At 48.3% G+C, this 130,269-nt stretch overlaps 2 protein-coding genes across 2 annotated transcripts; both read left to right on the top strand.

The window, feature by feature from the left end:
- The first annotated feature begins 41,801 nt into the window (after positions 1-41,801).
- Positions 41,802-87,315, top strand: LOC148507476 (mucin-17-like). Its single transcript, XM_088446112.1, has 8 exons — positions 41,802-41,853; positions 50,406-50,507; positions 52,934-53,055; positions 53,144-53,196; positions 61,273-61,418; positions 64,309-64,368; positions 85,603-85,765; positions 87,156-87,315. The coding sequence occupies exons 1-8, from the start codon at positions 41,802-41,804 to the stop codon at positions 87,313-87,315; spliced, it is 858 nt and encodes a 285-aa protein (XP_088302238.1).
- Positions 87,316-105,312: 17,997 nt separating this feature from the next.
- LOC148507475 (paraneoplastic antigen Ma1 homolog) lies at positions 105,313-106,281 on the top strand. Its single transcript, XM_088446111.1, has one exon. It carries the CDS (start codon positions 105,313-105,315, stop codon positions 106,279-106,281), a length of 969 nt encoding a protein of 322 aa, XP_088302237.1.
- The last annotated feature ends 23,988 nt before the right edge of the window (positions 106,282-130,269 follow it).

The raw sequence follows: 130,269 nt of genomic DNA, 5'->3' as shown, positions 1-130,269 counted from the left end.
AGTTTTTGCGTTAATATCGCAGCTATGACGTCATTATCGCAGGTTTTAGTTTTACACTGTATTCAATTTCAAAGACTTTTCGCAGGTTCGAAAAGGCTTAAAAAAGTCTGCACCCCTGGGAATGACATTTTAAAAATAACTGTGTCAAAAAAAGTTAAAAAAACAAAATAGGGACACCCCAAAAAATTTATTAAAAAATTGGGGTGAAAAAAAAAAATGGGAAAACATCGTTTAAAACTAGGGAAATAGGTTTAGGGCTATTCTGCAAGTATGCCGCAGGTGTATTCTAGAATAGATTTATAGCGGCAGGTGCACAATTGCAGAATTTTTAAAAACTTACTTTAGGGACATCAAAATATGCTAGTACCCATTTTCATATACCCCAAATTTGATGGGACCACTTAAAAAAATGAACAATATAACCTAAGTGCTCTTCTGCATCACTTCTTCAATGTCGGGAAAAAAACACCTGCCGCAGCTGTTTAAATCCCCGACTTTCATTTGCAGGCTAAAACGGGGGGACCCATAGTGATCCCCCATGTTTTTACAACTTTAGGGGAGTCCTACAATTTTTTCCAGGAAAATTTCATTTTTTTACGCAAATCCCACTTCGCCAGGTCCAGTTTTCTGAGGTTTTATATTGAATACCAGGATAAAGCGGGCGCGCGCCTGATACTTTATCCCAGAAAATTCTCCGATGTGGAGCGAAAAGTCCAGCACGGACTTTTCACTCCCATATTGAATACCCCTCTATGAAAGGTACTAGCATACACTAGCCACAATATGGAAGGTACTTGCATAAACTACTCACCAGATGGAAGGTACTAACATACACTAGCCACAATATGGAAAGTACTGACATTCACTAGTCACAAAATGGAAAGTACATTAGCCACAATATGGAAGTTACCAATGTGGCACCCCACTGAGATTACCAATCACAGAGTGGTGTGCTGGAGTGTAGCGTAATGTAGTGTTTCCTTACCAATTCCCCGTCTCTGGATGGCTCGGATTCCAACCGGAAGGTAAGTATTAGATACAGGCAATAGGGAACAATTAAATTAGGTATTTATTCAGCAATACAGAATAACGATTTACAATGCAATTTCTCATACACACTTCAAGACAGGAAAAGTACACTGCTATCCGTCATTTTTATTATAACTGGACTCTGGATTCTCAATCCGAATGTGGGAAAGATTGGGTTAACAGCAAACATACATAAATCTTTACATTCATATGTAATAGCATAAATAAAGAAAATTATGACCAACAGCTAGTTGGTGCACCAAAAGAGAAAAAGAACTAAATACATTGGCTCTAGTCCTTCCTGCATGCAAGGGATTACCTAACTAGGGATCCGCATTTGCAAACGTTGCCCGGGCTGAAGGATAATATTGGAGGATGAGACGAAGTGTCCTCTTTTTATGCCAGATCCTGCACTGCTTTTTAACTAGCTTTAGTTACTTGTCCCTGGTATTAGTGTGCACAATGTAATCCTTTCTGACTACTCTTACTGAGCAATATTGGCAACTTGCCTGGGTACAATGTCTAAGGCAACTCTATTAGGGGTATTCAATTTGGAGCGAAAAACCCGTTTCTGCGATAATTTCGCACCGATGACGTCATTTTCGCTGCATTTGGTTTTACACCGTATTCAATTTGAAAACTTTTCACCTATGAGGAAAGTCTAATGCATTCGACCCGTCGAAAAAGTTTCGCTTATGAATGGGTGGCGGAAAAAAGTGCAACATTGTGGTTTTGGGGTGCAACATTTCGGGAACCCCCGCGCAGCCTTCAGACAGTCCCCTATGTCAAAAAATTTAAAAAAAAACACTTAAGGACACCCCAAAAAATGACTTTGAAAAAGGGGGCGAAAAAAGAAAATGTTGGGGTATAAAGTTAAAAACTAGCGAACTTGACTCTGGGGGGGTTCCCAAGTATGCCCCAAGTGTTTTTTTGATTGCAGGTGCTTGCGGCAGGTGGATTTTTCACGTTTTTTTAAAATTGACTTTAGCAACTTTTTTATATGCTGACCCCCATTTTCAAGTTCCCCAAATTTGCTGGGATGAGTTATTGCTTCAAAAAAAACCTCCTAAATACTATTCTTCACCACCTTCCCAAATCCCCCAAATAGCACCTATCGAGCCCATTTAAAGACCCCAAAAACCTTCAGTAGGGCTAATCGGGGGTATCCAGAGTGATCCCCCATGTCAGAACATCTTTTGGGGGGTGACAGGCTGATTTCCCCAAAAAACAGCGAAGTTTTCGCTGATTTCAGATTCGCTGGCTCCCGTTTTCGATGATTTCAAATTGAATACGGGTATAAGGGGGGGCGCGCACAATACTTTTTCGCTGGCAAAACCTCCGATGTGCGGCGAAATCCTCGCCAAGCAGAAACTCCGGAGTTTTCGCTCCAAATTGAATACGGCTGTATATCTTTAGTAGTAGCTGTGTGGTAGCAGATTAGGCTCCATTAAAGTTACTTGTAGTAGTTTGACTGCACTCCTGGCTAGACCCCCTGCGTCTTGGATGCCAGTATGACTGCTCACTTACATATACAATCTTTGTTATCTCCTGTCAGCAAATTAACGAGCTTTGGGGTCCCAAGGAATGCACTGGATAGGAGTCACCTGACAGTAACGTCTGCGTCAAAATAGTTAAAGCGCACACTATATTCTCGCCGAAGGATGTGAATGCTCTCACTATATTACAGTCAGTTTATATTCCACTAATCAGCCTTAGATCATAGCAGAAGTATTACGAATGCTGGCACTGTGGTTTTATGCTAACACTGCTGACTGTTGTACCTGATCTCCAATATACTTTCTCAGGGGTTAATTTTGATATTATGAATTCAGTCTATGATGGTGGGCCACTGTATGCCCGTCTGAGGGATTATAGAAACTTCCTTACCCCTCCAATTTCACCTCTCCGTCTCCTGCTTAATTTCATACTCTGGCTCTCTCTGTAGCTCCGCCTGGGGCTGCTCCTCAGGCTCTCAGCTGTCAATCACCACAACAGGGGACGTGGCTGGGCAGTCCCACTGAGGCTGCTTCCTCCGTGGACCTGGCAGCTTCCTATGTGCTCCAGGGCTGTCCCGAGTGTCGGACGTCACAGCGAGGGATCTGCCGCGACCCCGACCACCTCCGGGCTATGAGGTAAGAGTCACCTCACGCAAGGAACTCCTACCAGCTGACTGCCTGAGGCCCCTTCTCCCAGCAGCACCCACAAGTCTCTTTTTATATCCAGCGGTCGCGTGCGGGTCCGCTTCCCGCCGACCGCACGCGCCACTCTCTCCACTGGCCCCCTGTGTAAGTTCAGAGGGAGCAGGTTTCCCCTCTGTAGCAGTGGGTTAACTTGACCCTGGCTGCGTGCCCACCTGCCTGTACAGTCCAGGGGGCAGGCTACGCCAATGTCCCCTCTGTGCGGGGGTAGTATATGTAAATAAACTGACAGTCTTTTTAGCTTATGAACTGCATAAATAATATATGAATCTACATATTTTAACTATTTCCCTGACAATGAATTAAAGATTATAATAATGAATTGAATGGCAAGCACTTTAGGGTTATCACACCAACATACACTAACTACCAGATGGAAGGTACTAACATACATTAGTCACTAGATGGAGAGTACTAATATAAACTAGTGATCAGATGAAAGGTACTAACATACACTAACCAAAACATGGGAGGTACTAACAAACTAACCACCAGATGGAAGATCCTAAACTACACCAGCCACCAGATGGATAGCACTAAAGTACACCAGCCACAATATGGAAGGGGGATGCAGTCAGGATACAGGCGGGCTCTATCCCTCCTGCCCATATCCCGTCACTGACATCCCGACATGGGACCAAATCCTGACGCCTATCATTAGCCCCACTACGGAATCCCGACATCCGCCATATCGAACAAAGGTAAGCCGGGTGCCTTAGCATCTAGCCATGGGGGTGGAGAGGGTTAGATTTCGGGACTTAGAGTTAGGCACCCACCCAGGAGAGTTGGGATAGGGGAGGGGTGGTTAAGGTTAGGCACCACTAGGGGGAGGTTAGGGTTAGACACCCCCCAGGAGGGTTAGGTTTAGGGTGCGGGGAGGGGGAGTTAGGTTAAGGCACTAATGGGGGGAGGTTAGGATTAGGCACTAGGGAGGGTTAGGGTAGGGAAAGGAGAGGATTAGGATACTCACCTGCTGCAGTCGGGATTTTCGATCTGTCAGGCTGCCGCTGTCAGTATTTGACCCGCCGGCATTACATACCGATTCCTATGGATGATACTAACATACACAAGTCACCAGATGGAAGGTACTAACATACACTAGTCACCAGATGGAAGGTACTAACACACTAGCCACCAGATGGAAGGTACTAACATAGACTAGCCAGCAGATGGAAGGTACTAACATAGACTATCCACCAGATGGAGGGCTAGTCACCAGATGGAAGGTACTAACATACACTAGCCACCAGATGGAAGGTACTTATGTAGAGTAGCCACCAGATGGAAGGTACTAACATAGACTATCCACCAGATGGAAAGTACTAATACACTAGCCACCAGATGGAAGGTACTAATGTACACTAGCCACCAGATGGAAGGTACTAACATAGACTAGCCTCCAGATGGAAGGTACTAACATACACTAGCCACCAGATGGAAGGTGCTAACGTAGACTAGCCACCAGATGGAAGGTACTAACGTAGACTAGCCACCAGATGGAAGGTACTAACATACACTAGCCGGAAGGTACTAACATACACTAGCCACCAGATGGAAGGTACTAACATAGACTAGCCACCAGATGGAAGGAACTTATGTAGACTAGCCACCAGATGGAAGGTATTAACGTACACTATCCACCAGATGAAAGGTACTTACACTAGTAACCAGATGGAAGGTACTAACATACACTAGCCACCAGATGGAAGGTACTTATGTAGACTAGCCACCAGATGGAAGGTACTAACATACACTAGCCACCAGATGGAAGGTACTAACATACACTAGCCACCAGATGGAAGGTACTAACATACACTAGCCACCAGATGGAACGACTAACATAGACTATCCACCAGATAGAGGGCACTAATGTACACTAGTCACCAGATGGAAGGTACTAGCATACACTAGCCACCAGATGGAAGGTACTTATGTAGAGTAGCCACCAGATGGAAGGTACTAATACACTAGCCACCAGATGGAAGGTACTAATGTACACTAGCCACCAGATGGAAGGTACTAACATAGACTAGCCTCCAGATGGAAGGTACTAACATACACTAGCCACCAGATGGAAGGTACTAACATAGACTAGCCACCAGATGGAAGGAACTTATGTAGACTAGCCACCAGATGGAAGGTATTAACGTACACTATCCACCAGATGAAAGGTACTTACACTAGTCACCAGATGGAAGGTACTAACATACACTAGCCACCAGATGGAAGGTACTTATGTAGACTAGCCACCAGATGGAAGGTACTAACATACACTAGCCACCAGATGGAAGGTACTAACATACACTAGCCACCAGATGGAAGGTACTAACATACACTAGCCACCAGATGGAACGACTAACATAGACTATCCACCAGATAGAGGGCACTAATGTACACTAGTCACCAGATGGAAGGTACTAGCATACACTAGCCCCCAGATGGAAGGTACTTATGTAGAGTAGCCACCAGATGGAAGGTACTAATACACTAGCCACCAGATGGAAGGTACTAATGTACACTAGCCACCAGATGGAAGGTACTAACATAGACTAGCCTCCAGATGGAAGGTACTAACATACACTAGCCACCAGATGGAAGGTGCTAACATAGACTAGCCACCAGATGGAAGGTACTAACGTAGACTAGCCACCAGATGGAAGGTACTAACATACACTAGCCGGAAGGTACTAACATACACTAGCCACCAGATGGAAGGTACTTATGTAGACTAGCCACCAGATGGAAGGTACTAACATAGACTAGCCACCAGATGGAAGGAACTTATGTAGACTAGCCACCAGATGGAAGGTATTAACGTACACTATCCACCAGATGAAAGGTACTTACACTAGCCACCAGATGGATGGTACTAACGTAGACTAGCCACCAGATGGAAGGTACTAACGTAAGTGTAGGCTGTTAGGCCGGTAGGCTGTTCAGGCGTCCAGTTCTGAAGTGTTCAGTTCTAAAGTGTTTTGTGCATTTAAAATAAATATTAGCATTAGACCGGCGTTCTTGTTAGCTGTAAAGTGACACTGCCATCTTTCATCCCACAGGTAACTACTCAAACCAGATGCAACAAATCAATGTTTTTTATAGCATAGCAGCTATTACATTGCATAGGTAACTACTAGAGATGTGCTCCAACCCCCGTGTTTTGGTTTTGGATCTGGATTGGTTTTGCCAAAACTTCAACTCCATGTTTTGATCTGGATTTTTTCTTAAAAAATAAAAAAGCAGCTAAAATCACATAAAATGGGCCTTTTTTTGTTCCTACAGTATTGATAACCTCAATAACATTTATTTCCACTCATTTCCAGTAAATTTTGACCATCTCACAGCTCACAAGGGGACCAGGAAGTGTGCTTTCCAAAAATAAATAAACAAATGACTTAAATAATGCTTTGCAAATCTTCTATAAACTGGCATTTCCCAACCTGTAAGGGACATAAAAAAAACATAGTTAGTTCAAACTGCCGTTGTTCCCACTGTCCACTTAACCATATGAGATACTGTATATTGCGAACAAGCGGAACTGAGCAGCAAATGCAACATTTCTGACCTAAGGTTTAAGTATTACGTTGTGCGGCTGTGCCATGCCTGTTTGCTGCCATTTTTTTTCATCCCAGAAGGGGACCAGGAAGTGTGCTTTCCAAAAATAAATCTTCTGTTCTGTAACGGAATTTTTCCAACCTGTAAAGGGACATTAAAAAAAAACAGTTAGTTAGTGGCCTTCAAATTGCCATTGTTCCCACTGTCCACTTATTCTTGGACTGGAGCACCATGGTGACTGAATTAGTGTCATAACTTGAGGAGGCTGCAAACCTTGTGTCATGTTATGAGTTGGCCAAATGGGATATGTTGCTGTTAAGGGATCAGGCTGGTTATATCAGTGGACACATTAATTATAGTTTTTGTTTCCATCTCCTGAAGGGTGTTTACCAACAGACAGAGACTACCTACCTATAAGCTCAGGCATAGACAGTTCCTGAAGAACAGAGCTCTGTTCTCTGGACAGAAGCCAAATAGGTGGGAGCCCCTGTTCTCTCCACATCATCTATAATAGAAGAAAAAAAATGTCATTGGGGACATCTATCTCCTCTTTCTGTACCCTGCTTACCCTTTTTGGACAGTAAGTTCAGCATGGATGGTTTGGAAGAAGGCCTAGCAACAGATGGGGATGGTCATTATCAAGACCTGGTCCCCCAAGTGGGTGTAGTCTGGGAGGTATTGGTTGGCATGCAGGCAGCGGAATAACAAAGGCCTCCATGTTGTCTGTGCTTACTATTCCGTATTTCAGTTTGCCATTCAGGTAGGAATAAACTAGTGGGCTACAGAACACAGTGACAGAATCACTGGATGTCTTAGTGCACTCAGGCCAAATACGATCCATGAATTCCCAGACAGATTCCGCACAGATGAATGCTTTGCTTGTAATAAGTTTTGGCTATCTATAACACCCACCTTTGCCAGGAATTACCAGACACTTTGAAGGCTGTAACTTTGAACTGCTTTATAGAAAACATGTGAATGAAACCTTTCCATACTGCAGAACATGATGGACAAATCCCTTGATGTTCAGCACGTAGAGCATCTTTTTTCATGTTCTCTGAGGCCTCTCCTGACTGTGACGAAAGATTTTCCACACTGTAGTCTTCCATTGTGACTTTTTAATGGTGATTTCAATGTTGTCCACTGCCTGAGATCCATCTCATCTGAGGGTTGAGGTTGTGTTTTCCCTATGCAAATGAGACAATTCACATCCAGAAGGTGACTCTTATGTTTAGCCTCGGTGTCAGTCTCTTGTTTGGCTGACTTAGGCTTTAGTTTTTACAAATATTATAAATATAGGCTTTAGTTTTTTAGAGCATATAACTTTATAAGCTGTTAGGATAACATTTCTGCTATGTTTAAGATTAAAACAAAATAAACTTTTTGTAACCCAATAACTTAAAAAAAAGGTTTTAATTGCAATATTCATGCAGCCCCCTTGCCAGACAACAGCACAACACCCCTGCACAGCTATGCCGATGACAGGTGTGGCTGACACGCACATAAAAAAATGTGTTTGTTTATTATTTTGGGCAGCAGCCCCTCGACAGACAGGAGCACAGCACCCCTGCACAGCTACACTGATGACAGTGACAGCCAGGTGTAATATTGATAATAAATTAATTAAAAAACAATTCATTGGTTGCAGCCCCAGGCTGCTAAATTGATAATAAATTAATTAAAAAACAATTCATTGGTTGCAGCCCCTGGCTGTTAAATTGATAATAAATTAATTAAAAAACAATTCATTGGTTGCAGCCCCAGGCTGCTAAATTGATAATAAATTAATTAAAAAACAATTCATTGGTTGCAGCCCCTGGCTGTTAAATTGATCATAAATTAATAAAAAACAATTCATTGGTTGCAGCCCCTTGCTGTTAAATTGATCATAAATTAATTTTAAAAAATCATTGGTTCCTAAACCAACCATAACATTAATTTAAAATGTCAGGCAGCAATGCCCCAGTCAGCACATAATGGAATGGAAAAGGTGCAAGATGGAATAGTCCTTGGGCCCTCCCACCCACCCTTATGTTGTATACGCAACAGGATAGTTTAACAAACCAATCATTTCAGCGACAAGGACTGCCAATTGTGGCTGAAATTATTGGTTTGTTTGGACCCCATAAAACAAGTTGCCAATGTGCTTTGGACATGGAAAAGAAAATAATCCCATACACAAACTGGCTTTACATTACAAGTTGTCATCATCCTCATCCTCGTCCTCCCCATCAGTGTGTACATCCTCTTCTTCACAGAATATCAATTCATCCCCACTGGATTCCACCATAGGTGCCTCTGTCATTTTTTTATGTAATTGTTGGTCGAGGTCTTCCTCGTAGAATTTGTAATTCATTTTAATGAACATCATCTTTTCCACATTTTGAGGAAGTAACATCCTATGTCGATCACTGACAAGGTTGCCAGCTGCACTGAAAACTCTTTCGGAGTACATGCTGGAGGGTGGGCAACTTAAGTAATGCAAAGCCAGTTTGTGTATGGGACTCAAAATTCCCTTTTTCCTGCCAATACTGAAAGGGACTATCTGACATGTCTATTAGGATGTTATCTCTGAAATAGTCCTCCACCATACTGTGAATGGAGACCGTATCACACATAGTCACGGTAGAAGACATGTCACTAGTAGGCAGTTCTCTCAGGCCCAACCAGATGCCATTTTTTGGTGATTGATCTGCATGACCAGCAGGCATTCTGTAAGGAAAATGTATTTTTTTCCTGGCAGCTGTTGAAACTGAAGGAGGAGATGAAGGCGTTTCACATGCGGCTGCAGCTGACAATTTCTTGACCAACAGCTCTTTGCATAATTTTAGATTTTGGTCTTTTGGAAAAAAACTCAAAAGGTATGACTTAAACCTACGATCCAGAATGGTGGCCAAAATATATTTTTCAGATTTCAATAGATTGACGACTCTTGGATCCTGGTGAAGTGAATCAAGGGCTTGATCCACCAGTCTGACATACTTTGCGCAATCGCTCCATTTCAGCTCCTCCTTCAGTTTCTCCAGCTGTTGTTGCAAAAGTCTGATGAGGGGAATGACCTGACTCAAGCTGGCAGTGTCTGAACTAACTTCACGTGTGGCAAGTTCAAAGGGTTTGAGAACCTTGAACAACACAGAAATTATTCTCCACTGCACTTGAGTAAAGTGTATTCCCCCTCCACGGCCTATGTCATAGTCCACTGTATAGGCTTGGATGGTCTTTTGCTGTTCCTCCATCTGCTGAAGCATATAGAGGATAGAATTCCACCGAGTTACTACCTCTTGCTTCAGCTGATGGAAGGCCAAATTTAACTGTACCTGCTGGTCATGCAATCTTCAACAAGCCTACGCCGAATGTCTAAAATGTCCAGATATTTTGCGTGCCACCAAGAGCATCTCCTGCAAGCCCCTGTCATTTTTTTAAAAATGTTGTACCACAAAATGAATTGTGTGAGCAAAACATGAGACGTGTTGTAATTCGCTCCACATGTAATGCTCTCACAATATTGGTGGCATTGTCCAAAATCACAAATCCCGAGGAGAGTCCAAGTGGGATAAGCCATTTAGCAATGATTTCCCTGAGTTTTTCTAAGAGGTTCTCAGTGGTATGCCTCTTAGTGAAACCATTTATACAAAGAGTAGCCTGCCTCTGTATCAGCTGTCTTTTGGTAGATGTTGCTGCTGCTGTTGCAGGCAATACACCTACCCAGTGGGCTGTCACAGTCATATCAGTGGTCAAGTGGACAGTGGGTACAACGGCATTTCTTGAGGACATTAATAAGGTTTTTTTAATGTCCTTGTACAGATTTGGAATTGCTCTTCTAGCGAAGTGGAATCTAGAAGGGATCTGGTAACGAGGACACAGGACCTGAATTAACTGTTGAAAACCCACTGCAGTAATAGCAGATATTGGATGCACATCTAATACCAGCATAGCTGTTATGGCATCAGTAATCCACTGTGCAACTGTGTGATTGCAGTCATACTTGTTTGCCCTTGCAAATTATTGTTTAACAGTTAATTGCTTTTTGGAGGATACGCTACAAGTAGTCTTCCTCCTGGTCCCCTTCTGGGATGAAGCTCCACTGACAGCAACAGCAGCAGCAGGTGTTGTCATCAAGGATCCTTATGAGGATTCACAGATAAGAGAGGAGTGAATCATGTTTGGAGTACCAACATTGGATACAGGAGGACTACTCCCGATGACAAATGAGGATGTTGATGATACAGGTGTTGGAGATCGAAGGCGCTTGGATCTCACAGAGAGGGAGCAGGTAGGTGACACTGGACTTGTTGTTACGTTTTGAGTGTTGGAACTTGGCAATGTACACTTTGATATTTGATGAATGCGCTCCAAGTGATGTAACAAGGAGGAGGTTCCTAGGTGGTTTAGGTCCCTCCCTCTACTCACTCTTCCATGGCAACGGGCACATATGGCTTGACAACTGTTGTCCGGATCGGGATGGAAATAATTCCACACGTGAGAAGTAGATTTTTTTTGTCGTTTGTCCCGGTATGACAACAATGGGTTTGGCTTTTTCAAACCATGGGCAACAGCTATTGCCTTACTTACACAAAGGACATCCTTGGCATCAACATCCTCATCACCAACATCTTCATCATCAACATCCTCATCATCCTTAGCGCCTTCATCCACCAAAATATCCTCCTCCTCCATGTGCAATTCCACAGAAGCATCCTCAATGACTATGTGGGCAAGATGTTGACTGCCCTTCCCCACATTTACAGAGGGCACACAAATGTTGGAACTTGGAGGATCCTCCAGTACACTAGTATTTAGGTCAGGCTCAAACATGGCAACTGCGGACACACTTGCACTCTCCTCGGGGATTTGTGATTTTGATTTCTCAGGGCATACAGTTGGATTTTCTGGAGCTGTCTTAAAAACTTTCAAATTTTTAATTGGACCACCACAATTATTACTACAAGCAGAAGGGCTATCAGAATCAGCAGCCAAGGCCTTATCCTTTCCTTGCCACTTTGTGTAGTGAATGGCATATTGCCAATACTTTGTTTATCTAAAGTCAAATATCCTTTCAATTTTTTTTCCTTAATTTCAGTAAAACCTGCTTTACCATATCGATGGCATGACTTAAGCCCTTGGGCATGGGCCTTCCTAAAGGTTTAGGAAGTTGACAGCCTTGCACTGCTGGCGGCAGCTACAACATGTGGTTCTTGGCCTTGCTCTCCTGTCATGTGACAGCCCTCCATATTTTTTCTGCAGTCTAGAAGCAGTGTCACAATCAGCAATAGTGTAGCCAAGGTGCGGTTACAAAATTAACAGTCGTGCGCACACACAAAAATATTAGAAAAAATGTCAAATGATGATTTATATTTTTTGTCAGCTCCAGAAGAACTTGGCCCCAGAGTAACGATTGATCATGACTGGAGTCTGTCAGCACAAGGTTGCAACTTGCGTTGCTGGCTGGATCTTGTCCACTAATGGGGTTAAGCTGAAAATCCACCCACACAAACAAGAAAAAAATATGACACTTTAATTGTATTTTTTTTTAAGAACTATTGGAGTCTGTCAGCACAAGGTTGTAACTTGCATTACTTTCTGGATCTTGTCCACTACTACGGTTAAGCCAAAAACCCACCCACACAAACAAGAAAAAAATATGACACTTTAATTGTTTTTTTTTTATTAAACACGACTGTAGTCGCTGTATCTTGTGTGCTAATGTGGTTAAGCCTAACACCCACGCACAGACAAAAGAAAAAAATATATAAGACAGTGACACTTGTATTGTTTTTTTTTTTATTGAACATGACAGCAGTCGCTGGATCTTGTGCGCTAATGTGGTTAAGCCTAACACCCACACCACACACAGAAGAAAAAAATATATAAGACAGTGACACTTGTATTGTTTTTTTTTTTATTGAACACGACAGCAGTCACTGGATCTTGTGCGTTAATGTGGTTAAGCCTAACACCCACGCACACACAGAAGAAAAAAATATATAAGACAGTGACACTTGTATTGTTTTTTTTTTTATTGATCACGACTGTACTGTAGTCGCTGGATCTTTTTGTGCGCTAATGTGGTTAAGCCTAACACCCACGCACACACAGAAGAAACAAATATATAAGACAGTGACACTTGTATTGTTTTTTTTTTTATTGAACACGACTGTACTGTAGTCGCTGTATCTTGTGCACTAATGTGGTTAAGCCTAACACTTACGCGCACACAGAAGAAAAAAATATATAAGACAGTGACACTTGTATTGTTCTTTTTTTTTTATTGAACATGACTGTAGTCGCTTGATCTTGTGCGCTAATGTGGTTAAGCCTAACACCCACGTGCACACACAGAAGAAAAAAATATATAAGACAGTGACACTTGTATTGTTTTTTTTTTTATTGAACACGACAGCAGTCACTGGATCTTGTGCGTTAATGTGGTTAAGCCTAACACCCACGCACACACAGAAGAAAAAATTATATAAGACAGTGACACTTGTATTGTGTTTTTTTTTGATTGAACACGACTGTACTGTAGTCGCTGTATCTTGTGCGCTAATGTGGTTAAGCCTAACACTTACGCGCACACAGAAGAAAAAAATATATAAGACAGTGACACTTGTATTGTTTTTTTTTTTTTATTGAACATGACAGTAGTCGCTTGATCTTGTGCGCTAATGTGGTTAAGCCTAACACCCACACCACACACAGAAAAAAAAATATATAAGACAGTGACACTTGTATTGTTTTTTTTTTTTATTGAACACGACAGCAGTCACTGGATCTTGTGCGTTAATGTGGTTAAGCCTAACACCCACGCACACACAGAAGAAAAAAATATATAAGACAGTGACACTTGTATTGTTTTTTTTTTTGATTGATCATGACTGTACTGTAGTCGCTGGATCTTTTTGTGCGCTAATGTGGTTAAGCCTAACACCCACGCACACACAGAAGAAACAAATATATAAGACAGTGACACTTGTATTGTTTTTTTTTTGATTGAACACGACTGTACTGTAGTCGCTGTATCTTGTGCGCTAATGTGGTTAAGCCTAACAGTTACGCGCACACAGAAGAAAAAAATATATGACAGTGACACTTGTATTGTTTTTTTTTTATTGAACACAACAGCAGTCGCTGGATCTTGTGCGCTAATGTGGTTAAGCCTAACACCCACGCACACACAGAAGAAAAAAATATATAAGACAGTGACACTTGTATTTTATTTTTTTATTATTGAACATGACTGTACGGTAGTCGCTGGATCTTCTTGTGCGCTTCTTGTGGGGTTTTTTTAAGAATGACTGGAGTCAGGCAGCACAAGGTTGTAAGTGCAACGTGCATTACTGGCTGGCTCTTGTGCGCTACTGTGGTTAAGCCTAACACGCATGCACACACAGAAAAATATAAAAACTGAAAAAGACACTTTTTTTTTTGGAGTCCAGAAGTTGGGCCCACAGATGGACACAGCACAAGCCCAGAACACAGCAGACAGCCCAGATGGATCACCAGACAGCACCGTGACCAGAGACCAGAATGGATCAGCACAGACAGCACAGTGATAGTGACAGCAACGTGACCAGAGACCAGAAGTGATCAGCAGTCACCAGCTCAGGACACAGCAGATAGCACCAGTACCTCTCCCAGCTCTAAACTACCCACCCTCCCTGTTCACTTTACAAAGCTGGAGTGGAAATGGCATCTGTCGCGTGGTCCCTTATATACTACATTGATCATAGAGATGAAAGCTCGCGAACCATGAGATTTCCGTCTCTATGGTTTTGCCTCGGTTTCGAGAACCGAGTCAGGTGGGAACCTCCGAGCCTACTTGGATTCGACTCGGTTATGCTAAATTCGGGTGGCCTCGGTTCTCTGAGAACCGAACCCACTCATCTCTAGTAACTACTCAAACCAGATGCAACAAATCAATGTTTTTTATAGCATAGCAGCTATTACATTGCATAGGTAAACTGATATTAGTTTTTGTAAGTTGTTTTAAACTTGTACTATGTTTGTATATTAAAGGGAATTAGAGTTGTATACAGACCTTCACTATGCACAAATTTGATTAGCACCTTCTGCTGGGGGTGGATGGCTGTATGCAAGGGGGTGGGGGTAATCAGGTGGCACACATGTTTCTTGCCTTATATAGGATATATAGTAGCTCAGTGTAGGCTGTTAGGCTGGTAGGGCGTCCAGTTCTAAAGTGTTTTGTGCATTTAAAATTAATATTAGCATTAGACCGGCGTTAAACTGAAGGAAAACAGATGAAAAAACACTGCAAGCCAACACTAACACAGATGGACTACACTCAAGCTACACAGTGAGTCCCCAAAATCATCAATACAACCTTCAGCAGTCTGCATAACCTGCACATGCTACACTGGTCTCCCTGGTTTGGACACTGCATAACCTGCACATGCTACACTGGTCTCCCTGGTTTGGACACTGCATAACCTGCACACGCTACACTGGTCTCCCTGGTTTGGACACTGCATAACCTGCACACGCTACACTGGTCTCCCTGGTTTAGACACTGCATAACCTGCACACGCTACGCTGGTCTCCCTGGTTTGGACACTGCATAACCTGCACATGCTACACTGGTCTCCCTGGTTTGGACACTGCATAACCTGCACACACTACACTGGTCTCCCTGGTTTGGACACTGCATAACCTGCACACGCTACACTGGTCTCCCTGGTTTGGACACTGCATAACCTGCACACGCTACACTGATCTCCCTGGTTTGAACACTGCATAACCTGCACACGCTACACTGATCTCCCTGGTTTGGACACTGCATAACCTGCACACGCTACACTGGTCTCCCTGGTTTGGACACTGCATAACCTGCACACGCTACACTGGTCTCCCTGGTTTGGACACTGCATAACCTGCACACGCTACACTGATCTCCCTGGTTTGGACACTGCATAATCTGCACACGCTACACTGATCTCCCTGGTTTGAACACTGCATAACCTGCACACGCTACACTGATCTCCCTGGTTTGGACACTGCATAACCTGCACACGCTACACTGATCTCCCTGGTTTGGACACTGCATAACCTGCACATGCTACACTGATCTCCCTGGTTTGGACACTGCATAACCTGCACACGCTACACTGATCTCCCTGGTTTAGACACTGCAAAACCTTTCTCCTCAGCTGCAGCTTCTTACACTGAAATTTCAGTTTTTGAAAAACCACTGATTGCACATCCCAAATAATGTCATTTGCTTTATATACACATGAATATCATGTCTAAATCTAATTCTTACCAGTGTATTATTCCTACTCATCAATTGACTATTATTCCTCCAACACTATTTACCTAGTCTCTTCCACTACCTCACCACCATATCACACTTACTAAAATTAGCTGCATCCTCTGCTGTGCTTTCCTTCCCACCTCCTACTTGCTCTCTTGTCAACCTTCACTCTCCCTCCACCCTGAGTCAGCCACCATGCCTCCTCGTCCCTGCCCCATACCAACCATATCCACCAGCTTACACCTTCCCCTTAGATCTAGCCCACACGCCCTCACCCACAACTCAGACAATCTCATCCACATATCCCCCGTCTCCTCCCTCCCATTCTCCTGTGCTCTCTGGAACACCAGATCTGTCTGCAATAAACTGCCTGCTATCCACAACCTTTTTATTTCACACTCTCTAAATCTTCTCGCCATCACTGAAACCTGGCTCTCCTCCTATGACACTGCCTCCCCCGCTGTGCTCTCCTATGGGCGCCTCGCCTTCACTCACTCTATCAGACCTGACAACCGCCAAGGCGGCGTAGTGGGCATCCTCTTATCCTCCAACTGTACCTTTCGCATTATCCCACCTGAGCCCTTCCTTTCTTTCTCCACCTTTGAGGTACACTCTATCTGTCTCTTCTATCCCATTCATCTCCGTGTTGCAGTCATCTACCATCCTCCAGGCTCCCCCACCCAATTCCTTGACAACTTTGCTGCCTGGCTTCCCCACTTCCTCTTTGCTGACCTTCCCTCTATAATCCTTTAACATCCCTATTTACATCACTAATCCTGCATCCACCAATCTTCTTGCCCTCTCCTCCTCCTTTGGACTTTCTCAATGGACCTCCACCGATACCCACTGTCTCGGCCACTCCCTTGACCTTGTCTTCACCCATCTGTGTGCTCTCTCTGACTTCTCCAACTCTCCCTTCTCCCTCTCTGACCACCATCTGCTTTCCTTCACTCTCTCAACCCTTCCACTCCTTCCCTCACCCAAAGCCACCATCACCAGATGCAATCTTGAGACTCTTGACCCTGCTGTCCTGTCCTCATCACTTGATACTCTCCTCTATCAACCATGGCCTGCCTTAATCAGGCAGTCTCCTTCTACAACATCACCCTCACTTCTGCACTTGACTCTGTGCCCCCACCTCCTCTGTCCCCCTCCCTCAGTCCAAACCCCAACCCTGGCACTCCAACCTGACCCGGTTTCTCCAAAAGTGCTCGCGCACAGCCGAGCGCCTCTGGAGGAAATCTTGCTCTCTGGCAGACTTCCATCACTTCAAGTTTGCCCTCTCTTCATACAGCTCAGCCCTTTCCCTTGCCAAGCAATCCTTCTTCCAGTCGCTCATTACCTCTCAGTCCTCCAATCCCCGCCGCCTCTTTGGAACTTTCAACACTCTCCTTCATCCCCCCCTCCACCCTTCCCATCCTCCCTCACTGCATTTGACTTTGCCTCCTTCTTCTCTTCCAAAATTGAGGCAATTCATCACACTATTTCCTTCAATCTCATTGCTGCAACCCTTCCTCCCCCGCCATCCGTACCTCCCGGCCATCCCACCTTGTGTTTCTTCAGCCCCACCATGGGCAATGAGGTCCACTCCCTCATCTTGTCCTCTCCCCCTTCCACCTGCCCCCTTGACCCCTCCCTTCTTGCCTTTTACGCTCCCTCTCCTCCACTGCCTGCTCCCACCTCGCTCACCTTTTCAACTTATCTCTCTCCACCGGCATCTTTCCCTCCTCATTCAAACATGCTCTTGTCACACCTATTCTTAAAAAACCCAACCTCGACCCGTCCTCACCCACCAATTACCGCCCCATTTCTCTTCTCCCTTTTGCCTCCAAACTACTTGAGCGACTTGTCTACAGCCGCATCACCAGCTATCTCTCTGACAACTCCATCCTTGATCCTTTTTAATCTGGCTTTCGCCCACTTCACTCCACTGAAACTGCCCTGGCCAAAGTCACCAATGACCTGCTTGCAGCCAAATCCAGGGGCCACTTCTCTCTGCTCATCCTCCTGGACCTCTCTGCAGCCTTCGACATCGTGGATCATACTTTCCTCCTCCGCACCTTTCAGACCATTGGTGCCTGGTTCACCTCTTACCTCACCAACCGCTCCTTCTCTGTGTCTACCTCTGGTTCCACCTCCCCCCCTTCCACCCTTCCCATTTGTGTCCCGCAGGGTTCTGTCCTGGGCCCGCTGCTCTTCTCCCTGTACACCTCTACACTAGGAGAACTCATCAGCTCCTTCAGCCTCCAATACCACCTCTATGCCGATGACACGCAACTATACCTCTCCTCTCCTGAGCTCTCCCCTTCTGTCCTCTCTCAGGTATCCAGCTGTCTCTCTGCCATTTCTTTCTGGATGTCTGAGCACTCTCTGTAGCTCAACATGGACAAAACCAAGGTCATCATCTTTCCCCCTAATAGAGTCTCAACTCCTTCCAGTCTCGCTATTACTGTTGACAACACCATTATCTCCCCTGTCCCCCAACTTCGCTGTTTGGGTGTCACCCTTGACTCCACACTCTCCTTCACCCCCCACATTCAATCTCTGGCACAATCCTGTCGGTTCCAGCTACGCAACATTGCTCGCATTAGGCCTTTCCTCTCCCAGAATGCTACCAAACTTATTATTCATTCATTAATCATTTCTAAGCTTGACTACTGCAACCTTCTCCTTACTGGCCTCCCACATTGCCATCTTGCTCCCCTCTAGTCTGTTCTCAATGCTCCCGCCGTTCCACTTCTGCTGCTCCCCTCTGCCAAAACCTTCACTGGCTCCCATTCCCCTACAGAATCCTCTTCAAACTCCTAACCTTCACATACAAGGCCCTCTCTAACTCTACTGCACTCCAACCTCATCTCCTTACACACTCCCTCCCGCTCACTCCGGTCTGCCGATGACTGTTACCTCTCCTCCACCCTGGTTACTTCATCTCATGCTCGTGTCCAAGATTTTGCCCATGCAGCCCCCCTCCACTGGAATGAGCTTCCTCGCTAGATCAGGCTCTCCCCAACCCTGCAGAGCTTCAAATGCGCACTGAAAACCTACCTGTTCACCAAAGCATACCCTTCCACCACATAACCATGTTACCAGGTCTCTGTCCCTCCCGCCTCAGCCATCTCTACCTTGCTTACTTCCTGCACTAGTACACACCCATGCCTCATGTCATCTGTCTGTCTCCCCTCTCCCCTAGATTGTAAGCTCCTAGGAGCAGGGTCCTCCTCCCCACTGTCTCACAGCCTTCTTCTCTAGCACTTCTATGACAGCCTTCACCTTCAGAGCTGTATTGTGTATGGAGAATTGTGTTGCTAACTGTTACTTGTGTTCTGTTTATATTTTGGTTACTGTATTGTAATGTAATGTTCTGTGTACCCTTTACTGTAAGTATGGTGCTAAGGACCACTTGTGGCGCCCTATAAATAAAATGTAATAATAATAATAATTATCCACCAGATGGAAGGTACTAACATACACTAGCCACCAGATGGAAAGTACTAATACACTAGCCACCAGATGGAAGGTACTAATGTAGACTAGCCACCAGATGGAAGCTACTAACGTAGACTATAGACCAGATGGAAGGTACTAACATAGGCTAGCCACCAGATGGAAGCTACTAATGTAGACTAGCCACCAGATGGAAGGCACTACCGTACACTAGCCACCAGATAGAAGATACTAACGTACACTAGCCACCAGTTGGAAGGTACTAATGTACACTAGCCACCAGATGGAAGTTAATATTATACACTAGCCACCAGATGGAAGGTACTAATGTACACTAGCCACCAGATGGAAGTTACTATTATACACTAGCCACCAGATGGAAGGTACTAACAGACACTACCCACTAGATGGAAGGTACTTACATAGACTAGCCACCAGATGGAAGGTACTAACATACACTAGTCACCAGATGGAAGGTACTAACGTACACTAGCCACCAGATGGAAGGTACTAATGTATACTAGCCACCAGATGGAAGGTACTAACATAGACTAGCCACTAGATGGAAGGTACTTATGTAGACTAGCCACCAGATGGAAGGTTATAACATACACTAGCCGCCAGATGGAAAGTACTAATACACTAGCCACCAGATGGAAGGTACTAACGTACATTAGCCACCAGATGGAAGGTACTAACGTAGACTAGGCACCGGATGGAAGGTACTAATGTATACTAGCCACCAGATGGAAGATAATATTGTATACTAGCCACCAGATGGAAGGTACTAACATAGACTAGCCACTAGATGGAAGGTACTAACGTAGACTAGCCACCAGATGGAAGGTTATAACATACACTATCCACCAGATGGAAAGTACTAACATACACTAGCCACCAGATGGAAAGTACTAATACACTAGCCACCAGATGGAAGTTACTAACGTAGACTAGGCTCCAGATGGAAGGTACTAACATGCACTACCCACCAGATGGAAGGTACTAACATAGACTATCCTCCAGATGGAAGGTAGTAATGTACACTAGCCACCAGATGGAAAGTACTAACATAGACTATCCTCCAGATGGAAGGTACTAATGTACACTAGCCACCAGATGGAAGCTACTAATGTAGACTAGCCACCAGAGGGAAGGTACTAACGTACACTAGCCACCAGATGGAGGGCACTAATGTACACTAGTCACCAGATGGAAGGTACTAATGTAGACTAGCCACCAGATGGAAGGTACTAACGTACACTAGCCACCAGATGGAGGGCACTAATGTACACTAGTCACCAGAAGAAAGGTACTAATGTAGACTAGCCACCAGATGGAAGGTACTAACATACACTAGCCACCAGAAGGAAGGTACTAATGTACACTAGCCACCAGATGGAAGGTACTAACATAGACTAGCCACCAGATGGAAGGTTCTAACATACACTATCCACCAGATAGAAGGTACTAACATACACTAGCCACCAGATGGAAAGTACTAATACACTAGCCACCAGATGGAAAGTTCTAGCACATTAGCCACCAGATGGAAGGTACCAATGTACACTAGCCACCAGATGGAAAGTACTAGCACACTAGCCACCATATGGAAGGTACTAACATACACTAGTCACCAGATGGAAAGTTCTAACATACAATAGTCAGAATAAGGAAGGTGCTAACATACACTAGCCACAAAATGTAAGATACTAACATACACTAGCCACCAGTTGGATGGTACTAACATTCACTAGTCACCAGATATAATGTACTAACATATACTACCCAGATTAAAGAAGGTGCTAACAAACACTAGCCACAATATGAAACGTACCGACTGAAGTACACTTGCCACCAGATGGACGCAACCAGATGGAATATGCTAACATACACTCATCACTATATGGAGAGTACTAACATACACTAGTCACTAGATGGAGAGCAATAACATACACTAGTCACTAGATGGAGAGCACTAACATACACTAGAAACTAGATGGAGAGCACTAACATACACTAGTCACCAGATGAAGAGTACTAACATCCACTAGTCACCAGATGGAGAGTACTAACATCCACTAGTCACTAGATGGAGAGTACTAACATACACTAGTCACTAGATGGAGAGTATTAACATACACTAGTCACTAGATGGAGAGTGGAGAGTATTAAAATATACTGGTCACCAGATGGAAGGTACTAACATACATTAGTCACCAGGTGGAAGGTACTAACGTACACTAGTCACCAGATGGAAGGTACTAACATACACTAGTCACCAGATGGAGAGTACTAACATCCACTAGTCACTAGATGGAGAGTACTAACATCAACTAGTCACTAGATGGAGAGTACTAACATACACTAGTCACTAGATGGAGAGTGGAGAGTACTAAAATATACTGCACACTAGCCACCAGATGGAAGGTACTAACATACACTAGTCACCAGATGGAAAGTTCTAACATACAATAGTCAGAATAAGGAAGGTGCTAACATACACTAGCCACAAAATGTAAGATACTAACATACACTAGCCACCAGTTGGATGGTACTAACATACACTAGTCACCAGATATAATGTACTAACATATACTAGCCAGATTAAAGAAGGTGCTAACAAACCCTAGCCACAATATGAAACGTACTGACTGAAGTACACTTGCCACCAGATGGACGCAACCAGATGGAATATGCTAACATACACTCATCACTATATGGAGAGTACTAACATACACTAGTCACTAGATGGAGAGTACTAACATACACTAGTCACTAGATGGAGAGTAGTAACATACACTAGTCACTAGATGGAGAGCACTAACATACACTAGTCACTAGATGGAGAGCACTAACATACACTAGAAACTAGATGGAGAGCACTGACATACACTAGTCACCAGATGAAGAGTACTAACATCCACTAGTCACCAGATGGAGAGTACTAACATCCACTAGTCACTAGATGGAGAGTACTAACATACACTAGTCACTAGATGGAGAGTATTAACATACACTAGTCACTAGATGGAGAGTGGAGAGTACTAAAATATACTGGTCTCCAGATGGAAGGTACTAACATACATTAGTCACCAGATGGAAGGTACTAACATACACTAGTCACCAGATGGAAGGTACTAACATACACTAGTCACCAGATGGAGAGTACTAACATCCACTAGTCACTAGATGGAGAGTACTAACATACACTAGTCACTAGATGGAGAGTATTAACATACACTAGTCACTAGATGGAGAGTGGAGAGTACTAAAATATACTGGTCACCAGATGGAAGGTACTAACATACATTAGTCACCAGATGGAAGGTACTAACATACACTAGTCACCAGATGGAAGGTACTAACATACACTAGTCACCAGATATGTGTTCCTTTGATACATCAGCCACCAGACTAGGGGTCTGCTTTGTTTACTTAGTGCCATGTGATGTAGAAGACTGTTAGAGGTGGCTGCACATTCTATCATCTCTGTACCATTACCGTTATATACTGTACAAACACATGAAACAGAGGGTAAAGATATCCCTGCACCAACAGACTTATTATTTAAGAGGTGTAGGGAACTTGTGATACATATGCTTGTGGAATAGCAATTGCAGCTGGTGGTGGGCAAAATGTGGCATTAGTAATGAAATTGATTGACTGTACTTCCTGTCAACCTACATATTGCATGAGAGACACTGATACACATGTAGTACAAGAACAAGAGGGACAATTACATATTCTCCTACCAATGATACACAAAATGATAGAACAAGGAATCCTCACTGGGAGGACATAACTGTGAGCAGGAGTGGATTGCCGAATAACTCACTGGGAAGAATCCTGGTGGGCTGAAAGGCCTGTGGGGCCATGTGTTGCATATGGCCAGGCCCCTAGTTGAGTTGCATGACAGGCAGCACATGCGCAGAGGAGCTCTGAGCTGCTGTCATTGTGTGAAGAGGCTGTCCTCTTGTCCGTCAGAGCTTTGCCAATCCCCAGACAGTACTACACCAAAGACATGCATCAGAAACAGAGCAGTCAGCATCCGGCTGCCTGGGGTAAGTGCTGTGAGGCTTTGTCACTTGTGAGCATCAGAAACAGAGCAGTCAGCATCCGGCTGCCTGGGATAAGTGCTGTGAGGCTGTGTCACTTGTGAGCATTAGGGATGGGCAGAGCATCCGGCTGCCTGGGGTAAGTGCTGTGAGGCTGTGTCACTTGTGAGCATTAGGGATGGGCAGAGCATCCGGCTGCCTGGGGTAAGTGCTGTGAGGCTGTGTCACTTGTGAGCATTAGGGATGGGCAGAGCATCTGGCTGCCTGGGGTAAGTGCTGTGAGGCTGTGTCACTTGTGAGCATTAGGGATGGGCAGATCGATTCACTGAGCTCAACTCAGTGAAGTGTCTCGAGACAGTGTCTTGAGACATGGCTCTTTAGATAGAGCAGCGCTGGAGCCAGAAGGGGTGCCAGTGACTCAGAGTGAGTCGCTGACAGCTCCTGCCCCCCCCCCCCCCCGCAGCCCAGCACTACAGCTCAGGGTTCTCACTGACTCTCTTGAGTCAGTGAACTCCCCTGAGCCCTGGCTGTAGCTGTGCGACTCAGTGAGTCGCTGACAGCTCCGCCCCCCGCATCCCAGCTCAAGCCTCTGCACTGACTCAGGTGATTTAGTGCACTGCCCTGAGCCCTTGGCAATAGCTGCACGACTCAGAGTGAGTCGCTGACAGCTCCGCCCCCTACACTGCTGATCTGACACAGTGGAGAAGTATAATCAGGTCGGATCAGCAGTGTAGGGGGCGGAGCTGTCACTCACTCTGGCTCCCACTGACAGAGAGACTAGGGGAGGTGACAGAGAGACTAGGGGAGGTGACAGAGAGGCTAGGGGAGGTGACAGAGAGGCTAGGAGAGGTGACAGAGAGGCTAGGGAGCTGGGTATCTCGACTCACCAAACACTGAGTGACTCGAATCATTCACTCATATGAATGATTTGAGTCAGTGTGTTGAGACACTCACTCACTAGCCATCTCTAGTGAGCATTCCTCTGGATGGGCGCATCGGGAGAAGTTCTGCAAAGTGACTGTTGCGGCCATTGCAGCTGCTGCTGGACAGGTGAAGGGTGCTTGCTGAGGACATGTGGCAGCGCTGCAAGTGTGCTTTGGGTGGTGCCAGTGGCTGGGCCTCTTGCTGCCTCCTGCCAGGGATGTCACTCTCCTGATCACTGCTGGGAGTTGTGGTGCACATAATTTGTTTTTGGTGGAGGGGTGGAGTATTAACTATTGAAACCCCTAGATTTGTAGCAGCCCCCCAATGTCATCTCTATATAATGCCATTTATGAAGGTATGGATGAAATGACCTGGCTAGTGATGGACATTAAGTATCTTCTATCTCCATTGTCACACTCAAGGCCGGCAACAGAAATCTCAGGGCACAGTACACTGATGTCTCTGGGGGCCCCACCTTCTCACCACCACCCCCGATCCAGTACATACCTCCCCTACATGTGCGATATATTAAGCATGATTTGTTAACTGAAAGATATACCAGCCTTTACATAAAGTAAAACTACAATATGGGGTAAATTTACTAAAGTGAGAGTTTTTAGAAGTGAGTTTTAAAAGTGATGTTGCCCATAGCAAAAAATCAGATTCTAGCTTTTATCTTCTAGAAGGTGCTAGTTAAATGTTAAGTAGAATCTGATTGGTTGCTATGGGCAACATCACTTTTAAAACTCACTTTTAAAAAATCTCACTTTAGTAAATTTACCGCTATGTCTTACCACACTGTAGCCGTATTTCTTATCTGCCGTCTCTTCCATGGTCTTCTTGATGACAGTGCTGTGGATGCCTCAGGGATAGGAGGGATGGTGTCTGCAGCCAGCCATCCTCAGTCCTCAGCCCCTTATCACCTTCCTCAAATTCAGCCTCTCATCACTATCATCAACCCAAAAGCTCCTCATCACCTTCCTCAGCCTCAAACCCTCATCACCATTCTCAGCCCAAAAGCTCCTCATCACCTTCCTCAGCCTCAAACCCTCATCACCATTCTCAGCCCAAAAGCTCCTCATCACCTTCCTCAGCCTCAAACCCTCATCACCATTCTCAGCCCAAAAGCTACTCATAACCTTCCTCAGACCCTCATCACCATCCCCAGACCTCAGCACCTTCATCAGACCACCATCACCTTCCTCAGCCTCATCACCTTCCCTAGCCCTTAGTTCCATGACTCCCAGCCCTTAGTCCCATGGCTCCTATCACCTTCCCCAGCCCTCAGTCCCATGACTCCCATCCCCTCCCCAGCCCTCAGCCCCTTTTACCTTATTTGGCCCCCAACCTACTTCACTTTCTTCAGCCCTAAACCCCTGCCCCTTCCCCTCTCCACAACAGCCTACCTGAGAGGCGGGGAGTATATGCGGTGGCGTGACCTATAACACCACGCCGCCATGCCGTGTTGCTGGAGGTCATATCCAGCCCGGACCACATCTGAGCCACATGGAAGAGCCCAGCGCTGCCCAGGCCAGAGTACAACAAAGCTGGGCGGTGGGTTTATGGCGGCTGGCCAGAGCTATCTGCTGGCTAGAGCCATCTGCTGTCTGCGGCCTGCTTTGTGCCCGGCCCAGTATGGGTGCACCTGCAATCCACCCCTGTCGTCGAGCCTGATCACACTTGTTGCAGTTGTAAATGTTCTGCAGCTCATCCCACTTCATCTATCACTTACTTTATAGCCGTTACCAGCTGTAACTGATACATTGTGTCTACCTGTATTTTACCAGCTCCACCTGATACATTGTATTTATCTGTATCCCAGAGATCATCCCCATATACATTTGGGGGGTCCACCCTCCTCCTACTCTAGGTCCATGTGGTCATCAATTATATATATATATATAGCGTTGCGTATGGAATCGCAGCTGCGATCGCATTAGCATCCATCTCTGAATCAGGCCCTATATGTTAGTGCCTATATACTTACATAGTAGATTTTCCTCTACACAAAAATCTTTATAGTATTCCTCTGTACAAAGAGAGTATCACAAGCAGCCCCCAGGCAGACAGTGTCAGAATGGCATAAACTTCACTCTCCAAAGGAACTTATCTGCCAGCTACAGCCAGTCCCAAACCAATAAGGAATATATTTTATTCTCCTAATGGGACAATTGTTCTACTGCATAACCTACTTTCTAAGTGATAAATTCAGTTACACTCAGTTTTTATATAATTGAAAAATACAGCAGGGACTTTTTACAACATAAGCAACTGTAGCTACAGAGATCACTACCATAATCCAAGTTCATTAAATATGTGCACCACCAAACATCTGGCCAGAAATATGACTTTAGTATCTGTTTCTAGAGTGCATGATGCATAAGTGTGTATGTGTGGGAGTTGAGCGAGGGGTAAAAGGTTGTTTTCAGGAAACAATTTATCGGTTAATATCAGCCCTAAGAGGTGCTTTTATTAAAAGGCAAACATTTAGTCCAGCCATTTAGATTTTACATTTACTCATAACTCTCCCTACAGAATTAAAGGTTATTCTGTTTGCAGCACTTTATTAGAAATGACAGATGAATTTTTGTAGAATAGCACTTTGATTATTTGTCAAAACATGTGAACCATGGCCCTGATTCAGACCCGCTCGCGAGCGCTATGCCCATACGCGAGACCCGGATAGCGACGGGCAAACCGTCGCTCCGGGTCTTGTACCAAAGGGAGCGTGCTGTCGATGTTGAGTGACAGCACGCCCCCTATGGTGGGCGGGCCGGGGACGTGGCTGCCCAGACGGAGGCGTTCCCATGGGAACGCCTACCGACTGTGGCCGGCCCCACTGACAACACAAGTGATGTCAGTGGGAGTGCTTTCGGCTCTGGTAGAGCCGAAAGCACTGTTGGGCTTGCGGCAACGAGACCCTACCACAAGGGTCTCGTCGCAAGCCCGATGGTCATGATGGTCTTGACCATCGCGACCATCTTCCTGGCCGCTTGCTATAGCTGTTTGTGGTCACCCACAGCTATGCGAGCGACCGGGAGGCTGCTCTGAAAAACAAGAGGGACGGCCCTGATTCAGAGCGAGCGCTCTGTCAGAGCATCCGGCTCTGAATCAGACCCCTTGTTTCAATTTTGCCTAAGTGTTTGGTAACTTCTAGCCCTGTGGAAAAGAGAGAAGATCTTGTATAATAGAATCTGTTATTTTGCTGAAAGTGGCATTTTCTGTGAGCTCAGTCGCTGCCAAAAGAATTGCACAGATAAAGTTGATTTAAAGGAAAGTTATTGAACTAGTGCAGAGAGGTGGTGGAACTCACCCCTTACCCGGCCATTAAACCCCCATCCCCACCCCATTTGGGTGCTGGACATAAAATACATGAAGGGACAGAAACAGCAAGGTGATCATATACATGTGTAGGGGGTACAGTGGTCAATGGGTGTTCACATATTAGGGGGCAGAGGGAGCAGGGAAATCGCATACAGAGAGGGTGGAGGATAGAGTATAGTGGAGCATGGTAACCTTATCACCTAGGTGTGTAGTGGGGCCAGTCACAATAAACAGCATTATGCGTCTCCCCTTCTACATTATGTTACACAGTAATACTAATGCCCCTTATACATTATGCTCTCCTCCCCTGCCGAGCAGCCTCTTACCTAGCGTGCCACGGTGTCAGGTCGCCCCCCCTCACGCCCACATCAGCAGAAAGCTGCAGCAGCACTGGCACTTCAGCCTAGTGCCTAGTGCCTAGTGCCGTTGTCATTGAAATCTGGCCTCAGTCAAAAGCCAAACAGAGGTCACGGAACAGCAGCCGATGCTGATTGGCTGCCAGTCCGCAAACTCTGATCGGCTCACGATCGGCGCCTATTTCAATGACAGGAGCGCTGTCCAGTGTCTCTCTCTGCTGTGTGGCTGGGCCGGCTCCCTGGGGATGAGCTGCGCATCCCTGGGAACCCGGACCCCTCCTAAAGGTGAGTCCCGATCACTAAATATGTGACTGGGCAAAGAGGGCAGGCAGAGGCGGGGCAGCCAGAGAGAAGCCTGCAGTGTCCTTTTTAATCTGCCAGCCGCAGTTGCCTGTACTTAGCTGCTGTGGCTGAGCAAGGTGGGCGGGCAGAGGCGGAACTGGTTCCGCCTCCAATTACAAGTGACGGAACGCAGGGCCTGATCCAGAGATGGACGCTCTGAATGAGCGCTCGATCTGAATCAGGGCTTTTTTTTTTTTGTTCGGCCTCCTGGCTGCTCGCATAGCTGTGGGTGACCACCCACAGCTATTGCGAGTGGCCAGGTTGATGGTCGCGATGATCAAGACCATCGTGACCATCGGGCTTGCGACGAGACCCTTGTGGTAGGGTCTCGTGCCCGCAAGCCCCAGAGAGCTTCTGGCTCTAATAGAGCTGGAAGCTCTCCCACTGACATCACTGGTGATGTCAGTGGGGCCACACCCAAATGGCAGGCGTTCCTTCAGGAACGCTTCAGTTTGGCCAGCCACCCTCCCTGCCTGCCTACCAAATGGGGCGAGCTGTCAATCACCATCGACAGCTCGCCCCCTTTGGTGCGAGACCCGGAGCGACGGAGCACCCGTCGCTAGCCGGGTCTCGCGCATGCGCACGACGGAGCCGGCTCCGTCGTGCGCATACCCAGTGGGCAAACATTGACCCGGTTGTGAGCGCTCAACGCTTGCGACCAGGTCAGAATCAGCCCCGCAGTTCCGGCTCTCTTTAACCCCTGAACTAGTGAAAGAAAGAGGTGGTTACAGTTACACTTACTTTTTGAAGTGTTACCAAGTTCAGTTCAAAAAGGCATCACACATCCAAAGCTTGGGTGGAGGCACTGTACAAGAAAATAAATAGAGTAGGCATAGAGTTATCCAATAAATCATAGCCCTAACTATACTTACCATGAGAAACTCTCTCGCTCCGGAGCTCATGACAAAAGGGCCGGCTGTCGATGTTGATCAACAGCTCAGCCCGTGGCGGGGGGGTGCCTACACAAATGGAGGCGTTCCCAAGCAAACGCCTGCCGTTTTGTGGGCGGCCGCCCTGACATCAGTAGTGATGTCAGTGGAGAGTTTCCTGCTCGAACAGAGCAGGAAGCTCCCTGGGGTTTGCGGCTGCTGAGACCCAACCTTAGGGTCTTGTCACAAGCCCCGATGGTCGCGATGGTCTTGACCATTGCGACCATCACCCTGGTCGATCGCTAAGCTGTGGGTGGTAACCCACAGCTTAGCTAGCGACCAGGAGGCCGCACTAAAAAAAAGAAGCGGCCGCCCTCATTCAGAGAGAGCGATCGCTTCTTGCGACCGCCTCTGAATGAGGGCCAGAGTTAGAGTAAGCTGTAAGACAATTCTATGTAGTGAAAGAGCCCAGAGTACTAGATTGTTGGAAGAAGGAGCTAGGGACAATGGGTCTCATTCAGACCCGGTCGCAAGCGCTAAGTGCTCGCAACCGGGACAATGTTAAGGCCCTGCACACGCGCAGCAGCCGCACTGCACGTGCACAAGCCCCGGAGCGAGAGAGAAACTCTTTCACTCCGGAGCTCTCTACAAAAGGGGCGGCTGTTGATGTTGATCGACAGCTCGCCCCGTTTTGTAGGCGGGCCGGAGGGGCTGGTTTCCAAAACGGAGGCATTCCTTAAGGAACGCCTACCGTTTTGTGGGCAGCCGCACTGACATCATCAGTGTTGTCAGTGGGGAGCTTACTGCTCGATTAGAGCAGGAAGCTCCCTGGGGCTTGTGGCTGCCAAGACCCAACCTTAGGGTCTCGTCACAAGCACCGATGGTCGCGATGGTGTTCACCATCGCGACCATCAAGCTGGTCGGTCGTTAAGCTGTGGGTGGTAACCCACAGCTTAACTAACGACCAGGAGTCTGCACTTCAAAAATGAAGAGGCCACCCTCATACAGAGAGAGCGATCACTTCTTGCGACCACCTCTGAATGAGGGCCAATATGTGCAATTTTAATAGCCATTAGAAAGAGAGAGATGATTTCCATGGTACCTGCTGCAGATGTAATTGGGAGAAGATGGAGTGTTATATGGCCAATAAAAGAGTGAGTGGAGATAATGGATTATCGGGAGAATGATCTGCAGCTTAACCTTTTCAGTCAACTAATCAGCCTACCGATAATGGGGGTGCCAGCCAACAGGGTGAAACTAGCACAGATCAAATCCAAAATGCAGTCATACTTACAGATGTAGATAGATAGTGGGGGAGTTTGGGAGAATTCATTATGAAGGAGGTTACAAGTGTTTAAGAAGCTTTACGGATCCACTGGTGGAAGGCAGAGAACAGAATATATAGAGAACACTAAAATGAGTGACAGTATGACCCTGATTGAAGAGATGTAATTAATGGATAGTTCCCCTAGTTTTTTTTATGCTTTTTATCTTTTATACAAAATATGCATTTTATAATGTCATTTTTATAGAGGAGTTTTTCCATATATATGTACCATACTCAATATATGTTTGCAATTTTTGTGATGATATATATGCTTTTTTATTGAGTACAATTTATTTATGCTTTATCTTATTTTCTTTGGTGTATGATTTGAACGCGCCGCCACTTTTTGTTGTTCTTATATTGCTTGGGAGAAATATATACGTTCTTCTTTGTGACAGCAGCGAATACTCATATGTAAATTGCACTGATAGCGCCACAGTCAGCATGGTTTTTTTCTTTTTTATATTTGTCATCCATTTTGCATTGCATGATGTTAAAGCTTTACTTTCCATTAAACTTAATGTACCCAGGCCGGGCCGCCATCAGGGGGGGACTGCCGGGACTGGAGTCCCGGGCCCGGAGTCTCTGGGGGCCCGCCCGCACCTACCAACCTGCCACCACACTCAGAAGGGGGACTGCCGGGACTGCCATCAGGGGTGACTGCTTGCCACCATCTCGCCTGCTACCCGTTGCTGCCACTGCCCACTTTGTTTCCTAGCCTGCAAAAGTGGGACGATGACCCGGCGACCGGCGCGCGTGACGTCATGACGTCGCACTGTGCTGCACCGCTGATGGATAGAGTGAAGTGGACAGAGGAACTGCGGCTCGTCTGTAGAAGGTAAGTGCAGGGCTGGCTGCCTAGGGCTGGGCTGGGACTGACTGACTGGCTGGCTGTCTGGGTCTGGGCTGGGCTGACACTAGCTTCCTGGGGCTGACTGCCTGGGGCTGAAGCTGACTGCCTGGGGCTGGTGCTCAATGTCTGGGGATGAAGCTGACTGCCTGCCTGGGGCATACATGCCGACTATCTGGCTGCCCCTCCCGAAAGGGAGCAGCCAGATCGGCATTACTGGGGGGGCGTGGCTAGCAAACGGGGGCGGGGCTGGCCAGATGACAAGTTTTTGCGGGCAGGGCGGGGGCGGAGCCATGCGAGCGTGTCATTTTGGCCCCGCCCCTGCTACACACTGCCGATATTACAGGCAGTGTGAAGCAGGGGTCGGTGCCAAAATGACGCAAATCGCGTCACCGCCCCCCTTCGCTGCCGTGGTTTTTACAAGTTATTGCGGTGGGAAAGGAGGGATCCGCGGCAGCCGGGAGACTTGCCTGCCATCCCGGGAGGTCGGGAGCGGCACCCGATTTTCGGGAGGCTCCCGACCAAATAGAGAGGGTAGGCAAGTATGGCCTGGGGCTGGTGCGCAATGTCTGGGGATGAAGCTGACTGCCTACCCGGGGCTGTGGCTCACTGTCTCGGGCTGGGACTTGCTGTGGGGCTGGACTGCAGACAAGTGTTGGATAGCAGGGCTGGGCTGGGCTGGAGATACTGAAGGGGGTCAGAGGTGTCAAAATGTATGTAAGCCAATTATTGACCAATTATCAAGGACATATACAGTATCATTGTTAATACCCTATTTAAAATACTACTAATACGGGGGGGGGCGGGGGGCCCAGCATATTTTGTCAGTCCCTGACCCCACCATGTCTGATGGCAGCCCTGTACCCAGGGGCCGATTCAGACCCAGACGCTAGGCCGCGTCTGCGTGCTTTGGGTGACTGACGCCCATCTGCGCATGCGTATGTGGCAAAATATGCATGTGCGAACCGGTCTGTGCGATGGAGAAGCGCTCGCTCGAAGCCCTCAGACGGGCCACTGATAGAGTGACAGTGCCATTTTTGTGGGTGGTAACAGGCGGAGGTCTGGGTTAATGGGGGGAGGATGTGCGAACGCAGGAGTGTCTGAGCATTAAAATGGCGTTCTTTGGGCGTGCATAATTACCATTGAAGTATCATTGTACACGTCACCTGGTTGTATCTCAGCCTGCAAGTGATCGCAGTGCTTGCGGCGGGGTAGGGTCTACCTTAAGGACTGTGAGCAGCTCCGATGACTCTCGATGTTACTGACTAATCATACACTTCCTGGAGATGACGTGTGCTTAGAAAGAAAAGTGTCCGTCATTACACCGGCGTGCGATCACTCTGCTGTCGCTCTCTAAGACATAGAGGGCGTCCTTTAGCCTGGCTGTGCGATCGCGGCATTTGCATATCTGCCCCCTGATGGCTGCGAGAGAGCGCAGCTTAGCGCATACTTGCTGACAATCAGCTCCAGCCTTCCGGGAGGGAGCTGATTGTCGGGTAACAGCGGGGGGGTGGGGGCGGTCATTGGGGGCGCCCCTCTACACAATGCCGTTATTTTCGGCAGTGTGAAGCAGTGGGCGCGTCCACGATGACGCGATTCAGCGCGAATCGCGTCACCGGCTCCCCCGCTGCGGGGGTTTCTAATCTTTTCAGGGGGGAGGACGGGAGGGTCGGAGGCTTCCGGGAGGCTTGCCTGCCTTTCCGGGGGGGCTGGGAGCGGCACCCGAAAATCGGGAGGGTAGGCAAGCCTGGCTTAGCGTCCGGGTCTGAATCGCCCCCCCAGTTTTCCGCTTCTATAAATACATACACCACATAAAGGTATCTAACTTGTGCCCATGTAGAGATGTCATTTTCACAGTTATGATGATTTGTGCTGCGCGGATCAACTTTTGATGAACTGTCCATGGTCCCTCCCTATCCTGCTGGTCACTGCCTGGGACTACCCAAAGTGGCTCGTACACTGTGCTGCTCGCACCAAACCCTACATTATATATAGTTGATGAATTGATTAGTACACCCAACATCTAGCGTTGTGTTACATTTCTAATATATTATAATTCAATAAATTCATAGTTCTCCAGGGGACCATTGGGAGCCTGTGACACTCCTTCCTGCTTGGTAATTGCACCTAAACCAATATTTAAAAAAAAAACGTATACATAACTCTGGATTGCACCTTCAATGGTTGTAATACCATTCTGCTTCCAAAGGTTCAGCATAGAGACAGCAAATAGTATTTCCTGGTTACGCTACTTACGTAGCGTAACCAGGGGGCCACAAAGATACGGAAGGGGATTGTTTTGAGCCCTGCACACACTGCCCACCTCTGTTTGCCCAGCAATGCCAATCACCCACCTTTTTTTTGCCAGCAATGCCCACTGGCCACCAATGTTTTGTATATGCATAGAAAGGGGATGTTTTGGGCCCTGCAGTTTTTGAAGCCTGTTGATGTGCAAATGAGCTTTTTCCCAGTGTTCCCTAAATTAATGTGGTTATTGTCAATGCACACACATGCTCCAGGCACCATGGCTACACGCTATGCCCCTGAGGGTGGGGACTCTGCCTCTGCTGTGTGGTGAAATAAATAAAATAACCTTATGAAGAGGTCCACTCGGAATATCCAGAAGGTGAATAACAGGGGGCCTGATTCAGAGCCGGACGCTCTTTCAGAGCGCTCGCTCTGAATCAGTGCCCGCCTATTGTATTTTTAGAACGGCCTCCTGGACGCTCGCATAGCTGTGGGTGACCATCGGGCTTGCGACGAGACCCTGCGGTAGGGTCTCGGTGACCGCAAGCCCTGGAGTGATTTTGGCTCTATCAGAGCCAAAAGCACTCCCACTGACATCACTAGTGATGTCAGTGGGGCCGGACCCAGACGGTAGGCGTTCCCATGGGAACGCCTCCGTCTGGCAGCCACGCCGCCGGCACGCCCACCAAAGGGGGCGTGCTGTCAATCAACATCGACAGCACGCACCCTTTGGTGCGAGACCCGGAGCTATAGCAAGCGGCCAGGAAGATGGTCGCGATGGTCAAGACCTTCATGACCATCGGGCTTGCGACGAGACCCTTGTGGTAGGGTCTCGTTGCCGCAAGCCCTAGAGTGCTTTCGGCTCTACCAGAGCCGAAAGCACTCCCACTGACATCACTTGTGTTGTCAGTGGGGCCGGCCCCAGACGGTAGGCGTTCCCATGGGAACGCCTCGGTCTGGCAGCCACGCCCCCGGCACGCCCACCAAAGGGGGCGTGCTGTCACTCACCATCGACAGCACGCCCCCTTTGGTGTGAGACCCATAACGACGGCTACCCCGTCATTATTCGGGTCTCGCGCATGCGCACGACGGAGCTCCCTCCGTCGTGCGCATGTGCACTAGGGCACCATTGACCCGCTTGCGAGCGCTCAGCATTCGCGAGCGGGTCTGAATCAGGCCCTGGGTTCAATCACACCCCATCACTCCCAGCAGGAGAATGCTGTGAATAGCCGTAGAAATTGCTACAGGGTTGTTACATAAGCCACTATTGATTTAAATAATATAATATTTAGAGATGTGTGCGGAACCTCGTGTTTTGGTTTTGGTTCTAATTCATTGTGTTTTGGCTTTGACAAAACCACCTGTTCTGGTTTGTGCTTCGGTTCGAGTATGGTTTTGGTTCAGTTTTTGGTTTCCTTAAAAACTGATTAAGATCGATAAAACAAATCGATAAAAATCTCTAAAAAAATTAATAAAACAGCTAAAAATCATGCAGTTTGGCCCGATTCAGCAAGGGACGCTCGTGAGAGATCGCATGCACTTGGCCGCTGCGTGTATATGCTAATCAACGGCATCCGCAGCACAAGGATGCAGACGCCTAGCAATACATAGAGCCACCCATCTCCCTTTACTCAATGCTCAATCAGTACGCAGGATAGCGCAAACATCGGTAACAGGGAGAACCATCGGACCCAGACGCACAATAAAGGATGACCTGACGCAGGATTCTGGCCACTCCCTGCACGCATTGAGTCATCTGGCTGCGTATGCCGCCGCACTGCCTCAATTATGTACGCCCCTATAATGGCATCCCAATGCACAGGCACCCCTGTGTTCGCCTGACCACCTCCCGTCACCACCCACAAATGGCCCTTCCTGTCAGTCAACATTGGAAAGGTCTCTGTCCTCTCTGCTTGTGCCCTGCACACCTTTAGCTGGACGCAGTGACTCGTTTGCGCACATGCATTACGACACATATGCATGCGCAGAGACGCAACATCGTCCGGATCCGTGCGATCTCTCACTTGCGTCCCTTGTTGAATCAGGCGCTGATTACAAAACCGAACCGGGACTCGGTTCCACTCAGAAATCCAAACTGATCCCGAACTGGAACTCGAACCGGGACTCGGTTCCACTCGGAAATCCAAACTGATCCCGAAGTGGAACTCGATCCGGGACTCGGTTCCACTCGGAACCCATGCCATTTTTCCCCACTGTTTGTCGCTACTAGCCTAGGCTTAGATGCCTAGCTCTGGTCATCAGGGGATGAACACTCCATTTTATTCTTTCTCATTTACACATTTCTTAACATAAGAGCCTGCACAGAGCCTATTGATCCTTGCAGTGCTTTCTCCCAACTTGCCTGCCAGAGGCAGGTCACTTACAGTATTTGGGTGGATTTGGATTTGCTGCAGTTTACAGGTGGGTTCTAAACCTGCTGATCAATAAGTAGGGGGTTTACATTATATCCTTTTAATAGAAACAAAAAGTAACAATAGTGCTTAAATGTTCACTACTATTCCAAACTGTGATTTCCTTGTGGCTTCTCATCTGTTTAGCCTTCAGTGAATCCATGTATCGCAAAAGCACCGGAAAACTGACTAAAAAGCAAATTGATTCTTACTAAAAACTTACCACCTTAGCATTCTACTGTATAGTCTAATAGCAGATAACAAGACTTCTGACTCAGATAACTGCTGCCATCTACTGGCAACATGATAGAAGACAGAGGGGTACATTTACATTAGGTCACTTTTGGTTCTAAACCAAAACCGTACAAGACTGACCATTAACAATGTTGGATTGCTATAAAAAATCTATCATCCATCAGCTTCAATTGAAACCTGACATCGATGTCAGTCGGATTGTGCAGCTCTAAATGCCATCGGGTTTTGATCTTTCAGTTCCAAATCGATGGTAAATAGATGTGAAAAAACAATGAGAAACCCATCCAAACAGAAGCACACAAACTTTTGCAAGCTGCCACTTCACGGCAAGTATGACCTAGAAAATTTAAAGCAACACTAAGCACATCATGTTTTGCATTTAATATTATTGCCGCTTTAAATCTAAATTTCGAATTCACACCCCTTAAAGCAGTTTGCAAAAGTTGCTGCTTTATAAATATACCCCCTGATGTGTAACTGAGAAACATCAAGCAGTACCTGGGTATTGACTAGAGATGAGCGGGTTCGGATCTCAGAGAACCGAACCCACCCGAATTTCGGGCATCCGGGGTAATCCGAGCGAAGCTCCGATCTCCCTGCCTGCCCCGGATCCCTGACCCGAGGCAAAACCTTGTGACCCCGCTGTCGAGTTGCAAGGTTTTGTATTGAGCAGGCTTAACGCTGATTGGCTGAGAGAGCCCTCTGTCACGGCTCTCAGCCAATCAGCGTTAAGCCCATTGAAAACAGCACACAGAAGAAAAAGAAGATGGTGCCCGCTATCCCCCGTAGCCTGACACCGCCGGCACCCCCCACTGCTGACACCACCGGCACCTCCACTGGCAGCATCCCCCGCTGCCGACACCACCACTGCCAACACTGCCGGCAGCCCTGCGCTGCTGCCCCACGTACTAAGGATACCATCAGCAACCCCCACACTGCCGACAACCCCACACTGAGGACACCACCAGCACCCCTGCACTGTCAACACTGTCAGCACACATGCACTGAGGACACCATTGGCACCCTCGCTCTGCCGACACCGCCGGTACCCTTCACTGAGAACACTGCCAGCACTGCAGCACTGCCATTCCATGTACTGATGAGGACACCGCCATCAACCCCCGCACTGCCGACACAGTCAGAAAACCTGCAATGAGGACACCACTGGCACCCCCGCACTGCCGACACAGCCAGAAAACCTGCACTAAAGACACATCTGGTACCCCTGCACTGCCGGCATCACTGGTATCCTTCACTGAGGACACTGCCAGCACTGCAGCACAGCCATTCCATTTTCTGAGGACACCGTCAGCAACCCCACTCTGCCGACACTGCTGTCACAGTAAGTGCACTATTGGTGTATCCAACCCACACTGTATAACACACTGTATCTGTGTTGAAAATTAGAAACTGAACTGCCACATGTTAGTGCCACCCACTGTATCACTTAGCTTAGTCAGCCAGCTAGCTGGATGCAACTTTTTGTCCTTAACTAGATGAAGCAAATAATATTGTGAGGTGGTCAAAATTGGTTGGAATTTACTGGAAATAAATGTTATTGAGGTTAATTATACTGTAGGAACAAAAATAGGCACATTTTATGTGATTTTAGCTGTTTTTATGATTTTTTAAGAAAAAATCCAGATCCAAAACCAAAACACGGAGGTGAGGTTTTGGCAAAACCAATCCAGATCCAAAACCAAAACACGAGGGTCGGCGCACATCTCTAGTATTTACCCAGTAACTGTGGGCCTCATTCAAGAATCCTGGAAACCCCTATGGTGCATGAGTACCACTGATTGTACACAAAAACCAGGGGGCCCCCTACGGAATAGTGGCTAAGCCTCCCGGCCCCTCTAGTCCCCACCTCGCAATGCACCCACAAACAGCCACACCAGGGGGGCTAATGAAGCGATTTGCGCTGAATCGCGTCATCATGATTCCACCCCCTGCTTCACAATGCCGGAAATCTCACCATTGTGTAACGGGGGTGGGGGCAAAATGATGCTGCCATGTGGCCACGCCCCCAGCTCCACCCCTAAATGCCATGTAATGTGCCCAACTGCGCCTCTCTATGCTGGCCCCGCCCCCTGCTAAGCTGACCTGGCTGCTCCCTCCCTGAAGGGGCAGCCAGGATGTCGGCAAGTATAGCTCATGGGCTTGTTACGGGAGTGTCACAGGCGTGTCAGAGAACATGGCTGCAAGCCACAGCTACAGTCGCCAGAAGGATCTAAGAAGGAATCACTGAGCAGCTCATAGTCTGTCATAAGCGGCGAGGGCCTAAGCACCGATGGTGGAGTGTAAACAGCTGGTGGAGTTACACTGTTCATGGGCATTGAAAGTCAGCATTTCAGAGCTTACACAGTCCGTCGCACGCTAGTACACAAAGGGAAGACTAGAACTAGCATTTGCATGTTATCGTAAATCCGGCAAAAATCGCAGCAGTGTAAGCATCAGCATCTACCTCAGAATCAGTCCCTGTGTGTGATACAGCCAGACCGATTATTCCAATATTGGGGCTTGATTCATTACGGATCGCTATTGCAATCGCAACTTCGATTACGCATGCAGTTTCACTGCGAAAATATGCTAATGATTGCGGTCGCAGCCAAACATAAGGACGCCCACTTTACCTTACACACCATCCGTAATACTTACCTAGTCTGCAAAACCATCGGCAACATCGAGTACAATTCACGCCCATGCAATGGCGTTCAAATGTACTGACACTCCTGCATTTCATCGACCACCACCCCCAAATGCACACTTCCTGTCAATCACTCTGTGATGGGTCTGCGTAGTCGCAGTTCAATCGCAGTGAAGTCTTCGCGAATGTGCCCTGCGATCTATATGCATGCGCAGAAAGCAACAATCAGCCGATTGGGTGCGTAATCGCAGATGTGATCGGTAATGAATCAGGTTCAATGACCATAAGAAACCTGGTCAACCTGAAGATAACTCTATAGATTATTTTGACTTATTAAAATAATAATAATGAATACAATAATAACTGGAGATGTGCGCCGATCCCTGTGTTTTGGTTTTGGTTTTGGAACTGTATTAACTTCATATTTTGGTTTTGGTTAAAAACTGCTAAAATCACATAATTTGGGCCTGTTTTTGTTCCTACAGTATTATTAACCTCAGTAACATTAATTCATTTACAGTCAATTTTGACCACCTCACAGCGTGTTTGCAAAAGCCTGCACAGATCAGTGTGATCTGTGCAGCGTTTCTGTGTATGTAAAAGTATATAAAGGGTTAAAAATTGTGGAAGAAAATTTGTGGGACCCCCCACCTCCACAACCAGGCTTTTTGAAAATGAGTAGGGGTCCCCTGTATTTACACAACCAGCATCAGGCTCCTGAGCCTGTCCTGGTTGTGTAAAATTTTGGGGGAAATTATGTTGAGATCTCCCGTATTTTACACAACCGGTACCGAACTCTTTCTAGCGGGGATATAATGCCACAGCCAGGGGACACGCTTATATTGGTACCCCCAGCCGAAGCATTCAACATCCCTCGCTATTCAGCCTTGGAAAGAGAGGACCACCCCCCCAATAAAGTGGTCCTCCCTCCTGGGGACACCCCAGGCCCAGTCTGATAGCCGGGGCTATCCTTGGCATGTGGCACCTCTGGAGACAGTGGATGCCGAGTTCATGGTATAAAAGTTAGAAAATATACTACTGTCTCTTACAGGGGGACTACATGTCCCAGCAAGCCTGCCCTGCTTGCTGGTACTTGGAGAACCATACGTACCAGCATGTGGGGAATTAAGGTCTCGCTGGTGCCTGTCGTTACCCTGTAAAAGAATAGTCAAAGAACGACAGGATACAGACACGAATATTGTAATATTTTATTACACATTTACGCACTCACTCACACACACTCATTTACAACAAATTGACTTACCTTCGCCCCCTGTAGCCATTCTGTCCTCTCGTCCAGTAGCATCCACAATCGCTGTAATAAAACATCCATCCTCACCTGCCCCGTGTGTCATATCCTCTTCGGTCCATGTAGGCATCCAGGGACGCTGATCCTGCATCATTTTTTCAACCCTGGGATTCAAGATTGAAAAATTCTCAATCTCAGATTTCCTGGGATACCCGGGATTGAGTTGATCAATGAAAATAGGCCCTCACAGAAAATCTTTCATGGCCCCCCTCCCCCCATCCCAAAGGAATAAAATAACTTTAATCTTTCAAAGCCCCCTAGCCAGCCCAGCCCCCACCAGGCTGTGTGTAAACTGTGATGTGACAGTGTGTGTAACACTCAGAGCCGCCAAGAGCCGTGCCGGGCCCGGGTGACAGGGGCGTGGCCTAATTGCGGGAGGTGTGGCAATGCCCCCTTAGGAAAAAAAACAGGAAAAAAAACATTTTTGCAGAGCCGCTTTGGGGGGGGGGGGTGGTCGCTGCCCCTCAGCCCGGTGCACAGCCAATGGGGGGCATGATCAGCGCGATATCTCCCCCCATAGGCATAGGAGACTGCTCCAGCTGCTAGTAGTCTCCCACTGCAGCCCAGCACACAGCAGCGTGTGCTGGGCTGCTGTGATGTAGAATGGGGGGGTTGCCGGACCCGGGGCTCCATCAGACCCCTACAGCAAGCCCGGGTAATTTGTACCCGCTCTGGCATGCAGCGGCAGCAGCAGAAATCAAGCCAATCCTGATTGGCTTCCCCACAATGCTGTCCCCGGGGACTCTCCTTGCACAGCTGGCTCTTCCCCAGTGACCTGGAGCTGGGCACAATAACATCACGGTGCAGCGCCCAGCTCCTGGTCACTGAGAATGAGCTGGCATTATGGTGTCACACCCTCAGAGGGTGACGCCTGGTGCGGTCAGCACTCCCCTTTTGATGTCACTGTAAAGGCTGCAACTTGCATAACTGTGCAGCTGGGTGGGGATTATTGCTGAGATGATGTTCACGTCTTCAAGTCCCCATGGCTGGGATAGTGGGCAGAATCCAGGAAGCTGGTCTACTCTCCCAGGAGTGCTGGAGGGCTCCTTGTTAATCGGAAGCATCCTGGACTTCTCCAGTGATTGCCACACAAGTGTGTCTCATGGGTTCCAGCCGCATTACGCAAACGGTGACATTTCCAGGGTACACGTAGCTTAGGAAAATAAAAACAAGTGCACAGGGATAGCCTGCAATTGAAAGTTGAACTCAATAAAAACATCCAAACTTTGACCTGCGATGTAAAGAAAGAGCAGAAAAAAGACGTAACAGTGGGACGGCCCTGCCATAAACCTATTACAGATAAGCAGTTTAATCATTGTCCCTTCAATTGTTGCACTGCTCCGTTGGTGAGAGGGAACGTTTCACTGGTATACTGCAGGCAACAGACCTTGGAGATGAAAGCTACAGTGGTCCTCCAGCTTCTCGGCCTCGTGGCCCTTCTACAAGGCAAGTGTCTCCTTAGTTAGAGAGAATGAGATTATAGATGTGATCTCCTAGTCTTTTTGTGCCATTTAATGAGAGGCGCATGGCGTGATGTAGACACTCTACCGGGTAGTGATACTCTGACTTTTATACTTATTTCTGAGTTTAGCATCGTAGCTGCATCCAAAGTGGCTTATAGTGTCCTGGGTACTCAGTATTAGTATTTTCATATTGGTATAAAAGTCACTGCTTAAGCACGATGCATGGCGCAGCTGACTTGTATCAGTCCTCAGTTGATGCCTTTTTTACCCAGGTTAGAATCCGAGTAGCACACAGCAGCTGCAGGAACTGCCAACGCCAGTATCTAGGGTACCCGTGCAATGTACTTTTGTCGCATTAGTGATGCAATTGTGACACACAATTGGTGCAAACGTGTATGGCAGGACACATGCAGCTTCGTCAGTGCACTAAATTGGGGCATTTGGTGCAATTTGAGTGTAGGTGTATGAGGACACATTTGTACAGTACAGTAGGAGGCTCTGTAATGTTGTCACCAGAAAAATATCTATACAGCAGACAAGAGGAACCAATCTCTGCATATAGTAAATAATACACAATTATAATTTTTCCAACAAAATGTCTGCACACATTTTTAATAGACTAAAAAAATAGATATCACTGCGCAGATTTCCTAAATTAATATATATAGAATTATAAATAATAATACCACAATTATCTGCTTCCTATATAAGGCACACAAGAGGCTTGTAAATCAATTAGCATTTATTAATTAATAAAAGTATAATTTAGTAAATATAAAATCTATTGCACAGTCATATGACTAAGCCTATTCACTAATAATCCATATATGTGATATACTATATCAAATAGTCAAAACAATGTTGCACATACTATGTTGCTAGATGTACATAGCGAGCAATCAAAATCAAGCAATTTGTCCGAGGCTGGTAAATGAAACAGGAGTGCTTAAGTGACAATTAAATAATGTCCAATCTTCATATCTCATACACTGGAATCCCAGTGAAGTATATATTGATGATAAGTGCTGTAGTGCAGGAGAAATTAAAAATATTTACCCTTCCAGGTTTACTTATATATTGTCCAGGGCAGATGGTATAGCTGTATTCAGTGTTAGAGGCCAACGCTGCTTGGTCACGGGCTTTAATGGCCAGCCCCTCTGTGTTAGCAGGTCTCAGTAGCTCAGTCTGTGTTTATGGCTGGGTACAGACATTGAGACATTGGATCAATGCTTATTTGCTTTGATCAGACTTCTGGATTCTCCTGTGTCTCTCTCTCCAGAGTGGTGACCCGTTGTGGGTAAGAGGAGGTTTGGGGGAAATGTGGAGTGAGTGTTCTTGAGAAGGAAGAGAAGGGTGCTGCCTGAGAAGGAAGAGAAGGGGTGCTGCCTGAGAAGGAAGAGAAGGGTGCTGCCTGAGGAGGAAGAGAGGGTGCTGCCTGAGAAGGAAGAGAAGGGTGCTGCTTGAGAAGGAAGAGAGGGTGCTGCCTGAGAAGGAAGAGAAGGGTGCTGCCTGAGAAGAAAGAAAAGGGGTGCTGCCTGAGAAGGAAGAGAAGGGTGATGCCTGAGAAGGAAGAGAAGGGTGATGCCTGAGAAGGAAGAGAAGGGTGCTGCCTGAGAAGGAAGAGAAGGGTGCTGCCTGAGAAGGATGAGAAGGGTGCTGCTTGAGAAGGAAGAGAAGGGTGCTGCCTGAGAAGGAAGAGAGGGTGCTGCCTGAGAAGGAAGAGAGGGTGCTGCCTGAGAAGGAAGAGAAGGGTGATGCCTGAGAAGGAAGAGAAGGGTGCTGCCTGAGAAGGAAGAGAAGGGGTGTTGCCTGAGAAGGAAGAGAAGGGTGCTGCCTGAGGAGGAAGAGAGGGTGCTGCCTGAGAAGGAAGAGAAGGGTGCTGCTTGAGAAGGAAGAGAGGGTGCTGCCTGAGAAGGAAGAGAAGAGTGCTGCCTGAGAAGAAAGAAAAGGGGTGCTGCCTGAGAAGGAAGAGAAGGGTGATGCCTGAGAAGGAAGAGAAGGGTGATGCCTGAGAAGGAAGAGAAGGGTGCTGCCTGAGAAGGAAGAGAAGGGTGCTGCCTGAGAAGGATGAGAAGGGTGCTGCTTGAGAAGGAAGAGAAGGGTGCTGCCTGAGAAGGAAGAGAGGGTGCTGCCTGAGAAGGAAGAGAGGGTGCTGCCTGAGAAGGAAGAGAAGGGTGATGCCTGAGAAGGAAGAGAAGGGTGCTGCCTGAGAAGGAAGAGAAGGGGTGCTGCCTGAGAAGGAAGAGAGGGTGCTGCCTGAGAAGGAAGAGAAGGGTATTTAATTGTCACTTAAGCACTCCTTTTTCATTTAGCAGCCTCGGACAAATTCTCGGACAATTTCATACAGAGGGTCCCAAACTTTTTTGAATCACGGCGCCCTAGAGTATCAGTATTGTTTTCACGGCACCCCTAAGCCAAATGTTTGTTATTGTGAAATTCAGAAAAAAATATAGCAAAGTAGTAAAGTGAAGTAAATTGTGCTTACCTGTCAACCCTAGGCTCAGTTATGTGGTGGTGTTGGACAGGATTGAGCTTCTGTTTGTCCACATATTTACATTATATTGACCATAAATAATTTAATTTGGTGCTGGACCACCAACCTGAGGCACCCCTGCAAGTGTCCGGAGACACCCCAGGGTGCCACGGCGTACAGTTTGGGAAACATTGATTTCATTGATTTTGATTGCTCACTATGTACATCTAGCAACATAGTATGTGCAACATTGTTTCTACTAATTGATATATTATATCACAGATATGGATTATAAGTGAATAGGCTTATTCATATGACTGTGCAATAGATTTTATATTTACTAAATGATACTTTTATTCATTAATAAATGTTAATTGATTTACAAGCATCTTGTGTGCCTTAAATAGGAAGCAGATCATTGTGGTATTATTATTTATAATTCTATATATATTCATTTAAGAACTCAGAGTAGTGATACCTATTTTTTTAGTCTGTTTTTATATATAAACCCTAACCCGGCTTAGTTCATTTGCTGTAGGGTTTTTTGATTTGTTTCGACTTTTCATAGTTATTCAATATTTTTGAGTAATTATTTTTAGATGCCAGATCCGGGATTAATGGATTCATTCCATATATTGTGTTTGACACATTTTTTAATATACAAATATAAATGAGGCACTAGCTGCCCTTAAACCTTTTATTGAGCGAAAGTTCATACGTCTGTCTAAAAAGTCCCTCGTAAGATAAAAACCAACTGGCAAAATTGCAATGAAAACATTGGGTGACGTATTTTATGGGAAAGCAGCTGTATGTGACGGTCTTTATAAAGGGGCTTTAGTAATGTGCAGTATACTGTAACTTGGTCTTACATATAATGCATCTGCAAAACAGTCAGCAAGACTTCATTCCATTCAATTTCATGTTATTCAGCGTTAAATTGTACAGCACTGTGTAATACAGTATGTCAGTGCTTTGTGAACAAGGGACAATGGGGCTTGCTCAGCATTGCACGTACAAGGGTGGATCCAAAAGTCAGTGTCCTGACCGTGAATAACAGAGAAATTTAAGTTTATATGACATTTATTTTTTGACATAGGGGCCTATTCATCATTACTAAAAAATCGATGGAGGTAATTAGGTTTAGAGCTCGCATGGAGTTTTACCTAATTACCGGAGGAATTCATCATTCCTCCTCTCTATAGCTATCTATTCCGAAAAGCTGTCATTTTTGCGATGACAGCATTTTGGGAAATAGATAGTTTTCCCTGTCTACACTACCTTACCGCAGCTGTAATCAGCACTGTGCATGCACCGTTACATTCACAAAAGCGTCGCATGTGTTCCTGGAAATGGGGGTGTGTCAGGCCTGGATCTACGTCCACAGACACAGTTTACTGGTCTCGCAAGCCGGCCAGCCTGCGTAAGCTGAGGCTTACTCAGCTGTCCAGCGCTATCCACCATCATGACCAATGGTCACGATGGTTATCCCAGCCTGCGACCTCGGTCGTAGTGCTCTGATCTCAAAAGCAGCAGGAGGTGTCAGGCACCTCCTGCATCATTTGCATATTAGCAAGGATGGAATTGCAAAGCTGCCTGTGTGCTGCCTGTGTGCCTGTGTGCTGCCTGTGTGCCTTTGTGCTGCCTGTGTGCTGCCTGTGTGCTGCCTGTGTGCCTGTGTGCTGCCTGTGTGCTGCATGTGTGCCTGTGTGCTGCCTGAGTGCCTGTGTGCTGCCTGTGTGTGCCTGTGTGCTGCCTGTGTGCCTGTGTGCTGCCTGTGTGCCTGTGTGCTGCATGTGTGCCTGTGTGCCTGTGTGCTGCCTGTGTGCCTGTGTGCTGCCTGTGTGCCTGTGTGCCATCTGTGTGCCGCCTGTGTGCTGCCTGTGTGCTGCCTGTGTGCGGCTTTGCAATTCCGTCCTATGCTAAATCACCCCCAGTGTTGTTATTGCTGCTGTTATTAGTAATTATAAAAACTAAAATCATTCAAATGACTCTTCCTATTTCTGTATAGAATTTAAAGCCTCAGAAGTGACTGTACCAGCAATCAAAACTACACCGAGTAAGTAATCTTCTGCATAACTATATTCGTATATAAATATAGTCAAAGTTCTGCCCAGCGTAGACCACCGGAAAGGTCCGACTGGGACTCTAACCTCCCTAAGATACTGTAGATAGATAAATGACAAAGTGGAGGATACACACGGCACCTGAAACCCTACACGTTTCAGCCCTGAAAGAGACTTCTTCAGGGTTATTATCAAAAACGTGTAGATTACATGGAAATAGTATCTCATAGAGAAAACTCACAAGGCTCTTAAGGCCTGATACATTGCTGATCGCAACTGCAATTTCGCACGCAATTGGGCGCTTGTTGCGTTCTGTGCATGTACATGTATCGCAGTGCACATGCGTGAACCGGTCACTGCGATCAGGTCTGCGATACCAGTGACCATGCAGAACCATCACAGAGTGATTGACAAGGAAGTACCGTTTGTTGGTGGTGACAGGGGGGTGTTCGGCGAAATGCAGGCGTGCCAGTGCATTTGAAAGCCGTTGCATGGGCGTGCATAAATTAGCCACTGCGATGCCATACGCAGCCTCAGGACTCATAGCATGCGATAAAGTTAGCAATTTCTGAGTAAGGGCTTGCGCAAGTCTGCGTGAGGCTGTGATGGTACTCGATTGTACCGATGGTTTCACAGTCTTGCTAAAGATTACGGATGTGTGTAAGGTAAAATGGGCGTTCTTATGTTGTCCTGCGGCAGATAGCGATCGCAATGGATTAGCATACTATCACAGTGAGACTACGTGTGTAATCGCTATTGAAATCGCAGTTGCGATCGGTAGTGAATTAGGCCCTTAAAGCCCAATGTAGCTTATGTTGACACTAACAATAATAAAGTCTGGGCAGAGATTGTCTGTCCTCAAAATCCACTGCAGTCTGAGGACGGCCATTCTCTGCCCAGCCTTTTCTACTTAGGAAGCGCGAAACGCGTAGGGTTTCTGGTGCTGTGTGTATCCACCACTTTGTGAGGACACTATAATTTGAGCTCACACCTAAATGTGTGGTTTCCGGAAGTGGTTCCATCTCTCCTTAAGTAGTGGTTAACAATATGACACCTTGTAATGCAGTGTAATTACACTTCTATACATTTTTATCAAGAATAAAAATATTCTGATTTCTACATACTAGCTCCCATTGGGCTTTTTTCTTGGGGGATTTTACTTGGTGAGAGGGTATAATTGCAGATAATATTGGACATTGAACTCATCACATAGAATAACCTTGGCAACATAAGAAAAAAAAATCAACGACAGTGAAACGCTTCTACCCTTTGCTGTACAATGGTTGAAGTTTATTCATCAGTCTGTAATTATGGACTTATTGAATATGTACAGCAATTAATAATATAATTGAAAGGACAATTTTCAAGATTCATAGCGCCCCTCGTTTTTTTTGTCATGTATATTATTTGATTGCATTTTACAGCTAGCGCAAGATAAGGGCAATTTTGTATTGTTTGATTATATATACAGTATATACACACACATATATATACTTGTAAAGTATAACATATACAATCAAAGTATATAGATTGTAGTTAATAATTGACCATCCTTATAGTTGAAAGATGTTTGTTAGATACTATAAGCTCCTATCTTGTTTACAGCTTTGCTAGGGGATGATAATATACCCAATGAACGCATTATGTGACCTTCATTCTACGTAGGAAGAAGGGAACTTTGGAACTTGGGAAAAACATCCCAATGTAATATAATTGTATTACTTGTGATGGGATGAGCATATTCTGTTTAGCACCACATTTCATTGGGGTTTTGCTGTTTCTCAGGTGGTCATCCGTTGTTCTTACTGGTGGCTCTTGGCAAAACCTGCCAGGTGCCCGCTGTGGGCTTTCATGGCACACAAACTTGGTGACAGCTGTAGGGGAGTAATCTCCGCCAGCAGACACTTCTAGCTCCTCACACAGCTGGTTGCTTAGGCCAAAATTTTAATTCAGGAAAGAGGGGCATGGACTAATGGGTGCACTTTTATTTCTTAGTCCAAGGAGCAGGGGCAGGAGTTTTCAGATAAAGAACAGAATGAGTGCCGCCCAGTAAAAACTTGCCACCCCCAGTGGGGGGGGGGGGGTGCCCCAGTGAGCCTGCAGTGAGTGTACCGGCATCACATTGGAAGCACTTTCATCTGCTATTCGCACATCGGACTGGCAGCTCATAATCCTAAGTGGTCGGTTTGTTTTTTTTGTGCATATCATGTCGACTTTCAGAATGTTAACATTCAATACGTCGACACTATGTTGACATGGACTGAATGATGACATTCAGGATATCGACGTGTTCAGAATGTTGTCAATGTCGACAGCCAATATCTTGACACATGAATTTAGGGTTAGGACGTTCTTGCCGACATTACATATCTCCTGCCTGGGAGAAGCCTGGGGAGGAGATTCTGTTGATTACTTTGGGGGGCAGGGCCAGAGTGTATACATAACTATGCCCCGTCCCACCACAGGGAAACGCCGCGATTCGTGGGTCCGTGGGTAGGGGGGCGGGGCTAAATGACACGATGCAGGATAGGAAGTGGGCGGTAAGCGGGAGATATGCCTAATCTTACGGGGTTGCGAGGGGGCTACCCGGAGCCTGCCGTGATTTTTGGGAGAGTAGGCATGTATGGGTTAGGATAGGCTGTAATTAGGGTTATGGTGCAATTAGGGTAATGCAGTGCTGGGTACACAATTGCCGATATGTCGTTAGCTCGGTCAACAAAGCCAATATATCATGCAGATACTGTATACTGGTGCACCTGCATGTGTGTACAGGCGTCACACTGCCGGCAGGACCCTGACATCACACCTTGGTGGGCAAATTTAAATGCCTGCTCAGTTGTGATGTCTGGTCAGACATATTGAGCAGCTGATTGGTAACCAGAGGTGCCAAGAGGGGGTGAGCGGGCAGAGGGGGGTCACTGTAATAATATATATAAACAGGGGCTTATAGCGAAGCCACACCCTCAGATTGAAGAAGACACGGCCTTGTAGGAAGGCTGAGTCTTCTTCATTCCGGGGGATAAGCTTCGCACTGGGTGTTACTGACCCTGGTGCCACCACTGGGAGCGAGTACTGATTTCCCGCTGAAAGAGCCCGTCGGGGGTCCGGTTCCGCCGCTCCCCCTATTAGTCCTGTCAGCAGCAGTGCAGTGAGCACAATGGCAGTCTCCTCTGTCTGCATCTGATAGGACGGGAGGAGAGCGATCACAGCGATCACACCCCGCCCCCTCCAATCTGCCCCTGGCTTGGCCACGCCTCCTTACATAAGGTCATGCCTTGTAATTACCCCAGGCCCGGCCAGGCTCTCTACAGCCCTGTTGATTAGAGTTTATAGGTTTCAATTAGGGTTAGGATATTATTAGGGTTAGGCTTGGCGACAGGTTCACGCTAAGCATTGTGACTGCCGAAATTCTGGCAATGTCGGCTTTATGCATGGGTCAAGATTGTGTATGTCAACATCCTGAATGCCATACCGCACCCCCATATAAAAAAATGTCTATTAAAGCACAGGAACAAAGCATGAAAAAATCACTGGTCCTGTAAATTATGGGGAAATCTCGTAGTCAAATTAAAAGGTGAACAGAACCTGAAACGCCATTAAAATGTTTCTCCAGGAAGCTCCCGCCCAGTAGGATCTCACTAGCAGGGCCAGCGCTGCGCCCAGCGCCGTCCTGTGTTTCCGCCCCTTCCCTCCTCCGCTCCCTCCCCCTGAGCTTAAATATGAACTATAGCGCTGGGAGGGAAGTGGGCGTTTCCTGCGCCCTCCGGAAACAGTAGCACTCCGGGCGACGGACCGGCTTGTCAGTGCCTGGAGCCGCTACTGCTCACTAGCCCTGGCGCCTGCACCTGACTAACGGAAATGGTGAGCAGGAGAAGGCCGCCCCAGCAGCTGATAGGGTATCTTCCAAACCATGGTGGTCCCAGGGAAGTGCTGCCAATGACCTCTATCCCCACATCCGTGTGAAGACCATTCTCATGTCTTATCATTTTGTTTCTGCAGTAAAATGTGAAAACGCAGGAATCTTTGATGGAATAAAATGCATCTGTCTGAACAACTTTTTCGGGCACAGGTGTGAAGTCGTCATAGATAGAGTCATTATTGGTAAGTTGTTTTAAGCAGAATATTCAGGTAGAACCATCTGAGCTCTAACTGTTGAGCTATAATTGATATAGATGTCATAGGAGAAAATTATTCACTTCCTGTTATTTTTGTGATTCTCTTTACAGTGTACCAGTTGCTGGAAGGCGGCCATTTTGTAGCCTGAAATAATATCAATGAAATGCAGACACTTCATTGTGCCCATGAATTAGTCACATCACTGAGGCCTGAGGTAGAATGAAGCACCTCATGCCTCAGTGATGTCACCGTTTTCTGGTGACTATGACAAGCTGCATTTCTCATTATTTTGATGCAGACAAAGAAATGTCTGCTTCCACTGGGAGTTCTTTCTCATTGGTAACATTGCCGCTCCGCAGTGCAATTATTACACTGTATAGCGAATCACCCTAGTCCTGCATCATTGAAATTCGTCCATTTTTGACGCAAAGCTCAGCTCTGCTTACCTCTAATTTGTTTAATGTTTCATTTCCAGCTTACGGGGAAATTTTTATGGGCGGATTTATAGTGGGACTATAAATATGCAAAATGACTCTGCGAATGACCAGAAAACAGGCAGCGCGCCTTTACGCCCATGCAGATTCTGGCATTCCCGCCTGCTTGCACTTGGAGAGGGAATGGGTATACTGACATAGCCTCTGTGCAGCTTCCAGCATGCCCACTATGCTGCCAGCACATGTGTGAATAAGTTACATTGATACATTTTATCCCCCCTTCCTTTAGACCCATCTATAGAGGGGTATGCAATTAAGTACATTTTGGGAAGAAGACTTTGCAATACAGCCCCCCCGTCGCCGTCCCCCTCTCCCCATATCAGGTTACATATCACACTCTTGAGCTGCTTGTGACACATTAGTGTCTCCGGATTTCCCATTTATGCAACTGCGATAGTATGCTAATCCATTGCGATCACTATGCCGCTGCAGCAAAACATAAGGATGCCCACTTTACCTTACCCACATCCGTAATACTTAGCAAGACTGCAATACCGTCGGTACAATCGAGTACCATCGCAGCCTCACGCACACTTGCACAAGCTCTGACCTTACTCAGAAAATGCTAACTTCAGCGCACGCTATGTGTCCTCAGGCTGCGTACGGCATCGCAGTGGATAATTTATGCACGCCCATGCAACGGCGTTCAAACGCACTGGCACGCCTGCGTATCCCCGACCACACCCCCCCATCACCACCCACAAACGGCACTTCCTGTCAATCACCTTGCGATGGGTCTGCGTAGTCACTGCGATCTCAGTCCCGATCGCCGTAGCGAGTTCGCACACACGCAGCGCGATGCATACGCATGCGCAGCATAACACAATAGGCAGATTGCGTGCGCAATCGCCGCTGCGATTGGTATTGACTCAGGCCCTATGTTACTTGGCACCTGATCTTAATCATGCTGGTGCCGTTACTGATTGACTTGTGCCAAACAGACCAGCGTTTGTAGCTGACCAGCGTTTGTAGCTGACCAGCGTTTGTAGCTGACCAGCATTTGTGGGCTACATGCAACAGCAGCCAATATTTATTTACCCTACTTGCAAAAAAAGTTTGAATTTGCACCCCTTGTTTTGCCAGTTACCATCTTACCCTATTCCCAAATCTGAATCAGGTCCTTAAATGGGCAGGAAATAAACAACCGTCAGTCCCCCTATTGCTTCTATTCAACCCCCATCTTATTCTGCCTCAATACATACATTACAGCAAGTCCTGTGTCCCTAAGATAGGGCCTCATTCAGAGACGGTCGTAGGATGCAAGCAGTCGTTCTGAAACAGGGCGGCCGCTTGCATCCTGAACGGCCGCCTCCATGTCGGTCGTTAGGCTGTGGGTTAACACCCACAGCTCTAATGACCGACAAGGGTGATGGTCGCGATGGTCAAGACCATCGCGACCATCGGGGCTTACGACGAGACCCTAAGGTAGGGTCTCGTCAACCTTAAGCCCCAGGGAGCTTCCTGCTCTGTTTGAGCAGGAAGCTCCCCACTGACATCACTGATGATGTCAATGGGGCCGCCCTCAAACAGCATGCGTTCCGACAGGAACGCCTCCGTTTGGCCGGGCACGTCCCCGGCCCACCCAGCAAACGGGGCGAGCTGTCACTCAACATCGACAGCTCGCCCCGACTGCAACGAGACCCCTAACCACGGATCACACATTGTTAGCCGGGTCTCGGCAAGGGCATGGGATGGAGCCGGCTCCGTCGTACGCATGCGCACTGGAGCAACATCGACCCAGGTTACGAGCTCGTAGAGCTAACGACCGGGTCTGAATAAGCTCCATAGAGTGGTGTCATACAGCTAGAGATGTGTACTATTTGGAAATTAGGCATTGCTTTGCTAAAGACTCCTGTTATTCTAATCAAATTATTCTGGGCATGTTCCTTAAACCCTCTGCCCCTCTGTTCCTGGCAGGTAAGATAGCTAGTACCACAATGGAAGTGGGGCTGACAGTCACTAACTACCCATACACCCCAAGTATGAGTGATATCACATCTAATGACTACAAGAAGTTTGAGACAACGTTTAAAGCACATGTGAGTGAAAACATCTAATATATAACTGAGTATGTCATGTCAGTGTATTGAGAAAACATCTCACCCCGACCCTCTCATTTTTGTGCAGATGAAGTTAATCCTTTCTTCAATCATGACAGATGTGAGAATCCTGAAGCTCAGGTGAGTTTATCACCCTGCGAGGAAAGGCTTCCAGACAGGGTCACTCCTGAGAACAGAGGAAACATGTCACCTGCTAAGATCCCCCGCCATCCTCTGCTATCATAACTAGGGGTGTGCACCGGCCACTTTTCGTGTTTTGTGTTTTGGTTTTGGATCTGGATCTTTCTTCGTGTTTTGGATCTGGATTGGTTTTGCCAAAACCACCCTTCCGTGTTTTGGGTTCTGGGTTTTGTGTTTTGGATCTGTATTTTTTTTTAAAAAAGCATAAAAACAGCTAAAATCACAGAATTTGTAGGTTTTTCTGCTCCTATGCTATTATTAACCTCAATAACCTTAATTTCCACTCATTTCCAGTCTATTCTGAACACCTCACACCTCACAATAGTGTTTTTATGTCCAAAACGTTGCACCGAGGTAGCTGGATGACTATGCTAAGCGACACGAGTGGGCGGCACAAACACGTGACCCATCTAGGCGTGAAACTGCAGTGGCAGACAGGATGGCAGTTTGAAAAACTAGGCCCCAAACTGTACATAATGCAAAGAAAAAAAAGAGGTGCAAGATGGAATTGTCCTTGGGCCCTCCCACCCACCCTTATGTTGTATAAACAGGACATGCACACTTTAACAAACCAATCATTTCAGCGCCAGGGTCTGCCACACAACTGTGGCTGAAATGATTGGTTCGTTTGGGCCCCCACAAAACAAGCTGGCAATTAATGTGTCCCTGCACAAACTGGCTCTATGGAGGCAAGATGTCATCCTCATCCTCCTCATCCACCGATTCCTCACCCTCTTCAGTGTGTACATCCTCATCCTCACAAAGTATTAACTCGTCCCCACTTGAATCCACCACCACAGGTCCCTCTGTACCTTCTGGAGGCTGGTCTCCCTGGAAGAGCTGATAATTCATTTTGATGAACATCATCTTCTCCACATTCTGTGGAAGCAACCTCCTACGCCTTTCGCTGACAAGGTTCCCGGCTGCACTAAACACTCTTTCGGAGTACACACTGGAGGGGGGGCAACTCAGGTAAAATAGAGCCAGTTTGTACAGGGGCCTCCAAATTGCCTCTTTTTCCTGCCAGTACAGGTATGGACTGTCTGCCATGCCTACTTGGATGCTGTCACCGATGTAATCCTCCACCATTCTGTCAATGGTGACAGTATCATATGCAGTGACAGTAGACATGTCAGAAATTGTTGCCAGGTCCTTCAGTCCGGACCAGATGTCCAAACTTGGTCCTGCCTGCCCTGCATCACTGCCAGCGGGTTGCTTAGGATACCTAAGTTTTTTCCTGGCAGCCCCAGTTGCAGGAGAAAATGAAGAAGGAGCCGTTGACGTGTCACGTTCCGCTTCAGCTGACAGTGTGTTCACCAGCAGGTCTTTGCACCTCTGCAGGCTTGTGTCGGCCGGAAAGAGAGACACCACATAGGCTTTAAACCTAGGATCGAGCACGGTGGCCAAAACGTAGTGGTCTGATTTCAACAGATTGACCACCCTGGAATCCTGGCAAAGCGAATGAAGGGCTTCATCCACAAGTCCCACATGCCGAGCGGAATCGCTCCGTCTTAGCTCCTCCTTCACTTTCTCCAGCTGCTTCTGCAAAAGCCTGATGAGGGGAATGACCTGACTCAAGCTGGCAGTGTCTGAACTGACTTCACGTGTGGCAAGTTCGAAGGGCTGGAGAACCTTGCACAACACGGAAATCATTCTCCACTGCGCTTGAGTCAGGTGCATACCCCCTCCTTTGCCTATGTCATAGGTAGATGTATAGGCTTGTATGGCCTTTTGCTGCTCCTCCATCCTCTGAAGCATATAGAGGGTTGAGTTCCACCGCGTCACAACCTCTTGCTTCAGGTGATGGCGGGGCAGGTTCAAGAGTGTTTGCTGGCGCTCCAGTCTTCGGCACGCAGTCGCTGAATGGCGAAAGTGGCCAGAAATTTTTCGGGCCACCCAAAGCGTCTCCTGCACGCCCCTGTCGCTTTTCAGAAAATTCTGCACCACCAAGTTTATTGTGTGAGCAAAACATGGGACGTGCTGGAATTTGCCCAGATGTAATGCCCGCACAATATTGGTGGCGTTGTCAGATATCACAAATCCCCAGGAGAGTCTAAGTGGGGTAAGCCACTGGGCGATGATTTCCCTCAGTTTCTCTAAGAGGTTGTCGGCGGTGTGCCTCTTACTGAAACCGGTGATACACAGCGTAGCCTGCCTTGTAACGAGCTGGCATTTCTGAGATGCTGCTACTGGTGACGCTGCTGCTGTTGCTGCGTAAGGTGATACATCTACCCAGTGGGCTGTCACAGTCATATAGTCCTTAGTCTGCCCTGTTCCACTTGTCCACATGTCCGTGGTTAAGTGGACATTGTGTACAACGGCATTTTTCAGGACACTGAGGACACTTTTTCTGACGTTTCTGTACAGTCTCGGTATCGCCTGCCTAGTGAAGTGGAATCTAGACGGGATTTGGAACCGGGGACACACTACCTCCATCAATTGTCTAAATCCCACTGCACTAATGGCGGATACCGGACGCACGTCTAACACCAACATAGCAGTCAAGGCCTCAGTTATACGTTTTGCTTCAGGATGACTGCTGTCGTACTTCATCCTCCTCGCTAAGGACTGTTGGAGGGTCAATTGTTTAGTAAAAGTAGTGGTGTTCCTACTTCCTCTCTGAGATGATGAACGACTCCCAGCAGCAGCAACAGCAGCAGCAGTAGGCGTAGCAATGCAGGATCCTCCGGAGGAATCCCGGATAGGAGAGTCAGTCATGCCAGTGACATGGCCTGCAGGACTACTTCCGATCCTAACTAAGGAGGAAATTGACGAGGAGGGAGTTGACGGTGTGGTTTGCAGGCGCTTGGATACAACAGGACAACGGGATTTAGGTGTCCCTGGACTGCTTACGGTCTTAGCCAAAGTTTCTGAACTTGACAGTAACTTTTTATGAACGCGCTGCAGGTGCCGTATAAGGGAGGATGTTCCTAGGTGGTTGACGTCCCTACCCCTACTTATTTCACCTTTACATATGGTACATATGGCAAGACAGTTGTTGTCCGGATTTGGATAGAAATATTGCCAGACCAAAGAGGTGGAATGTTTGGTCTTCTGCCCAGGCATGACCGTGATGGGCTTTTTCATCCCACGGACAACAACTGTCTCCCCCGGAGCCTGATTTAAACAAACCACATCACCATCAGAATCCTCCTCGCCAACTTCCTCCTCAGCGCCAGCTACACCAGTATCCTCATCCTGTTGTACTTCAACAGTGACATCTTCAATTTGCATATCAGCAAGTGGACTGTGGGTGCTCCTTTCAGCACTTGCAGGGGGCGTGCAAATGGTGGAAAGAGCCACCTCTTCCCGTCCAGTGCTGGGAAGGTCAGGCATCGCAACCACCACCACACTTGGACTCTCCTTGGGGATTTGTGATATCTTCTTAGAAAGCACAGTTCTTCGCTGTGCTTTTGCCAGCTTAACTCTTTTGATTTTTTTAGTGGGAGGAGGGCTTCCATCGTCATGTGAAGCTGAACCACTAGTCATGAACATACTAGGGATCGACCTTAGCCGTTCCTTGCCACTCCGTGTCGTAAATGGCATATTGGCAAGTTTACGTTTCTCTTCAGCTGATTTAAATGTCTTTTTCAAGGTCATTTTCCTGAACTTTGCCATTTGGGATTGTATGTGCCCTCTACTATGACATTGGGCATCGGCCTTGGCAGACGACGTTGATGGCATGTTATCGTCTATGTCATGACTAGTGGCAGCAGCTTCAGCACTAGGAGGAAGTGGTTCTTGATCTTTCTCTATTTTATTTTTATCGGAGAAAGTTTGGTCCTCCATTTATGTTATATCGATTTGATATATACGTGCGGCTAAACACAGAAAATAATTTTTTTTTGGTTTGGACTGGAGTGTACTTTGTGGGTTACAGCACCCTTTAACGGTCAAGCCAGCCGGCCCTTTACTTATGACACAGGCGCACGCTTGGCACTACTTTGTTGATGCACGTGCGGCTACTGCGCACACAATTCACAAACACAGAAAATAATTTTTTTTTTGGTTTGGACTGGAGTGTACTTTCGGGGGTTACAGCACCCTTAACGGTCAAGCCAGCCGGCCCTTTACTTATGACACAGGCGCACGCTTGGCACTACTTTGTTGATGCACGTGCGGCTACTGCGCACACAATTCACAAACACAGAAAATAATTTTTTTTTGGTTTGGACTGGAGTGTACTTTCGGGGGTTACAGCACCCTTAACGGTCAAGCCAGCCGGCCCTTTACTTATGACACAGGCGCACGCTTGGCACTACTTTGTTGATGCACGTGCGGCTACTGCGCACACAATTCACAAACACAGAAAATAATTTTTTTTTTGGTTTGGACTGGAGTGTACTTTCGGGGGTTACAGCACCCTTAACGGTCAAGCCAGCCGGCCCTTTACTTATGACACAGGCGCACGCTTGGCACTACTTTGTTGATGCACGTGCGGCTACTGCGCACACAATTCACAAACACAGAAAATAATTTTTTTTTGGTTTGGACTGGAGTGTACTTTCGGGGGTTACAGCACCCTTTAACGGTCAAGCCAGCCGGCCCTTTACTTATGACACAGGCGCACGCTTGGCACTACTTTGTTGATGCACGTGCGGCTACTGCGCACACAATTCACAAACACAGAAAATAATTTTTTTTTTGGTTTGGACTGGAGTGTACTTTCGGGGGTTACAGCACCCTTAACGGTCAAGCCAGCCGGCCCTTTACTTATGACACAGGCGCACGCTTGGCACTACTGTGTTGATGCACGTGCGGCTACTGCGCACACAATTCACAAACACAGAAAATAATTTTTTTTTTGGTTTGGACTGGAGTGTACTTTCGGGGGTTACAGCACCCTTAACGGTCAAGCCAGCCGGCCCTTTACTTATGACACAGGCACACGCTTGGCACTACTTTGTTGATGCACGTGCGGCTACTGCGCACACAATTCACAAACACAGAAAATATTTTTTTTTTTGGTTTGGACTGGAGTGTACTTTCGGGGGTTACAGCACCCTTAACGGTCAAGCCAGCCGGCCCTTTACTTATGACACAGGCGCACGCTTGGCACTACTTTGTTGATGCACGTGCGGCTACTGCGCACACAATTCACAAACACAGAAAATAATTTTTTTTTGGTTTGGACTGGAGTGTACTTTCGGGGGTTACAGCACCCTTTAACGGTCAAGCCAGCCGGCCCTTTACTTATGACACAGGCGCACGCTTGGCACTACTTTGTTGATGCACGTGCGGCTACTGCGCACACAATTCACAAACACAGAAAATATATTATATTTTTAGCACTTGGGGGGAGCACCCCTGATGGACAGAGCACCCCCTGGACAACACTACAGCACCTCTTTAGGACTGGGACACTGCACAGGACTTTGGAGTGGACACAGCCCCTATGGAGAACTGACTGCACAACACAGTCCAGCCAGCCCCTATGGACTTTGAAGTAGTGGACACAGCCCCTATTAACAACAGCAGCACAGCACAACACAGCCAGCCCCTATGGACTTTGAAGTAGTGGACAACAGCAGCACTACACTACACTACACTACACAGCCCTAACTCCCACCCTCCCTCTTCACTGTCCACAGCCGAGTGAGAAAATGGCGCCGACGTGGGTACCTTATATAGGATCCAAAACCCGCGAGACTCGGAAGGCGGGAAGATGACGTTTTGCCTCGATTTCAGAATCCGAGTCAGGCGGGAAAAGTCGAGCCTGACTCGGATCGGACTCGGATCGGGGGGGCTCGGGGGGGTTCGGATTTCAGAAATCCGAACCCGCTCACCCCTAATCATAACCCACATTCCCCTGACACTGACAAGTGGGAGGGGGCAATGATCGGTCTGTGTATGAGAGGATCTGCACCAATGGAGGAAGAGCAGAAATGGCAGTGATTGACAGCAGGGTTGTGATTGACAGAGCAGCAGGATTATCTCCCCTGCTTTCCGCTGTATGGGTTACTCTTACCATCAAGATAACCAGCCTCAGACTGGTTAACACAGGGCTGGTTACTCTGCGCTAGGGGAAGAACTAAATAAATGTTAGCAGGTGCCACAAATTTTACACAAATAAAATGTAAAATAAACTTTTTAAATGAATAAGTAAACACTCAAGTTCTGTCCATACCCACTTTACAAAAATAAAATAATGTTTTTTTTTTATTTTCTTCTTTCTTCATTAGAATGGAAAATAAACAACCCCTAGAGAGTTTAGGGCATACAGGTATTATAGTCAGGGACTCTCTGCTAAGTGGAAACCAGGTGATTTTTTTTATTTATTTTTATTTAATTCACTGGCACCTTTATTATTATATTTTTTCATGCAACATACTCCGGTATTGGCAAATTTTGAGAAATTCGTCCATCATAATTTAATTTCTGGATTTCGGTTGAAATAATTCAACACTGCCTGTAACGCCCTCCCAAAAAATGAAAATAAAATAAAAAATCAACAAAAGAATAGTAAAAGGCAGTCCAAACGGCATACTTTTGGCATTTCTTGGATACTTTTACCGGCTCAGGAATCCCAACGCCGGTCAGAATCCCAGCGCTGGCATCCCGATCGCCAGGGTACCGAAAGTAAGTAGCGGGGTTGGGGGAGGGTTAGGTTTAGGCACTAGGGGGAGGGTTAGTGTTAGGCACTAAGGAGGGGAGGGTTTGGGGTGTAGGGAGGGGGAGGTTAGGCACTAGGGGGGATGTTAGAGTTAGGGCCCGTGGATGGAGATTTAGGGTAGGGAGAGGGGGAGTGTTAGCATACTGATCAGCCAGTGTCGGTAAGCTAACTCTGTCGGGATTCTGACCATTAGGATCCCGAGAGCCGGCATCCAGTACCCAACCCGTTCAAAGTAACCCTCCTGGTAAGTACAGGCTTTGAGTCGCTTGTAGTAACAACAAAAGGTCTCATCCTAGGTCACTATAGAGAAGCTCCCTGGCTGTAATGATTATCATGCTAATGAGGCTGTTTTACATGCTAATTGACCCGGCTAACATGCTGAACAGCACAGAACACTGATTGTAGTCATCACCACCCTGCCCTCATTTTTCCTATATATTATATAGTGTCTGATTTTGAGTCGAACACAGAGTAGCTGTATTTTTCCGGGAGCCATGAAAGCCTTTTTTACAACCAAATGCTTATTAACAGAGGCAGAGGGGAGGGTGGAGGTCATAAATAATACTCAGGCCAGTTGGAGGGCCACGGCGGTGGTGCTGGCCAGCTGCTGAGGGGGACAAGTAGGCACGTGGCGTCGCTTCCAAGCGATATGCCTAGCAATTTCTGTTGGCCTTTTTTTCTGGAGGGGGTGTGGTCATGCCTCCATGATTTGGCCACACCCCTTTCAGAACCAGGGCCCCATGGCTTTCTCAACGTCCCTGCTTATTGGCAGCTATGCAGCCCGCTAATTTTGCGCCAGTGACTCTAACCATCAGTACTAGTAGAGGCATTTTCACCAGCCTTTCTGCTCCACGGGAGGTTTCTGTCCTCCATGAGATCGCCGTAGGACACCTGCAAGAGATGGCAAGAGATTTATCCGAATCAGGCCTTCCTTCCCCATATGCATCGGTACACGCCCACGATACTCCCATGGCAGTTGCCACACCGATACGGCCAGCCAGGGCCGTAGCTAGGGTAGTGCAGCCGGTGCCATCGCACAGGGCACCACAGGTCAGGGGGCGCTGTTTGGGTCTGTCAAATTTCTGTTTATTATCATTCTTGCTTGTAGCTTCCTCTTATTTCATCCCCAGCATCTCCTGGCCTCTCCTATCTCTTCCCTGGCCCATTTTTGGGTGTATTATGTCCCTTTGATAAATGAGGGGGGCTCCAATGCTCTTTCTGGCACAGGGCACCAAAAAGTCTAGTTACGGCTCTGCGGCCAGCTTCACGGAATGGCAGAGTTGTCCAAATAAGAATCGGACGAACAGGCATCAGTAAACCATGGAACAGTAAACCTAAGCTCATAGTATCAGATGTCCTGTGGTCAGAGGAAAGAGCTTACAGATTATCTTTGTCTCCAACAGTGAGAGCAGCGTGGTTGGTACCTCTGTCAAGTATGAAGTGCTGATGGACATTCCGTACAACAAGACTGTCAGCATCATCGTGCAGTATGAACAAAGATACAGCAAGGTTGTGACTTTGCTCAAAGACGATCAATGCAAAACAGACTGTAAGTACGAAGGGTACAAAGAGGGGTGAACCCTAGAACATTATAACTTTTTATATTTTTGGGGCCAAGCAAGCACATTCATTCCTGTGCGCAGGAGATTTTCCAATGCTTTATAATTATTACCCACTAAAATAGGTGGAACTAAACTAGTAGTACAGGTGGAGTCTCCCATATCCAAAATGTTTGGGACCATGGGTATTTTGGAATTCGGAATATTCCGTATTTTGGAATATTTGCATAAAATAATGAAATATCTTGGGAATGGGCCCCAAATCCAACCACATAATGCATTTATGTTTTATATACACCCTATACACACAGCCTGCAGGTAGTTTTATACAATATTTTCAGTCATTTTGTGGCACAAGCAAAGTTTGTGTACATACATGAAATTCATTTATGTTCCATATACACCTTATACACACAGCCTGAAGGTAATCTTATACAATAGTTTTAATAATTTTGTGCCTTAAACAAAATTTGTGTACATTGAACCATCAAAATGCAAAGATTTCACTATCTCAGTCATTCTAAAAATATTCTGCATTTCGGAATATTCCGTATTTCGGAATATTTGGATATGGGAGACTCAACCTGTATATATTTTCATAAATTGAACTGTACTATATATCATACTTCCTGGCAGAGATGTGCGGTTAGTTCTCCAGAAATCCGAATACACACGAGTTTCGTCAATCCAGACATATCCGAATCGCTATTCTAATCTCCTGAGGAGATCCAGATAAATCTGAGTCGCGGTTCTGATCTTCCAACGGTTCGGAGATTGGAAATTGAATCCGAATTTCGAGTTTTGGATTGGAAAAATTACATGCTATTAGCTGTTTTTTTTTTTTTTTTAAATTATCATTTAAAAAAAAAAAAATCCATATCCAAAATCAAAACATAAAGTTGAATCAAGATTCAAAACTAAAACATGGGGGTCAGCGCACATCTCTACTTTCTGGAATATTAGAACAGCTGTCTCCATGACTGCATACCGGCTGCTCAGTGCCGGTATGCAGTCATGTTGCGGCCGCCGGTCACAATCCAGACGGCAGAATGCCGACTAGGGATTATCGACAGACATTGAAATACCGACGCCTATCATAATCCCGATCCCGGAATCTAGATCGAACGAGGTAGTACGGTCCATGCGTCCTCATAGCCGCGGGGGGGAGGGTTAGGTTTAGGGCACCCCGGGTGGATTTAGGGTTAGGGCTGGGCTAGGGGAAGGGGAAGGTTAGGGTTAGGCACTCCTTCGGGAGGGTTAGGTTTAGGGCACCTCGGGTGGATTTAGGGTTAGGCACCCATCCCTGGGAGGGTTAGGGGAAGGGGGTTTAGGGTTAAGCACCCCCTGGGGGAAAGATAGGGTTAGGCACTCCCCCAGGAGGGTTAGGTTTAGGGTGCGGGGAAGGGGTTTAGGGTTAGGCACCCCAAAAGGGAGGTTAGGCACTAAGGGTGGAGGTTAGGGTTTGGCACCCCTAAAGGAGGGTTAGGGGGGAGAGGGGAGGGTTAGGTAGTGTACTCACCTCCTTCGGGATCTCCGCTGTTCGGCCTGCTGGCGTCGGGATTTTGACCACCGGGCATCATTCATACTGATTCGCTCAGTGCCACCTTCTGTATTTCCATGGAATATAAGTCTCTCTATCTCCCCCACTGTAGAAGATAGAAATATGGGGGTAACCTTATATGAAAGCGGGGAGTCCCCTCTCTTTCAAACCATGGCCCCTACAGAAATGTATTGCTCACGATCAGTGAGATCACCAGCCATTAACCCCTGCACAACAGAAAAATGTTGGATTCCAGAGCTTGGGGAAGATCCCCCCCCCCCAACCTGGCAGCCATAAAATTAAGGGTGCAAACACCTGAAAGATGGGGTGGTTCCCTCTTTGAAATGATGTGACCCCATACCAGTTATTGTCTGGTGATCACACGTGACCTATGTATTAAAGGATGTGTAAAAATGTATGCCTTTTTTATGGAGGAACGCTATCATGGCCATTCAGAACATACACTCACGGACTAGTTTATTAGGTACAGCCTTCTAGTAATAAGTAACACCCTCCCCTGTTGCCCCCAAAACAACCTGAACCCTTTGTTGTATGGATTCACCAAAAGGATAGTAATTTTCCCTAGAAAATCGGGCCCATGGTGACATAATACTGTAACAGGGCTAAATAGCGCCCTGTGCCAGGCCCGCCCACTTAAGCTTAACATCATCACGTTGCGGGGAGGGGGCAGGGGCGGCAGCACTGGTCAGTGCAGCGCTGATTGGAGCATCGTGAGGACTCTCTTAAAAGCGCCACAAACTGCAGGTTACCCGCAAAGACCATCTAAAGGACGCTCCAGTGGCACCACAGTAGTGATCCTGGCTGCTGGGTGTTCCAGGCATTCTGCGAGCCAGAAGTAAGGGTCATGCGTCGACAATGGTGCTGCCCACACAGCCGGTAGCGGTCGTACACTCCTAATAACGGCCCTACGTGATAGGTCCACACAATCTCCCTTTCCCCCCACATCCTGAAGTTGCTCTACAGAGGTCCTGCAGAAATGTATTGCACTTAACAAGCTAGAGCAGGAGGTGTTCAATATAGAATGGATTATATCAGATGATATGTGCAGTACTGCCTATATTTCCAGATATATGACGTATAATGTTACTCTATCCACTCGGTTTTATGGAACTAGCTTGATCAAGGCCCAGTGCTGTAAAGTGTCTTATATAACTGAGAGATTCCTCTCCGAGTAGAAGGTAGGTACACCTACAGTACGCAGACTGGCCATGAAGTCAGAATTCCACATCCCAGCTGTGCACCTATGACACTAATACCTGTATATAGAGGGGTACAATTATGTAGAACAAGTGTTTTGACGTTTTCTTTGATTCTTGCAGCGCTTTGTATAGATGGGAACTCTGTGTCGGCCACCTTGATTCATCCTCTAAGCGAAGAAGGTGGGTTTGTGACGTCCTGTTCATGACACAATTAAGAGATTGGCAAAACATTTCAGCAATTGAGAAATATACATGAATTTTGGAGACAGCAGTAGCAAACGATCAAGTATGAGACATCGGGTGGAGAGCAGGATGCCATCATTGACAAAGCAGCTTTAAAGATAAATATTACTAGCTGTTGCCAGCGGCATCGCCCACAACGAAATCGCTTCTGCCAATACTTATTTTTATTTTATTTGGGGTGCTCTATTTTGCATAGGGTCCCTGTCATGGGAGTTGCCCCTTGCGACCAGTACATTGTAATACCAGGGGTGTCAAACTCGTGGCCATCCAGCTGTTGTTGGACTACATATACCAGCATGCCCTGCAACAGTTTTAGCATGCCCTAAGAGCAAAACTGTGGCAATGCATGCTGGGATGTGTAGTTCTACTACAGCTGGATAGTCCGAGTTTGAAACCACTGGTGTATACAGACTGGTGATAGCAGTGCCTTCACCCACCACTCACACCAATGTCACTGTGTGCCCTGTGCACAGACTGCTATGTAACCTCTCCTATTCACCCACCACTCACACCAATGTCACTGTGTGCCCTGTGCACAGACTGCTATGTAACCTCTCCTATTCACCCACCACTCACACCAATGTCACTGTGTGCCCTGTGCACAGGCTGCTATGTAACCTCTCCAATTCACCCACCACTCACACCAATGTCACTGTGTGCCCTGTGCACAGACTGCTGTGTATCCTATCCTATTCACCCACCTCTCACACCAGTCACTGTGTGCCCTGTGCACAGACTGCTATGTAACCTATCCTATTCACCCACCACTCACATCTATGTAACTGTGTGCCCTGTGCACAGACTGCTATGTAACCTATCCTATTCACTCACCACTTACTCCAATGTCACCATGTGCCCTGTGCACAGACTGCTATGTAGCCTATCCTATTCACCCACCTCTCACACCAATGTCACTGTGTGCCCTGTGCACAAACTGCTATGTAACCTCTCCTATTCACCCGCCACTCACACCAATGTCACTGTGTGCCCTGTGCACAGACTGCTATGTAGCTTACCCTATTCAAGTGAACACGGGCCCAAAGCACCTGTCAGTGACTGAAAGTTTGCTGCCGTTTGAGGGCGGGAGAGGGGGCGGCGAAAACGGAGTTATGTCGGCGCCGTTGGGGGGGAGGGAAGAAGCCAGGTGGAGATTTTCCCTTCTGCTGTGGCCAGCTGTGTGACCCCAGAGCAGAGCCAGATATAGACCTCATGGAGCCCTAGGCAAGATACCAGTTTGGGGCTCACTCTCTCAAACTACCCTCACCACAGCTCCTCATATCCTCTCCATCACAGCCCCTCTCAATGCCCCTCATTACAATCACCTCCATCACAGAACCTCATATCCCCTCTTCACAGCGGACCTTCATCCAAGCTCACTCATCCCCCTCCATGGAGCCCCTCACAGCACAGCACCCTCACAGCCCCTCACAGCACCCCTCATCACAGCCCCAGTCATCGCAGTCCCCCTCATTTCCCTTATCACAGCCCCCATATCCCCCTCATCACAGCCCCTCCATCACATCTCAGTCCCCCTCATCACAGCCCCTCCATCACAGCTCCTCTCACTCCCGCTCATCACAGCCCCCTCCATCACAGCTACTCATATCCTCTCCATCACTGCCCCTACTCATATCCCCTCCATCACAGCCCCTACTCATATCCCCTCCATCACAGCCCCTTCTCATAGCCCCCTCCATCACAGCCTCTCCTCATAGCCCCTTCAATCACAGCCCCTCATCATAGCCCCCTCCATCACAGCCCCTCCTCATAGGCCCCTCCATCACAGCTTCTCCTTACGGCCCCTTCTCACTGCCCCCTCCATCACAGCCCCTCCTCATAGCCCCCACCATCAGAGCCCCTCCTCATAGCCCCCTCCATCAAAGCCCCTCCTCATAACCCCCTCCATCACAGCCTCTCATCATAGCCCCCTCTATCACAGCCTCTCCTCAAAGCCCCCTCTATCACAGCTTCTCCTCACAGCCCCTCCTCATAGCCCCATTCATCACAGCCTCTCCTCATATCCCGCTCCATCACAGCCCCCTCCATCACAGCCCCTTCTCATAGCCCCCTCCATCTTAGCCCCCTCCATCACAGCCTCTCCTCTTAGCCCCTTCCATCACAGCCTCTCCTCATAGCCCCCTCCATCCAGCCTCTCCTCATAGCCCCCTCCATCACAGCCCCTCCTCATAGTCCCCTCCATCACAGCCCCTCCTCATAGCCCTCTCCATCATAGCCCCCTCCTCATAGCCCCCTCCATCACAGCCTCTCCTCAAAGCCCCCTTCATCACAGCCTCTCCTCAAAACCCCCTCCATCACAGCCCCCTCCATCACAGCCCCTCCTCATAGCCCCCTCCATCTTAGCCCCCTCCATCACAGCCTCTCCTCTTAGCCCCCTCCATCACAGCCTCTCCTCATAGCCCCCTCCATCCAGCCCCTCCTCATAGCCCCCTCCATCACAGCCCCTCCTCATAGCCCCCTCCATCACAGCCTCTCCTCATAGCCCCCTTCATCACAGCCTCTCCTCAAAACCCCCTCCATCACAGCCCCCTCCATCACAGCCCCTCCTCATAGCCCCCTCCATCACAGCCCCTCCTCATAGCCCCCTCCATCACAGTCCCTCCTCATAGCCCCCTCATCACAGCCCCTCCTCATAGCCCCCTCCATCACAGCCTCTCCTCATAGCCCCTCCTCATAGCCCCCTTCATCACAGCCTCTCCTCATATCCCGCTCCATCACAGCCCCTCCTCATAGCCCCTCCTCATAGCCCCCTCCATCACAGCCCCTCCTCAGCCCTCCTCATAGCCCCCTCCATCACAGCCCCTCCTCATAGCCCCCTCATCACAGCCCCTCCTCATAGCCTCCTTCATCACAGCCTCTCCTCGTATCCCGCTCCATCACAGCCCCCTCCATCACAGCCCCTCCTCATAGCCCCCTCCATCTTAGCCCCCTCCATCACAGCCTCTCCTCTTAGCCCCCTCCATCACAGCCTCTCCTCATAGCCCCCTCCATCACAGCCTCTCCTCTTAGCCCCCTCCATCACAGCCTCTCCTCATAGCCCCCTCCATCCAGCCCCTCCTCATATCCCCCTCCATCACAGCCCCTCCTCATAGCCCTCTCCATCACAGCCCCTCATCATAGCCCCCTCCATCACAGCCCCTCCTCATAGCCCTCTCCATCACAGCCCCTCCTCATAGCCCCCTCCATCACAGCCTCTCCTCATAGCCCCCTTCATCACAGCCTCTCCTCAAAACCCCCTCCATCACAGCCCCCTCCATCACAGCCCCTCCTCATAGCCCCCTCCATCACAGCCCCTCCTCATAGCCCCCTCCATCACAGTCCCTCCTCATAGCCCCCTCATCACAGCCCCTCCTCATAGCCCCCTCCATCACAGCCTCTCCTCATAGCCCCTCCTCATAGCCCCCTTCATCACAGCCTCTCCTCATATCCCGCTCCATCACAGCCCCCTCCATCACAGCCCCTCCTCATAGCCCCTCCTCATAGCCCCCTCCATCACAGCCCCTCCTCAGCCCTCCTCATAGCCCCCTCCATCACAGCCCCTCCTCATAGCCCCCTCCATCACAGCCCCTCCTCATAGCCCCTCCTCATAGTCCCCTCCATCATAGCCCCTCCATCACTGCCTCTCCTCATAGCCCCTCCTCATAGTCCCCTCCATCATAGCCCCTCCATCACTGCCTCTCCTCATAGCCCCCTCCATCACAGCCCCCTCCATCACAGCCCCCTCCATCACAGCCCCCTCCATCACAGCCCCTCCTCATAGCCCCCTCCATCATAGCCCCCTCCATCACAGCCTCTCCTCTTAGTCCCCTCCATCACAGCCTCTCCTCTTAGTCCCCTCCATCACAGCCCCTCCATCACAGCCCCCTCCATCATAGCCCCTCCTCAAAGCCCGCTGCATCACAGCCCCTCCCTCATACCCCCCTCCATCACAGCCCCTCCCTCATAGCCCCCTCCATCACAGCCCCTCCTCATAGCCCCCTCCATCACAACCCCTCCTCATAGCCCCCTCCATCACAGCCCCTCCTCATAGCCCCTCCTCATAGCCCCCTCCATCACAGCCTCTCCTCATAGCCCCCTACCATCACAGCCTCTCCTCATAGCCCACTCCATCACAGCCTCTCCTCATAGCCCCCTCATCACAGCCTCTCCTCATATCCCCCTCCATCACAGCCTCTCCTCATAGCCCCCTCCATCACAGCCTCTCCTCACAGCCCCTCCATCACAGCCCCTCCTCATAGCCCCCTCCATCACAGCCCCACCTCATAGCCCCCTCCATCACATACCCTCCTGATAGCCCTCTCCATCACAGCCCCTCCTCATAGCACCCTCCATCACAGCCCCTCCTCATAGCCCCCTCCATCACAGCTTCTCCTCATAGCCCCCTCCATCAGCCCCCTTCATCACAGCTTCTCCTCATATCCCGCTCCATCACAGCCCCCTCCATCACAGCCCCTCCTCATAGCCCCCTCCATCACAGCCCCTCCTCATAGCCCCCTCCATCACAACCCCTCCTCATAGTCCCCTCCATCATAGCCCCCTCCATCACAGCCTCTCCTCATAGCCCCCTCCATCGCAGCCCCTCCTCATAGCCCCCTCCATCACAGCCCCTCCTCATAGCCTCCTACATCACAGCCCCTCCTCATAGCCCCCTCTATCACAGCCTCTCCTCATAGCCCCCTTCATCACAGCCTCTCCTCAAAACCCCCTCCATCACAGCCGCTTCCATCATAGCCCCTCCTCATAGCCCCCTCCATCACAGCCCCTCCTCATAGCCCCCTCCATCACAGCCCCTCCCCATAGCCCCCTCATCACAGCCCCTCCTCATAGCCCCCTTCATCACAGCCTCTCCTCATATCCCGCTCCATTACAGCCCCCTCCATCACAGCCCCTCCTCATAGCCCCTCATAGCCCCCTCCATCACAGCCCCTCCTCATAGCCCCCTCCATCTTAGCCCTCTCCATCACAGCCTCTCCTCTTAGCCCCCTCCATCACAGCCTCTCCTCATAGCCCCCTCCATCCAGCCCCTCCTTATAGCCCCCTCCATCACAGCCCCTCCTCATAGCCCCCTCCATCACAGCCTCTCCTCATAGCGCCCTTCATCACAGCCTCCCCTCAAAACCCCCTCCATCACAGACCCCTCCATCACAGCCCCTCCTCATAGCCCCTCCTCATAGCCTCCTCCATCACAGCCCCTCCTCATAGCCCCCTTCATCACAGCCTCTCCTCATATCCCGCTCCATCACAGCCCCCTCCATCACAGCCCCTCCTCATATCCCCTCCTCATAGCCCCCTCCATCACAGCCCCTCCTCATAGCCCCCTCCATCTTAGCCCCCTCCATCACAGCCTCTCCTCTTAGCCCCCTCCATCACAGCCTCTCCTCATAGCCCCCTCCATCCAGCCCCTCCTCAAAGCCCCCTCCATCACAGCCCCTCCTCATAGCCCCCTCCTCATAGCCCTCTCCATCACAGCCCCTCCTCATAGCCCCCTCCATCACAGCCTCTCCTCATAGCCCCCTTCATCACAGCCTCTCCTCAAAACCCCCTCCATCACAGCCTCTCCTCATAGCCCCCTTCATCACAGCCTCTCCTCAAAACCCCCTCCATCACAGCCCGCTCCATCACAGCCCCTCCTCATAGCCCCCTCCATCTTAGCCCCCTCCATCACAGCCTCTCCTCTTAGCCCCCTCCATCACAGCCTCTCCTCTTAGCCCCCTCCATCCAGCCCCTCCTCATAGCCCCCTCCATCACAGCCCCTCCTCATAGCCCCCTCCATCACAGCCCCTCCTCATAGCCCACTCCATTACAGCCCCCTCCATCACAGCCCCTCCTCATAGCCCCTCCTCATAGCCCCCTCCATCACAGCCCCTCCTCATAGCCCCCTCCATCTTAGCCCCCTCCATCACAGCCTCTCCTCTTAGCCCCCTCCATCACAGCCTCTCCTCATAGCCCCCTCCATCCAGCCCCTCCTCATAGCCCCATCCATCACAGCCCCTCCCATAGCCCTCTCCGTCACAGCCCCTCCTCATAGCCCCCTCCATCACAGCCTCTCCTCTTAGCCCCCTCCATCACAGCCTCTCCTCATAGCCCCCTCCATCCAGCCCCTCCTCATAGCCCCCTCCATCACAGCCCCTCCTCATAGCCCCCTCCATCTTAGCCCCCTCCATCACAGCCTCTCCTCTTAGCCCCCTCCATCACAGCCTCTCCTCATAGCCCCCTCCATCACAGCCCCTCCTCATAGCCCCCTCCATCACAGCCCCTCCCCATAGCCCCCTCATCACAGCCCCTCCTCATAGCCCCCTTCATCACAGCCTCTCCTCATATCCCGCTCCATTACAGCCCCCTCCATCACAGCCCCTCCTCATAGCCCCTCATAGCCCCCTCCATCACAGCCCCTCCTCATAGCCCCCTCCATCTTAGCCCTCTCCATCACAGCCTCTCCTCTTAGCCCCCTCCATCACAGCCTCTCCTCATAGCCCCCTCCATCCAGCCCCTCCTTATAGCCCCCTCCATCACAGCCCCTCCTCATAGCCCCCTCCATCACAGCCTCTCCTCATAGCGCCCTTCATCACAGCCTCCCCTCAAAACCCCCTCCATCACAGACCCCTCCATCACAGCCCCTCCTCATAGCCCCTCCTCATAGCCTCCTCCATCACAGCCCCTCCTCATAGCCCCCTTCATCACAGCCTCTCCTCATATCCCGCTCCATCACAGCCCCCTCCATCACAGCCCCTCCTCATAGCCCCTCCTCATAGCCCCCTCCATCACAGCCCCTCCTCATAGCCCCCTCCATCTTAGCCCCCTCCATCACAGCCTCTCCTCTTAGCCCCCTCCATCACAGCCTCTCCTCATAGCCCCCTCCATCCAGCCCCTCCTCAAAGCCCCCTCCATCACAGCCCCTCCTCATAGCCCCCTCCTCATAGCCCTCTCCATCACAGCCCCTCCTCATAGCCCCCTCCATCACAGCCTCTCCTCATAGCCCCCTTCATCACAGCCTCTCCTCAAAACCCCCTCCATCACAGCCTCTCCTCATAGCCCCCTTCATCACAGCCTCTCCTCAAAACCCCCTCCATCACAGCCCGCTCCATCACAGCCCCTCCACATAGCCCCCTCCATCTTAGCCCCCTCCATCACAGCCTCTCCTCTTAGCCCCCTCCATCACAGCCTCTCCTCTTAGCCCCCTCCATCCAGCCCCTCCTCATAGCCCCCTCCATCACAGCCCCTCCTCATAGCCCCCTCCATCACAGCCCCTCCTCATAGCCCACTCCATTACAGCCCCCTCCATCACAGCCCCTCCTCATAGCCCCTCCTCATAGCCCCCTCCATCACAGCCCCTCCTCATTGCCCCCTCCATCTTAGCCCCCTCCATCACAGCCTCTCCTCTTAGCCCCCTCCATCACAGCCTCTCCTCATAGCCCCCTCCATCCAGCCCCTCCTCATAGCCCCATCCATCACAGCCCCTCCCATAGCCCTCTCCGTCACAGCCCCTCCTCATAGCCCCCTCCATCACAGCCTCTCCTCTTAGCCCCCTCCATCACAGCCTCTCCTCATAGCCCCCTCCATCCAGCCCCTCCTCATATCCCCCTCCATCACAGCCCCTCCTCATAGCCCTCTCCATCACAGCCCCTCCTCATAGCCCCCTCCATCACAGCCCCTCCTCATAGCCCTCTCCATCACAGCCCCTCCTCATAGCCCCCTCCATCACAGCCTCTCCTCATAGCCCCCTTCATCACAGCCTCTCCTCAAAACCCCCTCCATCACAGCCCCCTCTATCACAGCCCCTCCTCATAGCCCCCTCCATCACAGCCCCTCCTCATAGCCCCCTCCATCACAGTCCCTCCTCATAGCCCCCTCATCACAGCCCCTCCTCATAGCCCCCTCCATCACAGCCTCTCCTCATAGCCCCTCCTCATAGCCCCCTTCATCACAGCCTCTCCTCATATCCCGCTCCATCACAGCCCCCTCCATCACAGCCCCTCCTCATAGCCCCTCCTCATAGCCCCCTCCATCACACCCCCTCCTCAGCCCTCCTCATAGCCCCCTCCATCACAGCCCCTCCTCATAGCCCCCTCCATCACAGCCCCTCCTCATAGACCCTCCTCATAGTCCCCTCCATCATAGCCCCTCCATCACTGCCTCTCCTCATAGCCCCTCCTCATAGTCCCCTCCATCATAGCCCCTCCATCACTGCCTCTCCTCATAGCCCCCTCCATCACAGCCCCCTCCATCACAGCCCCTCCTCATAGCCCCCTCCATCATAGCCCCCTCCATCACAGCCTCTCCTCTTAGTCCCCTCCATCACAGCCTCTCCTCATAGCCCCCTCCATCCAGCACCTCCTCATAGCCCCTCCATCACAGCCCCCTCCATCATAGCCCCTCCTCAAAGCCCGCTCCATCACAGCCCCTCCCTCATAGCCCCCTCCAACACAGCCCCTCCCTCATAGCCCCCTCCATCACAGCCCCTCCTCATAGCCCCCTCCATCACAGCCCCTCCTCATAGCCCCCTCCATCACAGCCCCTCCTCATAGCCCCTCCTCATAGCCCCCTCCATCACAGCCTCTCCTCATATCCCCCTACCATCACAGCCTCTCCTCATAGCCCACTCCATCACAGCCACTCCTCATAGCCCCCTCATCACAGCCTCTCCTCATATCCCCCTCCATCACAGCCTCTCCTCATAGCCCCCTCCATCACAGCCTCTCCTCACAGCCCCTCCATCACAGCCCCTCCTCATAGCCCCCTCCATCACAGCCCCACCTCATAGCCCCCTCCATCACATACCCTCCTGATAGCCCTCTCCATCACAGCCCCTCCTCATAGCACCCTCCATCACAGCCCCTCCTCATAGCCCCCTCCATCACAGCTTCTCCTCATAGCCCCCTCCATCACAGCCCCCTTCATCACAGCCTCTCCTCATATCCCGCTCCATCACAGCCCCCTCCATCACAGCCCCTCCTCATAGCCCCCTCCATCACAGCCCCTCCTCATAGCCCCCTCCATCACAACCCCTCCTCATAGTCCCCTCCATCATAGCCCCCTCCATCACAGCCTCTCCTCATAGCCCCCTCCATCGCAGCCCCTCCTCATAGCCCCCTCCATCACAGCCCCTCCTCATAGCCTCCTACATCACAGCCCCTCCTCATAGCCCCCTCTATCACAGCCTCTCCTCATAGCCCCCTTCATCACAGCCTCTCCTCAAAACCCCCTCCATCACAGCCGCTTCCATCATAGCCCCTCCTCATAGCCCCCTCAATCACAGCCCCTCCTCATAGCCCCCTCCATCACAGCCCCTCCTCATAGCCCCCTCATCACAGCCCCTCCTCATAGCCCCCTTCATCACAGCCTCTCCTCATATCCCGCTCCATTACAGCCCCCTCCATCACAGCCCCTCCTCATAGCCCCTCCTCATAGCCCCATCCATCACAGCCCCTCCTCATAGCCCCCTCCATCTTAGCCCCCTCCATCACAGCCTCTCCTCTTAGCCCCCTCCATCACAGCCTCTCCTCATAGCCCCCTCCATCCAGCCCCTCCTTATAGCCCCCTCCATCACAGCCCCTCCTCATAGCCCCCTCCATCACAGCCTCTCCTCATAGCGCCCTTCATCACAGCCTCCCCTCAAAACCCCCTCCATCATAGACCCCTCCATCACAGCCCCTCCTCATAGCCCCTCCTCATAGCCCCCTCCATCACAGCCCCTCCTCATAGCCCCCTTCATCACAGCCTCTCCTCATATCCCGCTCCATCACAGCCCCCTCCATCACAGCCCCTCCTCATAGCCCCTCCTCATAGCCCCCTCAATCACAGCCCCTCCTCATAGCCCCCTCCATCTTAGCCCCCTCCATCACAGCCTCTCCTCTTAGCCCCCTCCATCACAGCCTCTCCTCATAGCCCCCTCCATCCAGCCCCTCCTCATACCCTCCATCACAGCCCCTCCTTATAGCCCCCTCCTCATAGCCCTCTCCATCACAGCCCCTCCTCATAGCCCCCTCCATCACAGCCTCTCCTCATAGCCCCCTTCATCACAGCCTCTCCTCAAAACCCCCTCCATCACAGCCTCTCCTCATAGCCCCCTTCATCACAGCCTCTCCTCAAAACCCCCTCCATCACAGCCCGCTCCATCACAGCCCCTCCTCATAGCCCCCTCCATCTTAGCCCCCTCCATCACAGCCTCTCCTCTTAGCCCCCTCCATCACAGCCTCTCCTCTTAGCCCCCTCCATCCAGCCCCTCCTCATAGCCCCCTCCATCACAGCCCCTCCTCATAGCCCCCTCCATCACAGCCCCTCCTCATAGCCCACTCCATTACAGCCCCCTCCATCACAGCCCCTCCTCATAGCCCCTCCTCATAGCCCCCTCCATCACAGCCCCTCCTCATAGCCCCCTCCATCTTAGCCCCCTCCATCACAGCCTCTCCTCTTAGCCCCCTCCATCACAGCCTCTCCTCATAGCCCCCTCCATCCAGCCCCTCCTCATAGCCCCATCCATCACAGCCCCTCCCATAGCCCTCTCCATCACAGCCCCTCCTCATAGCCCCCTCCATCCCAGTCTCTCCTCACAGCCCCCTTCATCACAGCCTCTCCTCAAAACCCCCTCCATCTCAGACCCCTCCATCACAGCCCCTCCTCATAGCCCCCTCCATCACAGCCCCTCCTCATAGCCCCCTCCATCACAGCCCCTCCTCATAGCCCCCTCATCACAGCCCCTCCTCATAGCCCCCTCATCACAGCCCCTCCTCATAGCCCCCTCCATCACAGCCCCTCCTCATAGCCCCCTCCTTCTTAGCCCCCTCCATCACAGCCTCTCCTCTTAGCCCCCTCCATCACAGCCTCTCCTCATAGCCCCCTTCATCAGCCCCTCCTTATAGCCCCCTCCATCACAGCCCCTCCTCATAGCCCCCTCCTCATAGCCCTCTCCGTCACTGCCCCTCCTCATAGCCCCCTCCATCACAGCCTCTCCTCATAGCGCCCTTCATCACAGCCTCCCCTCAAAACCCCCTCCATCACAGACCCCTCCATCACAGCCCCTCCTCATAGCCCCTCCTCATAGCCCCCACCATCACTGCCCCTCCTCATAGCCCCCTCCATCACAGCCCCTCCTCATAGCCCCCTCATCACAGCCCCTCCTCATAGCCCCCTTCATCACAGCCTCTCCTCATATCCCGCTCCATTACAGCCCCTTCCATCACAGCCACTCCTCATAGCCCCTCCTCATAGCCCCCTCCATCACAGCCCCTCCTCATAGCCCCCTCCATCTTTTCCCCCTCCATCACAGCCTCTCCTCTTAGCCCCCTCCATCACAGCCTCTCCTCATAGCCCCCTCCATCCAGCCCCTCCTTATAGCACCCTCCATCACAGCCCCTCCTCATAGCCCCCTCCTCATAGCCCTCTCCGTCACTGCCCCTCCTCATAGCCCCCTCCATCACAGCCTCTCCTCACAGCGCCCTTCATCACAGCCTCCCCTCAAAACCCCCTCCATCACAGACCCCTCCATCACAGCCCCTCCTCATAGCCCCTCCTCATAGCCCCCTCCATCACAGCCCCTCCTCATAGCCCCCTACATCACAGCCTCTCCTCATATCCCGCTCCATCACAGCCCCCTCCATCACAGCCCCTCCTCATAGCCCCCTCATCACAGCCCCTCCGTATAGCCCCCTTCATCACAGCCTCTCCTCATATCCCGCTCCATTACAGCCCCTTCCATCACAGCCACTCCTCATAGCCCCTCCTCATAGCCCCCTCCATCACAGCCCCTCCTCATAGCCCCCTCCATCTTATCCCCCTCCATCACAGCCTCTCCTCTTAGCCCCCTCCATCACAGCCTCTCCTCATAGCCCCCTCCATCCAGCCCCTCCTTATAGCACCCTCCATCACAGCCCCTCCTCATAGCCCCCTCCTCATAGCCCTCTCCGTCACTGCCCCTCCTCATAGCCCCCTCCATCACAGACCCCTCCATCACAGCCCCTCCTCATAGCCCCTCCTCATAGCCCCCTCCATCACAGCCCCTCCTCATAGCCCCCTACATCACAGCCTCTCCTCATATCCCGCTCCATCACAGCCCCCTCCATCACAGCCCCTCCTCATAGCCCCTCCTCATAGCCCCCTCCATCACAGCCCCTCCTCATAGCCCCCTCCATCTTAGCCCCCTCCATCACAGCCTCTCCTCTTAGCCCCCTCCATCACAGCCTCTCCTCATAGCCCCCTCCATCCAGCCCCTCCTCATAGCCCCCTCCATCACAGACCCTCCTCATAGCCCCCTCCTCATAGCCCTCTCCATCACAGCCCCTCCTCATAGCCCCCTCCATCACAGCCTCTCCTCATAGCCCCCTTCATCACAGCCTCTCCTCAAAACCCCCTCCATCACAGCCTCTCCTCATAGCCCCCTTCATCACAGCCTCTCCTCAAAACCCCCTCCATCACAGCCCGCTCCATCACAGCCCCTCCTCATAGCCCCCTCCATCTTAGCCCCCTCCATCACAGCCTCTCCTCTTAGCCCCCTCCATCACAGCCTCTCCTCTTAGCCCCCTCCATCCAGCCCCTCCTCATAGCCCCCTCCATCACAGCTCCTCCTCATAGCCCCCTCCTCATAGCCCACTCCATTACAGCCCCCTCCATCACAGCCCCTCCTCATAGCCCCTCCTCATAGCCCCCTCCATCACAGCCCCTCCTCATAGCCCCCTCCATCTTAGCCCCCTCCATCACAGCCTCTCCTCTTAGCCCCCTCCATCACAGCCTCTCCTCATAGCCCCCTCCATCCAGCCCCTCCTCATAGCCCCCTCCATCACAGCCCCTCCCCATAGCCCTCTCCGTCACAGCCCCACCTCATAGCCCCCTCCATCACAGTCTCTCCTCATAGCCCCCTTCATCACAGCCTCTCCTCAAAACCCCCTCCATCACAGACCCCTCCATCACAGCCCCTCCTCATAGCCCCCTCCATCACAGCCCCTCCTCATAGCCCCCTCCATCACAGCCCCTCCTCATAGCCCCCTCATCACAGCCCCTCCTCATAGCCTCCTCATCACAGCCCTTCCTCATAGCCCCCTTCATCACTGTCTCTCCTCATATCCCGCTCCATCACAGCCCGCTCCATCACAGCCCACCTCATAGCCCCTCCTCATAGCCCCCTCCATCACAGCCCCTCCTCATAGCCCCCTTCATCATAGCCCCTCCTCATAGTCCCCTCCATCATAGCCCCCTCCATCACTGCCTCTCCTCATAGCCCCCTCCATCACAGCCCCTCATCTAAGCCCCCTCCATCACAGCCCCTCCTCTAAGCCCCCTCCATCACAGCCCCTCCTCATAGCCCCCTCCATCACAGCCCCTCCTCATAGCCCTCTCCATCACAGCCCCTCCTCATAGCCCTCTCCATCTTAGCCCCCTCCATCACAGCCTCTCCTCTTAGCCCCCTCCATCACAGCCTCTCCTCTTAGCCCCCTCCATCCAGCCCCTCCTCATAGCCCCCTCCATCACAGCCCCTCCTCATAGCCCCCTCCATCACAGCCCCTCCTCATAGCCCACTCCATTACAGCCCCCTCCATCACAGCCCCTCCTCATAGCCCCTCCTCATAGCCCCCTCCATCACAGCCCCTCCTCATAGCCCCCTCCATCTTAGCCCCCTCCATCACAGCCTCTCCTCTTAGCCCCCTCCATCACAGCCTCTCCTCATAGCCCCCTCCATCCAGCCCCTCCTCATAGCCCCATCCATCACAGCCCCTCCCATAGCCCTCTCCGTCACAGCCCCTCCTCATAGCCCCCTCCATCCCAGTCTCTCCTCACAGCCCCCTTCATCACAGCCTCTCCTCAAAACCCCCTCCATCTCAGACCCCTCCATCACAGCCCCTCCTCATAGCCCCCTCCATCACAGCCCCTCCTCATAGCCCCCTCCATCACAGCCCCTCCTCATAGCCCCCTCATCACAGCCCCTCCTCATAGCCCCCTCATCACAGCCCCTCCTCATAGCCCCCTCCATCACAGCCCCTCCTCATAGCCCCCTCCTTCTTAGCCCCCTCCATCACAGCCTCTCCTCTTAGCCCCCTCCATCACAGCCTCTCCTCATAGCCCCCTTCATCAGCCCCTCCTTATAGCCCCCTCCATCACAGCCCCTCCTCATAGCCCCCTCCTCATAGCCCTCTCCGTCACTGCCCCTCCTCATAGCCCCCTCCATCACAGCCTCTCCTCATAGCGCCCTTCATCACAGCCTCCCCTCAAAACCCCCTCCATCACAGACCCCTCCATCACAGCCCCTCCTCATAGCCCCTCCTCATAGCCCCCACCATCACTGCCCCTCCTCATAGCCCCCTCCATCACAGCCCCTCCTCATAGCCCCCTCATCACAGCCCCTCCTCATAGCCCCCTTCATCACAGCCTCTCCTCATATCCTGCTCCATTACAGCCCCTTCCATCACAGCCACTCCTCATAGCCCCTCCTCATAGCCCCCTCCATCACAGCCCCTCCTCATAGCCCCCTCCATCTTATCCCCCTCCATCACAGCCTCTCCTCTTAGCCCCCTCCATCACAGCCTCTCCTCATAGCCCCCTCCATCCAGCCCCTCCTTATAGCACCCTCCATCACAGCCCCTCCTCATAGCCCCCTCCTCATAGCCCTCTCCGTCACTGCCCCTCCTCATAGCCCCCTCCATCACAGCCTCTCCTCATAGCGCCCTTCATCACAGCCTCCCCTCAAAACCCCCTCCATCACAGACCCCTCCATCACAGCCCCTCCTCATAGCCCCTCCTCATAGCCCCCTCCATCACAGCCCCTCCTCATAGCCCCCTACATCACAGCCTCTCCTCATATCCCGCTCCATCACAGCCCCCTCCATCACAGCCCCTCCTCATAGCCCCCTCATCACAGCCCCTCCGTATAGCCCCCTTCATCACAGCCTCTCCTCATATCCCGCTCCATTACAGCCCCTTCCATCACAGCCACTCCTCATAGCCCCTCCTCATAGCCCCCTCCATCACAGCCCCTCCTCATAGCCCCCTCCATCTTATCCCCCTCCATCACAGCCTCTCCTCTTAGCCCCCTCCATCACAGCCTCTCCTCATAGCCCCCTCCATCCAGCCCCTCCTTATAGCACCCTCCATCACAGCCCCTCCTCATAGCCCCCTCCTCATAGCCCTCTCCGTCACTGCCCCTCCTCATAGCCCCCTCCATCACAGACCCCTCCATCACAGCCCCTCCTCATAGCCCCTCCTCATAGCCCCCTCCATCACAGCCCCTCCTCATAGCCCCCTACATCACAGCCTCTCCTCATATCCCGCTCCATCACAGCCCCCTCCATCACAGCCCCTCCTCATAGCCCCTCCTCATAGCCCCCTCCATCACAGCCCCTCCTCATAGCCCCCTCCATCTTAGCCCCCTCCATCACAGCCTCTCCTCTTAGCCCCCTCCATCACAGCCTCTCCTCATAGCCCCCTCCATCCAGCCCCTCCTCATAGCCCCCTCCATCACAGACCCTCCTCATAGCCCCCTCCTCATAGCCCTCTCCATCACAGCCCCTCCTCATAGCCCCCTCCATCACAGCCTCTCCTCATAGCCCCCTTTATCACAGCCTCTCCTCAAAACCCCCTCCATCACAGCCTCTCCTCATAGCCCCCTTCATCACAGCCTCTCCTCAAAACCCCCTCCATCACAGCCCGCTCCATCACAGCCCCTCCTCATAGCCCCCTCCATCTTAGCCCCCTCCATCACAGCCTCTCCTCTTAGCCCCCTCCATCACAGCCTCTCCTCTTAGCCCCCTCCATCCAGCCCCTCCTCATAGCCCCCTCCATCACAGCTCCTCCTCATAGCCCCCTCCTCATAGCCCACTCCATTACAGCCCCCTCCATCACAGCCCCTCCTCATAGCCCCTCCTCATAGCCCCCTCCATCACAGCCCCTCCTCATAGCCCCCTCCATCTTAGCCCCCTCCATCACAGCCTCTCCTCTTAGCCCCCTCCATCACAGCCTCTCCTCATAGCCCCCTCCATCCAGCCCCTCCTCATAGCCCCCTCCATCACAGCCCCTCCCCATAGCCCTCTCCGTCACAGCCCCACCTCATAGCCCCCTCCATCACAGTCTCTCCTCATAGCCCCCTTCATCACAGCCTCTCCTCAAAACCCCCTCCATCACAGACCCCTCCATCACAGCCCCTCCTCATAGCCCCCTCCATCACAGCCCCTCCTCATAGCCCCCTCCATCACAGCCCCTCCTCATAGCCCCCTCATCACAGCCCCTCCTCATAGCCTCCTCATCACAGCCCTTCCTCATAGCCCCCTTCATCACTGTCTCTCCTCATATCCCGCTCCATCACAGCCCGCTCCATCACAGCCCACCTCATAGCCCCTCCTCATAGCCCCCTCCATCACAGCCCCTCCTCATAGCCCCCTTCATCATAGCCCCTCCTCATAGTCCCCTCCATCATAGCCCCCTCCATCACTGCCTCTCCTCATAGCCCCCTCCATCACAGCCCCTCATCTAAGCCCCCTCCATCACAGCCCCTCCTCTAAGCCCCCTCCATCACAGCCCCTCCTCATAGCCCCCTCCATCACAGCCCCTCCTCATAGCCCTCTCCATCACAGCCCCTCCTCATAGCCCTCTCCATCACAGCCCCTCCTCATAGCCCCCTCCATCACAGCCCCTCCTCATAGCCCCGTCCATCACAGCCTCTCCTCATAGCCCCCTTCATCACAGCCTCTCCTCAAATCCCCCTCCATGACAGCCCCCTCCATCACAGCCCCTCCTCATAGCCCCCTCCATCACAGCCCCTCCTCATAGCCCCCTCCATCACAGCCCCTCCTCATAGCCCCCTCCATCACAGCCCCTCCTCATAGACCTCCTCATAGCCCCCTCCATCACAGCCCCTCCTCATAGCCCCCTCCATCACAGCCCCCTCCATCACAGCCCCTCCTCATAGCCCCCTCCATCACAGCTCCTCCTCATAGCCCCCTCCATCACAGCCCCTCCTCATAGCCACCTCCATCACAGCCCCTCCTCATAGCCCCCTCCATCACAGCCTCTCCTCATAGCCCCCTGCATCACAGCCCCTCCTCATAGCCCCCTCCATCACAGCCCCTCCTCATAGCCCCCTCCATCACAGCCCCTCCTCATAGCCCCCTCCATCACAGCCCCCTCCATCACAGCCCCTCCTCATAGCCCCCTCCATCACAGCTCCTCCTCATAGCCCCCTCCATCACAGCTCCTCCTCATAGCCCCCTCCATCACAGCCCCTCCTCGTAGCCCCCTCCATCACAGCCCCTCCTCATAGCCCTCCTCATAGCCCCCTCCATCACAGCCTCTCCTCATAGCCCCCTCCATCACAGCCCCCTCCATCACAGCCTCTCCTCATAGTCCCCTCCATCACAGCCCCCCACTTAGACTTACCTGGTCTTGGGGGCTCCTACAGCAACAGCAGAAGACTGGCGGCAGGGGACAGGTCTCGCAGCAACGCCGCCGGGAACCCTCCTGAGCGCTGCGGCGCGCCTGCACAGGAAACTGTATCACAGTGATACAGTCTGCCCAGAGGCTCTCTGGGAGTGGAGGCGGGACCGCGTGACATGTCATGTGGTACTCGCGCAGTGCTCCTCTGGGAGCACTGTGATCATGTAAATTCTTCAGGCAAAAAGGCCCGTACACTGGCCCCTTGAGTCTTGCCGGGCCCTAGGTGAGCACCTAGTATGCATAGTGGGAAGTCCGGCCGTGCCCCAGAGTATCCGATACTGCGTTGTACAATGCAGCTCGCATACGTAATGCAGCAAGAGGCATGATGCTTTCTGTGCATTACCACATCTGCACAGACACTTGCGAGCTGCTTTGCAATTCCATCTGAACTGAAGCTGAATCAGGCCCTGAATTTGAGAACCTGTGGTCTAGATTATTGCTGGAATGTGGATGTTCTACCTACTGTGATTTTCTCTTGAACCTGGTCATCAGCAAGAATAGAACCAGCCCCTTCTTACACAATAGGCCTCAGTGCTAGCTGGTTTTACAGGACAGAATGGGTTGTTTAAAGGAAAATAAATAATTAAAATAAAACATACAGTTTCCCCAAATCCTCAAAAAGACCTAAATATCCTGGGCTAAAACAAAGAAAAAAACAAAACCAAGACAGAACTTACTAGGGATGAGCGGGTTCAGATTTTCGAAATCCGAAACCCCCACGAGCCCCCCCTGATCCGAGTCGGGAACCGAGTCCGGCTTGGGTTTTCCCGCCAGACTCGGTTCCCAGGACGGGGCAAAACAACATCATCCTGGTGTTGGATTCTCGCGAGACCCAAACTTTACACATTTCACGTCTCCCACCACGCCATCTTCACTCCCATCCTGGAGAGGGTAGTGAGAGGACGTGTCTCTCTAGTGTATGTGGGAAAGTGGCATGGCGTGGTGATCTGCTCTGCTGTATCAGTCTGGGGGTGACCTGCTCTGCTGTATCAGTCCAGTCCAGTGGTGCTGTGCTGCTGTATCAGTCTGGGGGTGACCTGCTCTGCTGTATCAGTCCAGTTCAGTCCAGTGGTGCTGTCCTGTGCTGTATATTCAGTCCATATAATTTTTACAGGGCTGCCCTGTGTGGTGTAGGGCTACAGTGCCCTGCGCTGTGTATTCACTCCAGTTTCCAAATAAAAAGGGGTTATTTAATTAATCCAAATAATTTTTACAGGGGTTATTCACTCCATAAAAATAATGGAGGCCAAAAATTTGGAGGATAAAATAGGGAAAGATCAAGAACCACTTCCTCCTAGTGCTGAAGCTGCTGCCACTAGTCATGACATAGATGATGAAATGCCATCAATGTCGTCTGCCAAGGCCGATGCCCAATGTTGTAGTAGAGGGCATGTAAAATCCAAAAAGCCAAAGCTCAGTAAAATGACCTAAAAAAACACATTTAAATTGTCTGAGGAGAAATGTAAACTGGCCAATATGCCATTTACGACACAGAGTGGCAAGGAAAGGCTAAGGCCCATGTTCATGACTAGTGGTTCAGCTTCATATGACGATGGAAGCCCTCCTTCTCCCACTAGAAAAATTAAAAGAGTTAAGCTGGCAAAAGCACAGCAAAGAATTGTGCGTTCTAAGAAGATATCACAAATCCCCAAGGAGAGTCCAAGTGTGGTGGTGGTTGCCTGACCTTCCCAGCACTGGATGGGAAGAGGTGGCTCTTTCCACCATTTGCACGCCCCCTGCAAGTGCTGAAAGGAGCACCCACAGTCCACTTGCTGATATTCAAATGGAAGATGTCACTGTTGAATTACAACAGGATGAGGATATTGGTGTAGCTGGCGCTGAGGAGGAAGTTGGCGAGGAGGATTCTGATGGTGATGTGGTTTGTTTAAATCAGGCTCCGGGGGAGACTGTTTTTGTCTTTGGGATGAAAAAGCCCATCATGGTCCTGGGCAGAAGACCAAACATTCCACCTCTTTGGTCTGGCAAAATTTCTATCCAAATCCGGACAGCAACTGTCTTGCCATATGTAGCTTATGTAAAGGTGTAATAAGTAGGGGTAGGGGCAAGATGGAGCGATTCTGCTCAGTATGTGGGACTTGTGGATGAAGCCCTTCATTCGTTTTGCCAGGATTCGAGGGTTGTCAATCTGATAAAATCTGGCCACTACATTTTGGCCATCGTGCTCGATCCTAGGTTTAAAGCCTACATGGAGTCTCTCCTTCCAGTGGACACAAGCCTGCAGAGGTGCAAAGACCTGCTGGTGAAAACACTGTCAGCTGGAGCGGAACGTGACACGGCAACAGCTCCTTCTTCATTTCCTCCCGCAACTGGGGCTGCCAGGAAACAACTTGGATATCCTAAGCAACCCGCTGGTGGTGATGCAGGGCAGGCAGGACCAAGTTTGGACATCTGGTCCGGACTGAAGGACCTGGAAACAATTTCTGACATGTCTACTGTCACTGCATATGATACTGTCACCATTGAAAGAATGGTGGAGGATTACATCGGTCACAGCATCCAAGTAGGCATGTCAGACAGTCTGAACCTGTACTGGCAGGAAAAAGAGGCAATTTGGAGGCCCCTATACAAATTGGCTCTATTTTACCTAAGTTGCCCCCCCCTCCAGTGTGTCCTCCGAATGAGTTTTTAGTGCAGTCGGGAACCTTGTCAGCGAAAGGCATAGGAGGTTGCTTCCACAAAATGTGGAGAAGATGATGTCCCTCAAAATGAATTATCAATTCTTCCGGGAAGACCAGCCTCCAGAACGTACAGAGGGACCTGCGGTGGTGGATTCCAGTGGGTACAAATTAATACTCTGTGAGGATGAGGATGTACACAACACTGAAGAGGGTGAGGAATCGGTGGATGAGGAGGATGAGGACGACATCTTGCCCCTGTAGAGCCTGTTTGTGTAGGGACAGATTAATTGCCAGCTTGTTTTGTGGGGGCCCAAACGAACCAATCATTTCAGCCACAGTCGTGTGGCAGACCCTGGCGCTGAAATGATTGGTTTGTTAAAGTGTGCATGTCCTGTTTATACAACATACGGGTGGGTGGGAGGGCCCAAGGACAATTCCATCTTGCACCTCTTTTTATTCTTTGCATTATGTACTGTTTGGGTTTTTTAAACTGCCATCCTGTCTGCCACTGCAGTGTCACTCCTAGATGGGCCACGTGTTTGTGCCGCCCACTCGTGTCGCTTAGCATAGTCATCCAGCTACCTCGGTGCAACCTTTTGGCCTAAAAACAATATTGTGAGGTGTGAGGTGTTAAGAATAGACTGGAAATGTGTGTAAATGAATGTCATTGAGGTTAATAATAGCGTAGGAACAAAAAAAAACTAATTCTGTGATTTTTAGGGTTTTTTCCAAAAAAAATACAGATCTAAAAGACTGAAACCAATACCCGGAAGGGTGGTTTTGGCAAAACCAATCCAGATCTAAAACATGAAGAAAGATCCAGATCCAAAACCAAAACACAAAACACAAAAAGTGGCCGGTGCACACCAGTAGAACTTACACACGATTCGAAAACTTTTTAACCTCTTCCTTTGTGCTTCTTGATCTGAAAGTAATTGGTCTGCCTGTTGCTGTGAAAGTCAGTCCAGGTTGCTCAGCATTGGAGATTTTATGTTTCCATCATGTGCAGGGGGGGAGGGATAATTTCTTATATCTATACACCTATAGGTTCAATGTTTCTGTGATGTTTAATCATTTCTCCTTCTGTCTCTTCTGTCTTTAGCGCGCTGTGCAAGAAATATCTCGTCCACGTACTTAAAGTTCTTTGACCCGGTGGTCACTAATGAGGGTCTGGTATGTGTGTCTAACTGTCAGCAGGAGTCACCTCACTATTATAACTGCACTGCAGGATCATGTTACATCCAGGAAACAGGACCTCAATGCTTGTGAGTACAAAGCAAACGTGATTAATAATTGTGTAGCGCGGAGTGCAAACTCTCTTGATTCAGAACATACTTACTGTACCTGCTCTCCCGGAAGTTGCTGGAGGCTCCCGAATTTTCGGGGAATCCCCCACAGCCCCGAAAGAATATCCGGATCTACCGCATCCTGCTTACTTCTTATGCTGGCCAAACACGCTACAATTATCGGGGCGATCCGCCTGATATCGGCGGATCACCCCGATAATTGTAGCGTGTGGGGGGCGACCGAGGGTTAAAAATTGCTCGCTCAGGCATGCCGGGTTGTCCAGCATGCCCGTCCGATTCAATATTTACCGGTAAACTGTTGGCCGCATCGGACAGTGTGGAAGGAATAGGGAAATGTCTCCTCCCCCGGGGGTGGAGCGCGGATGTGGGGCTGATACACTGTGAGAGAAATCTCACAGTGTATGCCGCGGATATCTGCGGCTGGCAGGCTGCCAGATAAAATGTCTTTCGGTCTGACAGACATTTTATCTGGCCGTGTATGCCCAGCATTAGTGAAATGCAGAAAAAAAGGAAGATTCCCCCCAGCACACTGCAGCAATATCAACAAAAATACTTGAATCTTACATAATAATAGAAATTCAGAGGTATTAGTTACATACATTTGCAAATATGTGATTAAACGCCAGGCCAGCGTCAAGGCTCCTCTATACCGGCGTCCCTAACATTAAGGGGTTCATGTCCGAGGCGCAAGGCACCCCAAAATAATCCAGCCAAGGACCATCCCCAGGGCATCACACGAAAAATGAAAAAAAAGGTGATAGTGAAGTGTAAAGTATAGATGTGTAAAGATAATCAATAAGTGTTAATATAATGAGAAATAATTAATTAATTCTTAAGAGAACCAACATTTTATTGGCTTAAATCTAATTAAAGCGTATTCAAGATTCAGAACTGTGACTGCAACTTACAAGTGGTTATATCTATCTCGCCAGTTACAGATACAGACCAATACCTTCTAAGGCATAGAGTTTAGACAGAACCATAGTTATTGGTGTCAGCATTATCCTGCAAAATCCGAACTTGCTCTACAATATAGGATTTGTGGGTGGAGATATGCAAATTACCACATAGCTTCCATACTGGCAAACTACCGAAATAATACGTATAGCTAAAGCACATTTATTTGCAGCGGTTTTTTGAATACTGCCAATTGCTGTGGGTCATGTCACTGTGTTTGGTTGTATAGAGTCACCCCATCATTAAACTGTTATACAAAACACTGCGTGTCATGTGGTGCCAGCTCATACAGCGCCTGCAATAATTGCGTGTCTGCGTTGCAATCTCGCCGGGGTCATGGTGGATATATTAGTAATATATGTGGTATAACATGCTTCTCTTCTCTCCGCAGTTGCCCCAGAACGAACCTGTACCTCTACACTTATTCCAGGTGTCGGGGGGCCATATTAAAATCAGCTATGTACGGAGGAGTGGGAGCTGCCATCGCTGTGTTATTAATCGCCATTGTGATCTTAGGAGTCTTCCTGTACAGAAAGAAATATTACTACTAGCCAACGTGTAATGATTACATTGTGTTGTTCATTTAATGATAAGTGCATATTCAGCATTGAGAGTCAGTGCTGGATGAACAATGTGGGTGGATATGACTAAAACTCCGGCCTTCATAGAAAAATAGGCCCATTTTCAAGACAGCATGATTAGGTCCACTCGCCCAGCTGGCTTTGATTATTCTACATTTACATATTTTGGGAGACATTGGGGCTGATAATGTATGGGATGTACACACCCACATGACACTGGCCACACCCACACAACACTGACCACACCCACATAGCACTGGCCACACCTCCTCTGCTTCTCACTATAGGCCCCGACGAAGGAAACAAATTCATGGCTCTTTTTGTTCCCATCTTTCAACTGCACCTATCATGTAAAATGTTCATTGGCTCAGTGGGTAAGAGTCAAGAGACCACAGCATTAGCTTCATGAAATCTATGTCATTTTGTCCCAAACACCAAACTTTAAGCAATGAGCTGGGATAGCGTAATCACTATGGAAATTATAATTCTTTATTGCATTTAAAGTGCAAAATTTCTTAAAAACCTGTATTACAGATTTAAATCCACGTTAATACTTTCAGCCTTTTTAATATCGTTTGTTCACTTCACACCTAATATGGTGATGACATAAGGAATGTTGGTAGTGTATTCTGTGGATTGTGTGTGTTACAGTGCCACATTATGGATGACTAAGTGTAATGCAGGTTGAAAATTGGAACGGATGAAACATTCCATGATAATTATGAATAATGCAGACCATTCTGTATTCTTTCCTTGAATGTCATTTTCTTACAGTTTTGCTAGCGGTTCATGTAATACAGGACCACATAACCTAAAAGTCACTTTTTTATTTAACAGAGCAATATATATACTGTATATTATTTATTTACCCCTGTACGATGCTGCAAATGTTTTTGGCACCTTATTAATAAACTATAATAATAATACAAATAATAATAATAATAATATTATACCATTTTTATTGTAGGGGATGAACTGTTTTGTATGCAAAGCATACATCCTATCTATTGCAAGAAATAGCATTGGCTTCTATTTCAATGTCTGATAACATAGGACCTCATTCAGAGTCTCTCGCTAGCGCTGTGCGCTCGCAAGTGGTCCGATGGTTTGGCGCACGCTTCGTTCTGCACGTGCGCAAACTACTCTGTGCGATCGCAGGCCGCTCGCTAGCCCAGCAAAGACAGCCCAGTGAAATGAGTGACAGGAGAGGCCGTTTGTGGGTGGTAACAGGGGCAGGACACTAATAACAGGGGAGTGGAGGTGCAAGCGCAGGCTTGGCTGAGTGTGTCAACGCCGTTTTAGAGGCATGCATAATTAACACGCAGCGTCATAGTACACTTCACATGCCTGTTTTTTACACTGAAGTCCTTGCAGTGCTTGCGGTAGTTAAGGCAACCACAAGCGCTGTGATCGCTTCCGATTGTCCTCGATGTACCAATGTTTTAATACACTTCCTGGAGATGACGTGCGCTGGTGGGTGGCTGTGCCTGTGCGATTGGGCGTACGTTGGCCGCTCGCTAAGACATAGTGGGTGTGCTTATGCCTTGGCGAGCGATCGCTTCCCGTGGCGTCACTTTGACAAATTTGCATATGCTGGGGGCGAGCGATCGCATCTAGTGAGAGACTCTGAATGAGGTCCATAGAACAATAGCTTGTACATAACTATGTGGCATATGTATAAGTGTATATACATTAGGGGTGTGCACCGGCCACTTTTCGTGTTTTGGTTTTGGATCTGGATCTTTCTTCGTGTTTTGGATCTGGATTGGTTTTGCCAAAACCACCCTTCCGTGTTTTGGGTTCTGGGTTTTGTGTTTTGGATCTGTATTTTTTTTAAAAAAAAGCATAAAAACAGCTAAAATCAGAGAATTTGTGGGTTTTTCTGCTCCTATGCTATTATTAACCTCAATAACCTTAATTCCCACTCATTTCCAGTCTATTCTGAACACCTCACACCTCACAATAGTGTTTTTATGTCCAAAAGGTTGCATCGAGGTAGCTGGATGACTATGCTAAGAGATACGAGTGGGCGGCACAAACACGTGGTCCATCTAGGAGTGGCACTGCAGTGGCAGACAGGATGGCAGTTTGAAAAACTAGGCCCCAAACTCTACATAATGCAAAGAAAAAAAAGAGGTGCAAGATGGAATTGTCCTTGGGCCCTCCCACCCACCCTTATGTTGTATAAACAGGACATGCACACTTTAACAAACCAAACATTTCAGCGCCAGGGTCTGCCACACGACTGTGGCTGAAATGATTGGTTCGTTTGGGCCCCCACAAAACAAGCTGGCAATTAATCTGTCCCTGCACAAACAGGCTCTACGGAGGCAAGATGTCGTCCTCATCCTCCTCATCCACCGATTCCTCACCCTCTTCAGTGTTGTGTACATCCTCATCCTCACAGAGTATTAATTCATCCCCGCTGGAATCCACCACCACAGGTCCCTCTGTACGTTCTGGAGGCTGGTCTCCCTGGAAGAGTTGATAATTAATTTTATGAACATCATCTTCTCCACATTTTGTGGAAGCAACCTCCTAAGCCTTTCGCTGACAAGGTTCCCGGCTGCACTAAACACTCTTTCGGAGTACACACTGGAGGGGGGGCAACTCAGGTAAAATAGAGCCAGTTTGTACAGGGACCTCCAAATTGCTTCTTTGTCCTGCCAGTACAGGTACGGACTGTCTGACATGCCTACATGGATGCTGTCACCGATGTAATCCTTTAACAGATGCACGCTTGTCGCTGCTGCTTTGAGGATGCAAGTGCGGCTACAGCCCACACAATTCACAAAGACAGAAAAAAAAAGAAGAATATTTTTATTATTTGTGTAGCACACTTTGAGGGTGTCACCACCCTTTAACAGACAGATGCACGCTTGTCGCTGCTGCTTTGAGGATGCAAGTGCAGCTACAGCCCACACAATTCACAAAGACAGAAAAAAAAAGAAGAATATTTTTATTGTTTGTGTAGCACACTTTGAGGGTGTCACCACCCTTTAACAGACAGACGCACGCTTGTCGCTGCTGCTTTGAGGATGCAAGTGCGGCTACATCACACACAAGTCACAAACACGTTAAAAAAAAAGTTTTTTATTTTTTGGAGCACTTTGAGAGTTACACCACCCTTTAACAGACAGACGCACGCTTGTCGCTGCTGCTTTGAGGATGCAAGTGCGGCTACAGCCCACACAATTCACAAAGACAGAAAAAAAAGAACAATATTTTTATTGTTTGTGTAGCACACTTTGAGGGTGTCACCACCCTTTAACAGACAGACGCACGCTTGTCGCTGCTGCTTTGAGAATGCAAGTGCAGCTACAGCCCACACAATTCACAAAGACAGAAAAAAAAAGAACAATATTTTTATTGTTTGTGTAGCACACTTTGAGGGTGTCACCACCCTTTAACAGACAGACGCACGCTTGTCGCTGTTGCTTTGAGGATGCTGGTGGAATCTAGACGGGATTTGGAACCGGGGACACACTACCTCCATCAATTGTCTAAATCCCACTGCACTAATGGCGGATACCGGACGCACATCTAACACCAACATAGCAGTCAAGGCCTCAGTTATACGTTTTGCTTCAGGATGACTGCTGTCGTACTTCATCCTCATCGCTAGGGACTGTTGGAGGGTCAATTGTTTAGTAAAAGTAGTGATGTTCCTACTTCCTCTCTGGGATGATGAACAACTCCCAGCAGCAGCAACAGCACTAGGAGGAAGTGGTTCTTGATCTTTCCCTATTTTATTTTTATCGGAGAAAGTTTGGTCCTCCATTTATGTTATATTGATATATACTTGCGGCTAAAGCGCACACAAACACAGAAAATATTTTTTTATTTTTGCTGGAGAGTAGTGCACTTTGTGGGTTACACCACCCTTTAAGAAATGAGCCAGCCGGCTCTTTACTTATGGGACACAGACGCATGCTTGGCGCTGCTCCTGTCTTGATGCACGTGCAGCCACAGTGCACACAAATCACAAACACAGAAAATAATTTTTTTTTTGGTTTGGACTGGAGTGTACTTTGGGGGTTACAGCACCCTTTAACGGTCAAGCCAGCCGGCCCTTTACTTATGACACAGGCGCACGCTTGGCACTACTTTGTTGATGCACGTGAGGCTACTGAGCACACAATTCACAAACACAGAAAAAAATTTTTTTTTTGGTTTGGACTGGAGTGTACTTTGGGGGTTACAGCACCCTTTAACGGTCAAGCCAGCCGGCCCTTTACTTATGACACAGGCGCACGCTTGGCACTACTTTGTTGATGCACGTGAGGCTACTGAGCACACAATTCACAAACACAGAAAATATTTTTTTTTTGGTTTGGAGTGTACTTTTGGGGTTACAGCACCCTTTAACGGTCAAGCCAGCCAGCCCTTTACTTATGACACAGGCGCACAAAAACACACAAAAAATATTATTTTTTTAGCACTTGGGGGGAGCACCCCTGATGGAAAGAGCACCCCCTGGACAACACTACAGCACCCCTTTAGGACTGGGACACTGCACAGGACTTTGGAGTGGACACAGCCCCTATGGAGAACTGACTGCACAACACAGTCCAGCCAGCCCCTATGGACTTTGAAGTAGTGGACACAGCCCCTATTAACAACAGCAGCACAGCACAACACAGCCAGCCCTTATGGACTTTGAAGTAGTGGACAACAGCAGCACAGTGCAGCACAGCACAACACTACTCTGCACTACACTACACAGCCCAGCCAGCCCTAACTTCCACCCTCCCTCTTCACTGTCCACAGCCGAGTGAGAAAATGGCGCCGACGCAGGTACCTTATATAGGATCCAAAACCCGCGAGACTCGGAAGGCGGGATGATGACGTTTTGCCTCGATTTCAGATCCGAGTCAGGCAGGAAAAGTCGAGCCTGACTCGGATCTGCCTCGGATCGGGGGGGCTCGGGGGGGTTCGGATTTCAGAAATCCGAACCCGCTCACCCCTAATATACATATGTTAAACGTGCACAATGTTTGTCATGTATTAGTGTTAGTAGCTTACTTATATAAGACAACTTGTCTGAATGTTTCTGGCTGTTTGATCAACACAAATGTATGTTTTACATAAATAGACAAAAATGTGATTGGGTGACTCTTTCTTTGAAGACTATAGATAAATCATATGATCCTTAGTCCTAGAGGATTAGGGGGAGATGTATTACGCAATGTAAAGAGTAGGAAGTGGACCAGTGGAGAGGCTGCCCATAGCAACCAATTACTTACTACCTATCATTTTTATAGAATGCAATTGATAAATGCTACCCAAAAGCTGATTGGTTGCTATAGTATGGGCATCTCCTTAACTCTATACACTGCTTAATATACATCTCCCACTCAGGATCGAGGTTTATCCCTCATTTAATGAACTAGTGAATGACAGCACTGACCAAATATTTAGAGGGTTTGAACCATACTTTCCTACCCTCCCGGGACCTACGGGAAAACCCCTGCACCCCTGGACATGTAGGCACTTCTCCCACATTCCACCCACTTTCTAGTGAAGTGGGCACAATAGCGAGAATATTGCGGGGGATCTGCGGGTCAATGAGAATCGCATCATTTATCCCCCACACCCTAATTAAATATGTTCACGCAAATTCTCGTGAGGGGGCAGAGGTTGATGACGTGATGCTGGGCTGCTGTGATGTAAGAGGGGGGGAGCAGTGCCGGACCCGAGCCCATGCCGAGCCCATCCAGCAAGGCCAGGCCCAGGTAAATTGTACCCGCCCCCCCCCCTCGGCTCCCCTAGTAGTGCGACAACCACGACACCGGTGGTACCGTATAGGCACTCCCTCACCTGAACGGCCGATACCTTATTATCTCCTCAGGGCCTATGTGATATTTCTCCTTGTCACAAGAACAGGTAATAAATACAGCATTACACTTTGATCAGTGGATCGGCCTCTGGTTTTTAGACTTTTTTCACGTGACATATTTATTGCACATATATAACTCTCCTTGTGTGTGTCTCATATATTACATGTGTCTCATATATAACATCGTCACAAACACATACACACTCTCCAGCTACCACTCACAGCATCCCTCGTCATCTTTATCCATGCGTCTTTACAAGACGCATAGCATAGTTCCCCTACAGACGCTCCTATAGGGCTGGGTGCCAAATCTGCTCCAGTAGTTACAAATTGGTTCCCCATTAAGGGGAGTTTGTGGATTCACCCCTGCAGCCCAGCAGCTTGCTATCACCCCCGGTAACTGGGAATTGCAGAGCACAAGATACCAACCTCTCTCTACAGCACTCTCCAACAGTCTCAACTTCTCTGCTTGCATAAAGTTTGATGGATTTTGAATGGACACTTTGTTTTCATGTAATGTATCACTAATCCAACTTTACGTCAATAAAACAAATATTAATGCGACGGGTGTGGTATGCGAGATAGACAGTGAAAAGGTCGGCATTCCAAAGGCTGAAGCCAAAATGTCGACTGGTTCTGAATGTCAACATACAATAGGTCAACATAGTCATTAGGCTGACCATCATTAGTGTAGACATGTATTTAGGTCAACAGGGTTAAATGGTCAACACATTGAAAAGATTGACATTTAGCATTTTGACACTAAAATGTCGACACATGTTTTTTAAAAAATTTTAGCCTAACCCTAAAGCTAACCCCCAAAATATCCTAAAACAACATGTCGTCATTTTAGTGTCGACATGTGAAATGCCAGCCTTTGATTGTGTCGACCATGTAACCCTGCCAACCTACATACATGTCTACAGAATGAGGGTTGACCTAATGACTAAGTCGACCTTTTGGCTGTGGACATTCAGAACGCGTTGACCTTTTTAGTTGCAGCTCTTTCAGCTATGGGGGGGGAGATTTACCAAACCTTGTAAAGTGGATTGATTGGTTGCTATGGGCGACTTCTCCATCTGTCCTTTTTTACAAAGTTTGATATATCTCCCCCTTAGAAACGAGATTAACAGAAAACATCCTGAAATGTACTTGTGAGATTTGGAAGGAGACTAAAGCTGGCCACACATCTAAAGATTATCTGTCCAACCATCCAACTAGTTGATTGGTTGGGATGAAAACCTGGTAAGGGATGAAAGCAAATGACAATCAGCAATTTGCTCCCAAATGCTGGAAAATGGACAAAAACTGTTGTTTGAACAAATTGTTTAGATCAAACATTTAACAAACTTGTCTGAACGTCCATTTTCATCTGTGTTCTGGCATTTAGGAGCAAATTGCTGATCATCAGTTACTCCCATACCTTACCCAGCTCCGTAGCTAGACGGCAGTGTGCCCAGTGCAGCACTGCCGCCCCTCTCACTCCCTCTCCGCCCCCCCCTGAGCGCTTACCCTACCTTCCGGCAGCAGGAGGGCGGGCGGGGTCTTCCGGCAAATTTTTAAAGTCCGGCGCGCACCAGCCGGAGGTCTCTATCTGCAGACCTCCGGCACAGAAAAGTGTGTGGCCGGTGCCGCTGCAGGATGGCGCCCGATGCACATGACCCCTCAGCCCCCCCCTAGTTGCGGCCCTGCCTTACCAGATTTTCATAGCAACCAATCAACTAGTTGGCTGGTTGGATGTAAGTTGGTCTAGTGTGTAGCCAGCTTAAGGGCCCCATGTATGAACAAACCTAAATACTGTACCAGTGGCATTTTTTGTTAGTATCACAGTGATACAAACGCAAATGCCACTGGTATTTATCAATACTTACCCCTCCTGCGAGGTCCAGCAAAGTCCTCCTCATGTGCACAGTCCTACGCTCTAATGCTGACAACCTAACTCTGCCAGCGCTGGGCTCCTGTGTACTGCACACATGTGATGATCTGTTTGCACATGTGCATGACACGGGGACCCGGCAGTACCTGGAAGCGTTTGCTGAAGCCGGAGAGGCAACGCTGGGTCTCCATTACCGGCGATGCAGCGACAAACAGTAATAATCTCAGATTACTGCTGTGTTGAATACAGAAAGGAAGTCATTACCCCTTTAGTGAGCGCTAAAGGGGTTATGCGTCATTGTTAAATGGGGCCCTAAATGTTCTTCTCCTTTGAAGATCAAGGTCAACAACTACGGAAGAATTATTCAAGAAGAGATCAGTCATCAGCAGTTTATTACATAAGGAAAAACCCACATCTACCAGCTACACTTAAAGGGCTAACGATCACAGTATTTACCAGGATGAGACACAGGGACTGATTCCGAGCCGCCCGCAGTCCACAGGCAAGGCCGATGATCACATAGTTGAGTGATTAGCTGCAACAGACGCAGACGATACACAGAGTATTCACAAAGGCGCCATTGCGATCGGGTCACACGGTATCGGGAAGGAGGCAGAAAAAAGATGGGCGGGGACTGGGAGGCGGCTTCTAGTGCACATAATATGGTGCGTTCAGTGGGCGTGATATGGGAGTGTCACGAGCGCGTCATTGTGTGCTGCTGCATCCATAGCCGCACAGACGCAGCGATTTTTTGAAACTATCATTAACAAAGGGTTCAATTGAAAAATGATTTTTTAATGTTTTATTTTTAACTCCAGCGCTGCCCCATACAGAATACATCTCTCCTTACCTTTCCTAGATTACTGACGTATTCTGGGTGCACCCACTCATACATTTATCTACATACTACAACTTCAATGTAAAGGAATAGTGTAGGTCAGAGGTTCCCAAACCTCCCCAACAGTTTAGGTTGTATCCATGCTTGAGCACAGGTGGCTAAATCAAATTGACTGAGGTACTAATTAAGCCACCTGTGTTCAACCATGGATATCTCGAAAACCTGAACTGTTGGGGAGCCTCGAGGACCGCGTAGATAGAGTAGATATTAATAGAGATAAATGACTTATTGCTGGGCTGAAGGTTCGCACCCTTTTTCTCTCCGCCTGTAAATCATCCTGTTTTTAGAGTTACAATAAGAGTTTTAGATTAGATCTGATACAATGGGGGGCAGGCTTGCCTACCCTCCCAATTTGGTTGGGAGCCTCCCGAATATCGGCTGCCGCTCCCGACCCCCTGGAAAGGCAGGCAATCCTCCCTGCTGCCGCCTACCCCCCGGACTACTAGTAAAAAAAAACACATCGCGTCATCGTGGCTCCGCCCCCTGCTTCACAATGCCCCCCAAACAGCATCAACGGTGGGAATTGGGAATTGGGGTACTTTGAATGCTTTGAGAGTGCTGTCTGTCACCTTGATGTATTTGGGGTCCTTGGTGCCTATTGTGATGGACATGTATATAGGTGGGGAATGTATATACTGTTGTGAAGATTGTAAGGGGATAGGTAAAGCCACAGCAGGGGCAGTGTATGGTGTCTTATTTTACATAGCCTTGGAATGAGGTAGGGATAGTGAGCGCGAGGAAAAGAAGCTGCCAGAAGCAGCGCGAGCGGCCAGTGAGGAGAGCTCGTGAGGGAAGCGGGAAGAGAGGGGCGCGCAGCGGTAAGAAGTTATATATAGAGAAGCGCTAGCGCGGGAGGGTAGTCTGCTGTTCCCCCCTCCAGAGACCGCATCGCACTGACCTGATAGAGCAGCGCTCTGGTCAGCGATCAGCGGTGCCAGTGCGGGGCGTCTGGGTGAGAGCCGGGAACCACCCGCAGCATCAGTGGAGAGCGGGCTGGAGACATCCAGCTCCGGAAGATGGGGGAGGATCCAGAGGACCTCCCACAGAGCTAATGGCCGCATAAGCAGAGGGGCAGAAGCGGCAGTAGAGGCTCACCACAGGAGGGTTCCCTCAGATCGGCCAGCAGCCAATCGGAGATGGAGGAGGGTTTTAGCAGCAGCAGCAGCCCTGAGCACCACAGCGCCTGGGAGTGCAGGTGAAATTAATATAATATAACTGCAGCAGCAGCCCTGAGCACCACAGTGCCTGGGAGTGCAGGTGAAATGAAAATAATATAACTGCAGCAGCAGCCCTGAGCACCACAGCGCCTGGGAGTGCAGGTGAAATTAATATAATATAACAGCAAAAAAATATGGTATTGCAGGAAGGATAAATTATTGTTCCTATAAGCTCTCAAGCAAGCATCGGTATATACTAAAGAAAGGAATATTAGTTTCTCCAAGTCCTTCTTGCAGTCAGTTAAATGAACAGTAGTTTCACCGAGACTTTTGTACCATCAGTGGAGCCTATCTGTGACTATTTATAGTTCTACATTTAGATTTATAAACTTCAAAGGGACATTTAATAGAGACATTATCAACAAAGTAATATTTAACTAAAAGAAAGAAGGAAAACGAGTAAAGGACTTGAAAGATGTTTTAATGGAATTGTATTTTGAAACCTATGTATGATACTGTGTTGCAAAGGTTAAGTATCTGAATATCTGTGTATGTTATTCATTCTTTTCATCTCATAAAGCAATAGAAAAGTAACAGTTATTAATGAGTAATATTTACCTCCCCGACATTTAAAGGAGTATCCCGAATGTGACATCCTGTAAAGAAGAAAAGACTCCGGTGGTAAATCCCAGCCATACACATTGTTATATATACATATATACGTAGCATCTGCATATTTATGTCTGTGCACCTACACTACTTAATTGCGCATTGATCATTGGGCATTACACACTTAGTTACTCAGGTTTCACAAATAACCTATAATAGTTTGGGTTGAGGCACTATTCCCTTTTTAAGTGTAAAATAGGGTTACATTTGGAGGCACTGCTGAGATACGAGGGATACCTAGTAAGAGTAAGCAGTAAAGGAAAATGGAATGTTTTAATGGGGATGAACTGTACCTATGGTGTCAGAGTAAAGGGGTAGACCCAAAAAGGTGCTTTGCAGTGGGAGGAAATTTCTCAGAATTCACAGATGAGCACGTGATTAAGCAAGTTAGAACATTGTGTGGGATCATACAACCTCGGATAGTGGATAAATGGAGAGGAGAATTAGGGTTGGTATGTGCAATGCTTATAGAAAATGAAAGGGAGTTAGACCCTAACCTGATCCCTGTCATGATGATAGCAGATTACAACACAGGGAGGAGATGGAGCATAATATGGCCATGAACCGGAGAATCGGAGGATACCAGCCTGCCGACACAAAAAGTCAGCTCTACTAAAGGAAGTAATGAGGGAGAGAGTGGAGGAGACACAGATAATAGCGAGGAAAAATGTGGGAGTCAGTTTGAAAGCATTATGGAACGGGTAGTCACTCAATTAGAGAGATGGCATTACGAGGGAAGCTATAGGAGGTTAAAAAAAATTTCTGGTATACAACCAGTACCTGCTGGGGAAGAACAATATGATGCATGGAAAGAGGCGGCAGTGCAGCAGACCAAAGAGTGGAAATGTCCTGACCACATAAAAAAACAAAGGGTAGTCGAAAGTTTGAGGGGACCTGCCATGGGGGTCATCCAGGATACCAGGAGGAGCAATCCTGATGCCACATTAGAAATTTATTTTGAAGCATTAGACTATGCATACGGGACCTTGGAAGATGTAGGCGATCTAATCTCGAGGCTCCATCATACCTTCCAGGAGCCAAGGGAGAAATTGAGCACATACTTGTTTAGATTGGACAAAATTTTATATAAAATAGTGGAGAAGGACGGGATAAAGAAAGAAGATATCGATGAGAATAGAATGAGGCAGTTACTGAGGGGTGCATTAACATCAGACCCTGTAGCCCAAAAAATTAGGTGTTCGGAAATAAGGAAACCCCCCCCGACATTTAATGAATTGATGAAAGACGTTAAGCTGGAGGAAACTATGATAGAATTGCGGGAAAACACTGTAAAAAAAGTAAAAGTGGTGGTACCCGCCGTAGAACCCACGTCATTTGAGGAAAAAATACTTAAACTGATGGAAGAGCAGAACGAAAAAATTGATAAGTTTATAGCCTCACAAAGTGCCAATTCAATACGACGAGGGGTAAATACTCCTACCACTTCAAGTAGAGAAATGGGTCAAGGAGTCCGGCCTATAAATAGGGGGTGCTACAGATGCGGAAGAAGGGGACATTTGTCATATGAATGCCCCCAGAATATTGTGCACAATGACAATTTTCATACAAATCCTGAACAGGGCAGAGATCTCAGGGAGCCGGGAAACGGACGGGGGAGGTCTGTGACCCCCTCACAGGCCCCCTAGAAATTAGTACATGCGCTATGGGGAACACTTGGTGGAACAGCGTTCTACCAGAAGGCTTGTTGGGACCCACCCCAATTGTGTCTGCGAAGGTGAATGGGAACCCGTGTAATGTATTGTTAGATAGTGGCTCGCAGGTGTCTATAATATTTGAATCATGGTATAGTGAACATTTGTCTGATCTCTCCATACAGCCTTTGACCGGACTAGTCATTTGGGGGTTAAGTACAGAAAATTACCCTTATTTAGGGTATGTGCAAGTGATATTGGAAGTGACAAGTACTGATGGTAAAGAAGTTCAGATACCATTTATAGCTCTAATATGTCCAGAGATTCCTGGAGGGAGAAGTGAACTTCCCATTATAATAGGGACTAACACCAACATATATCATATGCTGGCCGAATGGTGTAAAAAAATTGAAACCCCACCTTCAGTTAGTACATGGAACGTGCAGACAGGGGTGGGAGGGGTAGAATGTGATGGACAGAGTGGGTTTGCTGAGTGTTTCCGCAATAGCGATATTTCCTTCCAACATATGGAAAATTTAATACTTGAGTTAGAGAGAAGGAAGTCAGTTTTCTCTCTAGGGGAATGGGACTTAGGAGTAGCAAAAGGGGCAGAACATCAAATCAAGTTGACGGATGAAACACCATTCAGAGAACGTTCCCGACGAATTCCACCTGCAGATTTTGATGATGTCAGAATACATTTAAAGGGGTTGCTAGAGAATCAGATAATAATAGAGTCCCGCAGCCCCTATGCCTCTCCAATTGTGATTGCACGGAAGAAAAATGGTGATGTGCGCATGTGCGTAGACTACAGGACGCTGAATCAGAGGACTGTGCCAGACCAATATGTGGTGCCACGAATTGTTGAAGCCTTAGATTGCTTACAAGGGAGTACCTGGTTCTCCGTATTGGACCTCCGAAGTGGGTTTTACCAAATACCCATGTGCCCAAAAGATCGGGAGAAAACTGCATTTATATGCCCCTTGGGTTTCTTTGAATTCTTAATGATGCCCCAGGGTATCAAGGGAGCTCCGGCCACTTTTCAAAGAACAATGGATCAGATCATGGGAGACATGAATTATAGGGAAGCCATTGTTTATTTAGATGACATAATAATATTTGGAAATACACTTGAAGAGCATAATCAACGGTTATTGAAGGTCCTTGACCGGTTGGACGAAGTAGGGTTAAAACTGTCCTTAGATAAATGTAGATTGTGCCAAGAGTCTGTAAAATATTTGGGACACATCGTCAGCCGGCATGGAATAGCCACAGATCCTTCAAAAGTAGAAGCTGTTAATAATTGGCCCATACCCACCAAACTGAAAGAACTACGTTCCTTTTTGGGATTTTGCGGATACTACCGCCAATTTGTGCCCAACTATTCCAAAATAGCCAAACCCTTGACCGATCTGACTAAAGGATACCCACCCACAGGTAATTCTTCAAAGAAATCTCCGCAAGAGCTCAGACTATATCACCAAACAAATGAGCCCTTTGGGAGCCGATGGACTCAAGAATGTGATGAATCATTTGTGAAACTTAAAACCTGTTTAACAAAGGCACCCGTCTTGGCATACGCTGACCCCTTACTACCCTATACTTTGCATACTGATGCTTCCCAAGAAGAGATAGGAGGGGTGTTATACCAGACCCAACAAGATCAGTTACGGCCAGTGTCTTTTGTAAGTCGAGGATTGTCATCCAGTGAAAAAAAGTACCCCACTCATAAACTTGAGTTTTTAGCACTAAAATGGTGTGTCGTGGACAAATTCCATGATTATCTCTATGGTGCTTCCTTTGTGGTTCACACGGATAATAATCCATTAACTTACATTCAAACCACTGCCCGATTAGATGCCACAGGGCATAGGTGGTTATCAGCATTGGCCCTCTACGACTTTAAATTGAAATACCGGCCTGGAGTCAATAACACTGATGCTGACTCTTTATCCAGAATCCCAAATCAGGCTGCAGAAGAACCCAAGGAAGAATGGATAGAAGTACCAGCCGGGGATGTCAAAGGAATGTGTCACCAGATGAGAATTCACATAGAAAATAGTCAGGAAATGGTTAGTAGTTTAGGGGCATCTGATAAAGTTTTGCCCCTCTTATACTGTTGGTTAAGTGTGGATGAGTTGGAAGGAATGCCAAAAATTAACCATAAAAAACTACAATTGGAACAATCAAAAGATCCAGAGATAGGACCTATGTGTGAAGAACTGATACAACCTACAGCCCGTATCACTCAATTTTTCCATTCTTCCCAAGGAGCCCAATTGTTACGTAAACAGAGAAACAAATTGTTTATAAAAAATGGACTCTTATACAGACTCGGTTCAAGGGCAGAAAACAACCAGAAACGCCAAATAGTATTACCTAGTAAATACAGGAAGACAGTGATGCATGCTCTCCACGATGACCATGGCCATCTAGGAGTAGAGAAAACATTTGGGTTGGTGGCCGATAGGTTCTATTGGCCCAATATGCGAACTGAGGTTGAAAAGTACTGCAAATCGTGTGGAAATTGTGTTCTACGGAAGACCTTACTAAACAGATCAGCACCCTTGGGACATATTCACAGTACTGGTCCTATGGATCTAGTATGTGTTGATTATTTAACCCTTGAAGTTGAAGCTGGGAAGAGGTGTAATGTATTGGTGGTCACTGACCATTTTACTCGGTATGCACAAGCATACGTGACGCCAAATCAAAAAGCTATTACTGTAGCTAACACCCTATGGGAAAAATACTTTGTACACTATGGCCTTCCAAATAGGTTACACTCAGATCAAGGGAGGGACTTTGAAAGCAAGTTAATCAAGGAGCTCTGCAACATTTGTGGCATAAAAAAATCCAGGACCACCCCTTATCACCCTCAGGGTGGCCCTCAGCCCGAGCGGTTCAACCGCACGTTACTAAATATGTTGGGAACGTTGAATCCATTGGATAAGACCAAGTGGAAAAAATATATTAACAAACTTGTACATGCTTATAACTGCACTAAAAACGAATCTACAGGGCTATCACCTTATTACCTAATGTTTGGGAGGGAAGCCAAACTTCCTATAGATGTGTGTATGGGGATTAATCCAACACCAAAATCACCTCTCTCCCATACTAAGTATGTAGAGAATCTTAGGAGAGAATTGCAAGCAGCCTTTGAATTAGCCAACAAAACAGCTAATAAACTTGCAGAGAAAAACAAGACCATATATAATCAAAGAGTTCGCAACCAGGAGCTAGCTCCTGGAGATAGAGTACTTCTTAGACTATTGGGAGTACCTAGGAAATTTAAGATAGCCAACCGTTGGAAGGAAGAGCCTTATGTAGTGGTGAAAAAGTTTCCTGACTTGCCCGTATACCAAATAATTCCAGAAGATGGGTCTAATAAAATTTATACATACCATAGACAACATTTACTTCCAATCAGAAATGAAATTCGGTTGGATAATTTTCAGCCTTCGGGTGTATTGACTTCTGAAAAAAATATACGGGAAAAGAAGGTGAAACCAAAAGTCAGTTGCTTGGATCTATGTGATTTGGAAGAGCATGAGATTGAAAATGAGAGACAGGGATATTTTTATATGGAGGACCCTCCACAACTAGAATACTTACCTGAAAGTCTACCAGAAAGGGTTGAGAATTTAGGGGATAGTATAACTATATGTGAAACTGATAACCATCTTTCTCTGGAGAGAGATGGAGAGAGTTTGAGAGAAAGCTGCTCTGTCCATGAAGATGGTGACATGGAAGAATTAGAGGGTAGGGCAAGGCCCAGTAGGCAAAGAAAGCCACCAGTAATTTTAACATATGATCGCCTGGGGGAGCCGAGAAGGGTGGATAGGATAATACATCCCAGTATAGTTCTTAATTGGCCTTATTTCGGTTACATAGAGTGATAGTAACATACTCACAAGTATATATGTATGGTAATGGTAATCTATTTACTAGATATACATAGATTACCAGGGGGAGATTGTAGCCATATTGACAATAGGCTAGAAAATTGATATAGACACACGGTGGGAATTGGGGTACTTTGAATGCTTTGAGAGTGCTGTCTGGCACCTTGATGTATTTGGGGTCCATGGTGCCTATTGTGATGGACATGTATATAGGTGGGGAATGTATATACTGTTGTGAAGATTGTAAGGGGATAGGTAAAGCCACAGCAGGGGCAGTGTATGGTGTCTTATTTTACATAGCCTTGGAATGAGGTAGGGATAGTGAGTGCGAGGAAAAGAAGCTGCCAGAAGCAGCGCGAGCGGCCAGTGAGGAGAGCTCGTGAGGGAAGCGGGAAGAGAGGGGCGCGCAGCGGTAAGAAGTTATATATAGAGCAGCGCTAGCACGGGAGGGTAGTCTGCTGTTCCCCCCTCCAGAGACCGCATCGCACTGACCTGATAGAGCAGCGCTCTGGTCAGCGATCAGCGGTGCCAGTGTGGGGCATCTGGGTGAGAGCCGGGAACCACCCGCAGCGTCAGTGGAGAGCGGGCTGGAGACATCCGGCTCCGGAGGACGGGGGAGGATCCAGAGGACCTCCCACAGAGCTAATGGCTGCATAAGCAGAGGGGTGGAAGCGGCAGAAGAGGCTCACCACAGGAGGGTTCCCTCCGATCGGCCAGCAGCCAATCGGAGACGGAGGAGGAGGGTTTTAGCAGCAGCAGCAGCCCTGAGCACCACAGCGCCTGGGAGTGCAGGTGAAATTAATATAATATAACAGCAGTAGCAGCAGCCTGAGCACCACAGCGCCTGGGGGTATAGATGAACTTAATAATATAACTGTAGCGCTGCAGGGATAGTGTATACATTCTTATTCACACCCGATTATGCTATATTGCCCCAGTAACAGACGAAAGATACTTAAAGGAGTATAGTTATCCGCAGAATATAAGGATACCGTAGTTTCACATTTTAAGGAGCATCTATTGGGAGAAAAGAATTACAATTACTGACTATGCTTAAGAGAAAAAAGTGTAGGCAAAACTAATATTAGGAGGAAGTTTTACAGTATAGCACTTGGGGAGTGTATTTCTAGGATTTTAGTTTAAAACTCTAGCCGCTTAGAATAAATTAAAATACACAAATAAAATTTAGCCTTCTACTCTGGCTTTGCCTGTAATTCCCCAGGAAAATATGGTATTGCAGGAAGGATAAATTATTGTTCCTATAAGCTCTCAAGCAAGCATCGGTATATACTAAAGAAAGGAATATTAGTTTCTCCAAGTCCTTCTTGCAGTCAGTTAAATGAACAGTAGTTTCACCGAGACTTTTGTACCATCAGTGGAGCCTATCTGTGACTATTTATAGTTCTACATTTAGATTTATAAACTTCAAAGGGACATTTAATAGAGACATTATCAACAAAGTAATATTTAACTAAAAGAAAGAAGGAAAAAGAGTAAAGGACTTGAAAGATGTTTTAATGGAATTGTATTTTGAAACCTATGTATGATACTGTGTTGCAAAGGTTAAATATCTGAATATCTGTGTATGTTATTCATTCTTTTCATCTCATAAAGCAATAGAAAAGTAACAGTTATTAATGAGTAATATTTACCTCCCCGACATTTAAAGGAGTATCCCGAATGTGACATCCTGTAAAGAAGAAAAGACTCCGGTGGTAAATCCCAGCCATACACATTGTTATATATATATATATATACGTAGCATCTGCATATTTATGTCTGTGCACCTACACTACTTAATTGCGCATTGATCATTGGGCATTACACACTTAGTTACTCAGGTTTCCCAAATAACCTATAATAGTTTGGGTGGAGGCACTATTCCCTTTTTAAGTGTAAAATAGGGTTACATTTGGAGGCACTGCTGAGATACGAGGGATACCCAGTAAGAGTAAGCAGTAAAGGAAAATGGAATGTTTTAATGGGGATGAACTGTACCTATGGTGTCAGAGTAAAGGGGTAGACCCAAAAAGGTGCTTTGCAGTGGGAGGAAATTTCTCAGAATTCACAGATGAGCACGTGATTAAGCAAGTTAGAACATTGTGTGGGATCATACAACCTCGGATAGTGGATAAATGGAGAGGAGAATTAGGGTTGGTATGTGCAATGCTTATAGAAAATGAAAGGGAGTTAGACCCTAACCTGATCCCTGTCATGATGATAGCAGATTACAACACAGGGAGGAGATGGAGCATAATATGGCCACGAACCAGAGAATCGGAGGATACCAGCCTGCCGACACAAAAAGTCAGCTCTACTAAAGGAAGTAATGAGGGAGAGAGTGGAGGAGACACAGATAATAGTGAGGAAAAATGTGGGAGTCAGTTTGAAAGCATTATGGAACGGGTAGTCACTCAATTAGAGAGATGGCATTACGAGGGAAGCTATAGGAGGTTAAGAATTTTTTCTGGTATACAACCAGTACCTGCTGGGGAAGAACAATATGATGCATGGAAAGAGGCGGCAGTGCAGCAGACCAAAGAGTGGAAATGTCCTGACCACATAAAAAAACAAAGGGTAGTCGAAAGTTTGAGGGGACCTGCCATGGGGGTCATCCAGGCTACCAGGAGGAGCAATCCTGATGCCACATTAGAAATTTATTTTGAAGCATTAGACTATGCATACGGGACCTTGGAAGATGTAGGCGATCTAATCTCGAGGCTCCATCATACCTTCCAGGAGCCAAGGGAGAAATTGAGCACATACTTGTTTAGATTGGACAAAATTTTATATAAAATAGTGGAGAAGGACGGGATAAAGAAAGAAGATATCGATGACAATAGAATGAGGCAGTTACTGAAGGGTGCATTAACATCAGACCCTGTAGCCCAAAAAATTAGGTGTTCGGAAATAAGGAAACCCCCCCCCGACATTTAATGAATTGATGAAAGACGTTAAGCTGGAGGAAACTATGATAGAATTGCGGGAAAACACTGTAAAAAAAGTAAAAGTGGTGGTACCCGCCGTAGAACCCACGTCATTTGAGGAAAAAATACTTAAAATGATGGAAGAGCAGAACGAAAAAATTGATAAGTTTATAGCCTCACAAAGTGCCAATTCAATACGACGAGGGGTAAATACTCCTACCACTTCAAGTAGAGAAATGGGTCAAGGAGTCCGGCCTATAAATAGGGGGTGCTACAGATGCGGAAGAAGGGGACATTTGTCATATGAATGCCCCCAGAATATTGTGCACAATGACAATTTTCATACAAATCCTGAACAGGGCAGAGATCTCAGGGAGCCGGGAAACGGACGGGGGAGGTCTGTGACCCCCTCACAGGCCCCCTAGAAATTAGTACATGCGCTATGGGGAACACTTGGTGGAACAGCGTTCTACCAGAAGGCTTGTTGGGACCCACCCCAATTGTGTCTGCGAAGGTGAATGGGAACCCGTGTAATGTATTGTTAGATAGTGGCTCGCAGGTGTCTATAATATTTGAATCATGGTATAGTGAACATTTGTCTGATCTCTCCATACAGCCTTTGACCGGACTAGTCATTTGGGGGTTAAGTACAGAAAATTACCCTTATTTAGGGTATGTGCAAGTGATATTGGAAGTGACAAGTACTGATGGTAAAGAAGTTCAGATACCATTTATAGCTCTAATATGTCCAGAGATTCCTGGAGGGAGAAGTGAACTTCCCATTATAATAGGGACTAACACCAACATATATCATATGCTGGCCGAATGGTGTAAAAAAATTGAAACCCCACCTTCAGTTAGTACATGGAACGTGCAGACAGGGGTGGGAGGGGTAGAATGTGATGGACAGAGTGGGTTTGCTGAGTGTTTCCGCAATAGCGATATTTCCTTCCAACATATGGAAAATTTAATACTTGAGTTAGAGAGAAGGAAGTCAGTTTTCTCTCTAGGGGAATGGGACTTAGGAGTAGCAAAAGGGGCAGAACATCAAATCAAGTTGACGGATGAAACACCATTCAGAGAACGTTCCCGACGAATTCAACCTGCAGATTTTGATGATGTCAGAATACATTTAAAGGGGTTGCTAGAGAATCAGATAATAATAGAGTCCCGCAGCCCCTATGCCTCTCCAATTGTGATTGCACGGAAGAAAAATGGTGATGTGCGCATGTGCGTAGACTACAGGACGCTGAATCAGAGGACTGTGCCAGACCAATATGTGGTGCCACGAATTGTTGAAGCCTTAGATTGCTTACAAGGGAGTACCTGGTTCTCCGTATTGGACCTCCGAAGTGGGTTTTACCAAATACCCATGTGCCCAAAAGATCGGGAGAAAACTGCGTTTATATGCCCCTTGGGTTTCTTTGAATTCTTAATGATGCCCCAGGGTATCAAGGGAGCTCCGGCCACTTTTCAAAGAACAATGGATCAGATCATGGGAGACATGAATTATAGGGAAGCCATTGTTTATTTAGATGACATAATAATATTTGGAAATACACTTGAAGAGCATAATCAACAGTTATTGAAGGTCCTTGACCGGTTGGACGAAGTAGGGTTAAAATTGTCCTTAGATAAATGTAGATTGTGCCAAGAGTCTGTAAAATATTTGGGACACATCATCAGCCGGCATGGAATAGCCACAGATCCTTCAAAAGTAGAAGCTGTTAATAATTGGCCCATACCCACCAAACTGAAAGAACTACGTTCCTTTTTGGGATTTTGCGGATACTACCGCCAATTTGTGCCCAACTATTCCAAAATAGCCAAACCCTTGACCGATCTGACTAAAGGATATCCACCCACAGGTAATTCTTCAAAGAAATCTCCGCAAGAGCTCAGACTATATCACCAAACAAATGAGCCCTTTGGGAGCCGATGGACTCAAGAATGTGATGAATCATTTGCGAAACTTAAAACCTGTTTAACAAAGGCACCCGTCTTGGCATACGCTGACCCCTTACTACCCTATACTTTGCATACTGATGCTTCCCAAGAAGAGATAGGAGGGGTGTTATACCAGACCCAACAAGATCAGTTACGGCCAGTGTCTTTTGTAAGTCGAGGATTGTCATCCAGTGAAAAAAAGTACCCCACTCATAAACTTGAGTTTTTAGCACTAAAATGGTGTGTCGTGGACAAATTCCATGATTATCTCTATGGTGCTTCCTTTGTGGTTCACACGGATAATAATCCGTTAACTTACATTCAAACCACTGCCCGATTAGATGCCACAGGGCATAGGTGGTTATCAGCATTGGCCCTCTACGACTTTAAATTGAAATACCGGCCTGGAGTCAATAACACTGATGCTGACTCTTTATCCAGAATCCCAAATCAGGCTGCAGAAGAACCCAAGGAAGAATGGATAGAAGTATCAGCCGGGGATGTCAAAGGAATGTGTCACCAGATGAGAATTCACATAGAAAATTGTCAGGAAATGGTTAGTAGTTTAGGGGCATCTGATAAAGTTTTGCCCCTCTTATACTGTTGGTTAAGTGTGGATGAGTTGGAAGGAATGCCAAAAATTAACCATAAAAAACTACAATTGGAACAATCAAAAGATCCAGAGATAGGACCTATGTGTGAAGAACTGATACAACCTACAGCCCGTATCACTCAATTTTTCCATTCTTCCCAAGGAGCCCAATTGTTACGTAAACAGAGAAACAAATTGTTTATAAAAAATGGACTCTTATACAGACTCGGTTCAAGGGCAGAAAACAACCAGAAATGCCAAATAGTATTACCTAGTAAATACAGGAAGACAGTGATGCATGCTCTCCACGATGACCATGGCCATCTAGGAGTGGAGAAAACATTTGGGTTGGTGGCCGATAGGTTCTATTGGCCCAATATGCGACCTGAGGTTGAAAAGTACTGCAAATCATGTGGAAATTGTGTTCTACGGAAGACCTTACCAAACAGATCAGCACCCTTGGGACATATTCACAGTACTGGTCCTATGGATCTAGTATGTGTTGATTATTTAACCCTTGAAGTTGAAGCTGGGAAGAGGTGTAATGTATTGGTGGTCACTGACCATTTTTCTCGGTATGCACAAGCTTACATGACGCCAAATCAAAAAGCTATTACTGTAGCTAACACCCTATGGGAAAAATACTTTGTACACTATGGCCTTCCAAATAGGTTACACTCAGATCAAGGGAGGGACTTCGAAAGCAAGTTAATCAAGGAGCTCTGCAACATTTGTGGCATAAAAAAATCCAGGACCACCCCTTATCACCCTCAGGGTGGCCCTCAGCCCGAGCGGTTCAACCGCACGTTACTAAATATGTTGGGAACGTTGAATCCATTGGATAAGACCAAGTGGAAAAAATATATTAACAAACTTGTACATGCTTATAACTGCACTAAAAACGAATCTACAGGGCTATCGCCTTATTACCTAATGTTTGGGAGGGAAGCCAAACTTCCTATAGATGTGTGTATGGGGATTAATCCAACACCAAAATCACCTCTCTCCCATACTAAATATGTAGAGAATCTTAGGAGAGAATTGCAAGCAGCCTTAGAATTAGCCAACAAAACAGCTAATAAACTTGCAGAGAAAAACAAGACCATATATAATCGAAGAGTTCGCAACCAGGAGCTAGCTCCTGGAGATAGAGTACTTCTTAGACTATTGGGGGTACCTAGGAAATTTAAGATAGCCAACCGTTGGAAGGAAGAGCCTTATGTAGTGGTGAAAAAGTTTCCTGACTTGCCCGTATACCAAATAATTCCAGAAGATGGGTCTAATAAAATTTATACATACCATAGACAACATTTACTTCCAATCGGAAATGAAATTCGGTTGGATAATTTTCAGCCTTCGGGTGTATTGACTTCTGAAAAAAATATACGGGAAAAGAAGGTGAATCCAAAAGTCAGTTGCTTGGATCTATGTGATTTGGAAGAGCATGAGATTGAAAATGAGAGACAGGGATATTTTTATAAGGAGGACCCTCCACAACTAGAATACTTACCTGAAAGTCTACCAGAAAGGGTTGAGAATTTAGGGGATAGTATAACTATATGTGAAACTGATAACCATCTTTCTCTGGAGAGAGATGGAGAGAGTTTGAGAGAAAGCTGCTCTGTCCATGAAGATGGTGACATGGAAGAATTAGAGGGTAGGGCAAGGCCCAGTAGGCAAAGAAAGCCACCAGTAATTTTAACATATGATCGCCTGGGGGAGCCGAGAAGGGTGGATAGGATAATACATCCCAGTATAGTTCTTAATTGGCCTTATTTCAGTTACATAGAGTGATAGTAACATACTCACATGTATATATGTATGGTAATGGTAATCTATTTACTAGATATACATAGATTACCAGGGGGAGATTGTAGCCATATTGACAATAGGCTAGAAAATTGATATAGACACACGGTGGGAATTGGGGTACTTTGAATGCTTTGAGAGTGCTGTCTGGCACCTTGATGTATTTGGGGTCCGTGGTGCCTATTGTGATGGACCTGTATATAGGTGGGGAATGTATATACTGTTGTGAAGATTGTAAGGGGATAGGTAAAGCCACAGCAGGGGCAGTGTATGGTGTCTTATTTTACATAGCCTTGGAATGAGGTAGGGATAGTGAGTGCGAGGAAAAGAAGCTGCCAGAAGCAGCGCGAGCGGCCAGTGAGGAGAGCTCATGAGGGAAGCGGGAAGAGAGGGGCGCGCGGCGGTAAGAAGTTATATATAGAGCAGCGCTAGCACGGGAGGGTAGTCTGCTGTTCCCCCCTCCAGAGACCGCATCGCACTGACCTGATAGAGCAGCGCTCTGGTCAGCGATCAGCGGTGCCAGTGTGGGGCGTCTGGGTGAGAGCCGGGAACCACCCGCAGCGTCAGTGGAGAGCGGGCTGGAGACATCCGGCTCCGGAGGACGGGGGAGGATCCAGAGGACCTCCCACAGAGCTAATGGCTGCATAAGCAGAGGGGTGGAAGCGGCAGTAGAGGCTCACAACAGGAGGGTTCCCTCAGATCGGCCAGCAGCCAATCGGAGACGGAGGAGGAGGAGGGTTTTAGCAGCAGCAGCAGCCCTGAGCACCACAGCGCCTGGGAGTGCAGGTGAAATTAATATAATATAACAGCAGTAGCAGCAGCCTGAGCACCACAGCGCCTGGGGGTATAGATGAACTTAATAATATAACTGTAGCGCTGCAGGGATAGTGTATACATTCTTATTCACACCCGATTATGCTATATTGCCCCAGTAACAGACGAAAGATACTTAAAGGAGTATAGTTATCCGCAGAATATAAGGATACCGTAGTTTCACATTTTAAGGAGCATCTATTGGGAGAAAAGAATTACAATTACTGACTATGCTTTAGAGAAAAAAGTGTAGGCAAAACTAATATTAGGAGGAAGTTTTAATAAATTAACCATAGTTTAATTGGTTAAACTTCTAGCTGCAGCTAACACTACCAATTACTGGAAGTTTTACAGTATAGCACTTGGGGAGTGTATTTCTAGGATTTTAGTTTAAAACTCTAGCCGCTTAGAATAAATTAAAATACACAAATAAAATTTAGCCTTCTACTCTGGCTTTGCCTGTAATTCCCCAGGAAAATATGGTATTGCAGGAAGGATAAATTATTGTTCCTATAAGCTCTCAAGCAAGCATCGGTATATACTAAAGAAAGGAATATTAGTTTCTCCAAGTCCTTCTTGCAGTCAGTTAAATGAACAGTAGTTTCACCGAGACTTTTGTACCATCAGTGGAGCCTATCTGTGACTATTTATAGTTCTACATTTAGATTTATAAACTTCAAAGGGACATTTAATAGAGACATTATCAACAAAGTAATATTTAACTAAAAGAAAGAAGGAAAAAGAGTAAAGGACTTGAAAGATGTTTTAATGGAATTGTATTTTGAAACCTATGTATGATACTGTGTTGCAAAGGTTAAATATCTGAATATCTGTGTATGTTATTCATTCTTTTCATCTCATAAAGCAATAGAAATGTAACAGTTATTAATGAGTAATATTTACCTCCCCGACATTTAAAGGAGTATCCCGAATGTGACATCCTGTAAAGAAGAAAAGACTCCGGTGGTAAATCCCAGCCATACACATTGTTATATATACATATATACGTAGCATCTGCATATTTATGTCTGTGCACCTACACTACTTAATTGCGCATTACATTTACTCAGGTTTCCCAAATAACCTATAATAGTTTGGGTGGAGGCACTATTCCCTTTTTAAGTGTAAAATAGGGTTACAATAGGGAAGAAAGTATGTGTATCGCTTATGTAAATGACAGCTATTGCACCAATTTGTCTATTTTCCCCAAATCAATTTGCAAACTGTACACTATGTAATCAGACAATAAGCACCAAACAGATGTTCTGAGAGGAAAAAGTTTGTTGTTACCATGACATTGTGGGCCTTATTCATACTTGCCTATTCTCCCGATTTGGCAGGGAGCCTCCCGAAATAATCGCCCACCCGAAAAGGCAGGCAAGCCTCCCGGCAGCCGCCGACCCTTCCTCCCCCACGTTGATTGTATGAGAATCCCCCACAGCTGGGGGGGGGGAGCGATGCCAGAAATCTCGACATTGTGTAGTGGGGCCAAAATTACGTGATTGCATGGCCACGCCCCTGCTCCACCCACAAATGCCAGCCACGCCGATTTTGCCGATCTGGCTGCCCCCTCCCGGAAGGGTTCCAGCACATGCGCAGATTCCTGATGATCGGGAATCTGCGTTCAGCATTGCACGGTGAATCAGCCCCTCAGACATAAAGACAATTTTGTGTCTTTATTGCACATTATTGTGTGCGCACGCGCATCTTTCTGCAATGCACGTCTGTGACATGTGACCACCTGTATTCCTAAAGAGAAATTGCTTAAAAATACCATTTAAAACTTATTATTATTAATAGTAGTAGTAGTAGTATCCTTTATTTATTAGCCGGCGTGCAGCACCTTATATAGAATAACACTGCACAACAATGACAATGTTTCCGATTTGAAATAGTTACTTCTAATTGATTTCAGCATGCAAAGAATGAATATGACATTTATAACTCTCAGTTAGCTCTGAGTTCCGTGATATAGCCCATTTATGATGATGTAGGGGTATTCCTAGTGACGTGGGCAGAATGGAGAGAATCTTACCAGCAATCTGCGTTCTGCGCAGAGGGGGCGGGGCCTAATGACCCAATTAAATGAATCAGTTATTTGTCCCCTCCCCTATTCAAATATATGCGATTCACGGGATTACCCACACAAGATAACTGTGGTGCACTGAGTGACAGCATAGTGAGGGATTCCACCAAGACATTTCAGCAATGGAACAAAGATATCAGGGGAGGTGATCACTACTGTTAGACAGTGACAAGAGAAGCCCCAGAAGAGGAGTACAAGCGACAAGCAAAGAGAAAGCACCCCCATGTATAGGCTACTATATTACATAGTACTTTCCTATGCTGTATGTTTGTTTCCTATGCTGTATGTTTGTTTCGTATGCTGTATGTTTGTTTCCTATGCTGTATGTTTGTTTCGTATGCTGTATGTTTGTTTCCTATGCTGTATGTTTGTTTCGTATGCTGTATGTTTGTTTCCTATGCTGTATGTTTGTTTCGTATGCTGTATGTTTGTTTCGCATGCTGTATGTTTGTTTCGTTTGCTGTATGTTTGTTTCGTTTTGTGTTCTTATTTCTGATTGATTGAATTAAAACAACTGTTATTTATTTTCTATCAAGAAAATATCAGATTATTTTAAAATAGAATTTCACTATGACTATATTACTAATGTACATACAGTATAGTGCAAGTAGTGTAGCTCAAAAAATAGAGCTAGTAAAAACATTCTGAAATCATTTTAGGTTTTCTTGACCTCAAATTAGTAATGTATGACTATTTTTAGAAAGGAAACAAATTAAAAGTATTAATTTGTTGTACAGTGTAATGAATCCCTCATACCACCCCCTGCCCCAGTGCAGCTTACACTATATAAATTCTCTACGGAACACACACTCAGGATACAAGGGGGCCCTATGGCTATTCTGCTCCTGCTGACCCATGAAACTTGTCTGGGTTAACCATTGGCTATTCATGCACCCATTTGCCGTGTACTTGGTTACCTTCAGCTCATCACCATGGTTACCCTTTACCTAGGCATGTGGCACTCACCTGACTTTAGAATATAAATAGGATTTATTAGGAAAACACATATAAATGAGACTATAGCACTGTCAGGAAAAGTTGAGCACACCGCACTACAGGTAACAGGAGCATGTATTTCAAAGGGAACATAGACAAAACGGAATGGATATGATATACTGGTGACTCAATAGCCGCCAGTTCAAATACCGACGCCAAAAGCCAGACAGGAGAGGTAAGTAGCCAGCAAGGAATGAGGCTCCTCTGCCAGTGCTGCTGCTGATGCCAAGGGCCCACTTCCCTGTCACTCTGCTTTTGGTGGACAGACAGATCCATGGAACATCAAAGAGGGGTAAGCCACCCTGGAGGCTGGGGGATGAGACAGTCGCGTCAGGGCAGCTCTCTCTCTATGGCTTAGAAGAATGTGGCAATAAGTTCTGCCATGGTCTATAGGCTCCTGCTAGCCTGACTGAAGATCAGAATGTCCTGGAAGACTGTGGCTGCCGAGACATTAGCCGGGCCCCAGAACTAGAGGGGGCATGGCCAAATGTGGAGGTGTGGCTATGCCCCATTCTGCATACATTTCACTGTGAAACACCAAACGGGGGCCATTTCTCCACCTCTCAAGCCAGCCCAGGCCCCCACCAAGCCCCTCATACTGCCAATGGTTGTAACTGGGCAGATCTGTCACAAGCCGCTAATGCTGTGCGAGCCGAATGCCGGGCCAGCGTTCATTGAGACTCTGCCTACCTCCTGTCTGTCATTCTAGGGCTGGTCCGGATTGGCTCCTGAGCCCATATCCTGCTGCTGTGAACACTGCTCCGATGCCGGTGATAGTGTTTACTCGTGTTTCCACTTGTGCCTGTCTCCTGTTGTTGAGTCGAGTTCCTGAGTCCAGTTTGCCGTATCTATCCTCTGCCATTTGTTCCATCCAGGTGGCACGGTAGCATTGCATCTGCTGTGTGCTGCTTGTGTCATCTAGGCAGCACGCTGTGTATCTCTGCCCTCTGCCGTTGTGTCATCCCAGCAGTATTGAGCACACCTACGTCCTGGGGTGCATGCCAGCGTTCAGCGGCTTGTGTCAACCCGGCAACATTGGCCACATTTCAGCATCCAAAGTGTGCATGCCAGTGTACCAACACCAGTGTCAACCCATTGACAATGGTCACATCTCAGCGTCATAGTATGCACCATAACCAGAGACTTTTCAGCCCTCAAGGCTGCCACACAGCCCAAAGGCTGCATCTCATCCTCAGCTCACAGGCCACAACAAGCCAAGGCATACCAGCCCTCAAGGCTGCCAAACAGCCCAAAGGCTGCATCTCATCCTTGGCTCACAGTCCACAACAGGCCAAGGCATACCAGCCCTCAAGGCTACCACACAGCCCAAAGGCTGCATCTAATCCTTCGGCCGCAGGCTGCAAAAAGTCAAGGCATACCAGCCCTAAAGGCAGCCCCACAACCTAAAGACTTCATCTAGTTTACGGACCCAGTCCGCATTATAAGACTCTATCCTGCCTGATGAACCCTGGTTCCTAACATTATCACCGGCCCTAAAGAGATGGATAGAGGATTAGTCATGGAACCTGGACAGAATCCAGCACAAATTCTGGCAGCCTAGATTCAGGTGCTTACCCAGAAAGTACAGGAACTCTCTATTAAGGTTGAGGAGACCTATCCATCCAATGGTTCGTGAGCCCAAACTTAATCTGACTGTTTTTCGGGGGGTCGTAAACACTTAGTTAACTTTAAGGAAAGTTGCAAACTTTACTTCAGACTCAGTCCTCAGGTTCCAAGGTCCAGCGAGTCGGGATTGTTATTTCCCTCCTGCAAGGGGACCCGCATACTTGGACATTCGGTCCCTCTTCCATCTCAATGGCACTTCAGACCGTGGAGTCCTTCTTCTCAGCTCTTGGACTGTATATGATGACCCAGACAAGACAGCTATGGCAGAGGCTACCCTTCGGTCCCTGAAACAGGAGAACCGGGCAGTGGAGGATTACTGTACAGAGTTCCGGAAGTGAGCCGTGGACTCTGGATAGAACGATCCTGCTCTGCAGTTTGATGGGGCTATCGGAACAGATCAAGGACATCCTGGTTCAACATCCCTCCGCGGACACTCTGGATAGCATTATGAGTTTGTCTATTCATATAGACCGACATCTCCGGGAGCGCAGGCTGGAGAAGAATCTGCCATCTCAAGCTCCTCGTTCCACTGTTTGGGTTCCTTCTGCGGAACAGGAGGAGCCGATGCAGTTGGGAGTTTTCCATCTTCCTGCAGAAGAAAAAGCGCACACTGGGAATATGTATGTACTGCAGAGGTAAAGGACACTTGGCACAACTCTTTCCCATCAAATCAGGAAAAGGCAAGGTCTAGATGATTGTGGAGAGTTGCATCTAGGCCTTGCAACCATCTCTCCAAGAAATTCAGTCCTTTTCACCACTTTGCTCAAGTCTTCAGACGGCCAGGTCTCAGTCTCTGCCTTTATCGATAGCGGGGCCACAGAAAATTTTATGGACCAGGGATTTTCTCCTGAACCTCTGGATAACCCCATCACTGTCATTGGTCTTGATGGGAGGAGTCTTTCTTCAGTTCCTATTACCTTCGGACACCACCTATACAGTTGAAAGTTGGTGTTCTTCATCAAGAAATGCTTTCATTTCTTCTCCTCCAGTGTCCGATGGCTGCCATTGTATTGGGTTTACCATGGCTAATGAAGCACAACCCAGTTATCCAGTGGCAGACTGGGGAGATTCTTCAGTGGGATCCCTCTTGTATTATTCATTGTTTGTCTCGTCCAGTTCGTCTTGCCGCAGTCTTTCAGCAGAAACTCCTAAGATTCCTGTTCCGTATCGTGATCTGGTGGAAGTTTTCTCTAAAAAGAGAGCCGATGTTTTACCACCTCATCGATCCTTCGATTGTGCCATTGATCTGCTACCTGACACCAGACTTCCTAAGAGTAGGCTGTATGCCTTGTCAGTTCCTGAAAGTAGGGCTATGCAGGAATACATCCAGGATGCTCTAGAGATAGGATTCATTCAGCCATCCAAGTTCCCAGTAGGTGCCGGTTTCTTTTTTGTCCAAAAAGAGATGGAACCCTCCGGTCCTGCATTGACTTTCAGGGACTAAAACAAGATTACCATAAAAAATGCCTATCCTTTGTCTTTGATCTCTGTCCTGTTTGATTCATTACGGGAGGCATTTATCTTTTCTAAAATTGACTTGCATGGAGCCTACAACCTCATCCGTATCCACGAAGGAGATGAATGGAAGACGGCCTTCAACACCCAATTGGGGCATTTCGAGTACTTGGTAATGCCGTTTGTTCTGTCCAATGCCCCAGCTGTCTTCCAGGACTTTATTAATGATATCTTGAGGAATTTCCTTGGGGTCTTCACTGTTGTTTACTTGGATGAAATCCTCATCTTTTCTAACTCCTTGGAAAAACATCAACAACACGTGAGGCTGGTACTGCGAAGACTCCTGGATAACAATTTGTACGCCAAGTTGGAGAAGTGCAAATTTGAGGTGGAAGAGATCTCGTTCTTGGGTTACATAATTTCCTCTCGGGGGTTCTCCATGGACCTGAGTAAGGTGAAGGCTGTCTTAGATTGGGAACAACCCACATCCCTAAAGGCCATACAGTGATTTCTTGGGTTCTCAAACGATTACCGCCGATTCATCAAGTCCTTCACCATCGTCTCTCCTATTGTGGACTTGACCAAGAAAGGGGCGGATGTCTGTAATTGGTCTCCCAAAGCTGTACAGGTGTTCAATCATCTCAAGATGGCCTTTGTGTGTGCTCCTGTTCTCTGACATCCCAATCCCAACCTTCCTTTTGTGGTGGAAGTAGATGCTTCTGAAGTTGGAGTAGGGGCCATTCTTTCCCAGAGAAATTTGAAGGACAATAAATTGCATCCTTGTGCCTTTTTCTCTCAGAAATTTCTATCAGCAGAGAGAAATTATGACGTGGGCAACCGAGAGCTTCTGGCCATCAAGTGGGCATTCGAGGATTGAAGACACTGGTTAGAGGGGGTTAACTTTGTGGTGTCTGTATTGATGCATCAAAAAAATCTGGCTTATATTGAGTTCGCAAAAGATTGATTGCCAGGCAAGTGCTATGGGCCTTGTTCTTCACCCGTTTCAATTGTACCATGTCTCTTCATCCTGGTTCTAAGAATGTGAAGGCAAACGCCCTTTCTGGTAGTTTCTCAGTTGATCATTGTCCTACTGATGGAGAGGAGACCATCATCCTTTCTGCTCGGATTCATTTGACCTTGACAAGAACCTTGGCAGACTCTCTCAGACAGTGTCAGTCTGAAGCTCCTCTGGAAATGCCCGAGGGTTATTTTTTCTTCCGGAAAGATCCCACAAGGCAGTTCTTATGGATTTCCACCAGTCCAAGGCTGTGGGTCATCCAGGTGTCAGCAGGACTCTTGAACTTCTTTCATGCTCTGTTTCGTGGCAGTCCATGTCTGGAGATGTTCATGAGATTGTGGCAGCTTGTGATGTGTGTTCTAGGAACAAGACTCTCCATACTTCTCCTGCTGGTCTGTTGTGTCTTTTACCAACTCCTATTAAACCATGGACACATATTGCATTGAACTTTGTGTCAGGAACTGTCACAGTTGGTGCTAGTGAGTTACCTGTATCAGGTGATGAACTGGAATCACTGGAGGCCGGCTGGACTGAAACCATGGGTAACATGAATAGCTCTTCTAATAAAAGAAGTGGGTAGCAGTGAGAACTGCCTTTGGTGATGAGTGACTGGAACTGGAAACTTGAGACGTTGGAATGAGACCAGAAGGAACTTGGAGGGACCGGACTGGGACCGGCAGGTAGGCTGACTGAGCTGGTTGAGTTACTAGTAAATGGGCTTGCAGATGGATGGTAGCGTGGAAGCTACTTGTTGTGGCTTGGGAAGCCGTGGGTAGACGTTGGTAGCTGGGTGGATACGTGGAGCGGCTGGATAGCCGTGGGTAGACGCTGGAAGCTGGGTGGCTACGTGGAGTGGCTGGATAGCCGTGGGTAGATGCTGGTAGCTAGGTAGCTACGTGGAGTGGCTGGATAGCCATGGGTAGATGCTGGTAGCTGGGTGGCTACGTGGAGTGGCTGGATAGCCGTGGGTAGACGCTGGTAGCTGGGTGGCTACCTGGAGCGGCTGGAGAGCCGTGGGTAGACGCTGGTAGCTGGGTGGCTACGTGGAGTGGCTGGATAGCTGTGGGTAGACGCTGGTAGCTGGGTGGCTACATGGAGCGGCCGGATAGCCGTGGGTAGACGCTGGTAGCTGGGTGGCTACCTGGAGCGGCTGGATAGCCGTGGGTAGACGCTGGTAGCTGGGTGGCTACGTGGAGCGGCTGGATAGCCGTGGGTAGACGCTGGTAGCTGGATGGCTACGTGGAGCGGCTGGATAGCCATGGGTAGATGCTGATAGCTGGGTAGCTACGTGGAGTGGCTGGATAGCCATGGGTAGATGCTGGTAGCTGGATGGCTACGTGGAGTGGCTGGATAGCCGTGGGTAGATGCTTATAGCTGGATAGCTATGTGGAGCGGCCGGATAGCCGTGGGTAGATGCTGGTAGCTGGGTGGCTACATGGAGCGGCTGGATAGCCGTGGGTAGATGCTGGTAGCTGGGTGGCTACTTGGAGCGGCTGGATAGCCATGGGTAGACGCTGGTAGCTGGGTGGCTACGTGGAGCGGCTGGATAGCCATGGGTAGATGCTGGTAGCTGGATGTCTATGGGGAGTGGCTTGGGAGCCGTTGGTGAGAGATGGTAACGTGGAAGCTATTTGGAGTGGCCTGGGAACCGTAGGTGAGAGATGGTAGCGTGGAAGCTGCTTGGTGCAGCCTGGGAGCCGTGTTGAGAAGCTGGTAGCGTGGAAGCTACTTGGAGTGGCCTGAGAGCTGTAGGTGAAAGATGGTAGCGTGGAAGCTACTTGGTGCGGCCTGGGAGCCATGGGTGAGAGATGGTAGCGTGGAAGCTACTTGGTGTGGCCTGGGAGCCATGTGGAGAAGCTGGTAGCGTGGAAGCTACTTTGTGTGGCCTGGGAGCCATGTGGAGAAGCTGGTAGCGTGGATAGCTGAACGCAGCAGGCTTACGGATAGCACTGGTCTAGGAACCAGCAGGAGCCTGGGACATACTGGTACACAGAGGTACAGCTATAGCACAAGTAGTACACCACGGAATGTAACAAGATGTTCAAGCACTGAGTGCTATTAGAGGAGGTTCTATATACCTAGAGTCTGGCAGCGATTGGTTGATACAGACAGGTGGTCTGGCAGTGGCATTCTGAGTGGAGCAAGGCACAACAATCAGAGGGAGTAATCATCCTTGCAGCCCTTGAGAATCAGGACCACACCTGTGATTCCAATTAAGACTAGCAATGCTCACAGACAGAGCAGGGTCCAGGTGATTAATCAATTAGTGTGGGAAGGAGAGCAGTCTGCACACAGAGAGATGTCACAGCCAGCATGATTCAGCCAGAGCAGATGTCCCAGGAGAATTACAAACACATATCCATGGAGCAGCTGGCAGAGGTAAGTCACAAAAGGTAAAAACTAGCCAGGATTGTGACAGTACCCCCCTCTTCATGGGTGGACTCTGAACACCCAAATAAATACATAGGAGAACATGAAAAAATGAGACACCCAGGAAACTGAAAAACTTTCTTCCAAACATGACATTACAGGAGCTTCAAACATAGGGACACCATCACTCTAGAAACATCTCTTTATACATCTTCTTAATTCTTACATTATTTGGGATACTAGGAGTGGAAATTCTTCAAAGGGGATGGTTCAAGACCTTCGTCAAGACTTCTTTCTGCTGCGTGAATGTTTTTTGCCAACCAATAGACATGGGATCTCTGGTAACTCCTGTGGAAATACATGACTGGAAAGGACAGGGTCAAATGGCAGATGGTTTTCAGGGAATGGAGAATTACCATATGCAGGATCGAGTTCAGACTCCGAGTCAGTATCTAAAGGTAAAATGGAAGGTTTAGTATGACTTGACCAATGATAGGACTCCTGGGAGGAACTAAGCGAAATATAACCATTTTTGATGGTTTTTTGGGACGTACCACAGTATGAAGAGGACAAGGAGGTGGACGCACATCTCATGTTCAGGGATGCCGAATCTATAGCGCCACTCTCCTTGGATGCTTCGAATTCAGCACGTTGGCCCTTGAAAACTTGTCCTTGTTCAGATTTCAGGGAAGTGGAGGACTCAGCAGAGGATGATTCCTTAGTAGAACCAACAGACTGCTTGGACTGATTTTCAGAACTGAGAATTTCACTAGAATTTCGATTGACAGGTTTAAGAGCAAACTCTTTAATAACAGCTTCACTAAAAGTTTTTATACTTAGAAGCTCAGGATCTTTTGACTCGATGAAAGGGTTGGCCCAATCCAACACCTTACCTCTAAAGGAAGCGAAAAGGTATTTAGTAAAGTTGGTAGGAGTGATACCACAAGCTGGATCTGTTTCCATGATTGCAGCATAATGCTTCAGTAATGCAAAGTATTGCGATAAGTCCCCATCAAAATATATGCATCCGGGAGTATACGATGAAGTTTGTGTGTTCGAGGACTGTGGAGCACATTCAGGTGCAGGGTTGGAAGAGACTTGAGGATGCTTTGATTGTTGAGGAATCAAAACAACTGAAGTTGACAGCTGTTCGGTACTTGGACCAACTAAAGGAACTGGAAGGAGTCCTGAGGAGCCAGAGACAGCAGCTTCAACATTCGAGGCTGAGAACAGGCTACAGAAACTGTCATCCTCTGGAACGATATTTTCAGGAGATGCTGAACAGGAGCCATGATCAGGATTAGTAGTACATGATACTTCTCCCTGGGAACTGGAACCCACTCCTGGGGCATGTGACTTGAGACCACCTCCTGGGGTGCAATACTTGTGGCCCATTGCTGGGGTGCAAGACTTGAAACCCCCTCTTCGAGTACGAGACTTGAGACCCACTCCTGGGGTGTGAGACTTGAGACCCCCTCCTGGGGCATGAGACTTGAGACCCCTCCTGGGGCACGAGACTTGAGACCCCCTCCTGGGGCGCGAGACCTGAGACCCCATCCTGGGGTGCGAGACCTGAGACCCCCTCCTGGGGTGCAATACTTAAGACCCCCTCCTGGGGTGCGAGACTTGAGACCCCTTCTTGGAGTGCAAGACTTGAAACCCCCTCCTGTGGTGCTAGACTTGAGACCCCCTCCTGGGGTGCAAGACTTGAGACCCCCTCCTAGGGTGCGAGACTTGAGGCCCATTCCTGGGGTGCGAGACTGGAGGTTCCTTCCTGGGGTGCGAGACTGGAGGCCCCTTCCTGGGGTGCGAGACTGGAGGCCCCTTCCTGGGGCATTTCTTGTAACTCTCTCCTGGGGTGAGAGACTTAAGGTCCCCTCCTGGAGAACAGAACTTGACACTCCCTGTTGGAGTATGGGACTCAAAATCCCCTTCTGGGGAAGCTGACTCGACTTTTCCTTTTGGGGTATGGAACATGAACCCCCCTTTTGGGATGCTAGGATAGAGACTTCCTCCTGTGGTGAGTGACTCAAAACCCCTTCTTGGGTTACGAGACTTGAGGACCCTCCTGGGGTTGCCAACTGGAGTCCCCTACCAGAGCAGGCAGAATCCGGGACGGGACCGGAACAGGCAGAATCCGGGATGGGACCGGAATAGGCAGAATCTGGGACGGGACTGGAACAGGCAGAATCCGGGACGGGACCGGAACAGGCAGAATCCAGGCTGGGACCGGAATAGGCATTGAGACGTTGACACATTGTTATACTGCTGGAATTGCAAAGGGGACAGCCTTTGATAAAGTGGTCAGAAGCTCCACAATAGCGACATAGGTGTCAATCTTTACGCTGCTGGCGTTCAGCCACAGAGAGCTTGGAGCGCAGGTAACTTCAATGTCTCCCTTTACTTGGCATGGAAGAATCTTTGGTTCTTAGAGATTCCAAGACAGAGTTTTTTGTTGAGACAGAGGTAGCTCTAAGAAATTCAGGAATGATCTGAAAGATTTTGCTGAGTAGAGCCTGTAGCTGTTCCAGCAGTTGATGGAAAGTAGTTAGGGGTTTAGGTAATATTTGGGTATCATCTAGCCGGTTAGTCAGAATTTGCAGAAGTCGTAGTACTTGATGCTGTACCGCCTCCTGTGAATCCAAACGAGTGATTAGGTTACGGAAAGCACTTGATCCAGGATTAGGTGCTTGATCCGCCACCATCGTTAGGCTTGAACATACTGTCACAGTTGGTGCTAGTGAGTTACCTGAATCAGGTGATGAACTGGAATCACTGGAGGCCGGCTGGACTGGAACCATGGGTAACATGAATAGCTCTTCTAATAAAAGAAGTGGGTAGCAGTGAGAACTGCCTTTGGTGATGAGTGACTGGAACTGGAAACTTGAGACTTTGGAATGAGACCAGAAGGAACTTGGAGAGACCAGACTGGGACCGGCAGGTAGGCTGACTGAGCTGGTTGAGTTACTAGTAGATGGGCTTGCAGATGGATGGTAGCGTGGAAGCTACTTGTTGTGGCTTGGGAAGCCGTGGGTAGATGTTGGTAGCTGGGTGGCTACATGGAGCAGCTGGATAGCCGTGGGTAGACGCTGGTAGCTGGGTGGCTACCTGGAGCGGCTGGATAGCCGTGGGTAGACGCTGATAGCTGGGTAGATATGTGGAGCGGCTGGATAGCTGTGTGTAGATGCTGGTAGCTGGGTGGCTACGTGGAGTGGCTTGGGAGCCATTGGTTAGAGATGGTAGCATGGAAGCTACTTGGAGCGGCCTGGGAGCTGTAGGTGAGAGATGGTAACGTGGAAGCTGCTTGATGCGGCCTGGGAGCCGTGGGTGAGAGATGGTAGCGTGGAAGCTACTTGGTGCGGCCTGGGAGCCATGTGGAGAAGCTGGTAGCGTGGAAGCTACTTGGAGTGGCCTGAGAGCCGTAGGTGAAAGATGGTAGTGTGGAAGCTACTTGGTGCAGCCTGGGAGCCGTGGGTGAGAGATGGTAGTGTGGAAGCTACTTGGTGCGGCCTGGGAGCTGTGTGGAGAAGCTGGTAGCATGGATAGCTGAACGCAGCAGGCTTACGGATAGCACTGGTCTAGGAACCAGCAGGAGCCTGGGACATACTGGTACACAGAGGTACAGCTATAGCACAAGTAGTACACCACGGAACGTAACAAGATGTTCAAGCACTGAGTGCTATTAGAGGAGGATCTATATACCTAGAGTCTGGCAGCGATTGGTGGATACAGACAGGTGGTCTGGCAGTGGCATTCTGAGTGGAGCAAGGCACAACATGCAGAGGGAGTAATCATCCCTGCAGCCCTTGAGAATCAGGACCACACCTGTGATTCCAATTAAGACTAGCAATGCTCACAGACAGAGCAGGGTCCAGGTGATTAATCAATCAGTGTGGGAAGGAGAGCAGTCTGCACACAGAGAGATGTCACAGCCAGCATGATTCAGCCAGAGCAGATGTCCCAAGAGAATTACAAACACATATCCATGGAGCACGTGGCAGAGGTAAGTCACAAAAGGTAAAAACTAGCCAGGATTGTGACAGGAGCTCCATTACCAGGTCCCGACGCAGAGCCCAACCAGCAGTGTTACATACCTGTGGTCTCCGGTTTGTGGGTCTGGTCAGCCGCCATTCATCTTCACAACAGCACTCCAGCAGCAGGTTGCAGGCCTTCTCCTCCACACTGACTAGCGTCCCTAGAGCTTTATGATGTCTTCCTCCAAAATTGCCCATGGAGTCTCCGGTTCATGGGCGCGGCCATCTTGTTGTAGCCAGAGTCTACCTGTGTTTCCTGGTTCTCAAGTCAGCTGGGACTCAATCACCAAACAGCAACAGGCACTGCATATAAAATCACTTCCTGGATGATCATTCAGTGCCTGTACAATGTCTTCTCAAGTCCTAGTATTTGGCTCCAGATATCATTTGATCTTGGACTTCCTGTTATCCTCGTGTCCTGCTTCTTGTCATAAGACGCCACTTTTGATACAAAGCATGCAGCACCTAAAGGTGCCACTTTGGGTACAAAACCCGTAGCACCCATTGATACACACCTGTGTACTTTGTTCATGTCACTGTGACACATCTCAGTACACTATATCTGGAGTTCGACGTAACATTGTGTATAAAAGACTCACACTTATCGCAAGACTAAGACGTCACAATCTAGCTGGATTTACCTCTACACCTTTGACCCAGGATTCCCGTCTCATCTTACTGGGTGAACCCCAGTGACTTGGACTCAGGTTTCCTGCCTCCGTCTATTGAGGATAACTCGGCATCATCTGACCAGTGTCCTGCTTGTGGAGTTCATGCACTAATACCAGTTGTCCCACTCCAACTACGCTGCTGCATTCTTGTCACAGGTTCATATTCTTATCGTTATGGACTTTTGTTCTGATTCTACCCATCATTCCCAATTCTCCGCTGTTTGTTCAATAAGACCTTGTGTTCATTCAAAAGATTCAAGTCTTAATTCTCCTATAAGGAAAAGCTATCTAAAACCTCCTCAGTTCTTGCTACCACAGTCTCAGCCCACAGAGTCTGATTAATCTCAGGAGGCCAACTTTTCTAGAGTCGTGACACTTTGTGGTGGATCTTCCGTCTTCTTCTCGCTGTACGGTCGTCTGGACCATTGTAGACAGATTCTCTAAGATGGTACATTTTGTTCCTCTCGGCAAGTTACCCTCAGCCAAAGAACTGGTGGTTCTTTTTGTTCAGCATGTTTTTAGACCACATGCGCTTCCCTTAGACATCGTTTCTGACCGCGGTACCCAATTTGTTGCCAGATTCTGGAGGTGTTTTTGTGCTGATCTGGGCATCAATGTCAGCCTGTCATCGTGGTATCATCCGGTATAGGAGGAGGGTTACATTTAGGCTACAGGATGGGAGGGTTAGGGTTAGGCACTAGGGGGAGGGTTAGGGTTGGGCCACAGGAGGGAAGATTAAGGCTAGTCACTAGGGGAAGGGGAAGGCTACTGAATGGGAGGGTTAGGGTTAGTCATTAGGCGGAGGGTTAGGCTATGGAGGGGCACTAAGGGGATAGTTAGAGTTACGCTACAGGATGGGAGGTTTAGGTTTAGGCACTAGGGGGAGGGAGGGTTAAGGTTAGGAACTAGGGGGAGGTTAGAGTTAGGCTACAGGAGGGGAGAGTCAGGGTTAGGAACTAGGGGTAGGGTTATGGTTAGACACTAGAGGGAGGTTAGGGTTAGGCACCGGGAGGGGATGGTTAGGGTTAGGCACTGTGAAATGCTATTGGTACTGTAATATATATTTAATAATGTTGCACTGGCAAGGCAATCATTTTTGAAACTTAGCCAACAGGGGTTTGGTATGGGATCCCAGTCGGGATGCCACCGGTCAGAAAACCGACAGTGGTATCCTGACAGTGAGAATCCCGACTCCCTTAAGGTAAGTACCCTAACCCTCCCCCTCTCACTACCCTAACCCTCCCTTCCTGGTGCCTAATCCTAATCTCCCACCTAGTGCCTAAACCTAACCTCCCCCTTCCCACACCCTAAACCTAACCCTCCCCATTAGTGGCAAACCCTAAACCTCCCTCTTGGGCCTAACCCTAAGCCCTTGCCTGAACATAACCCTCCCCTAACCCTCAATACTGCCGTCGGTTGGGATTCTGGAGCCGGGATCCCAACACTGTCAGGATTCTGGCACCAGTATTTCGACCAACGGCATCTCGCATGTCGGAATGCTGACACCATCCCAGCCAATAGTGACGCCTAGCAATGGAACTGAAGTCATAGCAGGATTTAAGTCTCATTTTTGAGACGTTATCTATATTTAAAATAGGGGTGTGCACCGGCCACTTTTCGTGTTTTGTGTTTGGATCTGGATCTTTCTTCGTGTTTTGGATCTGGATTGGTTTTGCCAAAACCACCCTTCAGTGTTTTGGGTTCTGGGTTTTGTGTTTTGGATCTGTATTTTTTTTTTAAAAAAGCATAAAAACAGCTAAAATCACAGAATGTGTTGATTTTTCTGCTCATATGCTATTATTAACCTCAAAAACCTTAATTTCCACTCATTTCCAGTCTATTCTGAACACCTCACACCTCACAATAGTGTTTTTATGTCCAAAAGGTTGCACCGAGGTAGATGGATGACTATGCTAAGCGACACGAGTGGGCGGCACAAACACGTGGCCCATCTAGGAGTGACACTGCAGTGGCAGACAGGATGGCAGTTTGAAAAACTAGGCCCCAAACAGTACATAATTCAAAGAAAAAAAAGAGGTCCAAGATGGAATTGTCCTTGGGCCCTCCCACCCACCCTTATGTTGTATAAACAGGACATGCACACTTTAACAAACCAATCATTTCAGTGCCAGGGTCTGCCATACGACTGTGGCTGAAATGATTGGTTCGTTTGGGCCCCCACAAAACAAGCTGGCAATTAATCTGTCCCTGCACAAACTGGCTCTACGGAGGCAAGATGTCGTCCTCATCCTCCTCATCCACCGATTCCTCACCCTCTTCAGTGTTGTGTACATCCTCATCCTCACAGAGTATTAACTCGTCCCCACTGGAATCCACCACCACAGGTCCCTCTGTACGTTCTGGAGGCTGGTCTCCCTGGAAGATTTGATAATTCATTTTGATGAACATCATCTTCTCCACATTTTGTGGAAGCAACCTCCTACGCCTTTCGCTGACAAGGATCCCGGCTGCACTAAACACTCTTTCGGAGTACACACTGGAGGGGAGGGCAACTCAGGTAAAATAGAGCCAGTTTGTACAGGGGCCTCCAAATTGCCTCTTTTTCCTGCCAGTACAGACATGCCTACTTGGATGCTGTCACCGATGTAATCCTCCATCATTCTGTCAATGGTGACAGTATCATATGCAGTGACAGTAGACATGTCAGAAATTGTTGCCAGGTCCTTCAGTCCGGACCAGATGTCCAAACTTGGTCCTGCCTGCCCTGCATCACCTCCAGCGGTTTGCTTAGGATACCTAAGTTTTTTCCTGGCAGCCCTAGTTGCGGGAGAAAATGAAGAAGGAGCTGTTGACGTGTCACGTTCCGCTTCAGCTGACAGTGTTTTCACCAACAGGTCTTTGCACCTCTGCAGGCTTGTGTCGGCCGGAAAGAGAGACACCACATAGGCTTTAAACCTAGGATCGAGCACGGTGGCCAAAATGTAGTGGTCTGATTTCAACAGATTGACCACCCTGGAATCCTGGCAAAGCGAAAGAAGGGCTTCATCCACAAGCCCCACATGCAGAGCGGAATCGCTCTGTCTTAGCTCCTCCTTCACTTTCTCCAGCTGCTTCTGCAAAAGCCTGATGAGTGGAATGACCTGACTCAAGCTGGCAGTGTCTGAACTGACTTCACGTGTGGCAAGTTCGAAGGGCTGGAGAACCTTGCACAATATGGAAATCATTCTCCACTGAGCATGAGTCAGGTGCAAACCCCCTCCTTTGCCTATGTCATAGGTGGATGTATAGGCTTGAATGGCCTTTTGCTGCTCCTCCATCCTCTGAAGTATATAGAGGGTTGAGTTCCACCGCGTCACAACCTCTAGCTTCAGATGATGGCGGGGCAGGTTCAAGTGTGTTTGCTGGCGCTCCAGTCTTCGGCATGCAGTCGCTGAATGGCGAAAGTGGCCAGAAATTTTTTGGGCCACCCAAAGCGTCTCCTGCACGTCCCTGTCGCTTTTCAGAAAATTCTGCACCACCAAGTTTATTGTGTGAGCAAAACATGGGACATGCTGGAATTTGCCCAGATGTAATGCCCGCACAATATTGGTGGCGTTGTCAGATATCACAAATCCCCAGGAGAGTCTAAGTGGGGTAAGCCACTGGGCGATGATTTCCCTCAGTTTCTCTAAGAGGTTGTCGGCGGTGTGCCTCTTGCTGAAAGCGGTGATACACAGCGTAGCCTGCCTTGGAACGAGCTGGCGTTTCTGAGATGCTGCTACTGGTGACGCTGCTGCTGTTGCTGCGTAAGGTGATACATTTACCCAGTGGGCTGTCACAGTCATATAGTCCTTAGTCTGCCCTGTTCCACTTGTCCACATGTCCGTGGTTAAGTGGACATTGGGTACAACAGCATTTTTCAGGACACTGAGGACACTTTTGTTGACGTTTCTGTACAGTCTCGGTATCGCCTGCCTAGTGAAGTGGAATCTAGATGGGATTTGGAACCGGGGACACACTACCTCCATCAATTGTCTAAATCCCACTGCACTAATGGCGGATACTGGACGCACGTCTAACACCAACATAGCAGTCAAGGCCTCAGTTTTACGTTTTGCTTCATGAAGACTGCTGTCGTACTTAAAGGACTGTTGGAGGGTCAATTGTTTAGTAAAAGTAGTGGTGTTCCTACTTCCTCTCTGGGATGATGAACGACTCCCAGCACCAGCAACTGCAGCAGAGGCAGCAGGAGGCGTAGCAATGCAGGATCCTCCGGAGGAATCCCGGAAAGGAGAGTCAGTCATGCCAGTGATATGGCCTGTAGGACTACTTCCGATCCTGACTAAGGAGGAAATTGACGAGGAGGGAGTTGACGGTGTGGTTTGCAGGCGCTTGGATACAACAGGACAACGGGATTTAGGTGTCCCTGGACTGCTTACGGTCTTAGCCAAAGTTTCTGAACTTGACAGTAACTTACTATGAACGCGCTGCAGGTGCCGTATAAGGGAGGATGTTCCTAGGTGGCTAACGTCCCTACCCCTACTTATTCCACGTTAACATATGGTACATATGGCAAGACAGTTGTTGTCTGGATTTGGATAGAAATATTGCCAGACCAAAGAGGTGGAATGTTTGGTCTTC

Source organism: Taudactylus pleione, unplaced genomic scaffold, assembly GCF_031769625.1.
Source record: "Taudactylus pleione unplaced genomic scaffold, aTauple2 ptg000393l, whole genome shotgun sequence".
Lineage (NCBI taxonomy): Eukaryota > Metazoa > Chordata > Amphibia > Anura > Myobatrachidae > Taudactylus > Taudactylus pleione.
This window is presented reverse-complemented; position numbering and strand designations above follow the sequence as displayed.

Excerpts from the sequence above, each read along its gene's own strand:
- LOC148507475 (XM_088446111.1), top strand. The coding sequence starts at position 105,313 with ATGGAATGTTTTAATGGGGATGAACTGTACCTATGGTGTCAGAGTAAA.
- LOC148507476 (XM_088446112.1), top strand. The coding sequence starts at position 41,802 with ATGAAAGCTACAGTGGTCCTCCAGCTTCTCGGCCTCGTGGCCCTTCTA. Across the intron at positions 41,854-50,405 it reads CCTCGTGGCCCTTCTACAAG|TAAAATGTGAAAACGCAGGA; the intron begins GCAAGTGTCTCC and ends TTGTTTCTGCAG. Across the intron at positions 53,056-53,143 it reads AGACAACGTTTAAAGCACAT|ATGAAGTTAATCCTTTCTTC; the intron begins GTGAGTGAAAAC and ends ATTTTTGTGCAG.